At 43.7% G+C, this 144,179-nt stretch overlaps 3 protein-coding genes across 12 annotated transcripts; 2 read left to right on the forward strand and 1 right to left on the reverse strand.

The window, feature by feature from the left end:
- The first annotated feature begins 30,089 nt into the window (after window positions 1-30,089).
- On the forward strand, window positions 30,090-76,942 carry SCMH1 (Scm polycomb group protein homolog 1). Of its 7 annotated transcripts, XM_035117260.3 has the most exons (16): window positions 30,138-30,429; window positions 35,219-35,282; window positions 38,525-38,610; window positions 43,956-44,024; window positions 49,518-49,588; window positions 51,628-51,862; window positions 52,621-52,709; window positions 53,856-54,099; window positions 62,944-63,179; window positions 63,832-63,958; window positions 64,417-64,617; window positions 65,889-66,071; window positions 67,475-67,603; window positions 71,469-71,672; window positions 71,970-72,112; window positions 74,910-76,942. In XM_035117260.3, the coding sequence occupies exons 3-16, from the start codon at window positions 38,586-38,588 to the stop codon at window positions 75,033-75,035; spliced, it is 2,082 nt and encodes a 693-aa protein (XP_034973151.1). In that variant the 5' UTR covers window positions 30,138-30,429; window positions 35,219-35,282; window positions 38,525-38,585; the 3' UTR covers window positions 75,036-76,942. The 7 variants fall into 7 exon arrangements, with proteins under 7 accessions (XP_088528620.1, XP_034973154.1, XP_034973151.1 ...); XM_035117263.3 differs by lacking the exon at window positions 43,956-44,024 and having other exon boundaries at window positions 30,135-30,429; XM_035117264.3 differs by lacking the exon at window positions 67,475-67,603.
- SLFNL1 (schlafen like 1) lies at window positions 76,218-82,361 on the forward strand. Its single transcript, XM_088672498.1, has 2 exons — window positions 76,218-79,203; window positions 80,171-82,361. Exons 1-2 carry the CDS (start codon window positions 78,751-78,753, stop codon window positions 80,903-80,905), a joined length of 1,188 nt encoding a protein of 395 aa, XP_088528624.1. The 5' UTR covers window positions 76,218-78,750; the 3' UTR covers window positions 80,906-82,361.
- A 449-nt stretch (window positions 82,362-82,810) lies between these two features.
- On the reverse strand, window positions 82,811-105,060 carry CTPS1 (CTP synthase 1). Of its 4 annotated transcripts, none has more exons than XM_035117267.3 (19): window positions 104,861-105,060; window positions 100,224-100,401; window positions 99,269-99,439; window positions 98,209-98,309; window positions 96,995-97,111; window positions 95,744-95,827; window positions 95,420-95,500; window positions 95,039-95,190; window positions 94,061-94,193; window positions 92,679-92,767; window positions 90,921-91,015; window positions 90,205-90,267; window positions 89,462-89,505; window positions 88,148-88,244; window positions 87,012-87,067; window positions 86,817-86,913; window positions 86,051-86,195; window positions 84,655-84,745; window positions 82,811-83,825 (listed from the first exon to the last, which is right to left on the reverse strand). In XM_035117267.3, exons 2-18 carry the CDS (start codon window positions 100,387-100,389, stop codon window positions 84,661-84,663), a joined length of 1,776 nt encoding a protein of 591 aa, XP_034973158.1. In that variant the 5' UTR covers window positions 100,390-100,401; window positions 104,861-105,060; the 3' UTR covers window positions 82,811-83,825; window positions 84,655-84,660. The 4 variants fall into 4 exon arrangements, with proteins under 4 accessions (XP_034973158.1, XP_034973156.1, XP_088528623.1 ...); XM_035117265.3 differs by lacking the exon at window positions 104,861-105,060 and adding an exon at window positions 104,164-104,802; XM_088672497.1 differs by lacking the exon at window positions 104,861-105,060 and adding an exon at window positions 103,722-104,772.
- Between the last annotated feature and the right edge of the window lie 39,119 nt (window positions 105,061-144,179).

Here is a 144,179-nt window from a genome sequence, read left to right on the forward strand (position 1 = left end):
ACGTCACCCGCATCCTCCACCTTAAGAAATTAAGTGGGTAGAAAATAAGAGCTGGGCTGCATTTCCTGACAGGTCTGAATTAAGAGATTCCAGCTTTTTTCTGCTTTTTTTTTATAGACCCACTTCCAATTCCCTGAAAGTTAGAGTGCAAGCGTAATTGGTATGCAGGATGTATCCGCGCTCAAAGGTACCAGAACTAATGCTGTCCTGTTAATGAACTGAGTGAGTAATAGCCATGGGTATAGAAAGCTTATGTCTGAAACTAATCCTAGTTAATGAATCTATTGTTACAGGTATTAAATGGTGACAGGGGGGTTCATCCATCAAGCCTCCATTAATCACAGCATCCCCGCCTTTGCTTATTATTTAGGCGCCAGAAAAGGGATCTTAATGATATTAGTAATAGACCAGTCGTGGTACGTGACCTAGGACAAGCAGAGGATTTAAGGTGAAGAGTGTCTGATCGGATGAGCATTTTTAGAGGTGATTCAAGCAGCTTCTCACCCGGCTGGTGTGTTATCTTGTCTCTGCCAGCCCAGCTTGCTTGGGGGAGAGCACCACTTTCCCCTGCTGTGTGCTTGGTGCCACCATAATCTCCCCGTCTTCTTATTCTAAAGGGAACCCTGCCCAAACCACAAAGAAAACACGAGGCTAGCTCACAAAGCCATGCAAATTCTTTCAACAACCCCCTAGACCTAGACTGAAACACACACACACACACACACACACACACACACATATACAAGTGTTGCGTACTTGACTATCAAAGCAGAGGAGACTAGGAAAGACCAAAAATGTTCATCAAATGATCCATAATTATCAGTATTAATAATAATAAATGAGAGCCAGTTTAATGCAGATGAGAGCCAGAGTGGTGGTTAGAGTGTTGGAATAGGACCTGGGAGACCAAGGTTCAACTCCCTACTCAACCATGAAGCTCACCAGTTGACCTTGGGTCACTCTCAGCCTAACCTACATCCAGGACTGGATTTAGGTTTGATGAGGTCCTAAGCTACTGAAGGTAATGGGGCTCTTTATATGTCCAGCTGTCCTTTGTTAACCACAAATTGCCACTGTTTTTTGTGTTGATTATATGCTATATGGTAATTTATGGACCTAATAGGTATCTAAGGCCATTTGCACATACGGCCACGCAACCAGTCCATGCAGAATATAGGCACCCTATATATAGAAAGGAGCAAACCAGTGATATTTTAGGGAGCAGGCTAGCAGACAGCGCCCATTACTTGCATCATAGGAGCCTACACAACACAAAACACTGTTGCTGTATGTTGGTTTTATTTTATTTGTTTTTTATCTTGTATTTTGGAAATGTACATCCAGTTTTGTTTTTTCTTTAATTTTTTTGGGGCCCCCAAGAGAGTAGGGCCCTAAGCTATAGCTTGTTTAGTTTATACGTAAATCCGGCACTGCCTACATCACAGGGTTGTTGTGATGATTTAATTAAGACCGGGAGAAGCATATAAGCCACTTTGAGCTCGTTGGAGAAAAAGGTGGGATATAAATGCAATGAATAAAGAATTGCCCAACCTCCATCTTAAGGTCCTTATGCCAATCCGGTTGAGCTCATAACTCGTTACTAACTGCTGCCTCCCACGTTGTTTGTGCTGCTAATGCAGGGTGCAAGCCAGGGCAGTGTGGGTGGAGGTCCTGGGCTGCTGTGGTCCAGGGAAAAGGAAAGCAATACATTTGGCACCAGCTTGGCTGCAAGAGTTGCTGGAAGGAGGCATCCAAGACACCAACTGTCTCAGGGACTCAATTTGTGTAGGGTTTACTCCTTAGCCATCAACGGTGTCTCTGAACATTTTTACACATCACTTGGGAAGACAGGCAAACTAATGCCAGTGTACTGGAAGAAGCAAAGATCACCAGTGTTGAAGCAATGATTCTTCAACATCAACTTCGTTGGACTGGTCATGTTCTGCGGATGCCTGATATGATCGTCTACCAAAGCAACTACTCTATTCCAAACTTAAAAATGGAAAGCGTAATGTTGGTGGTCAACAAAAGAGGTTTCAAGACTGTCTCAAGGCAAATCTTTTAAAATGTAGTATAAACACCAATTGGGAAACACCTGTGAGCGCCCCAATTGGAGAAAGGTTTCATGGGATTTGAAGACACTCAAACTCAGGACGCAAGGGAGAAACATGCTAAGAGGAAGGCATGCTTGGCAAATCCACACCATGATCAACTCCTGCCCGGAAACCAATGTTCCCACTGTGGAAGGACGTGTGGATCCAGAATTGGCCTCCACAGTCACTTACGGACTCATTGTTAAAACCGTGTTTATGGAAGACAATCTTACTCGGCTATGAGTGATCGCCAAAGAAGAAGAAGACTCCTTAGCCTTTTCTTATTTCCAATGGAGGCGCCTATTTGTTAGAAATGACATTCAAATTCTACATTCCATTTTCTGCATATATATCTGCGAGGTTTAGGGGTTTTTTTTTAAAAAAAAATTGTTTTCCAACACCCTTTATCTGTCCAAGCTGCAGAAAAAGCAAAAAGAAAAAGAAAAAAGAACTCAGTAATCCCAGCAGAAGGATGCAAATGAGGTCAACACACAGCTGATCTGTGAGCCTTGCCTTACAAGCCTCTATCATGTGCAGCACATGGCGATTACTTGCGGGGAGAAAACGGTTGTGTCCCACCATCATCCAGGACTGGTCGAGACCTCAGAGGAAATACTCTATAGAGTTCAAGGTCAGGTGGACACAGATAAATCTCCTGGGCAATGGTGTAGTTAGAATCATAGAATTATGAAGTTGGAAGGGACCCTGAGGATCATCTAATCCAAGCCCCTGCAATGCAGGAATATGCAGCTGTTCCTTTATGGCAGGCATGTCAAACATGCGACCCTCCAGATGTTTTGGACTACAATTCCCATCTTCCCCAACCACTGGTCCTGCTAGCTAGGGATCATGGGAGTTGTAGGCCAAAACATCTGGAGGGCCGCATGTTTGACATGCCTGCTTTATGGGCACTGAACCTCCAACCTTGGTGTTATCAGCACTACACTTTAACCAGTGGAGCTATTTGTATGCAACTAGAACAGGAATGGGAAGGAACACAGCTCTGGGACAAACAGAAGCAATGTTGCCATTTGCCAGAGCGCCAGGACAATGAGCAAGTGCTCCCTGCTTTAGCAGATTAATGAGGAGATAGCGGGGCATTCCAGTTTCGCTGCTGTTTGTGACTGACTAGCAAAGAGGACGTTGGCGAATGAAGGAAATGAACATGCAGAGAGGATTCCTGTTCCATCCCAGCAGCTTAAATGGTAATACTTCTTTGCAAGGTTGTCTTGATTATCTGATTAAAAGGTTGTATTTCAACTGACTGAAGACCTTTTTGTTCAAACTTCTATGTGTTTTACAAGCTGAATCTATGCAGTTAGAAGTCCATGCTATGACTGCCAGCTAATCCTAATAAATTAGGGGTGGTAGTCAACTAAGTTTTACTCAGAGTAGACCGATGGAAATTAGTGCACTTAAAACTTCCTGAATATTCTCTAGTGCAGGCCTCTGCTCAATCCATATCAAGATGAACTTGATATGAACATGATATGTTTTCATGCCTCCCTCTCTCTTCTTCTTTGGAGGTCTTTAAGCAGAGGCTTGACAGGCATATGTCAAGAATGCTTTGATGGTGTTTCCTGCTTGGCAGGGGGTTGGACTGGATGGCCCTTGTGGTCTCTTACAACTCTATGATTCTATGATTCATAAATACCAGAACCCAGGGTCACATCCAATGAATGGTGGGGGATTCAGATCAAACAAAGGAAATGGTTACCATGAGATATGGTGACGCTCTCCAGCTTGGATGACTTTCAAAAGGAATTGGACAGTGCTTTTTTTTCTTAAAAAAATGTTTAGGGGTAATCTCATTTTGACTCAAGACTCTCATTTTGACTCACCATTTTATAGTTCATATCGGGGGAAATAAATACAGTAAATGGACAAAAGTACAAAGATTCACAAAATGCGTACCCCTGCATACCCCACCCCCACCCCCAGAAAAAAGCAGTGGACAAATCCATGCATGAAAGGGTTCTCAGTGGCTACTGGTCATGATGGCTACATTATTACCTCCAGTATAAGAGGGAATATGACTCTGGATTCCACTCACTGATGATCACAAGTACGAAATAGCTATGGTACTGGTGAGTATTTTGCTCCCAGTTCCATCTTCATCGGAATTCTCTGACATTCCTACCCCTGGATGGGCATTTCATTGGCCACTGTTGGGACAGAAGAGGTCTGGGATAAAAGAAGACCTGGCCTCTTCTTCGGTTCTTAGAAATGCATAGTTTGACAGCATATATGTTTTAAATCTACAATAATGATTTTTGTTTAAATAAAAACAAAAATTCAGATTAATTTAGAGATGGGATGGAATTCTGAAAGAACATGTCTGAAAGTGACATGGACTGTAAATAGACTGATTTTTCTAGTCCTAATTATGAGTTAATTTGCATTCCAAACTAGGTGATTATGAATTTTGGCACTAATCACTCGAACAGGCTTGCATTCTGCGCACCTTGCGTTGACCTTTACATCAGTTTTATTCACACATTCAGCCTTCTTAACATGGATATAGGTGGCATATTTGATCATGTGCTGTCTGCGTTTCTGGCTATATACCCCACCCAGTAACAATATTATTTTGTTGTTTCAAAGAGACTAAAAGGTTGAAAAGGGATTTAGCTTGAGAGCCCGTCTCAGACCAGTAGCCTGCATTTCGGATAACCAAATTCCGAGAGCTGATGAGTAATTTGGTGCCAAAGGAGAGGTTAATTGCGAGATGCATTTAGTTACAATACATGTGCTTGCATGCCGTTTTGTTTTTGTTGTGGGAAAAGTCCATTATGGGAGTTAATGAGACTGGAGTGGCTTAAATCTAAGTTCTCTGGTTTAGGCTTCTTCTTGATCAGGCTGCGTGGGCAACATTCCTAAAATCAAGCATGGGAAGCTAGTCCATCTAGCTCAGGGGTGGCCAGCTCCCAAGAGATTGCGATCTACTCACAGAGTTTATGACTGGCAGGGAGGTTCAGGGGGACTGCCCTGGGGGTTCAGGGCAAAAATGTTGAGCTTTTTTAAGGGGAGCCAAACTTGTTGAGCTTCTTTAGGGGGGGTGCCAGTGATCTGCCAGTGATCTACCACAGACGTCCAGTGATCTACTGGGGTAGATCATGATCCACCTGTTGGACGTGTTGATCTAGCTCCATTTTATCTACACTGACTGGAAGTGGCTCTCTAGAGTTTCAGCCAGAGAGTCTTTCCCAGCTAGGGTTGAGTGAATACTTCAATTTCAGTTACACATTTTTTTTCACTTCTCACTTCAGTTCGCCACATTTCTTCTTCAGATTGAGATTCTTTTTCAAGATAGTCCTTGTAGAAATCAGCAGGAAGGCAGATGGGTACTCAAGCAGAGTTAGTTAGCTCTGCCTATCATTGGCTCTGGGTCCACCTATCACTGAGCTCCAGTGCCAGATTTACATATAAGCTAGACAAGCTATAGCTCAGGGCCCCATTCGCTTGGGGGCCCCCAAAAAAACTAAAGGGGAAAAAACCTAGATGTACATTTCCAAAATACAAGATAAAAAAACAAATAAACTAAAACCTACGTACAGCAACAGTGTTGATTTGATTTGTTTTGTTTTGTGTTGTGTTGTGTTGTGTAGGCTCCTATGACGTAAGGAATGGGCCCCGCCTGCTCCCTAAAATATCACTGGTTTGATCCTTTCTATGTATAGGGTGCCTATATACAGTGACAATTTGTTGTTGACAAAGGACAGCTGGACATATAAAGGGCCCCATTACCTTCAGTAGTTTAGGGCCTCATCAAAGCTAAATCTGGCCCTGCTGGGCTCCCTGTGTTCCACACCACCAGTCTCAGGAGCACCAGCCAGTCCCACTCCAGATGATCTGTTTATTGAGCACTCATTTGCCTCCACAAAACCTATGTGGGGGTTATGTTGGCTATTAGTCATACAGAGTAATGCAGCGGTTTCACCCTCAAAGCCCTAGTGATGAAGTAGACTCCACACAGATTTTGAAGGCGACTCTTTACTTGTAGGGCGGCCACTAATAACAACCCATAGTATTTATGCATATCAAGTCCAATTTACAATGTGTTTCTCTCCCTTGAGCCCAAAGAGAGGGTCTTCTCCCTTCTTGCTTCCAAAACTCCTTTGAAGCAGTCCATAAATTATAGCCTGTCTGTGCTCACCTATTCCTCCGGGCAGCACGTTCTTGGAGTCTCCACACTCGGCGAAACAGCCAGCCAGCCAACCTCCGAATCCCACCTCTCCTCTCACTACCTAAGACATACACATGTTCACTTTTAAAGGGAATTAACAAATTGACAAGGCAATGATTCAGCGTTTCTGTGACCTTAATTGGAGGCACAAGATTTTGCAGCTGCTGCATTATGATACTTTACATAGGTTTTCTTTTCCCCAGGAGAATTTATTCTTTGTATAATCCATCTTCTAACAAATACAGTACAAATACTAACAGGTTATACTATGCCCTGACTTTACTGAGCGTTCATTCTGTGTGCGGGGAGGTTATACAATTCATTGTTTTAATATTCAATTGGGGGTGGCTAGGGAGACTCAGCCAGATGGGCGGGGTATAAATAATAAATTATTATTATTATCCTGATTAGCATAATACTGCATTTATCTGCCTTCCCATCAATCATTCATTCATCATGCACTTTTCAGGGCATTTGCCCATCACTTTCCTACCTGCAAAGCATCTGTTGTTTTGGATTTGTTGCATCAGGCAACAGAGCACTTTAATCCTTTTTAATGGTACACATTTGAAGTTCTGGTACGGTATGTACTGCAAAAGTGACAGTCTGGAGCACCCCTCCTGCCTGCCTTCGGGTTAGAGATGAGTCAAAAGTCTGATAGTTCCAACTCTCTGCTCAAGTTTTTTTCTGGGGCAAATGAAAGGGGTGCCTAAAACTTGGGATGTGGGAACAACTGATACAATCAGTGATTAAACATTTGTTGGAAAGATAGAGATGTCACAAATGTACCATACAGCTGAAACGCATTTAGAGCATGTGGCTTTCCTGGGAACGGTAGTTTACAATTCCCAGCACCCTTAGCATGTACTTTCAATGCATTGTGTGGATATGACCAATGAGAGAGAATGGTGCCACTGGCACACACTAAAAGTAAGTGCACCTTAGCAAAAACGCTTTAGAAAACTCCTCACTCTGAAATGATCGTTTGCATTTCATCTCACCACTGTATTCCAGCCAAGGGAGGCAATGACAAAGGTTTGGATAACTAATTGTTGATTATCATTGATTTAAATGTTTTTAAGCTGCACACTTACCTGGGAGTAAGCCCCACTGAATTCATTGGAGCTGACCTCGGAGAAGATAATACAGTGGTACCTTGGTTTACAAACTTAATCTGTTCCGGAAGTCCGTTCTTAAACCAAAGCGTTCTTAAACCAAGGCGTTAAACCAAGGCATGCTTTCCTTCCCATAGCAGCGGGGGACTCAATTTACAAATGGAACACACTCGACAGGAAGCGGAACATGTTCTGCTTCCAAGGCAAAGTTCACAAACCAAAACACCTACTTCTGGGTTTGCAGCGTTCTTAATCCAAGTTGTTCATAAACTAAGCTGTTCTTAAACCAAGGTACCACTGTATGGGGGATTGCTTTGTTAAGCAACTAAAAATGTGCTGTCCCACTGATTAATCAGACAGCAGGTTTGTGAGAGAAAAAGAAAGAGAAAGGGAGGAGCGGTGCCAACTTGAATTAAATCTTGGGGGGACAGGTAAGCCCTGCCCCACATAATTGATCACATGCCATGATGTGTGCACATCATTTGAATGGCAATGCCCATCAACTTGGGGGGAGGCCTGGCACCCTCCAATATTTTATTGGGGGGCAAAGACCCCTTGGTCCCTAGGCGTTTGCTCATATAAAATGGAGAATACATTTAAAGCACAAACACACACAAGGATCTCAGGAAATGTAGCTTGTTAAGGAAGAGGGGAATAGTAGCTCTGTGAGGGACAAACCACAGATCCCAGGATTTGGGGGAGGGAGGATGTGCTTTTAATGTGCTTTAGATGTATGGTGCGTATGCATCCAGAAAGGAAGAGAAAGGCATTTATATACAGCCTTTTGACCCTAACGGACCCCCAATGTGATAAATAATTGTGAATCGCAAAAAGAGGTTTAACCAATGAAACATGTTAAACCAGAGCTTTAAAGCCAAGACAAGCAGAATTAAAACATTCCATCTCATATAATTCTTAAAAAGCCAAGTGGGAAAGGATTTATGTTTTTTACTGCCTGTCCAAAAATGTTAAAAAAAAAACCAACGAAGGACAGGGCCAATCTAAACCTCATTAAGAGAATGCCACAATTGGGGCACTGCCACATATAAGAAGTTTGGGCTCCAGGGGGTTATCCCCAAAGGAGGTCCAATTTATTACATAAGAAGAAGAAAAATCCCACCAAGAAGCTTGGTTGGAACAGGGGTGGAGAATCTTGTTCAGTCCGAGGGCCACATTCCCTTCTGTGGAACCTTCCGAGGGCCACATGCCAGAGGTGGGCATGGCCAGAGGCAAAAAGTGGGTTCTATCTTTCACCAGTTGGCTAGTTTGTACATACACATCTCCTTCTGTCCAGGCAAGCAAGAAGCATTGTCAGAGTTCAAAGACATATACCAGGCTGGCAAAAGCACCCAAGGAGGCTGCATCTCAGGACTGCTGAGGGGTGTGGCTTAGGACAGTGCATAGCCTGGGAAGAGTCCTAGGGGCCAGAAAAAGAGGGCTGAAGAGCCACATTTAGCCTCTGGGTCTCAGCTTCCCCACCCCTGCTTTAGACCAATTGTTCTGAGAAGACAAATGGCAGCCAGCTCTTCCTTCTCTCCACAGAGATTCAAACAACTGTAGCAATTTTTTTTGCTGACAGCAAAGCTATGGCTGCTCTCTGCAGCTCTCCAGCCATCTGCAGGGCGATCAGATTTTATCTGCACATGGCAGGTAATCAGACCTGTGAATTCCCCAAGACAACTCACGCCAAGTAATTTGTCAGTGGGGTTTTTTTTATTATTATTTTTAGTTTAATGACAGATGTGTTAAGAAGGAGTACATTCCTTTCCCTGTGATTCAGAGCCAAGCAGCTACCCGTCGCCAAAGCCGAAATGTAACAGGAAGCCGTGCGCTCAAGCCTCAACCTTGCCAACAACGCATATCGCACATGCTCACCCTTTGCTTTGCTGCACTGCTAATTAGCATCATAACAAATCTGCAGCTAGCCAGGACTTCCCAGATGTCCCTCTTCGTTTCCCCGTGGGTTGGCACTCAGCATTCTTCTGAAGCGCTAGGAATGGAACAAGGCCCCTGCTGTACCAGGGAGATGCTGCCCCAACCATTTGGTCTCGAGGCTTCGTGGCCAAGCAATGGGTCTTCGGCAATCAACGTGACCGGATTTCGGAAGTGTGTAAGGGGAATGGGAGAGCAACAGATACAGAAGAATGAATGGCCTTGAACTTCCCACTTGTTTCTATATTTCCCCATTTTTATGCCCACTTCAAACCAATTGATTGCCTTATTTTTTAAATTTACTAAGCTTAGATTATTACATTTTTTTAAATCCCCATTGCAATTCATGTGCCTAGATTTGGGGTGAAGGACCTGTGGCCAGTTCAGATCCTGCTGGACTACAATTCCCATCAACCCTGATCATTGGCTGCGCTCTCTGGATCGTCTACTCTTAACAAAATGACTGGTGACTTTTAACCATTAAAAACATCAGCATGCAATAGCTACCTGGAATGGCTCCTGAAACATGCATTGCCACCCTCCCAGTGTCCTCCCACGGACATTGTACAGAAAGAAGAAAAAGATACAGCAGCCTTTTTGTCACCTAACAAAGAACGAGAAATAATGGGTTGTATTCAATGTATTCAACTTGGGTCCATTAATTTCAATGGCTCCACTCAGAGCAGAACTTTGTTGGATACAATCCAATGTTTCCTATGTAATAAACTGACCCACCATACCTGACTTCCCTTTTCCATCAGCTAACCTGAGTCTTGTGATCCACAGTCCTGATCCACCACAGGAGAGGCAATGGCCCAAACAAAGGGATGTCAGTAATTCCTGGTTTCCAAGGCACGGCCCCACCACCACATCGCCACCCACTCTTTACCCCGAAACACCCCATTCTGGGTATTTGCACTGGTTTTCACCAGCAGGAATACTACCAGCTGCAGCTTCTGTCCACCATTTTTGGGACACTAGAGTGCTCCTTAGTGACAGGGCTCCCCCAGTGGCAGAGGTGTACAGAGCTGGGTGGATGAACACCCCCATCCAAACCCCATCCAGCGTGTCAGATCGGAGCTTAGATTGCTCCTCCCAACATCGAAATATATATGTGGATGACTTCCAAGTGGGATCTGCTCAACTGATTTTAAAAACGGAACTTTTTGTCACCTGTCATAAAGTGTGTGGGTGCAAGATGACAAGCCGCTGGAAAGAGAACTGTCTCCTGAAATCAGTATATCTAGACACCTCTCTTAAAAGTTACCAAAACGAGAGAAGGGTCGAAGTGATGTGACATTTTTGTTAAGTTTTAGGAAATTGAAAAAAATGAATCTTTTCAAAACTTTCTCAGTTTGGGTAGCTTCCGGTCGGGATTTGTGATATTACATTTGAATGCTGCTCTTACATTCTTCTTTTGTTGTTTATTTGTTTAAAATACTTTAAGATGCCTGGGCTAATATATGGGTGAAGCTTCCTATAAAGACGATTTTGTCCAGAGTCCAGGGGTAGTGTTTTCCTGGCACTAAATCATGCTCAAGCTCTCTCACATCACCTCTGCAACTTCATCCTGATGTTAGCAGGCTTGCAACAATAGAGGGACCTTCATACATTTATGGTGGAAGTGTGACAAGCTTACCGGGGTTTTGACAAAGCATTCATGACGTTGCTTCCAATATTGTTGGTCAACCACTGAACCCAAACCCAGCTCTGTCCCTTCTGTCACTAGACACCGATCTAAACCCTTATACAAAAGGTTCTAAATGTCATGCTGTTTACTGTTACCCATTTAGAGAGATCTCTCCATTGGAAGGATTCCAAGGGACCATCTCTGTTGGGTGGCAAGGAAAAGTTTGAGATCTGGCTCTTTCTGAGCATCCAACTCAACACATATATCACTGATACAAGCATGTAACACGCTAATGGTTTTGCTGGAATTGATCAATGTTATTTTACTATGAAATTAATAAAATATTCAACAGCAACAAATATTTGTAGCTAGTTTTTAGAGTATGTTCTCGCAAAGTGATATACAAAGGAAGGAGGGGAAGACGTGATGCAACAGAAAAACAGTCACAGTGGGACAGATCATTGGGAGAAGCTACTTATGGTTTCAATTAAAGGACACTGTGAAGAAGTAGATCCTCCAGGCTGGCCCAAATGTCTGTGCTGAAGAGGGCCAAGGAGAAAACCCATTAGAAGGCACTTCCAGAATTTGAAGAACACCACTAAGAAGGCCATTACTGTATCTCTTCTGCATACCAACCCAACTGATCTTAGCACTGTGCCCTCAGCAAGCACTGCAAAAGATCTAAAGGCAAAGGAAGGAATATATGGGTGAAAGTAGTCCTTCAGATAATCTGAACTCAAGCCCTTGAAGGCAGGGGTGGGAAGCCCAATGATCCAGATTGTTATCTCCCTCTCCCTACCCAGGCCAAGTGGGTGGAGCTGACCCAGATGACTATTTTTGCCCACAGGGGATTTCTGGAGCCCCTCTCAAAACTCTGTTTTGAAAAGGGCTTCTGAAGATCCAGCAGTCAGTTTATAATACATCTATCCCTTTCCAGCTGGAAAATTCACTTTCTATCCACATTGTACCATTGTAGGATCAGGAAAACACTGTGAGCTCCCTGCTTATGTATGGAAAGTCCTTCCTCCCAACTTCTTGCAGAACTGAACCTATATAGGCTACTATTTCTCATCCCTTCCAGCAGAACTTGATACAGTGGTACTCGGTTTACGAATTTAATCCATTCGGGAAGTCTGTTCTTAAACCGAAACCGTTCTTAAACTGAGGCACGCTTTCCCTAATGAGGCCTTCCGCCACTGTTTGGATTCCGTTCTTAGACCGAGGTAAAGTTCTCAAACCAGGACACTACTGTATTTCCGATTTTGCAGAGTTTGTAAACCAAGTTGTTCTTAAACTGGACTGTTCTTAAACCGAGATACAGTGGTGCCTCGCAAGACAAATTTAATTCGTTCCGCGAGTCAATTCGTTTTGTGGGAACATCGTCTTGCGAATTGCGGTTTCCCATAGGAATGCATTGAAATTTCTTTTTTTGCCCATAGGAACGCATTAATTAAATTTCAATGCATTCCTATGGGAAACCGCGATTAGCAAGACGAATTTTTTGCAAAACAAATTCGACTTGCGAGTCACCATCAGATCGCAAGACGCATTCGTCTTGCGAAAAATTCATCTTGCAGGGCATTCATCTTGCGAGGTACCACTGTACCACTGTACTCTATCAAAGTTTCCTTCAAATTGGATTGGTCACTGGGTCCCTCTAGAGGCAAAGCTGTACCACTGCATTTAGGGTGTACATTCTGGGCAATGAAGCATGAACAGATCTGTCAGATATGTATGCCACAGTTTGTGCTGGGTGCTGCGGGTAGGTGTGTGAAGGAGGGAGAAGAAAGAAGAAAGGAGAGGGGGGGAGGGAGAAGAAAGGAGAGGGAGGGAGGGAGGGGGATTCATCCTTCATTACTAAAGTCCAGAACAAACTACCATTGCTGTTTCTATTCTCCCAACTGCTAACACATTCTGAAATCACATATGAACAGAACAGCCTGCTGGATCAGGCCAATGGCCCATCTAGCTCAGCATCCTGTTCTCCATGTGGTCAGCCAGATGCTTGTGGGAAACCCACAAACAGTGGCGGAGCTTCACACTCCAGCACTGGGGGGCAGAGAGCAGGCAGGAGCAGGGCTGGCATGTGTCCTGGGGCGGGGCACACTGCCCACAGGGGTGGGTGCGCATCCTGGGGTGGGGCACACTGTCTGCAGAGGTGGGGCGCCGGCGCAGGTGGGGGCAGCCATGATGGCACCCTACTGGGATCGCGCTACTCCTCTTCCTCCGCCAGTGCCCACAAACAGGATCCGAGCACAAGAGCCCTCTCGCCTCCTGTGATTTTCAGCAATTGGTATTCAGGAGCACGACTGCCTCCAACTGTGGAGGCACAGCAGAGCCATCATGGATTGTATTTTCAAGACTCAGGCCATTGGTCTATCTAGATCAGGACTGTCTACACTGACCGGCAGTGACTGTTGAGGATTTCAGAGAGAGAGCTCCCCTGTCCTGCCTAGAGATGCCAGGAACTGAACCTGGGACTTTCTGCATGCAAAGCAAGAGCTCTACCAAAACATGGCCCTTCTGCTATCCTGCCAAGGGGTTACTTTGGGCCAGTCACACTCTCTGATTAGCCTACCTTACAGGGACATTGTGAGAATAAATTGGTGGAGAACCATGCCTGCCTTTTTCCTGCAGCTTACAGATGAACACAAGGACCGTTAAAAACATAGAAGAACTGATCATTATAATATGATTAAACATTGATAGAACTGAAACTGTATACCTATACAGTATATAATCTGTTTAAACATACCAGTAATTACAATAAAAAAACAGCATGGCACCAGCCCTTAAGTTAAAAGCAGTCAATTCCCAAAAGACTTTTGGTACAAAAAAGTCTTCACCATGTACACCTATAATGATTGATTGATTGATTGATTGATTGATTTTTAAAGGAATAGGGTGGGATTCAGCTGAGTCCTTTCAGCAGAAGCCCAGTGCAAGGACTTTTGCTACCACAATGGAGCTTCCCCCAGACCCCCCCTCTTCTCCCCACTGCACAGCTGAAATTGGCTTGCAGAGGTAGGTGGAAGAACCATGTGGGGTGAGTGTTGTTCTTTCGGGCACGCCGAACTTCCTGCTCTGACAGAACAATTAGTGCAATGTCCGATTTCTCCCATGGATTCTGAAATATTGACTGTTCAGATACATGCGTTTCCAAGTGCTTGGAATATTGTATGGGGATATTGTGAGGAAAGGATTTCCCGAGAATGGTTCAACAGTCAATCCCACTTCACAGGGAATTCCTTCTTCCCAGGGAACTCTGGGAGATGTCGCTCTATAGGGGAAATAGGGGTCTCCTAGCAACTCCCAGCACCCTACATTTCCCAGAAATCTTTGGGAGAAACCGTGGCTATTCAAAGTAGCCTCCTCCAGCTTCAAACGTATGTTTGTGAATGTGGGCTAAAAGCAGCCTGAGTTTGTTCTGTCCATGCGCCATTTGTCCTAATGGGCCAGGCTCCGCCAAATCCAAGGTCAGATGAGGACACAGCGCTTAGAAAGTACTGCGCCTCTGATGGCTTCAGCTGCTTTGCCACCGTTTCTGCTGAGGTGGCAGAATGTCCCTCTGATAAGTGAGCTGCAGTTCATATTTAATGCCACAAAGTGTATGAAATGGAGGGGCTTGTCCAAGCAATGTTTGGACCAGTGCTGATGGGAGATAGCAAAGAATAGCTGAAACCCTGAGGAGGGACACTCTCTTTTTTATATATAATAATTTTACAATTTTGTATTCAACATAATCATCATTGTCACCAAAAGAATATGTACCGTAAGTCCCAAACTCCCCCTCCCTTGACTTCCCTCAACTTCCTCTTCTGGTTTTTTAGATATTTGCTTCTCCTGCCTATTTTATTCTACCTTAATTTTGTATTCTTTTAGCTAAATCAGTGTTTCTCAACCAGTGTGCCTCCAGATGTTTTGGGACTACAACTCCCATCATTCCTGACCACTGGTCTTGCTAGCTAGGGATGATGGGAGTTGTAGTCCCAAAACATCTGGAGGCACACTGGTTGAGAAACACTGAGCTAAATATTATTACATCCTTATCATTTTTATACCATTTTTTTGTTATTTTCCCAATTGTTACATCTTAACTTTTATACCTGTTTTCTCAGTTGTAAGTGTTTACTCAAACCCTGCTAGTGAGTCCACTTCTTTACAATGTTTCTGTAAATACACCATGTACAGTTCCCAGTCCTTTTTGAAGTCTCTATTGTCCTTGTCTTTAATTTTTCCAGTGAGCTTTGCCATTTCAGAATATTCCATCATTTTTGCTTGCCATTCTTCTTTTGTTGGTGTCTTGTCTTCATTCCATTTTGGGGCTGGTAATATCCTAGCTCCTGTTGCAGCATACATAAATAGTTTCTTCCACTCTTTTGTCAAGTCTTGACCTGTAATACCTAACAGGAAAGCTTCTGGTCTTTTAACAAAGGTTGTCTTAAACATTTTTTTCATTTCATTATAAATCATTTCCCAATAGCTTTTGATTACTTTACAGTTCCACCACGTGATAAAACGTGCCTTCTTTCTCTTTACACTTCCAACAGATATTGGAGCTTGTTCTATACATTTTTGCCATTTTAATAGGAGTAATATACCATCGATACATCTTGAAAGATCTACATTGGCTCCCAGTACGTTTCCGAGCACAATTCAAAGTGTTGGTGCTGACTTTAAAGCCCTAAATGGCCTCGGTCCAGCACCGAGGGCCTTCTGGCGGTTCCCTCATTGCGAGAAGCGAAGTTGCAGGGAACCAGACAGAGGGCCTTCTCGGTGGTGGCGCCCGCCCTGTGGAACGCCCTCCCATCTCTTCACAGAAGAGTAACTTCATCACCATGAGACACTTTCAGGTCTCTGGGCGAGAGCACAACCAGACTAGCATATGTTCCAGCTATCCCCATTCATAGGACCAGCTCTCCAGTTAAGCAGAGGTAGCCAGTTGCCTCAGGAAGTGGGTTCTGGGGGCAGAGTGTGATGGCAAGGTGCTGGAGTAGAGAACCAAGTGTACTTCACAGCCTGTTCGCCTAAGCTAACTTGCTACTCACCAGTGCTGTGGAGAACGCGATCCGATCAATGCTGCTGAAGAAAGGGCCTTCAGCTGCCAGCTGAATGTGCATGAGAGACATCAGGCAGCACAACGGGCCTTCCTGTTTACCATCCCTATTGTTGCAAGTCCGACGGCAGACACAGTAGTTCTCCACACAGTGCGTGGTTAAGCTATGGATTTTGCTCCTACAAGATGGCCGCCAACTTGGATGTCCGGACCTCAGGACTTCCCTCGGCCCTCTCCCAAGGCCATGTTCCTCACTCCACACCTCACTCGACTACTTTTGCCTGGTTGGATTGTGTCCTTGCCTGGGGATAATACCTCTTGCTTAGATGGATGAAGATCTGTTCGGGTGGACACCTTGGGAGAGGCTTGGGAAAAGTCCTGAGGTCCTCCACACAGAGAAACCTGGAGGGCTGCATTTAGGCCTGAGTTTCCCCACCCACAATCTAAAAAATAAGATCCAATAAAACCCTTGGCTTTCACATAGCTGGAATGTCACTGACTGTACAGGGGCAAAAGCGGCATCCTTTACCCTACCCTCCAACATTTCTCCATTGAAAATAGGAACGTCCCGTTCCATAATGATAATTTTACTCTTTTTACCCCACACGTCTTACTGGGTTGCCCCAGCCACTCTGAGCAGCTTCCAACATATATAAAAACATAATAAAACATTAAACATTTTTTTATAAAAAAAAACACCTTCCCTATACATGATTGTCTTCAGGGGGTCGGATAACTCCATACCCTCCAAAATTTCTCCAATTAAAATAGGGACATCCTAAGGAAAAGTGGGACATTCTGGGATCAAATCAGAAACCAGGAAGGCTTCTCTAAATCAGGGACTTCCCTGGAAAATAGGGACACTTGGAGGGTCTGCTTTGCTCAACCCATGCTTCTAGCCTCTGGCTGCACCCACTTTTCACCTTTGACCCTGCATTTGATACCTCGATGGCAGGTCTCAAATATCACCTGCAAGGGAATGTGGTCCTCAGGGTGAAAAAGACTCTCTGCCCCTGTGTTCGAGGATCCACAAGGGATCTCCTTTAGAACACCTTCTTCTTTCCTCTCTTGATTCCTTCATTTCTCTCCTATCTTTTTCAAAGAGTGCATTTTTTAAAAAAGGGGGAAAGTTCTTTAATTTTATTTATTTTTTACATAAAGTGCCCTGAGTGCCCACTGGTGGTGGTGGGGGCACAATAGAGACAAATGCACACATCAAATCAACCCTGCTTCTCTATCCACAAGACAGGATGAACTGGTTCACCTCCCCAAATTAATTAATTAATTAATTAATTAATTAAGGCTGTTTGCGAGTTTCAGCAAAAAAAATATGGGAGTGGGAGGCCAATCTGCAGTAACCTAAAGTTTCAGCTCATGAACAAGCTAGAATGGCCATTATCATAGACATTTTCCTGACAATAACTGGGCATCCTTCCCAGCCTTTTTTTTTTTTAATGGCAGGACGGGAGGGGGGGTGAGTGTGGAGTGCTATTTGAGCTCTATTGTGAAGCAAACACCCAGCACCCTCTACTGGGGGAAAATAATCCTGCTCTTCGAAGCACCAAATTGCTACAATTACCCGAAAGATTCTGTTGCCAAGGAAACCATGCGTTCTGCTTTTTATCGTGTTATGAACATTTACTTTGGCGGTGTTACTCCTCTGCGTCTCAGACTCTAGAGCAGGGCTGAAGGATGGGGGGGGGGGGAATGAGTAACGGAGCTGAGCTGGTGCTGTGACTTACAGGCTCAAAGACGCCGTGCGTATACATGCACTCACGCACACAAATCCTTAGGGGATTCCCAGGGATTTAGGGTGGCTTCTCAAAGAGTCTTTTTTTTTGTACTGGAGCACACAAAGATGCAGGTATAAAATACAGGCAACACTATGTTGTTCTATTAATTATTATTATTATTTTAATTTATTGTTGCTTGCCGAATAAGTCTACAGGTGACTTATAAAATTTCAGAAGAATGCATAGGACAGAACCAATAAAGCAAAACAAAAACAAACAAAAAACCAATCAGTGCACAACAACATCACCATAATCAATCAAATTCCTGGGAGAGGAGATCAGGTTTTACCCAGTACTGAAATGATGTTAATGGATGACGCCAGGCAGACTTCACTAGTTGTGAAAGACTTGTAGATATTGTCCATCAGTGGTTCTTTTCTAAAATGTGCAGAAGCAAGTACTATTTTTATTTATTTAGCTTGCACACACACACACACACCCCTTATCAGGAGGTCCATTCAGTATGACGTACAAACTTGGGGCAGATCTACACTCATGGTTTATAACATTAAGAAAGAGTTAAGGAACGATTTTCATAACGTAGATAGACATATGATGTTTTGCTTGTAATGTTAATAATGTGTTATAAAAATGTGACATCAGAGGGTGCTGCAGAGCAACCAGGAACCAGCACCAGGGAAACTGCATTGTTACGGACAAAATGAGATAAGGAATATTTTTAAATTTCCCAGTATGCCCTGTGACATTTAAGAATGATCATCTAATATTGTTCTAATAACATTTAAAAAGGTCAGTGTAGATCCAAACAAAATAAAAAAAAATCCTTCCAGCAGCACCTTAGAGACCAACTAAGTTTGTCATTGGTAGGAGCTTTCGTGTGCATGCACACTTCTTCAGATCCCGTCTTTAGATCCAGTCTTTAGTGTGGTGGCTTCTAACTGTTGGATCTCCTTGTCATTACATATCAGACAAGCACCAACTCTCATTATCCCATCAGTGCCTGTTGAATGTCTTCCTTTTCCTTTTCATCCCAACCTATATGTGTATTGGATTTGAAATTGGTTTTTTATATGTTTCAATTGTTAGATCACTTCAGAATGTTTTATGGGAAGTGATTCATAAATTTCTGTTTGTGTGTGTGTGTGCTGCCCCTCAAGATAATGTCATTTTTAAGCAGCTTACAAAATTAAAAGACAAAAGACAAATATAATTGCAGCGTAGCAGCAATCAAAATACAACAATAGCCAACAAGCAGTGGCCATAGAGTTCCTTGGAAAGAAGGTTTGACTGTTAAACCACTCTGTAAATCATAGCTCCGGGAAAGCAGTAGGGTTCATCTACCAACTCTCAGCACTCTTAACAAACTTCAGCTCCCAGAATTTTTGGGGGAAGTAATGCCTGTTTAAAATGGTATCATCATGCTTTAAATGCATGGTGTGAATGTTGCCTGAGCCTGACAGCATTCCTAATTTGGCCCACAAGGCCATTTCCCTGAGAAACATAGGGCAGATCCACATATATTTAAAGTGCATCCAACACACTTTTAAAGCACATGACTTCCCCCAAAGAATCCTGGGGACTGTAGTTTGTTAAGGGTACTGGGAATTGTAGCTTTGTGTTGGGGGGTCTACGACGAGCCGGGCCTGTTGGTCTGACAGAGTCGAAACAAAATTTAAAAAATCCTTCCAGTAGCACCTTAGAGACCAACTAAGTTTGTCATTGGTATGAGCTTTCGTGTGCATGCACACTTCTTCAGATACACTGAAACAGAAGTCACCAGACCCTTATATACAGTGAGAGGGTGGGGAAGGGTATTACTCAGAAGGGTGGTGGGAATGGGTGATTGACTGATAGGTGTGGTAAACCTGTTCCAAGTTGTTTGATTACCAAGGCATTTGAGAACCGAGGTTCCACTGTGTGTCTCTATGTGACTCTCAGGAATTTGGCCGCACCTCCTCCCCAGGCCACATACCCTTACTGGCCTTGCTCTGTGACCTTCTTGAATGCTTTTGCCTGGCCAGGATGTAATAATGGCTCTTGTTAAGGGGAACAAAATGCATGGATGGAGGCTACAGAGCTGTGGGTGAAGAAACCTCTGACTTTGCATGGCTGGGGCGTAGCCTACTTTTCAGAGCAGCCATAGCCCCTGTCTAACCCACTTTGTGCCTCTGGCCTCATCCACCTCTGGTATGTGGGCCCCCCAGAAGGTTGTTCACCAGGGAGTGTGGCCCTCAAGCTGAAAAGGGACTCTCACACTCTGGTCTATATGGTCAAGCCAGTCCCAGGATCCTCTCTCTGCAGTCATCTCTCTAGCATGCTTTGGCCTAAGTCTGTTTTAAACTGTTCTTCCCACCAGTCTGCTGAACCAGAGTTGTTGGGGTTTTTTTTTCTACTAGAAAGGCAGCTAATGAGTTACAGAGGGGCCAGGCACACGGTGTGAGATTCACAAGAAGGATCTCTTTTTGATAAGAGGAGGGATGAGTTTGAGAACTTAACGGAATGGCCCAGCCAAGCCAACAGTCCCAAATCGATTCTTTCATGTGAGAAGTGCCTTGTGTCGCATGGGATGTCTTTATCGCTTGGGAGGGAAAGATCAAAACGACCACGGCATGAAGCGTGCTAATAAGCACAGGCACTTAAACGCTTGCTCTGTCCTTCTGCCCAGCATGTATTCATTTAAGCCAGCTGTCACGCTGACCTTCACTCTCTTACGGCAGGGTTTATGCCATGGGATAATGTGAAATTAAACGTCAGATGGAGATTCTGAGGCAATTTCAAGCTAACAAGGAGAAACTGAGCTCAGTATCTGGAGCTGTCACTCAAGTATATGCAGAGAGAGCTCTTACTAGCCTGGTGACTGACTGAACGATATAGCACACCCCACCGCAAACAAGGAAGGAGGAGATATGAAGCTACTGCTTCCATTCACCATGCCACATGTCTGTCTAAGTGCGGGTCGCACTGTGGTCTAAACCACTGAGCTTCTTGGGCTTGCTGATCGGAAGGTCGGCGGTTCGAATCCCACGACAGGGTGAGCTCCCGTTGCTCTGTTCCATTTCCTGCCAACCTCGCAGTTTAAAAGCACGCCAGTGCATGTAGAATAGGTACCACTGTGGTGGGAAGGTAAACAGTGTTTCTGTGTGCTCTGGTTTCTGTCACGCTGTTCCGTTTCACCAGTAGTGGTTAAGTCATGCTGGCCACATGACCCGGAAAGCTGTCTGTGGGCAAACGCCAGCTCCCTCGGCCTGAAAGCGAGATGAGTGCCACAACCCGATAGTTGCCTTTGACTGGAGTTAACCATCCAGGGGTCCTTTACCTTTACCTTTACCTAAGGTAAACATGCGGACTTCCCTCCCACGTCAGTATCACTACGTATATTTTTGCCCTCCACACTGAAAAATGGTGAAATGCCTTCCTCCAATCCTCTGCCAATTGGATGGTAAGTTTGGAAGGGGGCATCTTGCAACCCAAAGAAAATGATGAGGGAAATCAACTTCTTTTAGAAAATGAGGACAGCCCCAAGGAAAACTAATCCATGTGCGGATGAATCACTAGCTGTACTGAACTTTACCAGGGAGGAGATGTACTCATGAGGGATGCATGAGCTTACTCAAGACAAGAGTCATCCGTAACTTCTGGTTGCAGGAGCTTTGTGCCGGCTCCTGTAACCTATGCCTAAATTCTCTCTAAGCGAAAGGAGGACTTTGATCAAAACACTCCACACATTTGACATAACGAGGGGTCTCTGCAGAGCGCCATTAGCCATATAAAAGCAATTGAAGGGAGTTTCACAGGGACTCGGATTGTAGACTGATGCCGCTACTGTCACAGTCTCAGAGGAAATCATGGTTCCTCTTAATTAGCAGCAAAGAATCGCAACCGCAAGGACAACATCAAAACATGATGCAGAGAAGATGTAAAGCGCCCGTTCGTCTGCTAATCCCGAGTACCAAGCTCATCTGCCCAATGCAGAAACAGATGGAAGTAGAACTCTGTCCTTTGGTCTTAAATCGTTGTTTCTGATGCTAAAGGGGCAACCCAAATTATCAAGTGACTGCAGCAACTACCCTATCAGGGAAAGTTACAATCGTTGGGGCTTTTTTTGGTTGGTGGGGGGGGGGGTTAAGCAAGTAAAGGAGGGCACAATTAGAGAAGGGGGAGAGATTTGATTCAGTTTGCACTCAAAAGCAAAACTACTTAATATCACTTTCCAAAACCATACGCCAGGGTTTCCCAAACTTGGATCTCCAGCTGTTTTCGGACTACAGTTCCCATAATCCCTGACGACTGGTCCTGCTAACTAGGAATGGTGAGAACTGTAGTCCAAAAACAGCTGGAGACCCAAGTTTGGGAAACCCTGGCATACAAGAACCGAAACACAGCAACCCTTTGAAATTGACACTTGGAATTTGGCAATACAGTTTTCCAGCCAAGTAATCTGGACAAAAATGCACATACTAGGGTAAAGTGTGCATAAAAGTACATATATTTATGAAAATTGCATCCAGAAATGGAGTATATTAGGGAAATTTTCAGAGAAATTAGCTGGCCATGAGGACTTTTTTTTTTAAAAAAAATTGCAAACCAGTGTGGAAATGTGGAAAAATTAACTTAAAAGTGAAGAAATGAGAAATAGAGAGAAAACAAAATGGACAGACTCACCTAACTTAGACAGTGATGGATGTGCATAAAATTGTGCATGACACAATGAAAGTGGATAGGGAGGTGCTTTCCTCCCTCTCTCCTTATGCTAGAGCCCAGGGTCATCCAATGAAGCTGAAGGGTTGGAGATTCAGAACAGATGAAAGGAGGTACATCCTTACACAGCGCAAAGTTAAACTATGGAATTTGATCGCAGGAGATGTAGTGATGGCCATTAATGGATGGGTGAAAAGAGGATTAGACCATTTCATGGATGAGGCTATCAACAGCTACTAGTTACTTCCAGTATAAGATGCAATACACTTCTGAATACCAGTCGCTGAGCATCATGAACCGGAAAGTGCTATTGTACTCATGTGCAGCTTCTGAGTTTTCCACTAGCATCTAGTTGACCCAGCAGGACTCTTTTGATGTAATTTCTAGTTTAAATTTCAGCTAGTGAACAAGACATAGACAGGATTAAAAAACAACGGGTTGGATCCACTCTGGGGCATACAGTACTTAGAACTAGGAGCAGGGGTCAAATTTGATTAAGTTTACTTTTAAAGGCAAACCTACAGAATCCACACTTTCTGAAACAACACACGCACTGAAGCAAAACCATCCTTCAAAATGTGCACTTCATATGAGTAATGTGTACAAAAATGCATGTATATGGGTAAAGTGTGCATATGAATGCATGGGTTAGTGTAAATAACATACAAAAACATTTAGAACTTAGATACTTGTTGAAATCAAGAGTCTGCATAAGTCATGATGGTTTCAATGGGTGTGCTCTAAACAAAACGAAGCCTAGATCCAATCCGGTGGGAAAAGCTTCCCTAGCTGTGTCATCCTGCAGGAGGTCAAGAAGCAAAGACCCTGTCACAAACAAGGAAGGACCCAAGCTGTCTCCAACTCATATTTCTTGCCTCAGCTCATTATAGAAGAACTTCTTCCATTCCTCCACAATGTGGTGACTATTTTGGAACATGTCGCCACCTTGGGAGACATAGGAAGCAGAGGGAACTATGGAACTGGGATCCAAATTGTTGTAGAATTGGCGAGCAAGAATACTAGCTCCCTCTACCTCCCATGTTTCATGAAGAGAGGTAAGGGAGGGTGGCAACGTAAGCACCTGTAACACTCGGAAGGAGCACCAAGCAGGTGGGGGAGGTCCTTCCTCAGAGTGAAGCATTCTGGATGAGTTAACCAGGAAACTGCCTGAGATGCTACCTTGCCTCCATGGCTAGAAGTGCTTCACTTGGTCTTGGCCACTTCACTTAGAATACCTTTCTCTGAACAAAAGGTGGAACTGGGCTTTGGCAGTACTCAAAGTGTGGCCACACTGTGGATCTGTACAAGGGCATGATGATATGGTCAAGTTTATTTGTGATAAGTGCCAGATTCACATATAAGCTAAACAAGCTATAGCTTAGGGCCCCACTCTCTTGGGCCCTCCCCCCAAAAAATTAAAGGTACATTTCCAAAATCTAAGATAAAAACAACAACAAATAAAATAAAACTTACATACAGCAACAGTGTTTTGTGTTGTGTAGGCTCCAATGATGTAAGTAATGGGCCTTCCACTAGCCTGCTCCCTAAAATATCATGGGTTTGCTCATTTCTATATTTAAGGCAGGGGACCCCAGACTTACCGGAGTTTGGGTCGGTTCCCACTGCGCCGATCGCTCGACTGGCCGGAGGACGGGGGAGCGCGTGTCTGTGCGGGCCGGTGGGCGGGGGAGTGCGCGCCCGTGTGCATGTGCATGGGCGCTTACTGGCGCGGCGACGTGCTTCCAGGGTGGAAAAAGCGCCGAAAATCCGTTGTGCGCATGCGCATGGGCCTCCCCCGACCCGGAAGTGCACCAGAAATGACCTCTTCCGGGTCGGGAGAGGCCCATACGCATGCGCACAAAGGATTTTCGGCGCTTTTTTCCCGACCCGGAAGAGCGCTGCCGCTCTGCGCGCCGGCGGCGGTGGGCGGTGGGGGTCGCCGCGGGCCGGATTGGCAGGCCAATTGGGCCGCATCCGGCCCCCGGGCCGTAGTCTGGGGACCCCTGATTTAAGGTGTCTACATTCTGCATGGACTGGTTGCATGGCAACATGTGCAAATGGCTTTAGATACCTATTAGGTCCATAAATTACCATATAGCATATATTCAACACAAAAAACAGTGACAATTTGTTATTGACAAAAGACAGTTAGACATATAAAGGGCCCCATTACCTTCAGTAGCTTAGGGCCTCATCAAATCTAAATCCAGCCTTGTTTGTGATCCCTTTTGTGATAATCCCTGGAGTGGAATCCACTTTTGTCACAGCTGCTGCACTCTGGGGCTGACATTTTCATTGAACTAGTCACCACAACCCCAGTAGTAGGATCTCTTTTTCCCCCAGTTATTTATTCCCAGTTCAGACCTCATAAATCCACCATTAAGATCTATCCGGTTGGCAGCCCAAGAAACAGGGCCTTTTCAGTGTTGGCCCGGTCCCTGCAAAAGTCCCATGGCATGTGCAGGATGTAAATTTTGCTCCCTCACTAGTGGTTTTAAAATGGGTTTTTAAGTCTTGGCTATTCCAACCCACTTTTAACTGAATAATGTTATTAATTTATAATTTTAACGACTGGTGTTGTTTGATGACTATTTTTTTATGCTTTGCATTGCTTTATATTTTAAATTCATGTCATGCTTTTAATTTTGAACCATCCTGAGAGAACCCTTGACCCTGAAAGGTGGTATTGGTGTTGCTGGTCTCATACTGTAGAACATTCTTCCAGCAGAGATTCAATAACCCTCAGGCCCGGCTCTAGGTAGACCCCCGGTGGCGCAGGGCACCATAGCGCTGGCCTGCCAGAAAGGCGCCGCGAGCTGCGCCCGCCCGCTGGCCGGCCGATCCGCCGGTCCGCCACACAGCTGCGCCTGTGGGAGCCGCGCTGCGCGCTGCGCCCACCCGCCCACCGCGCTGGGAAACGGGGCGGGAGGGCGCCAGAGAGATCGTGCTGTGCCTGCCCGCCCGCCCGCCGCTGCGCCCACCCGCCCACCGCGCTGGGAAACGGGGCGGGAGGGCGCCGGAGAGATCCGGCGCACCACAGCGGCAGGGACATTTAAGACGGCCCTGATAACCCTCATTTTTTAACTTTCAGGCATCTCTCAAATACCCTTTTATGCAGACAGGCCTTTGCAGCTGTTTAAATTGATATGACAGTCTAGATACTGTATACTGTTATAAATAAATCTAAATAAATAAATAAGGACAAAATTTGGTATATACCACATGTCGTACTGCACAAACGCTCAGATTAAAAATGAAACCCTAAAAAAACACATACTAGGGAGTAAATCCCATTGAAACACAGTGGAGATTATTTCTCCATGAAAGAAAGCAAGTGCACCTGACTGAGTTCCCTTAGGCACCTTCTCCATATATAATCTAGCCTTTGCAAGTTTTTTTAAAAAAATGTTGATTTTTTTTAAAAAAGAAAATACTATACTAATTTAACAACATGGGCATGAATGTAGAAATTAACATGTTTTGAGAGTGAGAGAAAATTGCTGCACGAGGGACATCTGTGCTTGTCATTTTGAGTTTTTCTGCTGCAGATTTGCTTGTTCGTAAGAGAGCAGAAAATATTATTTCCACAGAGAATTGGGACTGCACGAGGGGGGGTCTAAATTCCCTTAGAAAGAATAGATGCAGTGCTTTTGTTCTTTAAAAAAATGTTTAGGGGTACTCTCGTTCTCCTACTCATATTGAAATACTGCCCCACAATGAGGCCAAACTTAGATTCACAAAATGTTTAGGAGTATGCGTACCCACCCACCCCACGAAAAAAGCATTGAATAGATGTAAAACTTCTGCATGGCATCCCCACTTTATTTTCCTCCCTTTCCATTTTGTTACTCTCCTATTTTTGCACACACACACCCAGATTCCCAGATTCCCATTCTCTGTTTTAGATCATGAGCCGTTGAACAAGGAATATTTATAGAACACTATTGCCTGCTGTCCCAAGCCCCTGAGACAGGCAGGCTACAAATCTCAATGACTAAATATTCCCACATGGAGCACTTAGGATTCAAGATATATAAACAAAATAATTTGTTCCCTGCTGTGGAGAGATTCTTGGGAACTCTCTAGACATAATACAAAACCCTCACACACCTTTCTGAAAATTATGGCAAATTAGCACCAAAGCCAGTCTCGTGGGTGTAGAGAAGTGTTACTAACTGGAGATAGCACTGGAAACGGATAGTCACACCCAGCCTCATTGTCTCACATTTGGGTGAAACGGGATGCATCCTTCCCCTCCTCTCTCTCTCTCTCTCTCTCTCTCTCTCTCTCTCTCTCTCTCTCTCTCTCTCTCTCACACACACACACACACACACACACACACACACACAAACTCCTGGGTATTTGCAGACCCTCTGCAGTCACAGGCACAGATGGATGAACCGCAGCAAAGGACTCGTAGCAGACATCCCAACAGTTGCTCAGTGCTCTTTTTTTCCTCACAAGCATCAGCCCAAACAGCACTGAGAGCTACGAATGGCACATGAAGGCTTTTGGGCACCCTTTCCCATTCTGTCCTATATTCATCGCATGCAGCGTCGTTTCCATTCTGCTGCGATTTGTCTTCCCGCCAAAATCTATGTCGAAGTTCTCTGCGGTCTGCTCAGGACCAAAGATGGTTTTACTTTAGCCAGCTTTCCTTTCTTTGCGTATTTCCCACCACGGCATGGGCACCTACTTCACAGGTTTTGCTGCAGTCCGGTTATATTGTTTTATGATTTTATGAACAGTTATATGTGATACCTCGTGCTTCTGAGATCTGGCCAGCTCACTCCTTCAGAATTCTTGACTGAATATCATTATTAGGCCATGCTGACTGGAATTCATTAAATGACCAAATATTCCTCAGCGGTCTCTTTCCCATCTTCCTTATTGACCTTTCCCCATTCTTCATCCCTTCTCAGGCTACAGTCTATGCACATGTACCCGGGAGCAAGTCTAATTAAACTCAATGGGACATAGAGTAAACATGCATAGGAGAACACTGTAAATGTCTCTTCACAGCTTTCTTACTTTACAAAGATTTGTTATTTCTGCCTTCTCTTTTAAGATCAGTCTTCCAAGTAGAAGTATGGTCCTTGCCATATCCTTTGACTTTCTGTTGCTTCTAATATTAAAACATTTCTTCTAATATTGAAAAGATTTATAAAATATTGCCTGCTCATTGCAACTAATCTGTATCTGTGGCATGAGCATTTTGTTTTGACATGTTCCATATACTGTATACTAATCTACTGATCCTGGAAAGGGTGGGAAGACAAGGGAACATTGCAGGATGTCCTAGCCAGGAACATAATAACCTCAGCTGAATCTTTGTTGGACAATGCTCCTAATCAGTTTCATGCTCATTGCATGTCACACACCAGGCAGTTCTCTTCCTTGGCTGAATGTGTCCTTATGAATACTTCTTTTGGAAGCAGGGGACAGAGAAAACAATAGGTGACCAAACAGTCCGAACTCTTCACGTTCATGTGTGCTTCCTATATATAGCTGATAACTTGCAGGAAGAATAACCAGTGTGTCTAATGGGCATAAATATTGTTAGGAACTCTCTGTATTATGAATGCAACAGTTACCGGTATTGTAGAGAGGGTGGTTGAAGTGATGGCATATTCCCTCATCCGTCAAGAGACCCATGTAGGTTTTACATAGGGGCACAGGATTTTGAGGACAGGAAGGATGTTACTGTGGTGGGGAGTTTATATGGAGGATAAGTGGCAGACAACTGAAGTTATATGCTGTGGAGTATATCAGTTTATAACCTCCCCAATGTCATTCTTATTAATCTTATTCCATGGTGCACCAAGTACCAATGTGACCTATCTGCTTCCCGCCCCTGCCCCACCTGCCAAAACACATTAAGGTCCCAGTTAAGTCTTTCTAAATTCTGGGGAAATGCAGAAAGCTGTTATTGTTGTTGATTAAGATGATGTTGTTCTTGTTGTTGCTACTACTATTACTATTACTGTTATTATTATTAACAGAGGCAAACATTTCTAATAAGTTTTGTTACCAGATTAGTACTTAATCAGTCTTGCTGATGTGTGATCCAAAGGAAAGGAAAGCAATAGAAAAGAATAAATGGACAGAAATCTGAAATAGCAATATTCCAAAACCAGTGGGGGACACTGTAACTGACCTTAGAGTGCCTATTCTGGAACAAAGGGAACTTCAAAAGGAGACAAAGTGAAACTGCCAAAATGCAATTCATCAAGACGTCCAGTGGATTGAATTAAGAGGATGAATTTCCTAACACTATAGTGTTGGTTTTCCAATGCTAGAAAGTCTGTGCTATCAATAGCTATTTTTCCTTCTTCTTTAATTAACAACTTTCCTGCATTTCCTTTCCTTCTGGTCCTCACCGTTTTACCATCTCCTTTCCCCATCTGCAACTCAGGATAGCACTTATCTTTTGTAGCCCATGAAACCTCCTGCCATAATAAAGTGTCAAGTCTGAAGGAGTCACAAGAACTCTTATCTGCCTAGCTACTGTATATCTAATACGCAGATTTGGTTAAGAAGCGCTAGTCTTCACAAAAACACTGAAATGTGCATTTACAAAATAACAACAACACTATAATCCCTATTCACATGTTCTTCCGGGATGGGGGCAGGAGCTGGCTCTGGCAAACCCATTTCTCCCTCGCACCCACGTACCAAAACATGTATGAATTAGAACGTCTGAAGTGCTTTCCCAGGAATGAGAAAATTACTATTACTGTTACTGTTATTATTCATCCTAAATTCCCAGGGTGGGTTACAACATTTAAAGCACAACAGTACAGGGGGCAGGGTATTATTGGGTTATTGCTTTTATTTTTATTTTATATACTGTTGATCTTTTTATGTGAAACGCCCTGAGACCTCGGGGCAGGGCCAGATTTGAGGCCCTAAGCTACTGAAGGTAATGGGGCCCTTTATATGTCCAGCTGTCTTTTGTCAATAACAAATTGTCGCTGCTTTTTGTGTTAGGTCTAGTTGCGAACTCTGGGGTTGCACTGCTCATCTTGCTTTACTGTCCGAGAGAGCCAGCGTTTGTCCGCAGACAGCTTCCGGGTCATGTGGCCAGCATGACTAAGCCGCTTCTGGCGAAACCAGAGCAGCGCATTCCCGCAGGAGCAGTACCTATTTATCTACTTGCACTTGGACGTGCTTTCGAGCTGCTTTACATAGCTGCCAAGTTTTCCCTTTTCTCGCGAGGAAGCCTATTCAGCATAAGGGAAAATCCCTTTTAAAAAGGGATAACTTGGCAGCTATGCTGCTAGGTGGGCAGGAGCTGGGACCGAGCAACGGGAGGTCGCAGGTGGTTTAGATAGACCACAGCGCCACCCACGTCCTAATAGGTATCCAAACAAACAAACAAAGCCAGGGTGGTATATAAATTCAAACAACAACAACAACAACAACGCTACGTTAAAAAGCAAATGCAGCTGGAAAGGCAGAATATCTGTGCGGCGCGATGAGAGGGTTGGAATTGTGTGTGTTTGTGTTGGGCCTATTTAACTCTCTTCGTTTTGTGTAAGGCGGAGACGCGGCGGCGGCGGCGGCCTTTTGAGGAGGGAAACGACGCGGAGAGGCCGCGGACTGATGTTGCCGCCGCCGCCGCCGGGGTTTCAGGCGAGGCTCCTCCTCATCTCGGCTGTCGTTGTCTCAGCGCTGTGAGGCAGCGGCGCTGCTCCCGCCACCCGGCGCGAGGCGGAGGCGGAGGATGTCTGCGCTCTTTCTCGCTTCCCCTGACAGGCCGGGGCTCCCCGGCTCGTCCTGAGGCGGCAGGGGGCGGCGCTGCTGGGCCGAGCGAGGCTGGGCCGGGCAGGCTCCTTCCTTCCCTCCCTCATCCCCCCACCCCCTTCCCCACCACCACCCCCTCCCTGCGCTTCGGAACATGGCGGCGGCGATAACGGTGGCGAGGGAGTGAGAGGAGGGAGCCCCAGCGCCCGGCGGCCGCAGGTGAGCAGCAGCGAAGAGGCCGCAGCAGCGGCGGCGGCGCTTTCAAGCGGGGAGGCCGCCTCGGCCTGGAACTTGCCAGCAGCGGGGCTTCGGAGCCGGGCACGGCCTGGCTGCCCAGCGAGGGGTTGGGAAGCGGGGGGCTGTGCTCCCCGCCGCCCAGCAGAGGCCCGGGCCCTCCAGGGACAGCCGAGCCCATGCTGGCGGAGTGACAGCGAGCGGCCCATAGCGCTGCCTGCCTCACGCATTGTGGGCCCTGACTTTTCCCCTTCCTTGGGGTGATGCCTCCTGACCCCGCAGGCCTGCTGGGTGGGGTGCAGCGCCTCCTTGTCTGGTGGGTGCTGCTCACTCGCTTTAACGGGGTGTTGTTGTTGTTGTGGCCGTTCATTGTTAGAATTATTGTTCCAAAATCCCCCCCCCCCCGTTATACGAAGCCTGCTCCTCTATTCCTTCGCCTTGCTCTCTATTCTCCACCCCACCCCCGGCCTTCTCTGGAGCATCCTCTGGCATATGAGTCTAATTAATTCATATGGAATTGGCTGCCATATGATTTGGCGACGGCTACTTTGTGTGTGTGTGTGTGTGTGTGTGTGTGTGTGTGGCCAAATCCATGGAGGAAGATAGATCCGGTCGATTTATCAAGGGCTGTTAGCCATGGTAAAATGGAGCTTCTGGGTTTAGAGGCAGTATACCTTTGAAATAACACGTGCTGGAGGGGAGGGGGGAGAGCATACAAGCGGGCAGGATAGCTGCCTTCCTGACCTGCTGAAGACTTCCTGGAGGCATTTGGCAGGATAGTTGTTGGAAACAGCATGCATGCCGACTACTTTTCCTTATTTAAGAAGACTGCCTTTCTTCTTAAGTTCTGATTCAATATTTTGATATCTTTCACCCATACCCTGCCCTTCCCTTCTTTCTCTCCTTTACCTGGGAATCCTCCCTTATCAGTCTTTTGGCTCTTCCAAAATAAAAGTTTACAGGAGTCTGTTAAACACACACTTTAGACTAACACACACACCCCTTCTACTTTATTGTAGAATAACTCTACTGTATATTGTGTTGGGTCTTACCTGCACTTTTTCATTTGCTTCACTGTTTCCCCTTGATTGCTTTGAATCTGTAAAAGTGACTGGGGTTGTCACATGTGGATATGGGCTCATTTGTGGATTTTATTACCAGATTGGTTTTAATTATTGTTGTTTTGAAATGTGTTGAATTATTGATAGAAGAACTTATCCAGATGTCCTCTCTTAGCAATGTCTCACATTCAGATCCTAAACATATTGTCAGGTGGGGATGCATGTTCTGTTGGAATGAAAGAAGTTTAATATATAAACAGTTTCTATATAAAGTATATGGCATCAGGATAGTTTGTAGAATTTAGGAAATAGCAAAGTGTATTGTTGACCAAACTGCGGGAGGCAGTGGAAGACAGGAGTGCCTGGCGTGCTATGGTCCATGGGGTCACGAAGAGTCGGACACGACTAAACGACTAAAAAACAACAACAATTGTGTTATGAACAAATGTGGAATATAAATATATATATATATATATCATTTGGTCTCTAGTGTGTGTATATATTGCTTTGGTTGTCATTATATACAGTATCTGTCATTCTTGCAGTTTTGAAAACCGAATGCACAAATCAATTTAAGGGGTTTCATCTTTCTACTTTGAGTGTAGTTATATGTGACAAGTTACAACTTAAAAAACAAAACAAAAACATGACAAACTTTTAATAAACTGCAGTATTCCCTTCTGGGGAACAGGTTCAAGTTCAAAGTAAACTTTCTAAGCACATTACTAGTCAAATCTCTGAAGTAAATGAGACTTGCTTTCCGCAATCATTTTAGGAGTGAGGATGAATTATATTAAATGCTACCTGTACTGTACTTGTCTGCATACTGCAGTCAGTTGATAGGCTTGCTGTAGCTGTTTCTTTGATTATTGATGCTTGGTCTGTCATGGTGATTGTTCACTCATCAGTAAACTTTAGAATCTTGTCTAGCCTGTCAGAAAAGGATGCATGTAGTCTCTCCTCGAAAGGATTAAAATCTTGGCTAAACACATGTATTCGGGAAAACAAGGAGGGACGTACTGGTAGCCATCTAAATGAGGCAATTCCATGTTGCTGAAATGGAGGCCATACAGATGATAGTGGCCCAGTTCACATATTAACTCTAAGCCAAACTATGGCTTATCAACTGCGAGCAAGATTGTGGGTACCCAGAACAAAAATCTCATCTATTTCTATCCTTCCCAGGTCCTGCTGCTACTGCGCTACCCACAGCTAAGCTATGGCCTGACTTAGCATTGTGTGTGAACCTAGGTTTGTCTCACTCCGAACAAACCATGTGATGTAACTAGTGTTAGAAACTGAGATATGAAAGCTAGGAGCTGAATGGCACCTTAAACCTAGGTTAAGGGTGCTACAACAGAATGTCTAAGCATGCTCTTTTTATAACAAGAATACAAAGCTGAAAATGAATGAACTGTAGCTAAAATATTGTGTTCATTTTTCACATGATCTAGTTTTTCCCCTGCCCACCCCCCTAATATTCTTAAGAGGGTCTCTTCTCCATTCTTCAGAGATTAGCTGAAAGTGGGGAGGCAGAAAAAGGCCCTACTTTCCTTCCACACTGCAGTTTTAATCTGAAATCTTAGGCGCAGTACTGTGCCCAGAGCTCAGAAACTGCTCGTGCTGATGAAATTCCCTGTCGCAAAATGCACCTAGAACAGTGGGAGTTTCAAACACTGGCTGTAACCAAGGTTTGATATTGGTTTATCACTCGTTGTTTGTTTGGCTCAGCATTACCTGCAAACAAGGCAAATATATTGTGTTGTTCAGTAGATTATAACTGAAATGCTAGGATATGCAACATACTACTGAATCATCTTTTGATGTACAGATGCACAGCAGCCAATATGTGACATAGTAAAGATTGTGTTTTGGGAAACATTTGGCACAGAGTAGAAATGTAACATATGTATGTTCCAATGCCCCATTTTTTTAAAAAATTTTTTTAAAGCTAACTAAAAAGCATCCTCAAGCGTCAGCAATTTTGTCTGGAGAATAATCACCCTTTCCCTGCTGGTAATTTTGCCACTTAAAACTGCCCCCCCTCCACTGTTCCCCCCTTCCAAATTCTAGATGCCTTTTTGTAAGAATAAATGTACACTCTTCCCGGAGGCATATGATGCAGCTGCCTTGTGAAGCTATGCAGGTCTGGGTCTAGGCAGTGCCTGGAAGGGAGACTGCCTGGGAACCTTATATATGCTGCATTGAGTTATATGTAGAAGAAAGGTGGGGTAATAAATAAATAAAAATGTGCAACCGTCCACTAAGAAAGAGGAAGGAAAATTGTTCTTCTAGTTTGCCAGATACAGTACTATAAGAAATAGTTTTAAATGAAGACCAGTTTAAGATAAGCATTAGCAAAAGCTACTTAAAGGTGTGTCAACTCTAGAATAATTGTGAAATTGTCATCCCATGGAGGTTTCAAAGAAAAGCTGTGGTTTTAGCTCTGGGTAATTTTTCTGAAGAAAAGTGTTTGGGCTTAAGCTGTTCTAGAATATGGAAATGTTACCCCTCTATCCGCAATACTTGGAAACTGACCAAGTTTACTTATGGCAAGAAAGTTGATTTATGCCTAGAGGCGTTGATTTTAAAATACAGTTGACTCACATCTTGCACACATTTAACTTGCGCGATTGCAGCTTTATATGCTTGGCAACTGGCCAGCTGAAAATGCATCCAAGGTGGATAGCTTAAAAACTGAAGAGCTTTTAAAATTCTCAAACTTACTTATCGGGCTCTGGGAGGCTCTTGCAAGATATTGGACAGCCCCACAAGATCTCACAAGAGCCTCCAGAGCCTGCATGAGAGCTTGCCATTTGTTTCAGCTTAGTGGCGCAAAGCAGAAAGTGATGCGGCAAACAGAAGTATGGAGGAGCTCTTTGAAGGAAGCTTCCATTGGAAAGTGCAATTGAAATATGCTTCTTGTAAAATGAAACTTTGTCTTCATATTTTCTTGCAAGTACTGTATACCATTACAGTATACATGGTGTGGAAGAAGTGCATAGAGAGATCTTTTTGTTCCTTGCTCATAACAGGAGAATTGGTAGTCAGTCGCCCAGTGAAATTGATTGGCAATAGGTTCAAGTGGGTAGTAACCAGATTGGGCAAATGGAGGGGGTTGGCCCCAGTTGAAATCCTGGTTGGAATTCCATCACCAACCCACCTCCTGTGCCTGCTATCCACAATGGGAGGAAAGCTTACATTGGTACCAATGAGAGCAGGTGTGAAGGTGCAATTCTAAAAATAAATAAACCTTTAAAAAAACCCTCTTCTCTTGCCACAGTCCTGATTCAACTTAGCTTCCCCGAACTGGCTGTTGGCTTGTTTCCTGTAGCAAAAGGACACACAAGGGCAAACAATAAATGTTGCATGGTGCATCTATTTTGGCCCTGTTCACAAACAAAGTTCAAAAAATGTAAATGTGACACTTTACAGTGTGCTGCCACTTGTGCCTTAGAGGTAGTTTTGCCTCTGATCTGCTGACTAGAGCAATATAGCACCACCAGAGAGAGTGGATGTGTGTGAGAGAAAGACATTTTATCCCATGGCCACTTACAGTGCCTATGCCACTTATGGAACCCATACCACAAGCTTCCCACTCTTACCCAGAAAGGGAAGCTGAAAGGAATACTGTGTTAGATTGAGTTTTTAAAAGCAAGGCTGTTGTAATGGTGTGTTTGACCATCAATTTTTTTTGTCTTTTTGTATCATAGGAAGTGGATGTGTTTCCTCTTTCAAGATCAGCCATTTGAGATGCTGGTGAAGGCCACCTTTCTGGTTTGTATATAGCCACCTTTCTGGTTTGTATATATCCTTATGGTGGACTCTGCAAAGGTGCTTAGTGCTTTGGGCGGTACGATTCTTCCTTATGTTCCACCTCTTTGAGTTCTAGGAGGGAAAACCTATTGGCATTCTCAAAATCTATTAGTGTTGTGGCTGGCACTGAAAAATTGTTTTCACTGGTAGCCTCAAACTATGAAATCAGTTGCTAAATTCAGCATAACAGATTCAGGAGATTGGCCCTTTTAAAACAAGTTGCCAAGATCTTTCTCTTTTTGCAAGCCTTTTATAACTACAGTGTTGTTTCAGCGTCACCTCTCTGTTTTTCATCTGCAACTTTTATAATGCCCCACTACTATTTCTGTAATTTTAATAGTTCCTTGTTTTTCTTTATTTGTAACCTGCATTGAGAACAATTGTTGAAAAATGGCTCCATGATCTCCATAATCAGAGTGAGAATTTCCACAATTGTCATTTTATTGTTCTTGTTTGATAAGGGAACATGGGGAAACACTTTTCTTCATCTCAGAACAGGGCAAAGTTGTAAGACCTGTTCTCACAGGATATTTATAACTGTGCAACAGTATATGCAGGAGAGGCAGTATATCAACTTTAGAACTTAGTGACTTTTAACTCTCTTAATTATTTCAACAGTATTACTGAAAATGGTCAGTGATCATGGTGCCTGTTAGACATCAGAATACCGTAATAAATTCACACAAACCCTCTGAGGTTACTCCTTCTACTTTGCTAAAGTTGGCACTTCTACATTCACCCAAAATGTTGGCTCCTGCTCTAGTTTGCTCTTGCATCTACAGCAGCAAAGCAATCCAGAATCCTTTCATGCTGTGGTTTTTCTGGCATGTCAATGTAACCGTGCAAGTATATGTGCCTGTTAGCTCTTCTCCCATTCAAAAATACAGTCTGCTCTACGGTTGGAACATCTGACACTGTGCCAGATACAACAAGAGACTCCCACTCCTTTGTGATAATCTGAGGAACTACTATCTGAGGAACTACTCCAGTTTATAAATTGCTGGGAATGTTTGCTGCTCTCCTGTTGAACATGCTGAGAGCATAGTGTAGCATTTCCCCCAAAGTGTTAATGATGCCTTCAGTGTTTAGAAGGATGTAAATAAATGTTGGGGGAAGTGGGGGTTAAAGAGTTGATCCTGTGAGTACACATACCAATTGCTGACGTAGGAAACGAGTTCTCTTAGAAGCTTCTTAGTCCTATGATTTATGCTTGGTCTGTCACAGTATATTTTGTGACATTAAAGATAAGACTTTTAGAGACTAGCCAAGAACTTCCTTCATATGCCTTGTAATCATCTTCAGCTGCCTTACAGGTCTAGGATCCTCCTTTTGCCTGTATATTCAGAAATGTCTCCCCTCTTTGCAGTAGCTTAGCAGGCCTATCTCCTGCCATCTCCTGCTTAGCAGGCTTGACTCCAGCTTGGAGAACATGCAGGCAGGTGACTTCTCAGTAGACAGGGAACTTATGCTCCCTGGTCACTGCCTCCTGGCATTCCTGTTAGCTCAGATCCTTTCTGGGCTGACTGCCAGAAGCTCTTTGCCCTGTTCTGCCCTTCCAGTATCCCCTGCTGTTTTGCTCTTTTAAGAGGAGGCCAGTAGCCAAAAAGTAGGCTCCATGTGCATGGATGTTTTTCAGCTCTGAAGAGCTTACTGGAAGGTAAATATTCCCTGCAGTAAAGATGGGTTCCCTGCAATATAGAGGAATGTTTACTATGGGACTTGGTCTCTATGTACACATTCTGCTTATTTTTTGGAAAAACTGTAAGAACACTTGAGGAAGGTGAGGTGGGGCAGGGGTGTTTTGGCCAAAGGCTAGAATCAGGAGTAGTTTTTGAGAGTGGTAACACTTTCTATATTATATGCACACTATAGTTATCTCATGGTTACCTCTTGCAAAGCAGGTTTTTCAAACAGCACAAAAGTAAAATGATTGCACATGTTTAAATTGCAAGCCCTCTTGCAAATCATTTTCATCTCTTGCTGGGGGAAAACAACTGTTCTCCTGCCACAATTAATTTTAATTTAGTACAAGATAACTTTACAATTAGTTAACATTCTGTTCATTTTAATTGTAAAAAATCGACGGTTCCACACTAGGAACTTGCCTGGGATGGGAGTAAGTCCTCTAGGACTTAACATGACTTTTATTTCTGAATAAATAAGCACAGCAGTAGGTTGTAAATATCTCTAACAAAGATCAACTGAGTGGGCACAAAAATATTTTGTGTAATAAAACCCAAATGGCTGGTGACTATAATTGTGCGAGCTTTATTTATCCCCCCCCCCTAAGTATTGCAACTATCAGGTCTGTTTGCTTCTTAAACAAAGGCCAAGAGCAAAACCTTACTCGGGATCAAATATAAAAAAGCAGACATAGGATGTTCTTCTGAATTTTTTATGCTACAATTTTACCTGTACACTTAAAGTTTGATGTTTGTGGTGAAAGCAGTTGTTGAAGTAAACCGTCAGCATTTCATTAGTGAGTTGCTCCCTTGGCTGTTTCATAGAGTTGTCAGTTTATTTTTATTACACACCTTGAAGTCTCACTGGAAATCATGCAGATCTCAACTTTTTGTTGCAAAGCTGCATTTCTGGCACTCATAACTTGAAAGCATTATTGCAATGAACTCAACCCTTAGAAAATGAGGGAGTATATTACAATAATTATTTATTATTTATTTTAATTATTTTAATAAATTATTTTTAAGTTGGCCACAATATTTTTGAGATATGAGTTGGTTAGAAAACATAATCATGCCATCACACTCTTCCGACTAAAAGGAGTCTTGTGGTTTCCCACAGGCTAAAGGACCTGGGGTAAAACAGCTATCAGCAGTCTCCACTTTCTAGATCCATCTGTCCAGATAGGAATGGAACCAATGATGAGTGGTATTGTGTGTTCCCATCAAACCCAGAAGGGTACCATGGCTGATGGTATCAAAAGATCTTGAAGTATAATAGAGTAGCAGTTCTCTATCCATCTCTAGGCACAGATCATCCATTAGGATAACCTTTGTACTTTCTGTTCCAAAACCAGGCCCAAAAACAGACTATAATGGATCAGAATCAGGTTAATTTAGGAAATCATGGAGCTGTATATTGGTTGCTAAAAAGTCATGAAGTTCCTAAGAGGCTGTAATATTTCATATCTCTCTCCCTCCCTCTCCCTCCCTCTCTCTATCTCTCTCCCCCCCCCACCCCAGATAAATTCAAATTAGAAAAGCGGAGCCAGTTCCAGGGTGAGGACCTGTAAGAGGCAATATAATGCGGAAACCAAGCCCTCAGAAAGGTAAGCAGTAATCCTCAAAGAAGGAAAGCCCATGTAGCTGGTTTATTGATATATCCTTAAATATATTAATGGGGCCAGAGATGAAAGCTATAGATGCCTTTTGAACCATCTGGACAAGCAAAATTATGGACAACATTTGGAAACTGGGTCCATAAAACTACCTCAGATTTCTGTGGAGAGATAAAATTAACAGACATGCATATCCCATTTTGTTTTCTTCTTTCACACCAACAGATCTATACATAAATTCATCCTTTTTCTTTCTTTTGTGAGTGTGTTCAGGGCTGCTTCAGACCAGACAGAATCTATTACACCGTGATTCATTATGCATGATGAATGGATGTGTGTGTCTCAGTGCAGTGGGGCCACTCTGAAGTAAATCTCCATGGGATTTTCAACTTTATTGTGAAAGACCCTTCAAACATGGGATATGTAACAAATGTCTATCTTCCCAAAGAATATTAACTGCATAGGCTGAGCAGATCTCATTGCCGAAAGCCTTATTTCTACATTTATAATGGAACATTTCATTCAGTTGTTAGCTCAACCTCTCAACCATCTTTGTCATCCCAGTGTGAAAAGTTGTTTTTCTTCAGATGCGTTCAGATATCTTCAAAACCAAACTTTTGTACATGATGATAAACAAGTATGACACAGTTTGGTAATCTGACATTAGGAGCTGGGGATGCATGTACAAAGAATTAACATTACACCGAGACTTGATTTATATGCAGCTGAAGGAGAAATGTTACCTTGGATTCTTACCAAACTTTTTGCACTTTTCATTTTCATTATCTGAATAGTTCTTTTGAGCTGCAAATGGAGCAGTTCTCAGTGGGCAAGTAGTATGCATGCAGCATACAGCCCCTTCCAAGATTGAGGTGTGTATAGCATGAGTGCGGAATCTTTTTAGCTGCCCGGGCCAAATCCTTCTCAGATCACCCTGGTGGACCAAATTTGGCAAGTGGGTAGGGCCTCCCACTTCTCAGCACCCTGACATCATGCATAAGGTACTTGTAGCTGGGACTTCAAAGTGCTACTAAAGGGAAGGATTTCTTCCCTCATCTTACCCAGGGGTTGAATGGAATCCCCTGCTAAAACAATGATAGAAAAAGTCTCAATTTCAGCAGGAGATTCTGATGCACACCTATTCCTGAACTGAATCAGATAAGGGGGGCCTCAGAATCTCCCACTAAAGGGTGAGTGTTCCCATCATTTTAGCAGCATGGGATTCCATGCAAGTTTGCATGGAAACCTTTGCGAAAACAATGAGGGAAAACTTTTAGTAGGGGATTGCAATGCCAACCCCTTCCAGAATCAGGTAGGGATTTGCATGGAATCCTGCAAAAGTGAACAGGATTTAACCCCTGCTCATCAGCTAAGGAGCTGGTTTATAATCTGCTCAGATTGGCTGCACAGTGCTGGGAACAGGGACACCCTGCTAGCACAGGATTTAACTCCACCCTTGTGCGTATCAAGTGACCACATTAGTGATGGCAGCGGTAGGTGAGTGTGATTTGAGTAAAAAAGCGTCTCGGGACAACTTGGACTCCCTGGAGAGGACTGACATCATCATTACAAAAGACTTTTTGTAAACATACTCCCATAGACCTCAGAAGCACTTAATTAATTATTTTAATCCTGATTGTGGGGCAGAGCAGGGGATTAACTAGTGTATCTTTGGCATGGGTGGAAGGTGGGGGCACTACTTTCTGATTTTCTCATCCACAGCTGTTGGCACCCCACCTTTAAATACTCCCTTTCTGCTGGCTGCCTCTTGCAGGAGAATACCTGGCAGTAGCTTGCCATCTGAGTGGGCAAGTTGGATCTGCACTGTGGCTGAGCTCCCTCTGCAGCACCACCACCCCCAGTGTCACTCCTCCTCTCCAGTGGAGACTTAACAGAGGAGAGACTATGCAGTATCCTCATCTACCCCATTCAACATCAGGAGGGTTTGGATTGTACTGCACGCTGGTGTATATCTAAGGAAGTGATGGCTTGGTCAAGCTTAAGTTGGGCAGAGGTCTGCCTTCTATGTAAGTTTTATTTTGTATGCTGCCTTGGCCACTGATGTTGCAATGTAGTTGTAGCTGATACTGCACTTAGTTTGACTATGTTGCTTAGTGGTAGGCAGTGTTTTGGCTTCCATCAGCATAGACTCCACTTTTCTGCACACACAAATGAACTTTCTGCCCATAATTACTTTTTAAGGGAGCCTAGCTTGCCATTCTGTTTACAGCTAGGCCAGCTGAAGGAAGCTTTTCTGAGCCTGTGTTGCTGCTTTGGCACCATCTGCTTATTCTCCCAGCATGGTGCAAGCCGGTGCTGTGTTGGCAGATGCATCCTTCCCTTTAATGAGGCATGAAACCAACAACCAGCCTACCTCATGGCACTTTTCTCTAGTGACTATAATATTTTCTCCGACTGCAAGGCAAATTGTTATTGTGTCTGTGGCATATGCATTTAAGGCAGATTTTTCTTTGCAGCCGAATTAGCCTTTTTCTCCCTGACTCTGAGCAGTTGACTAGCAATTTTGACATAAAGGAGAGAAGGAAAGAAATCCAGCTAAGAACGTAGTATCTGGTTCTGTCTATTCACATATGCCATACAAAGTGCAAGGGTTGTTCCAAGAAATTCCTTGTCTGATTTACAGTGCTGCTACTCCTTCTTTCTCCACTACCCCACTTCTTTCAGATTGTTTTTGCACCTCTAGTTGTTCATCTTACAGAGGTTAGTCCCTCTCTAGCACCACTTGTCTTTTAATAGTGTGAAAGTAAATGGAGGAAAACAAGCCCATGTGAGCATGCTGAGAGGCAGCTGGAGAACTTGATAATAGTGATGCTGGTTGATTAGTCTGCAGCGTGGTTGTCTGGTCTTTGATTTCAGCCTTCTGTTCAGCTGATTATTTTCTTCATGGAATCTGAATCCTCCAGCCACTGCTACCATTGTGACCTCTGGTTATGAATATTATGCAATATGCTTCAAAAGCAGTGCCTGTGCTTTTAGCCAGGCAGTTCCCTGTCAGTGCAATTGGCTTTCTTGAAAGCAGTTGAAGGTGTGTTTGTTTTCTCTAATGGAATTATTTTAGCAGTAGCTGTCATACACTTCCTGAGTTTCTTTAGCTCCCTGTTTTTCTCCTTTTTTCATCTATTGGATCCTAACAAAGCTTTGTCTACATAAAAATTTGATGAAAAATTAGATTCCACTGTCTTAGCAATCCTATTTGTGTTTACTTTGAAGTAAGTCCTATTGACTTAGGAGTGAGGAGATGGAACAACAAGCATCATTAAGGCATGTATATGTAAAGATTTATTTATATGCATTTTTAATAATTATGGCCCCTGGCCTCACAACTTCATTTGCAAAACTTACATTTCTACCATATAAATATCAGAATCACTTTTGAATTATTTCTTGTTACTTTAGAAAAGGAACTTCTCCCCACAACCCTTTGGGCCAAAACAAAGGTTGTTTGCCATAATGCGGTTTATTTATATATTTATTACATTCATATACCACCTTTATCTTCCAAAGATCTCAATGTGATGTACATAGTTCTCCTGGACACCATTTCATCCTCACAACAACTTTGTGAGGTAGGTTAGGCTAAGAGATGGTGACTAGCCCAAGGTCACCCATTGAGCTTCATGGCTGAGTGGGGATTCAAACCCTGGTCTCCCAGGTTGACTTTTATTTCTTTAAAAAACAGTTAGTGTGGTTAGAGAGTGAGCTGGTTTGGGAACATGGCATAGGAAGAGGGGCTAAGTTATTGTCCCTGACATGGTGCTGATAGGAATTGCCTTCCCCACTATACCTGCTGTTTATAGTGGGAGGAAAACATCCATTGGTGCCAATAGCAGACCTGGTGGGGTTTGTCCCACCTGACCGCCGCCCCTGCCCCCCACTGCTTGTTGAAGAAAAATCAGCTTCACAAGGGAATATCATATGACAAATATTGCTTCCACTTTGGCCCTCATTTGCTGCTTAGTGCAGGAGTGAGGAACCTTAACCCAGGGACCCATTGCAGTTTCTAGGCCTGTCTCTGTTTGGCCCTTGGGACTTTTCCCAGGCCGCACACCCTCCCACAGGTCACACCCTCCTTGAATGCCTTTGCTGGTTGGAATGTGTCTTTGAGTTGTGATAACTCCTCTTGCTTGCCTGGAAGAAGGATGGAAGGGTGTGTATTTGTGTAGAAATCTCTGGCTTTTGTTTGGCTGGAATGTAACCCTAAAAGTCCCATCCATTGCTCTGCTCAATATTGCATCTGACCCCAAACGCCACTGGTATGCGGCCCTCAGAAGGTTGCACATGAAAGAATGTGGCCCTCAGGCTCATATAAAAGCGGGGGGTGAAAATAACTTGATAGTGCTATTCACTAATGGGTACTGTATATTTTGGATGAACAAGGTTGGAGGATATGTGCTAAATCATAATAAATGTGGTAGTCTTTAAGGTGTCTCAACTGTTTATCAGGAATACAGTTGAAATAGCTGTTTTTCCAATTTCCACCACCACCACCACCACCACCACATTCCCTCCTGATTTTGCAATAGCATTACTCGCATTTCAAGCACTTTTTCATGTTTCTAGATGACAGTCAGTTTCCACAACTCTCCTGGCAATCCAGTTTGCTATTTGACTCACTTCTGTTAATGTTTCAGCATCTTCATCAAGTGCTCAGACGTTTGTGTTGGTTATATTGATTGATCAAGGCCTCGCTTGTGATTTTGTTGTTGGCCCCCATGATAAATTACTTAAGTCTCCTGGACCCCACAAATCTCTTAAGTCTCTTCTTTCCCCACCCCCTGACACACCACTCCCCTATTTCTGTGTGAATTACCAGAGGCTGCACAGGGAGGAGGAGGGTAGGCTTACAAACTAGATACAGCAAAGTGGTATCCTGTTTTCATCAGCTTGCATCCTGTCACATCAGAAGGATTGTGACTTGGCCATTTGGACATGGGCATGGAGCTTTTTCTTCAGTTCTCAGCAGTGTCTTTGCTGTGTTTTGCAGATGGCACGGATCAAACAAATAAGCGGAGACTAAGAAAAATAAATTTTCCCGCTGACTGTTGTGACCTTTGTGGAAAAGGGCAGACCTCCTTATTTGAGGTTGGCCTCTGAAACTCAATATTTTAAACATCTCATATGTTAGCATGCAGTTGGTTTCATTTTACTTTTAGTATAATTTGTTTGAAGGGAATTTTGGCCCAAACAGTGACACTTATACATTGAAGGGTAAATCTGCTTGCGGATGACCAAGAAACGGTAGGCAGCATGGAGCATAATTTCTTGCTGATGAAGGAAAAGCTCTTTGTGAGGTTATTCTCTCTCTTTGGTCTTAGCAATAGACTGGAAAGATGGCAAAAAGCACAAGTATGGGCGCCTCTCAGAACCTCCGTCCCAGTACCAAGGTATGAATCAGATCCACTTTCTTTTCTGTTCCCCTTTGTTAGAAGAACAGCTAGTGAGTTTTCTGCTGACCACAAAAGAGAAGGAATATAGAGAAGGTAATATAAACTTTTAATGGGCCATGTGAACATGTGAAGCTGTCATGTATTGAGCCAGATCATTGGTCTTTCTCGCCTCAAGGTCTCAGGCAGCGCTCTTCCCTAATCCATTTCCCCGAAATCTTTTAAATAGAGATGCCAAGGATTCAGTCAGAGCAAATACCCTACCAGTGAGCTATTACTCCTGCATCAATCCAAGTTGAAGGAGGGACATCAGCTTTTTAGTCCTAAAGAGCTTTGCACTGAGCAGCTGCTTCTATTTGATAATTCTATATCTGTTTGCATCTTCTTTATTAGCATACCTGATTATGCTGTAATTGCAGTGGAGCCCTTCCCTGCAAATAGTTTGTGAAAAGTGCATACCGGTAGTATTCATGCAGCACAGGTACATAGGACTGGTTCACGCTTCTGGTTGACTTGGAACTGAACATACAGAGTAATTCCATCAAGAAGCAATGTGTCTGAAGTGATACAAAATCTTTGACTTCTGGTGGATTTGGGATAGCTTGTTCACATGTGGAGGTCTCCATTTGGTGGAGTCTCCTTCTTTGGAGGTCTTTAAGCAGAGGCTTGACAGGCATATGTCAAGAATGCTTTGATGGTGTTTCCTGCTTGGCAGGGGGTTGGACTGGATGGCCCTTGTGGTCTCTTCCAACTCTATGATTCTATGATTTGATGTTGCAATTATCATGTGGAACATGACATATGTGAACCAACCTAAAGAGAGGGATTTCTTTGGCTGCTCCTACAACTACATGGAATCTTGCTGCCCAAGATCATCATCAATGTCTGGCATCTAAGGCATTGAAACACACACAGTTCAAAACCTAGATTTCAGTGAATATCAGCAGTGGAATCCCTCAATGACAAGGCTAACTTGTGGCTAACTTTGAAGCCACAGACAAGTCAAAGAGCTCCTAATTAATTTGCTGGTTATCGTGGCTTCACTCTGCTTTGTCTAAAGGCAGTAGTTCTGTCACGGTGGGACCATTTTCAGTATAATCACTGTGGTGTGTTTCTGCTACCACTGTACCTCTGCATGCATGCTGCCTTTCTGTATAAATGTGATTAAATTCAATGAGTTACACTTCAGTGTTTCTGTGCTCAAACTCCTATGAAGATTCACAATCATTCAGTCCCATGCAAGAGCCATGATATGGCCTACAGCTTGTGCAGAATGTGTGGCTTCTGAGGAAATAAAGGCAGCAGCAAAAAAACAGCAACTAACAGGAATAAAAGCACCAACAAAAATCAGTTTAAAGGTCCCAGGTGAACAGGTCTAGAGACCACATGATTAGCAAGTTAAAATGGCTGCGCCAGCCATGCCAATTTTCCTAATTGGCTTTGCCAGTGTACCATCCCACTGCCATGATAAATAATTAGTATTTTGTTCCTTTATTTCTCTGGTAATTATCAACAGAGGGGATTGTTATTGCCTGGTGAAAATCTAGTTTGCCTGAATGAGTAATAATATAAATTGCCTCAAATGTAGGTGCTTTCCAAAAATTAAAAGCATGCCTGAAGTCTTACAATCTCTTGAGATAAGAAGGGTGATAAATAAGGCAGAAAATGAAGCTGAAGGAAGAAATGGAGGGAAATCACTACCTTATCTTGTACATGCAATCTTTTTGGCTAACAACTCACAGTTAATAGCAACCTGGGACACTCTTGGATCAGTGAATAACAGAATAAAGTTTAGCAAATGCAAACCCATTATCACTGAGTAGGGAAGAAAGCCCTTGACTCTTTAAAAATCAGATTAGTTGGTTAGCAGGTGATTTGAAATACCTCTGCCTGAGATCCCGGAGAACTATTGCCAGGCAGAGTAGACAATACTAGACTACAGTGGTACCTCTACTTATGAACGCTATCCGTTTCGGGGTGGCGTTCACACCCCGAAAAGTCCGTAAGTAGAGTGCCACTACTGTGTGCGTGCGATAGAGTGCTTCTGCACATGCGTGAAACGTGCAGATCGATTCTGTGCATGTGCGTGCGGCGAACCCAGAAGTAAACACTTCTGGGTTTGCCGCGTTCGTAACCTGAAAAGCCACAACGTGAAGCAAACGTAACACGAGGTACGACTGTACAGTCGTGCCTTGCAAGACGAATTTAATTCGTCCCGCGAGTCGCTTCGCATAGCGAAAAATTCATTTTGCGAAGCGGCTCCCATAGGAACGCATTGAAGTGCGGTTTCCCATAGGCTGCCTCGCAAGACGGGGGGATTCGTCTTGCGAGGCACCCTATGGGACGAAAAAAAATCATCTTGCGAAGCGCACCATAGGAAACTTTGCCTTGCGAGGCTCCATTGAAATCGCAAAACGCTTTCGTTTTGCGAGTTTTTCGTCTTGTGAGGCATTCGTCTAGCGAGGTACCACTGTATATAGATAAGGGGTTGTCAACCTGGTCCTTACTGCCCACTAGTGGGCGTTTTAGGATTCCAGGTGGGCGGTAGGGGGTTCTACTGCACAAAATGAATCCTCCTTCCATTGAGCACTGGTGGACGGTAAGGAAATTTTACCATCAAGAAAGATGCATTAGTAGGCAGTAGGTATAAAAAGATTGACTACCCCTGATATAGATAGACAAATGGTCTGACTTGTTATAAGATAGCTTCCTTTCCTGTGTATCGGCTGTTCTGCGTAGTGAGTCACTATAACATTAATGTACAATTGGTTTCTTCCATTAAATTAACTTTGTTCTCATCCCATAGTGTACCACCCTCCATGTGGCTCAGTGTGAACAAGTCCTCAGGAAAAAGGGGGACCTATACAAAATAAGATGGAACATGAAACAAAATAGCATTCTGCCAATTGTTTAGTGGGCTCATAGCAGGTTTTCTGCATTGTAAAGACATGTTCTAGTTGTACTGTGGTGCTCCATGCCAGAGATGGCCATTACTAAATGTAAAAAAATAAAAGGGATTTGTTTCTTTGGTTTCTTTACCTAGGAATTGCTGGCAGATGAAATGTGGGCATAATCTGTCTACAGTAGTGTGGCATGTGCAAGCAGTTTAAAAAGCTATTATGCCACTTGGAGACCATTTACTGTGTAAGACACACAGATAAAGGCTGCAATCTTGAATACACTCTCTTGAAAGATGGGGCCCTAAATTGGTAGACTTCACTTTTTACAAAACATGTTTAGGATTGCATGTAAGAATCCTAGCATTTAAAATAAAAAAGAAAGGATCCCCCTACGACTCTGTACTATATTTGTTCTATTACATCTAAATAACCAGAAGACCTCTGTTTTCATTGTATTGGGCAATAAAAAAGGAAGACTTTAGAGAGGTGCTGCTCAAACTAGCAGCTAGTTGTGTGTGTCAAGTTCCCTCCCTCTCAGTATCTAGTTGCTGTGTTCACTGTTCTGACATCTGTGTGGCATTCATTTCCTTGACACTGGCTGCAGCAGCCAATGATATATGGAGGTTGTTCGAATGATGCCAGGGCCCTGAGTAAGTTATGAACAATTTGAACTTCACATTAAAAAGTGGAAAAGGGAAGGAATTTGACTCGTGGCTGCTATTTTGGACTGGAGTTTCCTGTTCCTTGTAACATGTACCGTGTTTCTCATATTATAAGACATGTCTTATATTTATTTTTTCCTCAAAAAAACACACTATGGCTTATTTTCAAGGGATGTCTTATTTTTTCCCTCTTCCCCCTGCCGCGGCCGGCATTGCTGCTGCGCCTATCACTATGTCTTATTTTCAGGGTATGGCTTATATTCCTTGAATGCTTAAAAATCCTGCTATGGCTTATTTTATGGGTATGTCTTAAAATATGAGAAACAGGGTAGCTGTACCCTCTCCAGCTTGGCTGACTGACTTTGTCAGTTACTAAGTGTATGAGTCATCTTGATGTCTCTTTGGCTTCTTAAGGCATGGAGAAAACCTTAAGAATGTTGAGAGAACAATGTAAAAGTGCTGCATGCAGTTCTACAACTGAAGCAAATGTCAGCTGCTGTGTGTGCCTGGGGGAGATGAAGCAAGGTATAACTGCGGTTATATCACTGGTCTTCAGTTGGGGGATTGAAACCCACTAGTGTCTTGTGTCCTGATCCAAACTAGGTCACAACAGGGGTACTAGCGCCATGCAAATATATGGTAAAATGTGCTTGTTTGAGTTAAAAGTGGGTCCTGGGCCTGAAAAGCTTGAATATACCGGCAATACATGAATAGATATATAGACCAGGCTTCAGGTACAAAGCTTTTGTGGTTGACTTTCGACTTAATTTAAGTTTCTCTACCACAACTGGTAATTCTGTACTCTCAGCCCAAACAATTCATTGCTTGTAATTCATTGTGATCATTTGAACTTGAAATTGTTATCATTGTGTAATTCATTGTGATCAGCTCCTCTGGCTAATACCGTGTTTCTCCTAAAATAAGACGTGCCTCTAAAATAAGCCATGGCACGATCTTTTGAAGGCCAAAAAATGTAAGACATCCCCCCAAAATAAGACGTGTTGGGGGAGCCAGCGGGACGACCCAGAGCGAGCCGGCAAACGCAGCAGCGCGCGCTGCGCCGAGCCCCAGCACAGCGGGAGCCCCAGCACAGCGACGCGCGGAGCTCCGGCTGAACGGGCCCCAGGACCCGGCAGCGGGCGGCGCGCGAAGCCGCAAGACCCGGCAGGAGCCGGCAGCAGCCCCAGCCGCGCCGTGCTGCACTGCGTGAAGCCCAGGGACCCAGCAGCGGGTCCTGGGGCTTCGCGCGGCACGGCTGAGGCTGCTGGCTCCTGCCGGGTCCTGCGGCTTCGCGCGCCGCCCGCTGCCGGGTCCCTGGGCTTCACGCGGTACGGCGCGGCGTGCGAAGCCGCAGGACTCGGCAGGAGCTGGCAGCAGTCCCAGCCGCGCCGCGTGAAGCCCAGGGACCCGGCAGCGGGCTCAGCGGGCGGCGCACGAAGCCGCAGCACCCGGCAGGAGCCGGCAGCAGCCCCAGCCACGCCGCGCCGCACGAAGCCCCAGGACCAGGCAGCGGGCGGCGCGCGAAGCCACAGCAGCCGGCAGCAGCCGGCAGCAGCCGGCAGCCGCCTCAGCCGCGCCGCGCTGCGTGAAGCCCCAAGACCCAGCAGCGGGTGGCGCGCGATGCTGCAGGACCCGGCAGGAGCCGGCAGCAGCCACAGCCGTGCCGCATGAAGCCCTGGGACCCAGCAGCAGGCTCAGCGGGCGGTGCAAGAAAGCCCCGTACCATACGTAACAATAAGACATCCCCCGAAAATAAGCCGCGATGTATTTTTTTAAAAGAAAAATAAATATAAGACGTGTCTTATTTTAGGAGAAACACGGTAGCTAATACATTTATAGGTATTTCATTAAGATTCTTATAAAGACTGATCATTTTCCAGAATTATTCTCACAAGTTCCATTGCAGTCATTTCTTTTTCTCCTTTACACAGGTCACTTTGCCTGGGATAGATACTTGAAAGAGACATGCTCCAGCCCTGCTCCTGCCCATTGCTTCAAGCAGGTAATGGAGCATTCCATGTTGTAAAAGAGTTGGGATGAAGGGGTCAGCTTCTAGACAGCTCATGGACAAGTGTGGAATAAACTCCTGTACCTTCTCTTTGTGGGGGAAGAGCAACCGATGCAGGTACCCGGTTGTAAATTATATAACGGAACAGAGCTTTTTAAATAAAGGTGCAGTCACATGACCTTTAAGGTTGGTGAAATAGCTCAGGAACCGTTGTTCACAGGTAGGTTTGAACAGAAACGTTAGATTTCTCCCTGCTTGGACTATGTATGTATTTGGATCATTGCATGTGCTGAAATTAGTTTCCTTTGGGTCTAAAGTTAAAATAAAGATAATTTCTTCTCTAATGTTTGTTGTAGTTACTTGAGTTATGAGATGATTGTATGGGCATCATCTTTGGCAAATATGTGAATTTTGAAGGTAGCATAGTGCCTGGGTTTGATTTACTAGCAAATTGGGTTGGTAGGAAATGGAGGTCCAAGAATACAGTAGGACTCCAAGCCAAGTTTTAAGAATTGTTGAATGCAGACTATCCCAGGTTTGATCCTTGACATGTCCAATTAAATTGGATTAAGTAGGAGATAATTTGAAAGAACTCTGATAGCCAGATGAGTCAGCTTGCCCACGCAATTTAGGGGGCTGGCGACATGCCGACATCACTTTGGCATGCCTTGCAATGTGCTGACATCACTAGTGTGCGAGGTGCTGCTGTGCTGTGCACACACCACACAGCTTGCACAAGTGATGCAAAATATTGATGGGACCCAGCCCCCTCCTTGAAAATTTCAGGGGGACCTTGTCCCATCTGCCCCTTCTAGATGGCACTCCTGTTGATAGCCCAAAAAACTACTAAGGCAGCAAAGAACCTTTTGGCAACTTAATAGCCAACAGATTTTATTATGGCATAAGATTTTGTGGATTGAAGCCCACTTCGTCAGGTGCAAGATGAATAATAATAATACTTTATTTGTACCCCGCCCATCCGGCTGGGTCTCCCCAGCCACTCTGGGCAGCTTCCAGCAAAGATTAAAATACAATAAAATGTCACAGATTAAAAACTTCCCTAAACAGGGCTGCCTTCAGAAGTTTTCTAAATGTCAGACAGTTGTTTATCTCTTTGACCTCTGATGGGAGGGCATTCCACAGGGCGGGCGCCACTACCGAGAAGGCCGTCTGCCTGGTTCCATGTAGCTTTGCTTCTCGCAGTGAGGGAACTGGCAGAAGGCCCTTGGCGCTGGACCTCAGTGTCCGGGCAAAACAATGGGGGTGGAGATGCTCCTTCAGGTATACTGGGCCGAGGCTAGGAAATTGTGCTCGGAAACTGCTGCCTCCAGTCAAAGTAAGCAATAGTGGGCTAGATGGACTCAGAAAAGTCAGCTTCCAATGACCCCAAGAGTGCCTGATCAAGGAGATAAGCATAGTGTTGTGATGTTGTGCAAGCTCAGTGTTAACCACCATTAACAAAGCATGACAGGTTGGCTTGAGCTCATTTAGATTTTTTAATATACATAAACTTCTTAATCAAAAAGTTCTCTAAGCAATGTACTGTACATAAAACAATATAAAACAATTATCAACAATCCACAGATAAAATCAACAACATTTTAATAGGAAATATTAAATTATATGTCTGGATAGACTTGTTTAACTAAAAGGGGTTTTAGCAGGCATCTTGAAAGGTGCCTGCCTAATGTTAATTCTGAAATATAGGTGCTGCCACAGTGAAGGCTTTCCATTTCTCTTGAAAGACAGCAGTGTTTTATTTCAAAAGCAAAAATAATGGGAAAAGAAGAGAATTTTGGGATTTAGTGGCTGTAAGTGAACGTTTTGGAGGAGAATTTTTACCATGTTGATGACTGAATTCTTTCACTTGTTCCTTACCCTTGTTTCTCTTTTATTGCGTACTGTGACATCCAGTTCTAATATGCTCTTGGCATTCAGGTGCTGGGAACAATTCAGGGAATAAGGAGGAGGTTTTTTTTGGGGGGGAGAAAAATGTATCACTCAAGTCATGCTGAAAGCCTTGTTCTCCTCAGTCGTACACCCCACCTTCCAATGAATTCAAGATCAGCATGAAGCTAGAAGCCCAGGACCCCAGAAACACCACTTCCACTTGTATTGCTACTGTGGTGGGATTGACAGGTGCCCGTCTCCGATTGCGCCTGGATGGCAGTGATAATAAGAATGACTTCTGGCGTCTGGTGGATTCTGCAGAAATCCAGCCTATCGGCAACTGTGAAAAGAATGGAGGGATGTTGCAGCCTCCTCTAGGTGAGTTGAAACCTTGTTTTCCCCAAGGGTTGCATTTATGCTATAATCATGTCTTCTAGATTCCAAGTTATCAAAAGAGCTTTGGAATTGCAGTAAACAGCAACATGACATCTGAATATATGAAGTGCTCTAGAGAAGGGAGGCTTACTTAGAGGTATCTACTGTGTGCTCCACTCATGTTTCTTCCCTGCCTGGTTTCCTCTAGGCACTTGTTACTGACACAAGTAGCCATGCTAGTGGCTCTGCATCTCTGAATTAAGAGCAAATTTAAATGTGCAAAAAGACCTGTAATACACTCTTCTGTACAAGTGTGCCTGAGGCTGTACAGGGCAAATAACTTGTTTTGCTGTAGTTCACTGTCAAAAGTGACACAGCTGAAGTTTTCAGGAAAGTTCTTCTAATTTCCCAGCAGAATGGGGTCCACAGTGGATTGCAATAAGAGGGTTGTGTTAGCTGTGATGTCATGATTAAGCCCACTATAAAACACCAGTTCACATACTATTGCATTTATTTCCAAGTTCTGCTTATGTCACCTATTAGAAAATCTTGGTGTACTCAAGTAGTAGCATCAACAAAAAGTCCAGCCAATAGTATGGTGCAAACTAAGCTTCCTTAGACTCTCTCAAGAGAAATATTCCTTGATTTTCAATACATTTGCTAAATGTTATGATGAAGAAATCAAGGTACCTTCATGATGGAAGGATGGACAGAATTGAAAGCTGCTGCTAAGCTTTTTATGGCCTCCACCTCTGTTGCAGGGTTTCGACTGAATGCTTCCTCTTGGCCCATGTTTCTCCTGAAGACTCTGAATGGAGCAGAAATGGCACCTGTTAGGATTTTCCACAAGGTATGGCCATCATCGTTCCCTATTCTGAAGACAATGTAGCTGGATTTGATGTGCTTATGAGTTTGGTTCTCCATTTGTCTGGAAGGAGTGGGGGTTGAGGCTTTGTTCCACTCTGGGAAGACATACCTCCTCATTAACAGTATTCCTGTTCAGAGAGAGGTGAATATAGATAGCAATACCCTAAGTTTCTGAAAGAATGGAAGTGAATGTTTGTATGAAGTCCCTAAGTTTGATGTGGCAGTGTCATGAATGGCAAACTTAATACCTTTACAGGTGGTGGGGGGGTATGTTGGCCAAAGAGGTAAGTCACAGAAGGATTGGGTCTAGTCAGAAGGCAAAGTGGGAACAGATTCAGGGCAGGAGCAAGATGGGATAAGAACAATATGGACATGAGCACAGATGAAAACTAGGGATGTGAAAAGGCAAGATTGAAAATTATATTTGCGGAGAGTAAAAGGGAGAAAATAATTAAGCAAAAGGTTGGCAGCAGGGCATCACAAGGTATGCCAGAGGACCAAGGTTTGACAGGATGGTGTAGGGGGCCAGAACTCTGTGTCCCAATTTAGATATAACATTGAACCCTAGTTGTTTTTATATTGGGTGTAATCTTTCCCTGGTTACTGTAATGCAGGGGTGGGGAATATGTTGCATTCTAGAAGTTATTGGGGATCCCATCTCTTTCCCAGCTAGCATGACCAGTGGTCAGGGATGCTAGGAGTTGTAGTACAGCAATATCTGGAGGACCTCAGGTTCCAGTGAACCAGGTTAATGTGTGATGAACAGAGTGCTACTCCTGCTACTGCATCATCCTATGCGCTTCCCCTCCCCCAGTAGTGTTCCATACAGGTCTCCTTTGTTATCCTTAACCAACCCTTAATCAGGGTAAGCCAGAGTTCAAAATAAGCCAGACTTCAACATTGCACCTGAACTTGGTCTGTGATGCAATCAAGTTGTTCCGTAAATCAGCCCACCAGTAGCCTTTATCCAATTCCTTGTGCAGCAGCTGCTGGGAAACAAGGACTAATGGGAGCACTGCTAAGTCAGCAGAATAGGTCTATAAAGTAAGCCGTGTGTGTACATGCACACATATGCGTATTAATTGAGTTGCATCTGATCCTTTTTTTTCATGTCCCTTCCCCCGCCTAGGAGCCACCATCTCCATCCCAGAATTTCTTTAAGGTGGGGATGAAACTGGAGGCTGTAGATAGGAAAAACCCACATTTCATCTGCCCTGCCACCATTGGTGAGGTGCGGGGTTCTGAGGTCCTCATCACTTTTGATGGCTGGAGGGGAGCCTTTGATTACTGGTGCCGTTACGATTCTCGTGACATCTTTCCAGTTGGTTGGTGTTCACTGACTGGCGACAACCTGCAGCCCCCTGGAACGAAAGGTAAGAGTCCTATCAAAGCATTACTACATTTCACCCCTGAAATGGGTAATAGTTGGCTATGGACTGGCAACATACAGTTTAATTGTGCACATATCTTTGATGGAGGGTTATGTATTTTGGTTTATCATAGTTTTTTTTAAAAAGAGCTAATATTTTGTTTGTGTTGTCTTTTGCACTCTGTTGTAGTATTGGATTCTTTGGACGTTTATCAAATAGGATACTTTGAAATCTTCCCAGTATAGTCATGGTTATGATGGAAGCTACATCAAGCACAAAAATATTTTGCCATGTCTCTGTGCTTTCTCTCTCTTTAAGCATATTGCAGCTTATGTTCTCCATAGATCCTTCTCGTTAAGGCTGGCTCCTCACAGCAGCTTCCCATAATATTGATTGTGCATTACTGCAGTGAACTTTTGAAGCAATAGTTTGTAAATCTTGGCTTGGCTCAATCAGCTTATCCCCTGTGTCCTCTTAAAACATGCAGAGAACATAGGCAGGGTGCATGAGTGCATGTGTCTTGCATTACACTGCACTTTGGAGTAGGCAGAAGTAGTGCAGATATCTCCCTCCTCTCCTCCAAGTCCTTGGGCACACATGTGGGAGGAGGCTGGTCAAATGAGCTTCAGAGAACGCTGAAGCTTCTCTTGAGTTATCTGCAATTGCAGATAACTTGGGGGAGAAGATCTGTATTCTGTTGATGCCCCAACAAGGGCAGGTGAGTGATGGCAGAGGGCCTGAAGCATTCTTTCCTGGGGATTTGTGGAATCCTGGCTGGAAGCATGCCCAAAAAAGGATTGTGCAGGACCAAGCATAACTATCTTCTTGTTCTATGCTGTCTTTACCAACCCTGATAATCCCATTAACTGTTCAGACTAGAGAATGCCGACATAGGAATTGACCCTACAGTTACTTGTGCTTGTAAATTCTACTGAACCAGAAGTTCAGGGGTGTCTCTTCTCTTCCAAACTGGGCAGTGCTTCAAGAAAAATGCAGCTCTTTATATATCAATGAGCTCTGTTTTAATTGTGAAAATACACCTGGTATCAGTTGAAAGGTGTGCTCAATGTTGTTTTGTTACTGTTTTCCCCCTCTTGATTTATATTCTGGGTTTCTAAGGGAATATCTACTCCAGAGGTGGGGAACTGAATCTGGGTGGTGGGTCAGACATGGCTGGTGGGTCAACCCTGTGGAAAAATGTGCAGCCTGCAAAGTGTTCCACAAGAACACTTGATTGATTGTCAGGTCTTGCAGAGTCCTTGCAGAGTGCTTTGCGATGGTTCGCAAGACCTGACAATTAAAGACCACATTGCAGAGCCCTTGCATGGCGTGTCGAAGACCTGATGATCAGCAGATTGTCAGATCTCCTGAAGCCCCTTGCTAAGCAGTCTGCAAAACCTAACAGTTGATTGTGGGGGTTTGCAAAGTCCTTCACACAAGGCTTTGCAGGTGGCTGCAAACCCCTTTTGACTATACGTGTCCCATACTAGAAGCTGCATGACGTTGGGTGTAAGGCAAGTGGGTGTAGTTTGGCAAAATGGCCTTGCAGATCAAATGGGAAGACCTGATGGGCCTTATTAGACCCACGGGCTGGTGGTTCTCCACTTCTACATCCTTTCCCAGACCATGTCAGTTTCTGGATCATGGAACCCAGCACACTACCAATGGCTTCTCCACAGTCAGAGGCAGTATGCTTCTGAATGCAAGCTGCTGGAAACAGCAGGAGGGGAGAGTGCTCTGGGGCGCAGGTCCTGCTTTCCAAAGGCATCTTGTTGGCCACTGTGAGAAAAGGCCTGATCCAGCAGATTCTTATTATGTTCTTATGGAGAACATTTATTTCCTATATGCTAGGGCTACCTCAAATCCACATATGACTCATCTCAAAGCTTCAGCTTTTGCTTTAAGAGCTAATATTCCAGTAGCTAAGATATTAAAAATATAATGGCTAGAAAGCAAGGTGTGTACTCATGGGTTCTGGAGAGGTGAAATTAATTTAACTATTTAGGTTCTCAGCCCATCCCAATAACTTGACTTGGGTGTAAAAAACACAAAAAATCTCTGGAGTATTTTTACTTCTTTAGCACTAGAGGGAGCAGAGTACCCACTTGTCTATCTTCCGCTCACGGGAGCCACCAACTTCAGATACATAGACTGCATTCAGGTGTGGGATTTATTATGTTAGTTTTACTGATTGTAATGCTACTGCTTCTGTTCTTGTTCCTGGTGTTCCTTTTATACTGCGTTACCTGTTGCATTATGGAACTGTGCCTGTGATCAACATGCCACCACGTCATGCTATATTTCATTCACACCCATATGTGTGGTGTGTCACAACTAATATCGCCACTCTCCCACTCTCTGTGCATATGTGCTTCTGTTCCCCTATTTAGTATGCCAATATACCTGCCAAAATTTCATTACATGAGCAGTGGGGCATAATCTCTAAAAACTGCAGGAATCTTACAACTCAAAGCTCCCATGATATTCCAGGTTGCCAGGATTACAAGCAGATTTTTTTTCTGGAAACAATTAACATGGAAATGAATGCTAAACATGGGCTAGATTTATAGAAGTGGCTTTTACATTGTGTGAAAGGTCATATAAAATGCAATAATTAATCAAGACGATGGAGTAAAGTGCTGTTTGAATGCAGTCATGATGTTGGCAAGTAGATAACTTTCTGTATCATCTAGGTGGAGGCTTTTATGTCCAGGGCCAACGTGTAAGTCTTTGTGATCCTAGTTCCTGATCATATGTGCTTGTGTGTTTGCATGTATGTTATAATAACTACTAGGTTCTCCATTTAAGAAAATTCTGAAATTTCTGGAAAGTATTAGAAACCTCTGATCAGAAAGTCTGAAGAATGACTAAAGGATTTTACTAAGCCCATGTAGTTTCATCCTTGCTTCTATCATCTAGTGGTACATATCATTTATTGGTACATGGCAAGGTGCTTGCTAAATATTTAGAATATAGTGTTCGCTGACATTTAGGACAATATTTGAAACCATTGGATCCCTTCAGAACCATTGGATCCCTTCAGAAAATGATCCCAGTTATCCTCCTCCTCTCTTAATGTGTAGCTAGTTTTCTCAGGTGGTCATTTTCAGAAAGAAGGGAGTCTGTCAAGCCAACACCTCAATATCCATCTTTCAAAGTGGCCCATTATGGCAGCTTATGGCCCCCTTACACCCCTCCTGCATGGGCCTCATGGAGTTCTAATCATTTTTCGCCTGTGGCCACTGGTTTCTAATCCCACCCACCAAACTCCTTACACCAAATTTACAATATTTTACACAAGATTTTTGTCTATTTTCTTTACACACCCTTATCTCTGGTGATACGTAAGTCATCTTTCTTTGTACATTTTTAATTGCCCATGGTGAAAATTTCCACCTCACGGAAATAGCATTGACCATAATGATATATAGAAGAAATCTGATGCAGCATCTGATCATCTGTGCTGTATTGCACAGAGGCTGTCTAGTCTTACATAGGGAATGGAGGGGCAATTATAAAGAAACTATGATGTAATTGCAACAGTCGCCTAAGGCAAGTGGTGGTGGTTGTCAGGTTTTCTGACATTTTTACCATTAACCTCCTAAATGATTAAAAGGGTAAAATTCACTGAATTTCTGAATATTTGCCATATACACCATTGGACCACATCCTCAAGCTTTACTTTTGGGATTTAACATGACAATAATAAACCCTAGTGGAGCTGGACAGCACTAATGGATATTATTGTATCTGTCTTGTTATAATTTGTGTAAGCCGCGTTTGAGGAAAATATGGGATATAAATAAATATTATTACAATAATGGAGAGGAAGTTTCTTGGATACAGCAGCTGAGTGGCAGGACTGCAAGAGTTAACTGTCCTTGGGCAGACTGTGAGCCAGAGGCAGTCTTCCACTTTATCAGGAGATCTGGAATGCAGAGGAGTGGAGTTTCTGCCTTGGCACTATCCCAGCTGGCAGGAATGCACTAAGATCTTGCCAAGCAAAGGAGACCTAAGAAAGGATGCACTCCCTTCATTGCTGTGCCAAGGGCGATGAACGTTACTGTGGGTACAGCAGAGATCATAATTGCAGACGCTTGCCCCAGTTTCCTTTGTTCCCGTTAATGCAGTCAGCCTATTCAACACAACTTTACTCTGCTCAGCAGGCAAGCAAAAGTTAATCGTTTTTAAGTTGCCATGGAGATGTGTTAAGTGGCACCATACATTCTTCTTGTATTTGTCAGCCATTTTTTCCAAACAATTGTGTACAGATTAAGGGCCCGGCAAGCTTTATTTCATTTGACTGGAAGGGAGAACAGCTTCAGGTAGAAAGTGGCATCTCTGTAAGAAGACCTGTAAGTGTCTGCACCACCTCTTCCATTTAGGGTAGCGTGCCTTCAGTTGGACTACTAGGAGGTGAATAAGTCGAAGTGACACTGTAGAATTGCCTCTGACGGAAAGGTAACAGATTTTGACATTTGTTTTAGTTGTATTTCTAGTGTTCATTGCTTGTGTCCTCTTTCAAGGGGGAAGTAGAATCTTGGGGCCCTGGCTGTCTTATGTGGGAGCAAAAGATTTAATGTTGGGAGTTAAGTGGTTGTTCTTTAGTCCTTCCTAGAAAGAGAATATTATTTCTTGCAGCTGAATACGAATGGGAATTCTGTGAACAGGCAGCTGTCCAAACCTTGTGGGCAAGCTGTTGTCAGACTGTTTTGTACTGTACCCACTGACTACTTCAGAGAGTTAAGTTCTTGGACAATGTTAGAATGATAGAGGGTATGGATGTGTTTAAAATATTTTTATTGTAAAATACAATAAATTACAGCAGGCTTAAAATAATACATTTTAAAATAAGGGAGAACAGAAATGTCTTTATCTGGTGCTGACAGGATAACAATGTTGCCATCAGGGTGGCAGTGGAATTCCACAAAGCAGGCTCTGCTCTTTAGTTGCCACCTGCCTTATCTTGACTGGTGGGGAAACCTGGAGAAGAGTCTCTAAAATGAACTCAAGGTTGGTATACAAGCAAGTCTTCACTTAGGTACCTGGGTCCTAAGCTGTCTGGGGTTTTAGGACTAAGAAGCAGCACTTTGAATTTGCTTGGAAACACTGTACCCATTCGAGTTACCAGTGGTTGCAGTCAGCTGCCCAACGTTCTTTAAAGTCAACCCTACATATATTGCATTATACAGGTGAAACTCGGAAAATTAAAATATCGTCGAAAAGTGCATTTATTTCAGTAATGCAACTTATTTATTTTTATTTTTACAAATGCTTTCTTTTGGAAATTCCACAGTAATAAAACAAATAGTTACAATAAAACAAAAATAAACATCGCTATTACATTTCATTAATTACATTCCATTTATAATTGATCCACCTAACGACAAATAATTACAATTACAACAAATAAAGGCTTGACATATCTTGCTTTGCATGTCATGCATCTATCTCATATATTGGTTTCACCTTTTCAGTTGCATTGCTGAAATAAATGCACTTTTAGGTGATAAACTAATTTTCTGAGTTTTACCTGTAGTAGGTGGTCCAAGATAGACAATGAAAAACGGTGGCCAGGCAGTCTCTGTCCAACAAAGGCCACTAGCCTAATCTTTAAAAAAGGCACTATTTGACACAGAAGCTACTCAGACCTTCAGTGACAAAAGTTGGACCGAGGAGCCAGATCTGGAGTGAAAACTTGATCCATCTCTTCGAGCAAACTACTTACCTAACTACAGAACCACCATCTTACCTGGAACAAGCTCCTTTGTTTGGCCCTCATCCAGCCCTCTATGAGTGTGAGCAAAGGCAAAATTAGAGCTAGATGTGCTTCTCTGGTTTGCCAGAAGCGGCTTAGTCATGCTGGAAGACCTGGAAGCTGTATGCCTGCTCCCTCGGCCAATAGAGCGAGATGAGCGCCGCAACCCCAGAGTCGGTCACAACTGGACCTAATGGTCGGGGGACCCTTTACCTTTTGTCATCAACATGTTGACAGCACCTCACCTTAAATCCTCAGGTGACCAAGGTTTCATATAGATATCAAAAAGCATGGGAGACTAGATGGAACCTGCAGAACCCCACAAACACACTGAGGCTGAGAAGTCATTCCCCAGCATAAACTTAAATCAGTGTTCCCACAGCACACTATGCCTCTTAACTCACAACCCCGAGAGTCTATCCAGAAGTATGCCACGGTCAGTGGTATGGAAAGACTAGAGGGCCAGGAGAATTAGTGAGATCTGATACCTCTGTCCTCCTCTTGTGTTGAAGAGGCACCTCTCCCAACAGCTTGCTAAACTGCTGGGTGAAGGACCTCTCCACTCCTCCATATTAAACCTCACTGCAGGTGTGCTGGGGGGGCAGGTGCTTTGCATCTCACCTCTGCTAATAAACAGCTTGCCTGGGCCAGCCTACTGTTCTTCGTGCTGTGGTTGGTTTGGCTGCCTGTTAGCTGCCACACATACTACAAAACTTGGGGCTGTATGTTCTGGGACAGACTACAAAGCATCTGGAAACACTGCTAACTGCAAAACAAGTGTTGTCAATAAACAAGCCAGATGCAAAGGATGGGTTCATCGTACTTAGCACTAATTTCCATGATTCCCTTATATGTTGGAGGGAGGAACAGGTTTTTCATAACTTGCCTCTTTTTGAGTAGCAGAAAGGTTAGGACAGGCATCCCCAAACTTCGGCCCTCCAGATGTTTTGGACTACAGTTCCCATCATCCCTGACCACTGGTCCTGTTAGCTAGGGATCATGGGAGTTGTAGGCCAAAACATCTGGAGGGCCGCAGTTTGGGGATGCTTGGGTTAGGAGATACAAAAATGCAGGACCTTGTAATAATTAGTAAAAGGAAACCAACATTTAGTGTTGTAACCTTAAAGAAGCAGAAAGAAACCTCATGAGAATAGTTGGAAAGGCATGAGATAAGGTTGCTCAAAATGCAGTTAATAAAACAAGATTATACGAGAGTATCTTATCCCTAAAGTATGCTTCACAAATGAGCCTGTCTCAGGGTTAGGGGGATGCTAACAGAAGAAGAGACCTATTGGATCAGGTCAGAGGCTTATCTTGACATGCATTCTGTTCTCATGACGGCCAAATTGATGCCTTGGGAAATGTGCAAGCAGATGTGAATGTAAAAGGACGCTTGCTGCTTGTGATTTCCAGCAACTGATATTCAGAGCCATAATGCCTGCAACAGCATACTACCTCCAAAATAGATGTTATGGCTAGTAAGCATAGGTAGCCCTATCCTCCATGAATTTGTCTAGTGCTGTTTTAAAGCCATCCAATTTGGTAGTCATCTTTGCATGTTGTGGGAGCGGATTCCAAAGCTTTAATTACACACTGTGTGAAGAAGTACTTTCTTTTGACAGTTCTGATCTTTCAGCATTCAGCTTCATTGATTAGCCCCAGGTTATAGAATTTCGGGGAGTAGAATTGTCCCCATCCACATTTACCACCATAACCTTGCACACCTCTGTCTTGTCTTCCTTGACTTTCCTTTTTTGAAAACTAAAAAGCCCCAAATGTTGTGAATTTTCCTCATAGGGAAATTGCTCCAGCCCTGTGATGATTTTGATAGCTCTTTTGTGAACCTTTTCCAGCTCTACAATGTACTCGCTCTCTCTTTTGTTAATGTTGGAACTGCTTAGTAGGTGAACATTTGGGGGCATGGTTCTCGGGTTTCCCCTTGTGATTTTCATTTCAGAAGAGCTTTTATGTTCCAAGCAGTAACATAACATGGAAGCTATAACACCTCTGAACAACTATCTTAGAAAACACCATAGCCTTTGATTAGTGGCAATTTAAACAAAATAAAGTTTTTCTGTAAATAAACATACAGTTTTCTTGGAAAGGAAATACTTGATTTTGTTGTTGTGGTGGTGGTGGTTTATGTCTAGTCTTGCATAAAAATAGTCAAGGTTATAGATTGCACTGGAGTTTCTGTATGGACTGTATGGAACTTCATGAAAGAGTAGTTGAAACGGACTCATTTTTCTTAGGTTGTGTCCAAGAGCTATTTTTATGAGCAAACTGCCACAGAAAATGACTTTTAGATGGCTGCCAATAGGAACTGAACTTTCGCTTGGCCTTTGAGGCAGATTTCGAGCATTAGCAGTATATTGGACATGGCCCTTTGAACTGTCTTGGGGCTTATCTAAATTGTAATTTATCACAGTTCAGATTGTACAATGTTGGCTTGCATCACACCCCTATATTGGCTTGAAGCAATGTATAGTGACATATCTTGTGCTGCAAGTCTAAATCACCCTCTATTTTTTTTAAAAAAAATCACATAAAAATGTAGCATATGCAGCCAAGAACAGCAAAGTCTGGTAACCTCTTAAAATGTGGTGTTGCAGAAGCTTTCTTGGGTCATGTGTAACAAAGTGGGTTGTGGCCCATGAAAGCTTCTGCCCTCATATGCTTGCTCGCTGTGTTTTTTTTTAAGGTGCCACCAGACTGAATTTGCTGCAACTGATTAAGGCTGCAGGTCCATACATACCTGGGAGTGTGCCTCATTGATCTCTACTCCCAGTAGATCTTTCTTCTGAGTAGACAAGCACATAGCAAGGCAGGTCATTGATCCCCCTAACTAGTATTGTCTAAACTGACTGACAGCAACCCCCCAGGGTTTCAAATTGGAGTTTTTAAACCTCAGGATGCCAGGAATTGAAACTGTTACCTTTCGCATGTCAGGCAAGTGCTCTACCACTGGGTTGCTGCTCTTCTGTTGAGTGTATGGTTGAATACGCAGATGTCCCAGAAAGTTTTGTTGTTGTTTTTTGCATAAGGCTATGTTGGTACCTGATGGTCTTCTCTCTCCTTTTTTGTGGTAGTGGTGATTCCAAAGAGCCCATTCCCCCCAGTGCCTGATGTGATCTCTGAAAAGGGCAGCATGCACAGTGGCACAAAGACTCTCCTGGAACATCAGCCTGGACAAAGGGGACGCAAACCTGGTCGTAAGCGAGGCCGGACGCCCAAGGCTCTGACCAACCACTCCACTCCAACCCCCTCCAAAGCTGTGGAGCCTTTGAAATTCCCCAAGAAGAGGGGACCAAAGCCTGGCAGTAAGGTGTGAATTCATGACTTTACAATGAGTGTGTGCTTCCTCAACTAGGAGTAGTTCTACTTAGGTACCTTTCAAAAACTATTCAAGCAAATAGATCTGTAGAATCAGGGATGAGGGGTCATGGTTTGATTGTTGATCACATGATTTCTTGAACAGCTTACATTCATTTCCATTTAAAAGCATCCAGTATCAAGTAATGGGAATGTCATCATCTGAGAGACCCCAGAGTGCTGGGCTAGATGCACAAGTAGTCCAATGCAACTTTCCATCTTCAGTACAGTTTCAATCTGCCTAGAGGTGCAACTGAGGTCTGAAAGTACCCATTTCGTTTCTAAAGCAGAGGTGCTGGTCTGACCAGTACCTGGATGGGAGGTTGCTTTTGAGCTCTTCAGAGGGTGGGCAGGATGGAAATGTAACAAACTAATAAAGTTTGTCATTTTAAAATACCTGTCCCATCATCCTTGTAACTGAATTGTTCAGGCCCCCTTACTTGTTCCTATTATGTCAAGTTATCCCCCCCCCCCACCATTTCCTCCCGGCTTCCTTGAGATTAGGTCCTCAGTGCCATGTTATCCACTTTGTTTTTTGTCCTTTTGCCTGTTCAGAATGATTATTTGTTTAAAGTTTATTAATATCATCTCTCTCTTTTTTGCAGAGAAAACCTCGAACTTTACTAAATCCAGCACCCACCTCCCCTACAACAAGCACTCCTGAACCTGACACTAGTACAGTACCACAGGATGCAGCAACCATCCCTAGCTCTGCTATGCAGGCCCCTACAGGTGCTGAATTCCTTTCATCCTCTTTCTTGGGTGTAATATTTCTTTATGGGGGGGCAGATATTACAAGGAAGTTATTTTAAGGTAATATACAAACTAAAGCTGGTAATTCATATATATGACCCCTTCCATTTCTGTCTATGCTGGTGGGGGGAGTGGAAGACTTAAGGGGGTGCAGGAAATTGCTCAGTTTCGTTTTACAGTCACATTTTTAAAATTGGTGTTCTGTGATGAGAGCCTTTTGATGCAGCATCAAAATCGGTCCTCTGGTACTGAGACCAGCTAGATAACTGGCCCTTGGGGTAAAAGGGTTTGGGAACTGTCTGACTCTGCAAGGAAGCTATTTGGAACATCATGTGATAGTTTTCAGTGGTGCAGACCTACCAAGTTAGTAACTGAGCAGTCTGTTACAGGCAAACTGGAGTTAAATTATTAAAGGCTTCTGCCTTTCCCCCTCACAGTTTGCATCTACTTGAATAAAAATGGTAGTACTGGGCCTCACCTGGACAAAAAGAAAGTCCAGCAGCTGCCTGACCATTTTGGACCAGCTCGAGCATCTGTGGTGCTGCAGCAAGCAGTCCAAGCTTGCATTGATTGTGCTTATCATCAGCATACTGTCTTCTCATTCCTGAAGCAAGGCCATGGAGGCGAGATCATTTCAGGTAAGGAGCCAGCCCCATTTGTCTGCCTGCCCTACTCTGTTTTGAACAGCATCCACCAGGGGAACACTTCTACAAGCCACAGCCCAGACTACTCAACGTATGCAAGAAAAGACAGCCAACTGCAGTGTGGATCCATTGGCTTAATTAGGCCAGGGTCATTTTCGCACTCTTGCTGGGGTACATTGCAAGTATTTAAAGCAGTAAAACTTGCACCAAGAGGTGGGGGGGTTCCCTTTGGGGCAGTAGGGAATTTTTTTCTTCCCACACTCTTACGCAGTCTCTCTTGAAGTTGGTGGATCTTATTTTGTACTTAATCATGAATGTCTGCAGCAGTTCTTCTAGGGGGTGGGGGCAAAGTGAAACAATGAAAGGAGTGAGAAGGCTAGTTTCTCACAAAAATTGAGGAGAATTGTGCCTTCACATTTTGCCTTATAATTCAAGCTTTACAAATGCTTTAAAAAGAAGAAGCAGAAGAAAGAAATCTGGGAATCTGGTGGTTATGGATCATCCAGGGGAGGGGACTGCCCCCCTCACGGGTGTTCATGTACTTACTTTACTTATAGATCACCTTTTATCCAAACAGGATCACTGGGTGGTTTGCAGTGCAATAATAAAGCAATAAAAATACAATCCATAAAACCATCAGCCACTGAACATTAAACAACACCAGGTGTTTACTTGATTTCATTCAACCTGAAAATCTAAAATAATGAGTCCAATTAAAAGCAGACCCCTGATGGAATCAGCTCTATCAGTTCAAAAAGTAAATTGGAATACTGTCATTGGGTGGTATTCAATTAAGTTTTCAGGACTAGACATGTTGAAATTAATAGACCTAACTTAGCCAAGTTCACTAATCTCAGTAAATCTACTCTGAGTAAAACTTCTTTGAATGCCACCCATTGTATTTACTCTGAAGGTGTTTGTAATCCTCAAAAAGCAAGATTTAAATATTAGTGTTTGATATTTCAAAAGGCAGTTGTTCTCATAAGTATTTTGAGAAACCCATCTCTCTGTTTTCCATGCAGACAGTGCTCCAGAGATATAGATAGATAGTAGATAGATAGACAGACAGAAAAAAATCTGCAGTTATTTCATAAAGATTCCTGCTTCCATAATTGTTAGCTTGTGCTTAGTCTAGTGGAAGCCAGGAAAGGTTGTGGTTCTAGTCATTCAGTAAACTGAATTGCAGGAGGGGTCTATGTGATCCAGCAATCCCAGACAATCTGTTAGACTTTTATAATTTGGCTTTATTCTCTTTACTCCACCAGCTGTGTTTGATCATGAGCAGCATACTCTGACCTTACCAGCAGTCAACAGCATCACCTATGTCCTCCGCTTCCTTGAGAAACTCTGCCACAACCTACGTAGTGACAACCTCTTTGGGAACCAGCCATTTACTCAGCATCATGTGCAGCACTCACGCGAGTACGACCACGACAGGTACCTACCAGGTAGGAGTTGGGGCTAAGAGTTGTTCCAGTATATCTCTGCAGATTGAGAAGGTTTTACCAAACAAAATGCAATAGCACAGATATATTTATTTCCCAGCCAAAATTTGAAACGAACGCTTCATTAAACTTTCTAATTCCCCTAACAAAGAACTGGAAGGGTTTAAGAGCACTTCCTTTGTAAGCAGGGCTGTGTGCGCTGTGTGATGAGACACCTCAGATTCTGTGCTCTGAATAAATTATGGTAAACCTATGAACGTAGTGGTGGCCTTAGGTTACTGTGAAGCATTACAAGGGTTTGAATGGATTTCCTATGTATCTGCTACTTGCTGGATCCCCAAAACACCCATCTCACATTAAGGAACTAGGTCTTTTGCTGAATGGTGCTTGCTGTCTGCATAACAAGAGCCATGCGGAAGTGTTACATTAGGCAAGTTCTGCTGGCCAGTCACCTTGTCTCAGAACTGCCATGGTAATTCATTGGTTACTTGGAAAGGTGGAGATAGAGGTCACTGTCTGATAGATAGATAGATAGATAGATAGATAGATAGATAGATAGATAGATAGATAGATAGATGATACGCAGGCACTGGCAAAAAAGCAAGGCTTAGGGCTAGACATAATTAATTTTTTTTTCCCTGTGCTGATTGTCCCAATTGTCACTGGGTGGTTTCTGTCTTTAGGAATTTGACACATAGGAGTAAGCACTGTGCAAAAGAAAATGTGCTAATGATATAATGGATGAGCTGTATCTATTTCTGTAAGGTTGAACACTCAGTTTTATCAGGTTGCACCCTACCGCTGTTCAGAAATGTCATACATAGACGTGAACTAACTTCACACTTTTAGTCATGCTCACTGAAACTAAGACACCCAGGTTCCCTACAGTCAGCCAATATATTTGAGAACCATTTTGAAAAGCACTGTCCAGCACATCTTCTGCCACACCTGCAGATGTAACGGAGTAGAGCTGTGTGTCATCAGCATATTGCTGACAATGTACTCCAAAACTCCTAGGTCTCTGTGGTCTGTTAAAACAGTGCTGTGAAAAAATTGAGCGTTGATTGAAAACGTTAAGCAGTTTCACATTCAGAAGAACTGAAGTAATATCATTTCTTTTCCTAAATTGCACACACACTTGAAAGATTAAAGAATGGCTTGAGAACAGTATGTGAAGTGCCACTGTCCCTTTCATAAGCCTTCCTTTATTGAATGGACCAAATTGCTGGCAGGTATGACTTATTTTGAACCAACTAGATTCCAAAACAATGATGCAGTACTGCAACTCTGATGTCTATTGACTGACGTACGGGCTTCCACGCATAGTGGAAGTTCTGGTGATCTTGGGCAGGGCTGATTCCCAAGGGAGACTCTGATCCTAAGCAGGGCTTGTTCTCTCTTTCTAGACAGAAGCATTTCGTTAGATGGCTCTCTACTGGGACCAGGACGGGGTGCAAAGAGATATTTACAAGATCCCCCTCCATACAGTGCTCTCTCCCCCAAGTTACCAAAGAATGACCATCACCCTTTGGAAGGTGAGCACAGCATCTTTTCCCCAGCCTGGCTGTTAATATTAATTATGAATCAGCAGCATAGGTTGATGAAGATGTATGAAGACATATAACAGGTCCAAATCTAGCATGTTTCTAACCTGGTCATTCATTGTTTAAGGTAGCCTTTGCCAACTTGGTGGTCTCCAGATACTTTAGATTACAGCTTCCACCCCTCGCCAGCATGGCTGTTCTGACTGAGACTGATGGGAGTTGTAGTTCAAAACATCTGAAGAACATCAGGTTGGCAAAGGTTGGTTTAGGGCTATCAAGACAGTAACTTCCTGCCCTTTCTATTTCTATTCTGGAATCTACAATTAGGATTGAAGGAAGTGTTTCAGGGAAAGGGAAGTACCTCCCTTCCGCACCTCCCTTCCGCACCTTCCAGTGCTGGATTGAACAGCCTGCTTGGTCCCTGTTAGCTGTGTGCACCATTTGAGGGGTGAAGCAACCCAACCCCACATATTTGAGTTGCTGAAACCACTCCTGGTCCCCCAGACTTACCTGACCAGCTCTTACTGAATTTTGAGAAAGTCAAGAGGGGAAAGGGGAGTTTCTTTCCATCCCTTCAAGCAATCACTACATTTCCTGAAACCACCTGCTTTTTCTTGTACACAATACAATTATCCAGTTGTCTTCAGACGATCCAAATGCAATGTTTACAACATGACTTCTTTCCACAATAAGTTTCATTTAGCATCACACTTTGGAGCTGGAAACCTTCCCTATCTCCATACTGTCTTGTTCCTCACAGCAAATGCATACAAGTAAGAAGCTGCTGGTCTTTGCCTTGCAAAGAACTTTATAATCCTTGAGGAACAATTGGAGCTGAATCCACTGTAACCCCCTATGGTTATTATAGCTTTTATATAGTTTTGATGGTTTTAAAAATGTATTAGAGTGCAGATTCATCAAGAACAGGCTTATCCGTATGTTCAGAAGTAACATACTGCTGAATGCCAGTTGCTGGTGAACAATAGCACAGGAGGGCTATTGCCTTCATGTCCTGCCTATGGGCTTCCTGGGCAATGATGGGCACAATGGACCCTTGTTATGATCCAGCTGGCATCTTATGGAGGTTTCTTTCTCTCTCTGACAAGAGTTGGCATTGTAGCTCGGAAACCCTCCATAACGTCCTGTTGAGTGACCCCACATCTGCCATCATACTGGTACTGTGCCCCATAGAATCATAGAATCATAGAGTTGGAAGAGACCACAAGGGCCATCCAGTCCAACCCCCTGCCAAGCAGGAAACACCATCAAAGCATTCTTGACATATGCCTGTCAAGCCTCTGCTTAAAGACCTCCAAAGAAGGAGACTCCACCACACTCCTTGGTAGCAAATTCCACTGCCGAACAGCTCTTACTGTCAGGAAGTTCTTCCTAATGTTTAGGTGGAATCTTCTTTCTTGAAGTTTGAATCCATTGCTCCGTGTCCGCTTCTCTGGAGCAGCAGAAAACAATCTTTCTCCCTCCTCCATATGACATCCTTTCATATATTTGAACATGGCTATCATATCACCCCTTAACCTTCTCTTGTCCAGGCTAAACATACCCAGCTCCCTAAGCCGTTCCTCATAAGGCATCGTTTCCAGGCCTTTGACCATTTTGTCAGTATCCTTCTTGAACTGTGGTGCCCAGAACTGGACACAGTACTCCAGGTGAGGTCTGACCAGAGCAGAATGCAGTGGTACTATTACTTCCCTAGATCTAGATGCTATACTCCTATTGATGCAGCCCAGAATTGCATTGGCTTTTTTAGCTGCCGCATCACACTGCTGACTCATGTCAAGTCTGTGGGTCTACCAAGACTCCTAGATCCTTTTCACATGTACTGCTCTCAAGCCAGGTGTCACCCATCCTGTATTTGTGTCTTTCATTTTTTTTGCCCAAGTGTAGTACCTTACATTTCTCCTTGTTAAAATTTATCTTGTTTGCTTTGGCCCAGTTGTCTAATCTGTTAAGGTCATTTTGAAGTGTGATCCTGTCCTCTAGGGTATTAGCCACCCCTCCCAATTTGGTGTCGTCTGCAAACTTGCTCAGGATGCCCTCAAGCCCATCATCCAAGTCATTGATAAAGATGTTGAATAAGACTGGGCCCAAGACAGAACCCTGTGGCACCCCACTAGTCACTACTCTCCAGGTCACTACTCTAGTCACTACTCTCCAGGTATACTGCCCTTGGAATAATACACCTGAAAACATTGTTCAGCTCAATGATGCTGTGGGATTATGAATACAGTAGAGAGGGTGGGGCTGTGGCAGTCCAGATGTTATGGGACTCCGGCTCCTGTCAGCCCCAGACAACATGACCAGTGGTAAAGGGTGATGGGAGTTGTGGTCCAGCTACATATGGAGGACCAGTGGTTCCACACTCATGCAGTAGAGAATGGACGGGGCCCTTCTACCTTTTTTCCCCAGTCTGCAGTCCAAGTTTAACCCATGCAAGAGCCTGCTAGGGATTATTCACGAATGCAGTTGCTGAGCCTGTTGCACTCTCAGTAAAGTTCATTTCTAATGATAGGATTTGCCAGGAAAAGCAGGCAGACAGAGGGTGGAATTCTGCATCACACTCTTCAGTCATTCAGTCTGCTCAAGCATTTCAACTTGCCAGATGGAACAATCCCACCTCACTATCCTCACCCCACCCCCATGTTGCTCTGGGGGTTCTCCCAAACACTACCCTGAACTCATTGCAGGGAGAGGAGGGGGAAAGCCCTGTTGCACAAACAGAGTTCCTTGCACAAGGCTGCCACTGACATAACTGGTACAGTGAATCCAGCCCAGATGCTGAGGGATCATTTGGACTGCACTTCATGTACACTGAGTTTAGTAGCAAACGGCTTGGAGTACAGAAAGATCACTTTTTTCTCTTAAGTTATCATTGTGGTACAGGTTTCCCTCTGTCACCTGTAGTATTGCCTCCCCCACCCATCTGCCCACAGGATTTAGTTTTAGAACTCTCCATATCAGGTTTTCAAGACTCTTAACAAACACATTCTTGCCAACCATTGTGAGGTGTAACCCATCTCTTGCCAGAAATCCTTCCTCAAGGAAGTGGAGACCATGGTCAAGAAGCTAAACCTTTCCTGGTGACACCACGTATGCAGCCAGAGGTTTACTTCTAGTATTGTCCTCTTCCTGAGCCATGACCTTCAACAGGAAGGAGTGATGAAAAAACCGCCTGTGCCCTATGGCCCTTCAGCTTCCTACCCAGAGTTTTATAGTCCCTTGCTGTACGTCAAAGGCTGTGTCTGGCAGTATCGCTTGTACCCACATGAATCAGAAGGAAAGAGTTGTATTCAGTGGGCTTTATCAAACTCGGCAACCTGTAACATTGTGAATCTTTGTGCCTGGAAGACAGCACACCTCCCAGGACATCCTGTTACCTCTGCACTCTGCTGCCTCTGTCTCCCTCAGTAGGGAGTCACCCACCACTACCATGTCTCTTCCACTTCTGGGGAATGGCAGGAATTGTTCCGAACACTGTGCCTTCCACAGCCCCTGGAAGATTGACTTGAAGGGGATGTGACCCTTGAGCTGGAAAGAGTTCTGTTCCCTACCCCTGCTATCTTTATTTATGATGGTGAAACTAAATGATGAACATGAAATGTAAGTAGCAATGAGCTTAGATTAGTGAATGAAACTGATATAGAAGGGGAGGCCACCCCAAAAGGACTGGAACTCAATTGTGAGCAAAGTGATTACCCCTCCTCCTTTCCTTTGTTCTTTTCCTGACTTTCTGTCTGGGCAGAAGCTGGATGTTTCTGCAGTTTGGATGTTTTGGGTACATTGCTGCATTGTAGCTGGTGGCTGCGCTTCTCTCATTAGTTGATTGTATGTCTTCCAGGTGAAACGTTTGTTTTGAGCGATGGCCTGCCAGGTCCCTTGGAGCCACGCCTAGACCCCATGGACTCCGCCTTGAATGCTGTCAGTGCATCCAGTCCCAGCAGGAATTCAAGAGACTACAGACTTCAAGGATACAGGCACCTTCACCAGCCCTCCAGTCTTTCTCAGTGCAGTACCTCTGCCTTGCATAGACTTAGTGCTGGGGGTAAGGGCAGTTAGAACATCTCCTCTCTCTAATGAAGTATCCCTAGCTCCATTCTTGTGTTTCCATGCAATGTATTATTTCCCATGCATGATGGAAGAGAAGGGGGCAACTAGTGACATCTACCATTGTTCATGGGAAAGTGACTCTGTGCAAACCAACACTGACAAAATGGGTGGCAGTCTTTTTTTGGGGGGGGGGGGAGACCATCTGGAATAATCATGAGCCCTGCAGTATCCAGTCATGGCAAGACACAAATGTGTTTGGGTTTTGTTGATTTGTTTCTGTTGTTCCCTCTAGGCTCTGACAGATACCTTGCTCCTCGAGACACCTCACGGTTGGGCAGCCGAGACCCATCTGGCTGGACAGTGGAAGATGTCATGCAGTTTGTGAGGGAAGCTGACCCACAACTGGGACCCCACGCAGACCTCTTCCGAAAGCATGTAAATATAACCAACACCATGGGTGATTTGTGGTCACTCACGGTCACTCTCTCCTCCTCCTGCAAGTATCATGGCGCAAGCACTCACAGCCACCATGAGGCAGTCTTTAACAAAGAAGCCTTACTTTTTACCAAACTTCTTTTGTTCCAAGTTTCTTTCTCCTTGGGGAGCTTCGGTCCTTGTCTAGTCAGAGGAAGCAAAGCTCCAGCAGGGTGGGTGTGCTTGATCGTCAGATGTAGAGCAAGGACCAAAGCACAAGAGATAATCTCTGCTGCATGTGTCTCACTGAGGGCACCACAGGCTGAACTTCATGTACCTGACTGGGCAGAATGCCAATTTTTGCACAGTTAAAATGTTGTGCATATACATATTGGAAACTGGTTTGCATCTTTTGTAGCTTTAGTTTTTGAAAGCAGTTAATTGGTAATGAAATAATGGTATTTGCATAACCCTCCACATTCCCGCTTCAAGGTCTGAAAAAATATGCACAAATTTTATTATATATTGAGCCATTTCAGTGAGGGAGTAGTGCAATAAGGGGAAATGTTTTACGTAGAATGGAGGCACTGGGGGGAAAGTGCGACTGTGAAGTAGGAACATTCCTGGTGGCACTGATTTGGCAACTGAGCCCAGGAATAGTGATCTATTTTATTGAACTGAGTGCAGCCCTCGCATTTCCATTCTCCTCTGTGCACCTTTTAGCAAGTGACTAATAGCTGGGATCTAATAAGGATCTGCCTGGTTCCCCTGGGGCCTCTTGGGATTTCACATATTTGGTTCAAGGAATAAACAAAACATCCCCAGCATAGATTGGAGGGGAGAGTTGAGGCAAGACTTGTTCCCACAGTACATAAAAGGCTCCCATGAAATCCCCCTCCCCCCTGGTGATAGCATCATCTTAGATTTCATGAAAGTATGTGCTGGTGAAGCAAACCTATACAGTTCAAGAAGGGGAGGGAGATGAGGTAAAATGCTGGTGGTGGGCATTGTCAGGGGAGAGAGAAAGAAAGCAGGCAAAGTTGACACTAGCTGATAGCCAGCATGAAACCTTGTCTGGGCTTTCAGATGTGGCTCCTGGACAATCTCGCCTTTCAACCCAACAATGCAATTCAAGCTTTAAAGTGTTTGGGCATGACTGAAAAAGATATCCAGTGACTTACAGAAGTTGTTGTCTTCCCTGTTTTTAGCAAAAGCAGAATTGTGCCAAACAGTTTCTATGTTTGCAGAATTTGGATTTATTTATGTATATGCAAAAAGGGCATAACTGCCTTTGGTGGAGAGCAATTGGGTTGTGGGAAGGAACAAAAAATTGCTACAGGTCAGATTTTCCCCAAATAGCCATACTGGCTTTAGTACAGGGAAGGCCACCCTTTTCATCTTTTGGAACAGGAATAGAATGAGCGTCCTTCCAGATGTTACTGACTTCAACTTCCATCAGTTTGCAAAATCAGGTACGATGGGAATTGTGAGTCCCATCGCTTGTTCCCCATGCTTGCTTTAAACAATTGTAGTGTTGGGAGCAGGGCTGGAGCTGGAACATAGAAACATAGGAAGCTACCTTATATTTATTCAAACCATTGGTCCATCTAGCCCAGTTTTGTCAACTCTGACTGGCAGCAGCTCTCCAGGGTCTTTGGCAAAGAACAGTGTTACCTATCACCTGCTAACTGAGCCTAACTAGAAAGACCATGGATTGAACCTGGGACATTCTGCATGCAAAACATGTCCTCTACCACTAAGCTATTGCCCCACTTTGTTGCTAGGCACAGACACACACAACGTAACCGGCTGCACATAAATGATACTCTTCAATGTATATTACACAGTATCAAAGGTTTCCCCCCATATGAAATCAACATGTAAAGAACGACAAAGCAAATAAAAGTCCCACTAAACCAGTTCATTCATAAAGTCCCAAATGTGAGCTGTTTCTTATCCACATTTTGCCTCTGTGTATTCAGAAAAAGGACCCTTTTGGACTCGTTGGGCCTTTTGAATACACGGAGGCAAAATGTGGATAAGAAACAGCTCACATTTGGGACTTTATGAATGAACTAGTTTAGTGGGACTTTTATTTGCTTTGTCGTTCTTTACATGTTGATTTCATATGGGGGGAAACCTTTGATACTGTGTAATATACATTGAAGAGTATCATTTATGTGCAGCCGGTTACGTTGTGTGTGTGAATGAATTTCACGTAACCTAGGTTTGATGTTGGTTTGCCACTTTGCTAGCCTGCAACAACACTGTGTATATCTAGATGTGCAGCCACATAGTCTCAATATCCTACTGCAGGAGTGGGGAATGTGTGGCCCTCCAGAAGTTGTTGGGACTCCATTCCCTCAGCCATGATGGCCACTGCTCAGGGATGATGGTAGTTGTAGTCTAGTAAGACCTGGCGGGCCACACATTACCCAGGCCTGCTTTAAAGGTTGTACAGCTGAAATTTTGGCATGTGCTGCTTGTTATGCCATAGTGCAGGCACCCCCAAACTTTGGCCCTCCAGATGTTTTGGACTACAATTCCCATCATCCCTGACCACTGGTCCTGTTAGCTAGGGAACATGGGAGTTGTAGGCCAAAACATCTGGAGGGCTACAGTTTGGGGATGCCTGCCATAGTGCCTTACAGCTTCTATACAAGTAACATTGAAAAGTCCACCCAACCATAGCATTATCTCAAACTAGTGCTAGCCCCACCCCTCTCTTTAAAGTTTTGCATCTGGTCATGTCGAGCCATTATCTTGCTGTGAGAGGCTTGGCCAGACAAATGTGGTTCTCTCCGTTATGTATTTCTAGGAGATTGACGGCAAGGCCTTGCTCTTGTTGCGCAGCGATATGATGATGAAGTACATGGGCTTGAAGCTTGGGCCAGCACTGAAACTCACCTACCACATTGACAAGTTAAAGCAGGGCAAGTTCTGAAAATGAATCCTCCTGGTGCAGTCTTGGCCAAAGTGGCGCTCTCAACTCCCCACACAGGCAGGTATGCGTACCTACATTCTTTGCCGCCACATCTCAGCACTATGAGGACACCTTCGCCAGCAGACAGGAGGTGTTGTCCTGGAGGAAGACCCTGGGCACCCCTAACAATCAAATGAGACTTGGCTTGTTGGTACAAAGGGATGAATGCTTCCTCTATTTTCTGCTGATGCCGTTTTGGGACCGCAGTCCAACTTATAAGGAAGAATATGTTTCTCCCTGTGTATGTATGTGTGTGGCACTCTGGCAGAGCCACACTCATGTCGGATATGGTTGTTTTGGCCCTTCTTCCTTTTCAGATGCCCTGCCTTCTTTTGCTGCCCTCCTCAAGAATCCCCTTCATGCCTTATGAAGAGTACGGTTTGGACTCGAAGGTTGGCAGTGCCAGGTGGTGTTCCCTTTTTCTGTGCCATACAGGACAGTTTGACTGCGAGAATCCAGCTCTGGCATACAACAAGCAGCTGCTGCTAACCAGATTGTTTACTCCCTTGGGTGGCAGGGGTGGGTGAGTAAGGCAGAGGACATGCCACCCTGCCATCTCTTCACTTGGTGCTGTTATAGCCTTTTCCTCCATGGAGGTCTCAAGCTAGCAGTTTTATTGGGTTGCTGGCATGCGGGCAGAAAGCTCGAATATTTATTTGGAACAAGGAAGAGAAGGTAATCGTGGTAGGGCACAGCAGTGGATTTGTGTTGATATCACCATGCAGCTCTCTAAGTGAGCTGGGGAGAATGGAGAGGGAGGAAAATGTAGGTTCCCTTATCCTAGTGTCGCAGGGCACACAGCTGAACAACTCAAGCTTCCCCCCCCCCAAAAAAAATCCTAAAATGTTTTTTCTACTTGCTATGGGAATAGCGACTGTTTTAACCTTTTTCCTGAGGAATCAAATGTTTCTTATTCCACAACGGTACCATTCAACTTACCCCTCCAGTCTGTCAGATCCATTCAGTTGTAGCTACCTGACCAAGTGTGTGGGATAGCAGATGGATGGGGAACAGGTATATTTAGACGGTTTGTCCTTCCCAAACTCAAATGGGGAACATGAATTGTTTTGTTTGTATGTATTCTGAAAAATGTTTTAATGTATTTATTTTTAATGGCACTTGGGCAGTGGCCTGCGTTGTCTCATAGTAGAGGTTTTTTTTTGCTGCTGGCCAATGAGAATGGGAAAAGAAGGTGGTAAGCTGGTGCCCCAAAGCTCTGCCCCTCTCCAGGTCCTAGTCTGAAACCGCCTTTGCTTTGAGAAAGCAAAGTAGTGTGTGTTTTCTTTCCTCCACTTTCTGGAGAGTAGCCTTAGCAACTTACCCTTTGGGATGAGGACAAATGGACCTTGAGATTCAGTTGTGCTTGGCTGTTTCCTGCCCTGCACTAATAAAGTGAGGAAGGGCAGCTTTAAGGTGCATCTTCTTGTAGGCACTTCTCTCTTCCTAATTTGCTACCCTTCCAGTGGATGGCTCTTTGTCTCTCCCAGGCTCTTGCAGAAGAGTGACTTCAGACTAGCCCAGAAGGAGAGATTAGAGACAACCTAAATTGATAATGCAAAAAATAAAATAAAATAAACCCAAGCAATGAAAATTCATAGGCAATAAGCCACTTCTGGGAAGGAGCCAGAGCTCACTGCAGTGCAATGGGGTATTAGTGTGACTCGGCCGATATTTTTGGTTGTCTGGTGTAGCTCTCTTTGGTGGGAGGGGGGTGGTTACCTCTGTCTGCCATCACTGCCTGGCTGCAGAATACTATGTCTGTGAGCACTGCCTGCTGCAGGTAGCGGGGGGCAAGGGGCTGCCAATATTCTTTTATGCACTTATTCTGTTGATTTTGTTTATAAATAAAAGAGTGGGGGGAAATAGGATAGGTGGAGCTGTGCTGTGATTCTGCGCTGATTGATTACATGAACAACTTAAGACACTACAAAAGAGTTTTTGTGAGATATGGGGGTAGGGATTCATCCACCCTAAATCAGTACTGGGTCTCTAGGCTTATCAAGAAAAACTGGGAGAATCATCATTCCATCCCCACACCCTTAACAAGAGAGTCTGAGATGGAGGCAGTAGAGACCACTACCGAGTTTTCCACTTACAGCCCTGTTTTTCTCACTCCCTACAAGAGAATCTTCCATTTACACGTTAAGTGCATTTAAATGTGATCTAGCACAACCGAAATGCATACACAGGTAAGGGTTAGGGTAACTCGTTCCTTTTGTATGTATGGTAGGCAGTTCTCCAGCCATGCAAAACTCGAAAGGAGTTTTCTGCACATGCATTGTTCAATTTTCAATCCAGGTAAAACAAAAAGCATTTATATCACTATTCAGTGACACATTCCAGCTGGGCAAAAGCACTCAAGGAGGCCATGGAACATGAAAAGATGAGTGCCAAGGACCAGTGGGAACAGACTGACTGGAGTGCTGCATTTAACCCCTAAGACTTGGGTTCCCTACCACTGACACACACACATCCTCAGTTGCTGCAGTCCGGGTATTTGCTCACTGCGATTCTAATGCTTTCCTGTTGCTGGTATCTTGGATCCTTGCTGTGGTATTTAAGCTTCAAATTGGAAGCAGTTTTGTCCATCTTCCTTTAGGTGAGCAAGTACTGCTTGTCCATAGGAAGCATAGGCCTCCTTCATTGTGGGATCCAACTGAATACAGGTTAGAACTGTATGTGGCAAGGGCATCTATGACCTCACAATTTAAGCTCTATGAAAGAGACTCGGAGGGGACAGGCCAAAGAAGGGCCTACCTGGAAGCAGCAGGGCTTCTGAACAACAACAAAAACCAGCATGAGCACCGCCTCCTTCCATGGTAACTTGATTTTTGAGGATGCTGCAGAGGGTAGGGAAATAGAAGTTATCCTTGAGCAAAAAATTAACTCTGGCAGAGGTTTATAAATGGAGAGAATGTTCTGCCTCTCATACATTGCTAGAACTTAGTATCCAATCAGGCTAATTTGCAATCAGTAGGGATAATTCTCAACATCATTTATATAAGGCACTACTGAAAGATATAGTAATGGCTTTTTCAAAAGGATTAGCCATTGATTGACACAGACCTTGTCTCCATGAATATTAGCCACTGTAGATAAATAAAACCTCTAGGTACAGAAGCAGCATGCAGCCAGGGACCACATGCTGAAGATTAATAATGGCACCTGCTCTTGTGAGCTTCTAAGTGCATCTTCTGGCCACTTTTGGAATTGGAGTGCTGGGATATATGAACCTTGGGTTGAACCCAGCAAGGCAATTATGTTCTTAAGTCTCATCGACCTACTCTATATAAAAGAGAGGGTCAAGGAAAAGCAGCCGCCTACTGGCAGATTGCAATCCTTGCCTCCAGATGACATAATGACTGCTAGAAAAAAATTCAAGTTTCTTGGGGTTCCCCCCCCCCCGTATTTCTATTTCTATAGGCTTTGAAACCATGCCAAGGCCTTTTCCGCCACAGTTCCTGTAGCTCCCTGTTTGTTCATCAACCATAGAAACGAGCCAGAAACTACTGACCATACTTCAATCATGTGCTAAGTAATAAGAGCAAGTTCAGCATAGAATTAGGAAGGCAGTCTGGCCTCCTGTACACCAGCCAGCTACACCCCAATGAGGAATAAGAGCAACTACCACCAATCCTGCTTCTAGAATTTTTCAGACCATTTTTGAGGTCTGCAAATGGAAGCAACAACCATTCCAGAGATCATAGTAGAATGTGCATTACCAATTGGCAATGTTGACCAGGCCACAGAGCAGTCTTTGACAGAGGCAAAAGCTGAGGAGGTGGTAGAGGAAGATGAAGATTCTGGGCAGGCACATCCCTATGTTCTCTACATTGGCAACTTGAACCCCAAGTATTCCCGTGAAGTTCTCTGCAGCATGCTCAAGGACATCTTGGGCATGGCTAGTGTCACCCTCCAGAGACACAACATTGAAGTGGTAAAGAAACGCAGGCAAGCCTATGCCTTTGTCCAGGTGGCCACAGACTCCAGCTTAGAGCATGTCATAAAGCAGCTGCTACTTGCCTCTGAGGCAGAGTCAGAGCTTACCAAGGAGCTTGTGAAGAAAGGGAAGAATCTCGTCGTGGGACATGGCAAGACGTTTGCATTTCATGCCAAAGGTAGCAGAGAGGTAAGGCTCCAGGAATGGGAACACTGAAAGAAAATATAATAATAACAATAACAATTTATTTATACCCTGCCCATCCAGCTGGGTTTCCTACAAAAGAGAATATTCATAAGACCAGGCACCCCAAACTTTGGCCCCCCCAGATGTTTTGGACTACAATTCCCATCTTCCCCGACCACTGGTCCTGTTGGCTAGGGATCATGGGAGTTGTAGGCCAAAACATCTGGAGGGCCGCAGTTTGGGGATGCCTGCATTAGACCTTCAGAGTACTGTATATTACATTTCTTGATACTAATCCGAGCAGTGAAACGGAAAAAATTAAATCACCTACAATCCCGCCATTTTTTTGATAGTTTCTATAGTCAAACATCTAAGGCAAACACCCCAGATTTCACTTTAAAACTTACAATGACTAATAATCACCCAGGTCAACTTGTTTCGTTACTAGATACACACATTTCCTCTAGCTCAGCCCCTGCCAGTCAGACCCTATTGCCTCCTTTTGCATGGCTCAGATGACAAGTTGTCTAACTCCCAGCACCAGTGAGAGACAGGAAGGGAAAGAGCTGTTAAAGGGGTTTGTATCCCCACGACAGGGTGAGCTCCTGTTGCTCAGTCCCAGCTCCTGCCAACCTAGCAGTTTGAAAGCACGTCAAAGTGCAAGTAGATAAATAGGTACTGCTACAGCAGGAAGGTGAATGGCGTTTCTGTGCGCTGCTCTGGTTCACCAGAAGCAGCTCTGTCATGCTGGCCACATGACCTGGAAGCCAATAATGCGAGGTGAGCGCCACAACCCCAGAGTTGGTCACGACTGGACCTAATGGTCAGGGGTCCCTTTACGTTATAGCCATTATTTAAATGGCTTCCCAGTTTAAATGACGTTACTCCCCCCACCCCTGAAGAATAATATTTGCTGTAGCCCATCTCCATGGCATTTGCCCTTACCCGTTTCTCCTTGTCATGTCTGCAGAGTGACTCTGTTGGCAGCAGCTCAGAAACTTTTCTGGGAGGGCAAGTGTGTGAGAGAAGCAGGAAGTTGATTCTAAACGAAAACCATCTCAACCGCATCAGAAAGTTTCCTCAATACTCCTGTATGGCAGAAAGTTCGGAGGCCTTTCTGAGCGGCACCCGCTCAGACAGTGCCATTGTCCAGAGAGAGATTGTAGGGAGAGAGTGCCTATTCTATGGAGCTTCCATGGGCAGCGAAACCCGGAACGTGGAATTCAAACGTGGAAGTGGGGAATATCTGGCGGGTACCCTAAAACATCATGTGCGGAAGTATATGTGCGCATTTCTCAACAGTGAAGGTGGCAGCCTTTTTGTGGGGGTTGAGGATAGCGGCATGGTACGTGGAGTCAGGTGTGACCACAAAGATGAAGACAGGATCCGGCTGCTCATAGATTCTATTTTGAAAGGCTTCAAACCACAAGTTTTCCCATCGGAATACACACTGAGCTTCATCCCAGTTATTAAAGCCGAAGACACTGGCATCTTCCTGAAAGTTATTCGACTAAGTGTTCATCCTCCAAAGCAGAACAAGCCGCTTCTTTATGAAACAGACCAAGGGGAAGTATACATGCGGCGAGAAGGTAGTATTCAGGGCCCCCTTACTGGAAGTGCCATTCAAGAGTGGTGCCGGCAGGTAATTTTCAGAGTTTTTGCACAGCCTAGCAGGACTGAAATCTTCTGGTCTATCTCCAAGTGATGTGCAAGGCTTCCCCAATTGTTTTAACAAGTTACCATTGTTAAATTGGGGAAGGGCCATAGCTCAGTGATAATCATTTGCCTTGCATGCATGCTCAACTCCTGACATATCCCCTGCCTGCAACCCTGAGGAGCAGCTACCAGCCAGTGTAGAGAATACTGAGGGGTGAACTATTGGTCTGTGCTAAAGTTCAACAGAAATGCTTTCTCCCCCACCCCTTTCTCAATTAGGCTGCTGAAATGAAAGGCAGAGAGGAAATCCCTAAGTGGATTTTTGTGTCACTTTGGGTCTGGATTTTGATACATGGCAGCAGAGTGGGGGAGTTCTTATTTTGATTGTCAAAATTATTTGCAACCTGACTCAATAGGCATAGGGAAAGTTTAGCCACGACAGGCACCTTCACTGCTTTCTCCAGAAAATGTTGCACTGGAGCTGGGGGAGAGTAAGACCTGTGAACTGCCCATAGCCCTGTGGGTATAGGGTGGTATATAAATTTAATAATAAATAATAATGACCTTTAAAACATTTAAGACCAAATTACTTTCCATTGGTTATCAGTAAGGAAGTGGACCACCTTGTAAAAATAGATGCCTCGAAATATGGATTCTATTAGGGAAGAAATTATAAAACCTTTTGATTAGTTTTCCACATAGTTCTAGCCCAAAAGAGCACTATTGACTAATTCCCCTGGTGGACTGACAATTGTGGCGGCCATAGCAGGCAGCTGCAATAAATCACATTATCTGCTGTCTTTGGCCTTTTATTGCTATTCTTTGCTTGATGCACACCATAGCTATCACTTGCTGCTGCATTTGAACCAAGCCAAACAGTCTGGCCTGAAATACATACATTGGTACCTCGGTTTAAGTACACAATTAAGGAACTCTGTACTTAACCTGAAGCGAACTTTCCCTTGAAAGTAATGGAAAGTGGATTAATCCATTCCAGACAGGTCCGCGGAGTACTCAACCTGAAGTGTACTTATCCCAAAGTATGAGTGTAATTGGTTCTGGAAGTCCGTACTTAATCTGAAGCGTACTTAACCTGAAGCGAACTTTCCCGTTGAAAGTAATGGAAAGTGGATTAATCCATTCCAGACGGGTCCACCAAGTACTTAAACTGAAAGTATTCAAACCGAAGCGTACTTAAACCGAGGTATGACTGTACTGCCAATTCCCTCAAATTATTCACCCTTCTAGCAAAACTCACTGCCAGAGATCAATTTTGGACAAAAGGGTAATTTGGCAGCAGCTGCAAATATCTGAAAGGAAATAACTCCTGCTTTTTATAAATCTCTAGAAATGGACAGATGAGATCAAGAAGTTGGAGGTGAAAATAGAGAGCTTGCTGAAGGAGAAGGAAGCCTTCCAGCAACAAAATACCAGCAATGCTACCTGCTGTTTTTTCATGTGACAGCTAAACACCACCAAAGGAAATGTAGCCCAATAAAGAGCTTGACTCTAACAGGTTTCTTGTATTTGTAGGTGATTTGCAGGAAGAATTCTGGAGCCATGACTGGGTCATTCCTAAATTGGATACCTTCTTCAAGGCTACTGGAGAGCATTGTTCTCCTTTTGGCATCTAGACAGCACATTAACATTTTAACTTTGAATGGCACCACTGGATTTTGCTTCCTATGGAAAAATGTCATACATGGTGGTAAAGCTATGAGAAAGTGGGAGGGAAAATTTGTGCATCAGCAATCTCTATAGATAATTAGCCCTTGCTTTCCAAAGCAGCATTTTTCTTCAGCTACTTATGCAGGAAGTTGCTGACATAACCCATTAGGAAGGAGAAATAGGTGTGAAGCAGACACCATCTTACAGCAAGATGGTGAATGGGGGGGGGGGGTTGAGTGTAAAACAAGTCCTCAAGTTTGATAGATGACCAGAACAGACACACAGATTGTGTTCCCCAAGTTTTATTAAACTCAGAAGTGTTTAGATATGCGGTACATTTTTTTTAATAACAGAGTTTCTCCTAGCTTGCTGGAAAGGCAGCTTACAACCTACACTGGAAAAGGGGAGATTACAAACACTTCTTTCATGCAGCTCCCACCTTTTGCAGAAGCCTAGCGTCACCTTTTTCCTCTTCTTTGGGATGGAGTAAATATATTGCTGAGCACTCCCCAAACACTTGTGGAAACAGGCCACATATTGCATATGTGTCACATGACAAGTTCCCAGCAGTGTGGGGCCTTGGACTTTTTAGTCCAAGGCAAGTCTCTCAATGAGAGTTGCAAAGGCAGCTTCTGAAAAGTCACTTTCTTGTACACCTGGCCCCCTTGATGCAAGGAGTTATGGCAGTCCAGGAAGCAGGACAAAAACAAAAACCGCCCATCACAAGCTTCTAAAAGGGGTGGTGGTGTTATACTCTATTTTAATTATATCACTGCATTTATATGACTTGTTTAGGATTAGAATTAACCAAATACTCTAAGATTTCACTAGCAGGAAAAGGAATCTCCTGGAAACAAAGGTTCAACGGTGGCACCAAATCTCACCACTTTGCTTCTCAATATGTGTCAAGTTATCCCCTCTTCGTGGCACCTCTCTTCCCACAATCCACTAAGAGAGTAAATACCATAATTTGAACCATCCACAATGGAAGTGAACAGAAAGCCTAGACAGATACTCTCCTTGGCAACACTGACCATTTGCATTGGTGACTCAAGGCTCTTCAGAAATGCAGAATTTGTCCCACTCTTTATTCTATTTCTGAAGTTCTTATTTTTAAGCTCACCATTGTGCACAGGTGAGCACCACTGTGTCAGCTTCTCAGAATACAAAATAAGTTTAAATGAACAAAAGAAGTGTGCCATGATTTTTCAAAATACAATTATCGTGACGTGATTTAAGAGATTCCAGCAGTTCAACTATTGCATCGAAGGAATGAAGGATCTTCTGAAATTTAGGCATATCTGGAATGGTAGGGGGAGGGTAGATAAGAGAGACAAAAGGATTTTTTTAAATAAAAAATGCATTTGTTTTAATATGGTTACATCACAGGTGAGAAACCTCAGCCCAGAAACCACGCAAACCTCTCCCATCTGGCCCTTGGGAGTCTCCCCAGGCCACACACCATCCTCTGCCACCCCTCTCACTGCTCATGCTCCATACTCTCGTCTCGAGTATTTTTGCCCAGCTAGAAACTCGAACTTTTAACTGCCTCTTGTCTGAATGGAGGATACTCTCTGTGCCTGCATACTTGTTAATTAGTCAAATGTATGTTTCCTTCTGACAGCACTCACCACTGGCATGGCTCCCAAACGGTTACTCAGAAGGGAATGTGGCCCAATTTACATGCTACCTTTCTTTCAGTAGCATAAAATGTTTGCCGGTTTCTCTCCTGACACAACTTTACAGAATAGGATAGTCACTGAGAGATAGTGATTGACATCACCCTGAGAACTTCATGGCAAATTGTGGGTTTGAATCCTTGTCTCTAGTCTGAAACTAACCACTACACCACAGTGCTTTTCCTTTCCACAAAAGGACCCAAGGCAATGTACATGGAAATGTCACAGCTACCAAGGCACACTAGCCAGGTTCAACATGAAGATCTCATGATATATTTAGCTTTGCCTGTATTTGTCCACAACGCTTTGAGATGCCACTCCTCCCATCCTGAAAGACCAGCCAATTTTTCCCCATGGTTAAGAAACACCCAGAGAGTTGGCCCAAATTCACAACTGGGAGAGATGGAAGAAAGATAATTTGAAAATTCAGAACATGAAAGGACAGCATTACCAGCAATCACTCATGATTCACCGCAGTGAATTTCAGTTCTGTGATCTCAGAGTCCGGTGAACTACTTCCGCTTCTGTCGCTGTAGGTATCCCTGTAACATTCAGACCATTAGAAAGATAAGCACTACTTCTACACATGTTTCATCTCTGGCTCTGGCTTATTAGTTACAATGCAAAGGCAAGTTCATCTAAATGACCTAGCCAGTCAAAAAAGTCTGCCTATGACAGACTTCCACAAACTAGCCTAGCTGGCTACATTTACACATGGTCCTTCTCAGCAAATCTGGCAGTGACAGCAGCAACATTTTAATTTCGCACAGTGCCCCACAGCACCTGACCTAGTGTCACTAGGGTACAGAAATAAATATTATGACTTACAGTCCCCAGTCACCTAACTGGTGGTGGAAGGGGGGGGGCAGAGATATCAGTGCTGGTGTGCCTTGCTGGGCCACCAGAGACCCAACAGCTGCTCTAGGATATCAGGTGCTGGCACCAGGCCTGCTTTCCAGCCTTTAAGGATTCTCACACATCCAATCTGTGGCTTGTATTGTTCTTTAAAATAGCCCAATTTGTCAAAAAGTCATGGACCTTCTTAGTGCAGAGGCCAGGCACTGACCAGGTGACTTTAAGGATTCTTGCAGCCTTTTATTCTAGGGGCAACTTCAAGTCCTGGGCAGAATAGCAATAAAGGATACCACGTGCGGCATACAAGGGGGGAAAGCATGCATTTTGCCTGAGGAAATATACAGGATACTGCCACACCTCTAGAACACACACTGCAAAATACAGGGGAGATGAATGGACTTCCCCTTTGCTATGTTGCACAGAAAATGTAAGCCTTGTGCACATCCCCTTGCAGCTTCTCCGAGACAACGCTCCTAGAGTGCAGTTTTGTGAAGAGTCATTCTGAGTCTGGCAAAACTCCACAAGCCTTTGGCAGGCAGTACTGTAGCGCCAGACTACACTGGGAGGGAAGGGGGGGGAGATTGTTTGGTAGCAATTTCTTTTTAAGTGGAGTGATACCAGAAGACTGACCTTAATCATCACAAAGAGCATTTAGAACACTGATACCCAAAATATGTGTCAGCAGTATTCTCCACTACTTAACAAACAGTATATTGATGTCAGCTGCAACAAAAGATAAAAGCAGACCAGTTTTCCTAAGGAGGGAGATTGAGCCAGAGACTAATGAGCCACAGTAGAAGAACAACTCCCTACACTTTCATTCTACAAAGGCATTACTGATATTGTAGGCCCAAGTTCAAGGAAGGAAGATACAATACAGCCTTAAGGTTTTTATGCCTAGCAGAAATAGGAGACAGTCTCTCATTGGTGCACCATGCTGAACTGCTAAGCCGGCAGTTATACCATGAGCCAAGACACCCAGCTGAACTTACCTGGGGGAGAGTCTGCATCCTTTCTGTAGATAATGTGCGAGCCTCCCTGCAGAAGCCAGGAGGAGGCCGAAGTAAGGGGGAGATGGCTTTATAGGTCTGGAGAGGAACTCTGGATGAAACTGAACACCGACAAAAAATGGATGCTCTAGGAGAGAGGGTGATAACATGCTTTGTTAGGTTACTATCTGAAGCCCTCTCAATCGGCAAGGCCAGGCCAAAGTACATAGGCAATATAAAGTTTTTCTGAGTACCATCATCTTGTCCAGGGTTCCCAAACTTACCCGGCTTTGGGCCGGATGCCCGCCACGGCAATTGCGCGGTGGGCCGGAGGGCAGGGGAACGTGCGTGCGCGGCCGGGTGCGCCCATGCACATACGCTATTTCTGGCACACTCCCAACCTGGAAAGCGCCGGAAATAGCTTGTGTTCATGTGCAGAAGCTTCCTCCGACCTGGAAGTACACCGGAAATGACACACACAAGCTATTTCCGTCGCTTTTCCGGGTCAGAAGTGGGCAGCCGCGCCACGCCGGTAAGAGCAGGCAGCGGGGGGGCACCGGGGGCCGCATAAAAGAGCCTTGCGGGCCATATGTGGTCCCTGGGCCGTAGTCTGGGGACCCCTGATTCTTGTCTCTCTGCTGCATCTACTAACTCTTGTGGTACTTGCCATTCATTCTCCCCATCCAAGGAAGGAAGAGTTCCTCTTTCCATATTAGTTGTCGCCTAAGACAACAGTGTCAGTCTCCCAGCTACTAATTCAAGTGCTTACCTTCCAGCTCAACCACCTCCATTCGCTCTCCTTCGACATCCTGGCCCACAAATTTCAGGCCATTTTCTTCAAAGGTGTTTTTCAACTCTGGGTTTACCTATGGAAGGGAAAGTGGTGTCATACAATCACTTCTCTTTAGAAAAGCCAATGTGGTGGCGGGGGTTGATAAATATTGCTGCATACTAGGTGACATACCTCGTATCTGTGTCTGTGCCTCTCTTCCAAATAGTCACCGTCTCCATACAGTTTTCCTATCCATGGAGAAAATATGGCTGTGCTTATTACAGAATGGCTAAACACATTAACACCACACCTTCGCTTCCAAAGAATAAATTTCAGAATTCTACTGGACCACCAGGAAAGATAAAGAAGAGACTTGCTGGACCAGCCTAGGATTTATCTAGACTAGGCATGTCCAAAGTCTGTTTCGGGGACCTAATCCAACCCCCCAGCTGTTTTTATCCGGCCCCTGTGGCAGTGTATTTATTGGGGTCAAATGGGGTCAAATCCTAAAGAAAGCTCAACAAGTTCAATATTTAAAAAACTCAACTTTGGGGTAAAATCCTAACTTTGGGGTAAAATCAACAACTTTGGTCGACCCTCACACATGTTCACTTAATCAAATCTGGCCCTCTTGGGAAAAAGTTTGGGCACCCCTGATCTTGGCCAACCAGATGCCTCCAAGAATTTCAATAATGACATCAAGGCAATTGTCTCCCACTGTCGCTCCCCAGCAACTGGCATATCATCTCTGGACGTGGTTCTATTTAACCATCATGGTCAACAGCCACAGACTGAGCTGTCTAATCCCCTTTAAAATCAAAACTATTGGCCATCACATCTTCTAGCAGTGAATTCCATAATTTACATATGCATTGTATGAAGTAGTATTTCTTGTCTACACTAAACTTGCTACCATTAAAAGTCCCAACCAACACCACAAAGTTTTGGTATGAAATGGGAGAAAAAGTCTCTGTCCCTGAAAAGTTTGTTCCAAGAAACTTTGTTCCAATAAACTTTTCAGCTGGATCAACACATCTCTGCCATATTTATCCATTCTGATTTGCTTTTAAACTCATCTGTTATTTTTTTGTGCTGTTTTGAAACTGCTTTTATTATATGCTGTATGCATCACCAAGGGACATAAGGGACATACGTGGAAGGAGACTGATCAATTAATTAAAATAACAGGAGGAGGAGGAGTGGGAGCCGTTTAGCACAAAATCTTCCAGTACTTAACACAATAGATCATGCATCACTGTTCACCAATATGCAAAAGGAAAGTGTAATACAAAGGAGGAGAGACAACATAGGTCTAGGAAGAGCCATACTCATGACTGAGTTCTTGGTGTGAAAAACTGTCTTCCTCTTCCCAAGCCTCATGGTCCCACCCATTTGACCAGGATTATGCTCCGGCATGTCTATGATCTGAGGAAAGCAATTCAAAAGAGGACAACGGGATTGAAAAGGAATTAGAAGATAAGCATACACCAAAGGGTAGCCCTTGGCAAAAGCAACCTTTCAAAAAGGCCACAAACATCAATCTGAATCATTTGTGTTCTACAAGTAGAAAACTGGTTTCATCACATTTCAATCAAGTCAAGAGATTCCTTTAGAGAGGAGTCATGGGGCTCTGTAGTAGAACAACCTGGACTTTCCATACAAAACAGATAGTCCTTCAGTTTTGTAGGTTGGCTGGGGGTGAGGAGTTAGAAGAGAGATGCAACAGACCCATAGGCTCAGGGGGACCATGGCCTAAGCTTCCTCACAAGGCTGTTGTGAGGATAAAACACGGAGAGGGAGAGCCATGTACGCCACCTTGAGCTTCTTGAAGGAAAGGTGGTCTATAAATGTCAATCAATAAAAAAATAAAAATAAAGTAACATAAAAGCAGAAATATGGTGTTAACTGTAAATGCTCCTACATCTGGGCCTATGTTCATCAAATCTGACATGCCATATTATAACGTATTTGAACATTATGTCCCACGTGGATAGAGATCTTGCTTTCTCCCCAGGCATATGGGCCAAAACTAGTCTTACCCAGAGAAGACCTACTGAAGTAATTGTTATGGTTAAGTTAGGACCATTAATTTCAAAGGTTCAACTCTGAGTAAAACTCAATTGAATACAACCTTGAAAGGTTTGACTTCAATATTATACAACAGAGATAGGCACCATAGCCACGTTGCTCCATTCATCAATTTGTGGTTGCATTCCATAAGACCATAAGGGGAGTACAGTAATACCTCGGGTTACGAACGCGATCCGTTCCGGATCGCAGTTCGTAACCCGAAAAGTTCGTAAGCCGAACGCGACCCGAAGCGCCATTTTGCGCATGCGCAAAGCGTGATTTTCGCGCTTTGCGCATGCGCAGACCACGCGCGCCGCTTCTGCGCACACACGCGCAGCGAAAACACTTCCGGGGTTGCGCAGTTTGTAACCCGAACTGTTCACAAACCGAGGTGTTCGTAACCCGAGGTATGACTGTATGTTTCACACCCCAGCCATCTATTTTTGTCATTAATTTCTGTGCAAGCCAGCCAACGTATTTCATATTTTTGGTTTTCTATGGCAAAAATGCTGAATACTCTTGGCGTGCAAGGAGTAAAACCACCCTAGGCTCAAAAATTACATCATACTTACCACTGGATGTGTAGTTTTGGGGTCAAATTCTGTAGAGTTGGCATCTGTCAATTACAAACGTTGATCAGATATGGCTAGCAGTGCAAACCCTAATTTTCCATCAGTCACTAGGTCTGCAGGATAGGTCAGCATTGACCCCAAATTGCAGGGCTGCAAGTGAGGGTTTGAGATCATGACCAAAGCATAGTTTGGCTATGAGCTTATGGTTCACAGTCCAACCTTTAACTACTCACATCCCATGCCATATAAGGCACAAAACTCAGAAATACTAATATACCCCGGTAACAAACAGCTAAAGAATACTTTTCAGGGTGCTCATGATGTGAGTTGGGCTGTACTGGTCATGCTATCATGAAAACTGTGACCCATCCTGCAGACTTGATTCAGGGATTACGGAGACAATATGTCCCTGAAGCACTCTCATGCTACACAGATCTTAACTATTATCCTGTGAAACTCTAAGGTCAGTAGTGAATGCATGGGAAATATTACCTCCTATTCCAATCAGTTCAATTGAATTGGAGGAATACATCAGTTTGCATAACAAATGTCTGTGGCTTGGGAAACGGTTACAAGGACAGAGTGAAGAAAAATGGGTGCTGATCCCCTTTAAGGCTAGTCATTTTAAATGTCACAGGTAGTAATTTATACCAATCCACAATGAACACCAGTCATTACCAATCTTACGTATTGGCCCCCATATATCCATCCCCAATGAAGTATTTTTACATCATTGCATTTACCTTTCCAACCCAGGATGTTGCGGGCGAATTCCACAACTGCTAGCTGCATTCCCAAGCAGACTCCTGTAGTAAAAGACAGCACAGCGCTCTCTCCAAATCCCCAATAACTCTCTCATAGCAGCCACTATTTGCATCAGGGGCCACATAAGCACAAAGATGACAAAAAGGTTACAATGATTTTGGGGGGGTGTAAAGGGGGTGCTGATCTCTGCTTGTATGTCTTCCAAGCAAGCTCAAAGTCATGAAGAAAACAGATATTGATCAGTGTAAACCAGAAACCCCTCCTCTTGCCAGTTGCCTTTTATATTTTTGACAGGCTGCATAGCAACTCAAGTACCTGATTCTCGGGTATCAGAGTGGATTATTGCCTAATAGTTAAAACCTCAACCTGGTGTGTAGGCCAAAGTTCTGTTCTTCCTATTTCTATAGGGAGGGCTGCATTGAGAGTCAGTGTGGTGTAATCATTAGAATGTTGGACTATGACCTGGGAGACCAGTGATCAAATCCCCACTCAGCCATGAAGCTCAATGGGGGACCCTTAGCCAGTCACCATCTCTTAGCCTATCCTACCTCACAAGGTTGTGGGGAGGAGAACCATGTATCCCATCTTGAGCGTCTTGGAAGAACAGGTGGTATATAAATGTTGGTAGTACTACTACTACTAATAATAATAATAATGATAATAATAATAATAATAACAATAATAAATCTCTCACCTAAGAAGGGTTTTTTCTGTTTTCTTGCCCAAGAAATAGCTTGGATCTTTCCTTCTGTCCCTCGAACACCAAACCCTCCTGGAACCAAAATTCCACTGCATAAAAGGGGGGAGAAATCCATTCAGTGACACCTGAAAGTCTGTCACACTTTCATAGAATCATAGAGTTAGAAGTGACATGAAGGGTCATCTAGTCCAATCCCTGCAATGCAGGAAGGTGAACCATCTGCATTCCACAAAGCTTTTCATTATTATTTTAAACTTTAAATATCTACACAGAAACAGAACAGCATGACTCAAAAATGCAAATTACCCCACTAGGTTATACAAATACATTCCTTTCAGGTCATATGTCCAGTGCATCTGCCAACGATCTAAAGAACATGTCCATTTTTCAGCATACTAACTTTCTACCATTCTTCCAATATATGACATTCACTAATTTGTCCATCTCTTTCACACATTTCATTAATCACTCTCAAGGGGCAGGAGTTTCAGAAGTTCAGTGAACAATCTTGGATCTTTTCCAAGTAACAGCAAAGCAACAGCAGAAAGGCATGCTTAAAGTAAAGTATATTATGCAGGGTTGCCTGCTGTGTCTGACCTTCAAAATCTCTTTGCTACTTAGCAGACATGCAGGTTTCCAGACACCAGTCTCCACCAAATGTGTAGTTCCCCTCAAACAAATGTTTTACATTCATGCGTGTTGTTTAATTAGAGTAATCTTTCTGAAGCCAGGCAATTGAAGCACTTCTCATATAAAAGGGGACTGCCTTCAAAGGCTGACCACCATGGCTGTTTTGCTCCTCATCTCCAAAAGAGACTATTCCGAATGATTTAAGTGCTCTGCAGTATCAATCTATGTATGACAGATGCAAGTAGACGTGCCTTCCAAGGAAGTGCAAACCTTCAACAGCTGCCTGCAGTATCCTTGGAAATTTGGAGTGCACAACTAAAATGCAATATACACTACTTCTGATTATGTATCCATGGGATAGAATTGTACACATATATTTGGTTTATGCCCCACTCTAGCTTTTTGTGGTTGTATTGTACCGTATTGCCTTTGTTTTGTATCTTTATCCATAAACACTCAACAAACATATTTATTAGGGGGGAAAGGATGCATTCACAGCTAAAAAGTGAATCTCATTAATATACTCTGTTCTAGAATCCTGCCACCATCATCAAAGAATTATAAAGTTGGAAGGGACCACAAGGATCATCTAGTCCAACCCTCTGCAGTGCAGGAATCTATGACCCAACATAGGGCTCGAACCCACAACCCTGAGATTAAGAGTCTCATGCCCTACCAACTGAGCTATCTTACAGAGTTAACAACTGGTATTCAGTGATAAATTGCCTCTGAGCATGCAGGATCTATGTAACAATTGCAGTCAACTGCTATTGAAAGACCATTGGCTATTTATATCTCTAGACTCTTATTTGTGGCAGTATGATTTCTTGAGTAATAGGATGTGTGGCATGTTGGGTTTTGTGCAACTAAGCTCTGCCCTGAGCAGACCCACTGAAATTAATAAACCTAAGTTAACCTCATCCATCCATTTCCACAAGTCTACCCATTGTCTACTTGGCTCATAAGATAAAAAGAAGGTAAAACGGCCACTCTAACTCTGTATAAACAGGCCCAGCCAGACTAGAATACTGAGCCAACCAGGAAACAATAAATGAAGTCTAGAATGATGTCAGTAGGAGTCACTACGTTTCAAGGAGGAAAGCAAGGTTATGTTTGCCTTACTCAGCGCTGCAGAGTTTCTGCCAGGCCTCATGGTATCGAACTGGCTCTTCTTGGAGAGTAGCTGGTTCCAAGTCAGCAGAATCAATGTACTAGGAAGAAATCCATTTTTAAAAAATGTGAGATTAAAGCAGAATCAGATGTACCAATTTTTTAGCTCATTGGAGCTTTAAAAAAAAGGTTTTCCCCTCCCTCACTGCTGGTATTATTATTATACAACCAGATCAAACACTATCTGAAGAGATCGACACATATTTATTTTTGTTTCCCCAAAACTACATATGACACAACTGTTCCAATTATTGAAGCAGGGAATTTTTGCACCCATCAAAAAATACAGATTTTGTAAAACAGATGTTATTTTTGATGGTCAATTTCTTGTTCCGTTCACAAATCTTGATGGGTGGGATGCAAACAATCTTTTTTGAAACAATCAGATAATCCAACAGTTTGTAAAGGAAGAAAGGAAGACATCCACATAGGCTGAAACAATTTAAGAGCCTTCCATTTGGTGGAGGGCTTCTGCCATCATGGCAATTGTTGTCTTCTGTTTGCTCTGGAGCTCCAAAGATGGAGGTTTCAAGGTGTCACATTACATGCATAATCTCTTCCACGAGGGTTTTGAATTCCTATAGTAGCAAACCGTAGCCCTCCAGACATTCTGGACCTCAAATCCCATCATCCTTCACCATTGTCCATGCTGACTGAGGCTGATGAGAGATGTAGCTCAGAACTTCTGAAGGGCACCAGGCTGCCTACCCTTCCCCTGTAGTTTCTAGATCTGAATTGCTGTTTAAAGTAAACAAAACCTATATTCTACTTAGTGACCTTCCTATCCACTTTTGTGGGGGGTAAGAGAAGAATGGATTGCCTCTTTCCCCATCCATATATTTTATATGGCAAGCTCCCCAAAATCTTTGGTCCCCTGGAAAGGAAGAGTACCCAGCTGGGGATTAGAAACAGCATCACCATTATGCTTCTACCACCAATTATGTCCAATAGCTATGCAAGTAGCAGCAGGTTAGTAAGCTTTGTAATCTAAATTCTGTATTTTAGAATTTCTGTTTTGTTGGAAGCCGCCCAGAGTGGCTGGGGGAACCCGGCCAGATGGGCGGGGTATAAATAATAAATTATTATTATTATTATTATTATTATTATTATTATCCTCAGTGCTGCTTGAATGTAACTTTAAATGGGTTGTGTTTTTTTCTAAATACAGTAGTTTTTTATGCAAGAGTATTTTGGGCTGGAAATATTGGTACCTTGGCTGCTGCTGAAGCACCATTCTCAAAACAGGAAAGTACATCCTGTTTATTGCTGCCCTTTGCTTTAAACATGAATCCAGAGAAAGCAGCGATTCTGCTGGGGCTAGTGGAAAAGCATACCTTGATCTCAAGCTTGTGATTGATAGCCAGGGCAGAATGTTCCAAAGCTTTGATAACAGAAGCATAGGAATCTGAAAACTTTGTGTATTTGCCAACAAGAGCAATACAGCAGGTCTCCAATAAGCGATCATATCTGTGTGAACAAAAAACAAAACACTGTATCTTCTATCTTTAATCTTTAATAGCGCAAACTATATACTATGAGCTAAAATAGTTAATTAAAAGATCAGACCTGCATGATCAAGCAGCCTCTCATTTTGGCAGCACATATGCTATATTGTATATGTTTAGGGCCCAGGCATACTAAGCACAATGTTGAATGAATAATATGATTCCGCATGAGAATTCGCAGGCCTGGTCCATATATGCAAATAATATGGTAGATCCCTGAGGTTGTAAAGTGGATTCTACCACTACAGAATGAAGATATGGGGATAAGGGGTTTTTTAGGCTTCTCTACATGAAGGCATGTCTAATGAGAAACATCCCATTGGGCTCAATGGGGCATACTCCCAGCTTAATGGTATAGGATTATAGCCTTAATTAAGTTTAAATATTTCCCTTCTTAATTCCCTTTCCTGGAGGTTTTTAACCAAAGGTTGGATGGGCATCTGCCATGGATGTTTAAGTTGAGATTCCTGCATTGCAGGGGGTTGGACTAGATGACCCTCGGTGTCCCTTCCAGCTCTATGATTCCAAGTACTCATCCACATATTTTAGCTACTTCAGTCCAGTTAAGATAAAATGATAAAGTTTAACACAGGAACTAGTCTACAGGAAAAACTTGCCAAGTCCTAACTTAGCTGTAAAAAGATTTATCTACAATTTTTCTGTGGGTGAATAGTTAGGAAGAGAATCTATATTTGCCAATACACTCTGGAGCTGGAGAGGGCTAAGGAAACAAGCTCTCCTCCTAGCCTCTCCTCTGCTAACACAGTAGGTCAGAATAGTACAGTTGCTTCCTACGAGGAAGCTCACCTGTCAGCCATCTCCTTCCACTTCATGAGCATTCTCCTAGGCTGCTTTTCAATGGGAAGGTCAAGCCGGTGTCGGAAATAATCAACCACCCCTTGCTCCTCTAGCAAAAGAGGTACCCGATAGATGGAAGAGACATCATGAACACAAATTACCTGTTCAATAAGAGAAAGAATACTATGGCCTCAATGTCACATTTATGAGGTGCAGAATAATACACAGCTCTAGTACCTTGGATAATTTTATTTTATTTTAAAAAAAACTTTATATGCTGTATATTGCAAAGGGAAGATTTTGCTGTAATCAACATGCACAGACCAGATCTATGACCTAAGTACACAAATAAATATGCCAACGGTATCAAAACATTTAAACAATTTTTACCTGTTCTGGTTCTACATGACAGAACATGGAAATCTTCTCTTTTACTGAGGTATCTAGAGGTGTGGAGCATCTGCATACAATCTAGGAATGAAAACAGTGAAGTTATCAAACAATACTGCACCAGGTTATAACCTAACCTTTAGCACTTGGTAGGTTAATGAAATATGCCTTGTAGCCTTCTGCAAACAAAATGCTTCATGGCTATTTGTTGATATACTTATGGCACCATATAAAAAAAACTCTCTCCAACCCATGACTTATGACATTTGAAAACGTCTATAAAAACCAGCTGAATGTGATTTCTACATGCCACAGTAAACTTACCAGATCTGGTGAGAGACCAAGACCTCGGAGTTCACGAACACTATTCTGGGTGGGTTTTGTCTTCTGTTCTCCTGTAGAGCTTGGCTAGCACACAAGCATCAAGAAATATGTATGAGAAGACAGTGTGTCAGATCTACAGCCTCCAAAGTATTATGTACTGCAGCAATCATCCAGGTTTTAGTAAATCTAACAAATCACTAAAGTAAAGAGCAAGCAATAATAGCAAAATGAAGTGTTTTTCACTGGCCCAGAATAATGTAAAACTGATTTTATCTGAACATCATTAGATGACAGCTTCACGTGCTATATAATAAGGCTTGCTGAACAATTTAGTATTAAATGTGCCTATACTGATTAATTCCTTATCAGATGCTTTCAGGAACATGATTTAATGCTTCTATTTGGATGAGCAAAACTCACAGGAGCTTGGGGTATTTTTCTATATATACGAGTAAGGCTCCACTAAATTTATTACAATACAAATTAAAGAAGCTATTAATGTCATATACTAAGACATTTACTTACATTATTTCAGAAGCCAGTGATTTCTTACTGGATATTAAATACTTGAGTAATCAACTATATGACAGCAACTTTGCTACAAGAAGCTGACATAAAAATAAATGTTTATGTTGCAGTAGCTCCCACAATTTCCAAAAGGATTTAATACTGTATATAGGATTGTAACCTAATTTTTATGATGACTATATCAAGTGAAGCAGTAATTTGAGGTGCCCAAGATGCAATATAAAGCATGTAAGAGGGAGAAGACCCATTGAACATAGGAAGTACTTCCACATAAAGATGTACAAGACAATTTAGGTAGTGCCTGGTAGATTCAGGTTACTTCTCCAGAGATAATCTATGCAATTTGATACAAACATCAACTAGTGTTTGTATTTCACAACATATGAAGATCACCTGAATTACTATATTTTACTTAATATTTTTGCTTTTAAAAATAGTATGAAAAAAGGCATAAAGTACTGGTGTTCATAATGCTAAAAAAAAGTCAACTCCATTTCCCATTTCCAAGGACACAGTTCTAATCATCAGACATGAAGCAACACCATTAAAGAACCAAAAAGTTTCCCCAAACTAGTTAAGAAGCTTACAAATGAAAATAGTTTGCTTTTTAGGGAGACTTATTTTTCCACTCTACCAAAATAATGAGGGCAGCTTACAAAATTTCTTTATGTAATGCTGCAACTGTCTGAAACAACAAACACAACCTTATACTGAAGATCTTACCTGTGGTACCAGACTGACATGAATATTACAAAACTTTTCCCGCTTGACTTTGAATTGAAATTGGCGGAATGCCTCGATGAAGGGCATGCTTTCAATGTCTCCTACAGTTCCTCCAAGCTAAAACAGAGAGATGTGGAATTAAGCACCATACTCTGTTTTTAGAACACAAAGACTGTGTCAATGTCACCCTGTATAACTATCGGCAGTTCACCTCAGAGTATGTTATGCAATAAGATGCTGGATGATGCAAGTCATAGGTTGGATCCAGACTAAGTTACCTCCACTTCAGTTTCATTTATTTCAATGGGTACTAAGCAATAACTACCAGTAAGTATCCTGTCCCAATTCTTTGAATGGGACTAAAGTTCAACTAATTCAGCCTGGATTCAAATAAAAGTGTTTGCCAACCAAGCAAGGTCAACTAGGTGCTTCACACTTTTACATTTCCAGTTGACCCAACCAATATATTTTTTCTTTTCTTTTTTTGTATTTTTTTCTTTTAAATTTCCTCCATATTCTGTGACTGCAAGCAAAATCTTCCCAGAAAATTAGTGCTATGTTATCTGGAGAACATATGAAAGATTTTGCTCTCTCAAGGTTTGGAAAGGTTACTTTAAGGCAAACAACAAATCCTTAGGTGAACAAAGAACAAAAAGAACTTGCTAAAAGGAGGGAGAGAATTGCTGACACTCTCTCAAATGCCCCTATCAGAATTCTAACCAGAGTATTGTATATGACATTTCCTAAAAATATATTGGGTTGCATCCATCTAAGTAGACTCACAGGACTTAATAGAGCTAGGTAAGCCATGTTTGTCTATTCCAAGTGTGACTAAAATGAGATACAACTCTTTGGCAAAATTTGCATGTTATTCTAAAAAATACATGGATTACCGCAAACTGGTGACCAGAACTGCAGCAAATCTTAGGTTCTTATACCACCTACTCCGCTCCTTGTCCCACACAAGGAGGAAAAGATCAGAATTTTTCACTTACACTTTTGCTTTGTTATTTCATCCAAAATAGAAGAATACTGTTGATGTTAACTATGGTTTGTCTGAAACAAGCCAGCATGAAAAACAATGGCCAAGTGAGAAAGAGAATAAGCATCAGGCACAACCTTCCTACAGCTCACCCACACTGCACTACTCTATGGTTTAGCAAGACACGTCAATATTCAGCCTTTAACCTGTGCAACAGATCATGGATACCAACCTCAATCACACAGACTTGAGGTTCTATGCCATCGTCGTCTACTGGGATTCGTGCTTGCCTCATTACCCACTCCTGGATAGCATCTGTAATGTGGGGTACAACTGCAAAACAAGACAAGACAAGAATATATTTGTCCATTTTCAAACTAAAAACAGTAATAAAACCAGTATCTTAGAGTTCACATGCTTCATACCCAACACAGAGCAGTGCCCTATTAATCAATAGATATTTGTTGTGACATGCACATAACATGAATAGGGCTGAAATCCTATTCCTCAGTTTATGTCTTAGTTTTAGAACCCTCTCAACATAGACTACTCTTCTTTATTTAAAAGAAGCCGACCCTGCCATTGGAAAACTGTTACCAAGAACCAGGGCTACTATACACCGTATTTACCCAAATTTATTGCACACCTTTTTCTGGCCATATTAGGGTGTGCATTAGATTTGATAGCACCAGCAAATACTTCTTTGATTTCAAAAATTGAAATGTGCATTAAATTCGAAGGTGCATTAGTTTCACGTAAATATGGTATATTTTTCTTTGATATACTTTATATATTTTCATTAATATACTGATTTAGTTCCCCTCCCAATATTCCTAATAAATACCCAGATGACGTGGGGATTACCATAGCCTTGTCCCAAACACATTGTTCCCAGGAAATTGCCACTCCTGTTCCAAGCAGTAGAAATACTGACAATAATACAAATCAAGGCAGAGATATTTTAGGTCAGCAAACAACATAAATGATCAATTTGAACTTCACAAGCCAAACCACAGCATAACGATTTGCATATTGTCCACATATAAGTATATATCAAGTGTTGTCATGTCTTATTTTTAGAATTATTTGTATACTTTTCTCAACTGTGCATGCCACCATGAAAGCCAATAACAAATGGGCAGAAGAGGGAAGGGATAAATGTGAACATGCCCATCTTTGCCAGATACAGATCAGAACAGCATTCAGCTGAAGTACACAGAGAACCATAATACTGGAAACACTGATATGCTGATCTCTATTAAAGCCAAGTGAACCCAGTTCCAATATCCTACCTTGAACTGTTTTCCCAAGATAGTCTCCCTTCCTTTCTTTGTTGATGACATACTGATAGATCTTCCCTGTGGTCAGATTATTGTCTTTCGTGAGTCGGATATCAAGAAAGCGCTCATAGTTGCCCAGATCCAAATCCACTTCCCCTCCGTCATCCAACACAAACACTTCACCTAAAATCAAGTGACATTCATAAGTTAGACTTGCTTGAAGCAGTAACTACCGTATTTTTGCTCCATAAGACACACCTGACCAAAAGATGCACCTAAGTTTTAGAGGAGGAAAGGGGGAAAGCCCTGTTTTTGGGGGGATCAAGTCACAGTTGTGCAGCTTTTTTGCAAAGGGGAGAAAATCCTGTTTTATGGAGTTCAACTCACAGTTCTGCAGCTTCTTTAGGAAAGGGAAGGAAAGGAAAGGGAGCCATTTCTACAGTTTCCAGACAGCTAATCTAATCAGCCAGTCACATGTCACTGACGAAACACAACAATGGAGGCCTGAGCAAGGGGGTGGGGCCGGGAAGGGAGCTAGCTTCTCTTATCTCCCTCCTGATCTATTGCAATCAGCTGCTGAGCGGGTTCTCTTTCCCTCATTAACCTTTAGCTCTTTCTAAAAAATATATTAAAAGAACGATCTGCTTTTCACCCCTGGGCAATTCGGCTCCAGGGACCATGCATTCGCTCCATAAAATGCACAGACATTTCCTCTTACTTTTTAGCAGGAAAAAGTGTGTCTTATGGAGCGAAAAATACGGTACCTTCTTCCCTACAAATACTAACCAGTATTTCTATATTGTACCCTAAAAAGTTGTCACCAACTCACTATCTATAGCACTGGCAATTCCAAACCCTCACCCCAATGCAACAGTCAGAGTGCAATTATACACCACCATCCCTCAAAACATCTTCAGTGTTATTTTATTCTTAATGTTTAAAAGTTTGCTCTTTTTCTCCATCTTACCATGCTCATAAGGAGAAAAGGTGCCTGCATCAATGTTAATGTATGGGTCAATTTTAATTGAAGTTACGTGCAAGCCACATGATTTGAGGATTGTCCCAACGCTGCTAGCAATTATTCCTTTCCCAATCCCAGAGATAACACCGCCTGTTACCAGAATGTACTTCATTTGTTTTAATACCTGGAAAAGAAAAGAAAAATTAATTTGACAACACAGTCGTCATCATCATCATCAACATCTCTGCCTAGATACTGGAACAATGGTATTTAAATCCAAACATGGAAACTATGTAGAAAATGAAAGAGAAAATGTTTTAAGCTTTTACAGAATAAATGCACTAATACCACCTGTTAGATCTTTTAACCAACTTATTTCTGTGAACTTTGTCCAATTACGGTAAAACTAATAAAGGCAGAACAATCATACTTTAAACTTGATTTTCTATTTGGAAGTTGTTGTTACACTCTAGGCTTAATTTATACATTTAATTCCAGCCCCTTGAGAAAGCTAGAGAATTCCAGAAAAACATCTACTTCTGATTCACTGACTACGCAAAAGCATTTGGCTGTGTCGACCACAGCAAACTATGGCAAGTTCTTAAAGAAATGGGAGTGCCTGACCATCTCATCTGTCTCCTGAGAAACCTCTATGTGGGACAAGATGCTACAGTTGGAACTGGATATGGAACAACTGATTGGTTCAAAATTGGGAAAGGAGTACAACAAGGCTGTATATTGTCTCCCTGCTTATTTAACTTATATGCAGAATTCATTGTGTGAAAGGCTGGACTGCATGAATCCCAAACTGGAATTAAGATTGCCAGAAGATATCAACAACCTCAGATATGCAGATGACACAACCTTGATGGCAGAAAGTGAGGAGAAATTAAAGAACCTTTTAATGAAGGTGAAAGAGAGCGCAAAAAATGAGGGTGAAAGAGAGCGCAACATAAAAAAAACCTAAGATCATAGCCACTGGTCCCATCACCTCCTGGCAAATAAAAGGGGAAGAAATGGAGGCAGTGAGATGTTTTACTTTCTTGGGTTCCATGATCACTGCAGACGGTGATAGCAGTCATGAAATTAAAAGACACCTGCTTCTTGGGAGAAAAGCAATGACAAACCTAGACAGCATCTTAAAAAGCAGAGACATCACCTTGCCAACAAATGTCTGTATAGTTAAAGTTATGGTTTTCCCAGTAGTGATGTATGGAAGTGAGAGCTGGACCATAAAGGCGGCTGATCGCCGAAGAATTTATGCTTTTGAATTATGGTGCTGGAGGAGACTCTTGAGAGTCCCATGGACTGCAAGATCAAACTTATCCATTCTGAACGAAATCAGCCCTGAGTGCTCACAGGAAGGACAGATCCTGAAGCTGAGGCTCCAATACTTTGGCCACCTCATGAGAAGAGAAGACTCCCTGGAAAAGACCCTGATGCTGGGAAAGATTGAGGGCACTAAGAGAAGGGGACAGCAGAGGACGAGATGGTTGGACAGTGTTCTCGAAGCTACCAATGTGAGTTTGACCAAACTGCGGGAGGCAGTGGAAGATGCTCTGGTCCATGGGGTCACGAAGAGTCGGACACGACTAAATGACTAAACAACAACAACAACAACAACAATTCCAGCCCCTTTCTGAAACTAAGGCTTACTAAAACTAAGGCTTACTTAGGGAGCAATTCTAGACACACCTTTCTATACAGTAAGCCCCATTGAAGTCAATGGGATTTACATCTGAGTAAACATGCTTAAGACTGCTTCATAAGAAAGTGTAACAGAACTTTTCCATATTCTTCCCTAATTTACTCATCTCCCCCCCCCTTCCAATGTCAGAAATTTGGATTATAAACTCCACAGGGGAGAAGCATATCTTTTTCCTTGTGCTATTCTGTAATGAATAAGGTTTTCTTAGAATGCCCATTGTACTGTGTATTTTGCTGCTTTTAAAACCACTTTTTGCTTTAAACGGTTGTAAGGTTTCACTGGTCATTTTGTTTCCATTTAAGATTGTATTTCTGCATTTTCACGATGTTTACTATATTTTGAAACTTACTTTGTATTGTATTGGTTTTGGGTAAGCTTTGTGTACTTTTTTGGTAGGCAGAGTAAAAATTAAACCACAACACACCAGGCATACTGATAGCAGTCTATAAATATAATAATGTAGCTACTAGTGAAAAGTAGAATAACTTGCAACAGCCAAAGCAAACCGGCAGTCCATCTAAAAATAGGATATGGACTTCCAAGTTCCCAGAATTTTAGGGACAAATTTGATACAAACTACATTGACTCTTCACAGTGTATAACAGGAACAACTGTATGCAAAACTTCTTACTCCATTTAAAAGTTAATGTGACACAATTAACCTCATAAAATCCACTACAGTACTCTTATTTATAGTGTATGCCTTGCTTTAAGGAACAGCGAGACAGCAAATCATAAATATGTCTTGTTCTGCATAAGCAGAACAAATCATAAAGGAAAGCAGGACAGGGATGGGAGCCATCGGTCCTTTATTTATGCTATTAAAATTTCTAATCCACCTTTGATATATATTTAAAAATTAAGGCATCTTACAAAATAAAATTTAGAATCTTAATAAAACCAAAAATAATAAAACAATAGTGTATAAACTAGCAGGAACATCCAGCAGTGCTTTCAAAAAAGGAAAATCTTCAGATTAAAAGCCCTGGCAAACAGCATGATTTTGCAGAGTTTGGGGTTGACCTCGGCAAGATCTCTGAAGAGACATTCTGGTAGACCTAATTCCTCCACTGCTGTCAGTTCAGTGTCCTCTGGCATGGAATAATGGAGAAGAATATAAGTGTATGATTGTGGTAATGTGACTGGGTAGGGGACAAATTAATGGTGCAAGCCAAGGAGTGTGAGCCAAGTAGGTGTGTGAAAGTGGGGAAGGAAGGAGACCAACCAGAATGAAATTAAGTAGTAGATTTAATCTAGATTTAAATATCCCACCCTAGTTAATTTTCTCTAGAAGTTTTGACAAAAACCCAAAGGATTCTTGCATCACCATAAAATCCAGCATATTAAGTGTGTCTTATGTCAAAAGCAACAGCAAATGTAAAGAATAGGTTAATGGTGCCTTAAAAACTAATACCGTAATTGTATCATGGCACAAGTTTCCGTGGACTACATTGCATCTGATGAAATCAACACTAGTCCACAACAGCTTATGCCATAATAAATGTGTCCAATCTTTTTAGAGCCAGATACCTTGACAATTGCTGTAAGAGTGGGAAAAGCAAGTTCCAGTGGGGCACAATGGTTAGCTTCTTGGACTAGGACGGAGAGATATGGCTCCTCAAACCCCCTCTGGATGATCCTGCATTGGTCATCAATCCATTGCACAGTTAAAATGAAAAGAGATGAACCACTTATATTATCCCAGAGTCCTTGGAAGGAGAGTACTGTATGGTAAAAGTGTCATAAACATATCAGCTTACACAGTCTACAGCCTATTTGCATTTGATGAAACTTACAACACAGCAATTCTGTTTGTCTACTGCAGCAAACACAGGGATGTGGGAAGTCTAAAGATTACTTCTTCTGTTCGTATGAAATAAAAGTTTTGGAAATGCTGCCAGGGGATATTTAGTTGGAAATATAAATATTGCAAGAAATGTAGGAAAAAATGTAATTGGGACAGGGGAGAGTGGGAGGAAGGAGACCAGGGAAAGAGACGATCAATGAGAACCAAAAAAATCTCAATCAGATAAAAGGGTAAAAAATATAATCTTCATTTAAGTTTTGAGATATTACCAGCCGTATCACCCCAATTTGGAGTATGGCTGGAATGCACGTCATTAATATGAACCTCTTGAGGCACAGAATTCAACTGAGGATGTGATCAGAGGCCTTTCTTTAAGCGGGAGGGGAGACAAGAAGAAAAAAATAAGGAAGGGGGTGTACTTTTTTTTTTACCTTTCCTCCAAGCAAGCACACCTTTTATCCTCTCAACAACCCTGCCGAGGCAGATCAGGGTGTCATAGAAAGTAAACCTTGGGGGGGGTGGGGTCCAAGAATTGGAACCTGGGTCTGCCATTCCTAGAGCCAACGCTTCAACCTCTAGGGCCATGCTGGCCAAAACCAGCACCAGCTGTGGGGCACTTAAGATAATCTGACACAACTGGGTTTCATGATGTTTAGCTCCTTCCCTTACATATAGACCTGTATCTAAATATGGGGTAAAGCCACCTCTAGTTGCATTGGGGGGGGCTCTCCTGATCCGTCTGTTTTTTTTGGGGGGGGTCCGTCTCTGGACTGCAACGCCCACCCTTCCCCCCACCAAAAAAACCCCAGCATCGCTGAGCATCTGTGGTACCCAAAGGACGGAGGCAGCCCCCTTGAAAGAGAGGGACGACCCCAGACACGAGGCAGCCTATGGGGAGAGTTTGGCCAAGGGAAAGAGGTGACCCCTTTCGCTCGCCCTTCTCCTCAGCTCAGTCTAACCGCCTTCCCCCCTCGACTCTCCTTTCTGGGGGGGGGACCCCGACAGGTTGGCCGCCTCCTTACGCGGCAGCCTCGAAGCTCGCCCCCCCCCCGCGACCCTTTCCCATGCACGCGCGTGCTTTCCCCCCGCCCCTTTTAACGGCCGCTTCCCCCCTCGCGCTCCCCTCACCCGCGAAGCCGAGGAGGAAAAAGGGCCCGCCCGCTTCGCCTGCGCCGAATCTCTCGAGGCCGGAACCGGAGGAGGGGGAAGCAGCGCCCCGAGCGCGTGAAGCCGGCGCCGCGCGGTTAGAACACATGGGATGGGGATGGGGAAAGGGCAGGGAGGAAGAGGAGGAGCCAGGCGCCGGCGGGCTCGAGAACATGTATACATATGCATATTTTCACGAGGAAGTACGCCTGCGCAGAGCTTGGCGCGCGCAGTCCGCCCGCCTTCTTCTCTGCGCCCGCTTCTGATTAGCTGGCGCTTGACAGGGGGCGGGGAGAAGCGCGGGTGGGACGAGAATGAATGGAGTGAGTGCATGAATGAATGAATGAATTGCATGTGCGTTAGATGGGCGCCGAGGATGAGCCATGGAGACGCGTACAGGCTCGCGATCGTATGCAGGTCTGTGGACGTAGGAGCCGGGTCCTAGGGAACGAGGTCTTTTAGGGGCCCCCAATAAAATATTTGAGGGCATTGCTGTCCCCAAGTTGATGAGCATTGCTGTCCAAATGGTGTGCGTGTGCCGCGTATTATGATCACTTCTGAAGAGTGAGGCTTACCTGGGCTCCCGCCACCCCAATATTTTATTCAAGTTGGCACCCCTGTCTACGGAGACGTGTGTTCTGCTGCGTTGAACAAAGGCTTGTTTCCCGGTAAGCTGGCACAGGGTTGCTGCTGCTTTGGTTGTCTTCCTTGAAATCCTCCTGAACAACCCTTGCTCGCTGCATATTTGGCCACGCAACTGTAGCACCTGCCACCTCCAAACTTCAGATATGGCCAGGCATTAGAGAGGGTACTTACAGCAGAGGGAGGCATGGGAAACAGGGCCTATTCCATTGACGTGGCTGAGTGACAAGCTTCATTGGGCATCCTGATCATTCACGCTGGTCCTTTGCAGCAGGCTTTCCTCTTCCCTCCCCTTTTCCTTTTGTGTTTGTAGCTTTTTGTTGCCATTGTTAGCCTGTACACGAGGGCTGTCTCGTTAATCTCATGCAGTAAACATGCATTACTTTAAAACAAATTGCCTTGACCTAAGTCAAACAGATTTATTTGGTTTTGTGAAGTTTCTATGCTGCCCACCAGTAAAACCCTTGAGAACAGTGTGCAACAAAATAGCAAACAGTAAATATATAAAACATGTTCAAAATAGGAAAGAGGGGGATCTAGCCCAGTATTGTCATCAGATCTGCAAAAGTGCAGGTGTCAGTTTGTTTTCATTCATGGCGAATCTTTAACTGGAGATTGTACAGATAACCGAAAATAAGGACAGTAGAAGCAGCTGACTTTCTTAAAATAGATTTTTGTCAACTCAGACTGTCAGCAGATGTGCAAGGTCTCGGGCAGAGAAGCATGTTACTCATCAGTTGCTTTAGCTGAAAAGATAATGGTTTTGAGCCTGGGACCTTCATGTAGAAGAACGTGTCTCTATCGCTATTGCTCCTACTTTGCTGCTGATATTGTCAGCATTGTGTATATCTAAATACACAAACCCTGTAGTCTCGATACTGTACTGCTGTGGTGGGGGACCTATGGTCCTCCAGAAATTTTCCAGACTCCAACCCCCATCAGTCCCAGCCAGCATAGCCAATGGTAAGGGATTATGACACTGGCGGAGGAACACAGGTGCGCGTGCTGGGCGCCATGCCCCTGCAGGCGGCGTGCCACACCTCTGCCTGCTTTCCGTTCCCCCATCAGAGCTTGAAGCTCCACCACTGGATGATGGGAGTTGTAGTCCAGCCACATTTCCTATAACCAGTGTAATCCCATGCATACTCAGAAATCACTTCCACTGTATCTGATAGTGCTTAGCATTGCAGCCTTGTTGACGGAAATAATAACATATTTTTTTCATTGTTTCACCACTGCCATCATTTCCTTCCCTCCTTCCGTTGTCTGCCTAGTGTCTGTTTTTAGACTGTGAAGTCTTTTGCTGCAGGGACCTGTCACCTGCCCTCTCATTCTTGGTAAAACACAATGCACATAAGAAAGAGTATCAATAAACAAATAAATAATAACTATGTGTGCTCATGGGAGGGAGGACTGCAGGGTCTTTTGTATATAATTTCATTTTCCAATATAACAAGAGAATAATTGACACACACAACCCCATTAAACTGATGTGTGCCTGGAGACACTCAGGACCACTACAAACATTCCACATGCAGCTTGAAATTACTTAATTATCAATTTCAGAGGAGAACATCAAGACGTATTGGTGCATTCATGTGTTGTTGTTGTTGTTTTAAAAAGCATAATTCCAAAATGGTGGAAAGAAGCACTGGGACCCTGGCAACTGCCTGAAGGTGTTGGATACTGACATCAGACTCGTGATACTCTCCTAAAACAGAGGTGGGGAATCATTTTGGGCCAGCAAGACAGATCTTTATCTCCCTCCACCCAGGGGCTATGAAACTAATGGGGCTATGAAATTACTATGAAAGAAATGAAGCTTAAGCTTTGGGGTCCCTAATCCCAGAGGGGCCCCACAAGTGAATTTAGCCAACATTGTTGTTGTTGTTTAGTCGTTTAGTCGTGTCCGACTCTTCGTGACCCCATGGACCATAGCACGCCAGGCACTCCTGTCTTGCACTGCCTCCCGCAGTTTGGTCAAACTCATGTTCGTAGCTTCGAGAACACTGTCCAACCATCTTGTCCTTTGCCGTCCCCTTCTCCTAGTGCCCTCAATCTTTCCCAACATCAGGGTCTTTTCCAAGGATTCTTCTCTTCTCATGAGGTGGCCAAAGTATTGGAGCCTCAGCTTCACGATCTGTCCTTCCAGGGAGCACTCAGGGCTGATTTCCTTAAGAATGGATAGGTTTGATCTTCTAGCAGTCCATGGGACTCTCAAGAGTCTCCTCCAGCACCATAATTCAAAAGCATCAATTCTACGACGATCAGCCTTCTTTATGGTCCAGCTCTCACTTCCATACATCACTACTGGGAAAACCATAGCTTTAACTATACGGACCTTTGTCGGCAAAGTGATGTCTCTGCTTTTTAAGATGCTGTCTAGGTTTGTCATTGCTTTTCTCCCAAGAAGCAGGCGTCTTTTAATTTCGTGACTGCTGTCACCATCTGCAGTGATCAAGGAGCCCAAGAAAGTAAAATCTCTCACTGCCTCCATTTCTTCCCCTTCTATTTGCCAGGAGGTGATGGGACCAGTGGCCATGATCTTGGTTTTTTTGATGTTGAGCTTCAGACCATATTTTGCGCTCTCCTCTTTCACCCTCATTAAAAGGTTCTTTAATTCCTCCTCGCTTTCTGCCATCAAGGTTGTGTCATCTGCATATCTGAGGTTGTTGATATTTCTTCCGGCAATCTTAATTCCGGCTTGGGATTCATCTAGTCCAGCCTTTCGCATGATGAATTCTGCATATAAGTTAAATAAGCAGGGAGACAATATACAACCTTGTCGTACTCCTTTCCCAATTTTGAACCAATCAGTTGTTCCATATCCAGTTCTAACTGTAGCTTCTTGTCCCACATAGAGATTTCTCAGGAGACAGATGAGGTGATCAGGCACTCCCATTTCTTTAAGAACTTGCCATAGTTTGCTGTGGTCGACACAGTCAAAGGCTTTTGCATAGTCAATGAAGCAGAAGTAGACGTTTTTCTGGAACTCTCTAGCTTTCTCCATAATCCAGCGCATGTTTGCTATTTGGTCTCTGGTTCCTCTGCCCTTTCGAAATCCAGCTTGCACTTCTGGGAGTTCTCGGTCCACATACTGCCTAAGCCTGCCTTGTAGAACTTTAAGCATAACCTTGCTAGCGTGTGAAATGAGCGCAATTGTGCGGTAGTTGGAGCATTCTTTGGCACTGCCCTTCTTTGGAATTGGGATGTAGACTGATCTTCTCCAATCCTCTGGCCATTGCTGAGTTTTCCAAACTTGCTGGCATATTGGGTGTAGCACCTTAACAGCATCATCTTTTAAAATTTTAAATAGTTCAGCTGGAATATCATCACTTCCACTGGCCTTGTTATTAGCAATGCTTTCTAAGGCCCATTTGACTTCACTCTCCAAGATGTCTGGCTCAAGGTCAGCATTACTTAAAATAAATTAGGTCTAGTACACCCAATTTGATTCACACAACTCCAATTGATTATTTTGCTATTGTAGATATTTCAACTATCCCAGAGTTTAGCAGCAGCACAGATGTTATAAAGGTGGGGTGATCTGTCCTGGGACAGCCCCATTCAAGAAGATCACACAGGTTACCCACTCCTTGTTTCTGGTTGTGGCGCTATTGTTGGAATCCATCTGTCTTGAGAGACAATGGAGTGCGCCTCCGGGCCAGGGGTGAAATCCAACTCCTGGAGAATCACAGCACCTGCTGTGGCTGTAGAGATCAGTAACTCATAACTGCAGGGCACAAGCAGTGTGTATGGAGGTCCTGGGTTGCCCAGATAACAAGACCCCCCACTTGGCCTCACTGGTGTCCAAAGGAAAGAAGAGCAACACATTTGGAACCAGTTTGGCAGCAGGAATTTCCAGAAGGAGACGCACCATCCTATGCACTCCAACATTTCTTTGATGAAAATAGGGACATCCCATTCCATGACGATAATTTTTCTATTGATAGCCCACACATCTTACTGGGTTGCCCCGACCACTCTGGGCAGCTTTCAACATATATAAAAACATTATAAAACATTAAACTTTTTTTTAAAAAAAAACCTTGCCTATACAGGATTGCCTTCAGGCAGCTCTGGGGTCAGATAACTCCATACCCTCCAACATTTCTCCAATGAAAATAGGGACATCCTAAGGAAAAGTGGGACATTCCGGGATCAAATCAGAAACTGGGACGGCTTCTCTAAATCAGGGACGTCCCTGGAAAATAGGGAAAACTTGGAGGGTCTACCATCCAACTGTGCGTAGCCTTTTCTTTTCCCGAAGATGTCCCACAAAGCAGTGAGTACCAATTGTTCCTCAGGGTTTACTCCTGAAGACTTTCTCACAAATGAGTATGGCCACAAGGCAGCAGAGGTATGGGATCAGAGTTTTCCTTCTCCCAGATGCGCTCCATTCCCAGGCTGACAAGCCCCTTCTGCCCTATATATGTATATACATGCATACATATACCATAGAATAGGGGGGAATCATACAATACATTAATATTCCATACAACGTATTGGGAACAAAAAATCAATACACCAGCCCATCCTCACATAGCAGTAAGAAAAACATCAGCAATGTGCAGAGAATAAACAAAGCAACGACCCCATCTACTGCCTAGCAGATAAACATAAAAACTCCACAACAATCACAACCACACACACACACAAAAAAAAAACCCTAGTGTCTGGAGGTAGCTTTGGGGTGGATGAGGGCAAATAAGTCCATAATACAGTAGATGCAAACCAGATGGAAGTATTATGGGTAGGAGAAGTGATAGCTACAAGGTCACACCACTGTGTTTGAATGAACATTTAGTAGGGCTTAAAAGTGGAAACCCTCAAATTGACCCAGAGAATAGAGCTCCTTTCATCATAATAGGAAGACTGGTTTACATACAGAAAGTGCAAGTGTCATAATACGAGGAATCAGAATGGTGCAGGTACAGAAACATAGAAAGGCCAGCCCCATTACACAGAGGCGCAAGCCAAAGAGGGACAGTTGTCTCGGAGGTATCCATTATTCAAGTAACACAAGGCCTCTTTGTCTTGTATATAAAAGGCACTAGTGTGCATTAGGGGTTCCGATCACTAGATGGCGGAATTAGACCATACAACATCACAAGGGAAACAACCGAACAAAGAAGTTGTCCAGCAATAACACCATATCCACCTATCATTAGGCAACAGTGATGCAGATGCACATTCTGCAGCTACGAGGATTATTATCAGGTTTAAAAAAACATTTGTCTACAAATGCTCAACCTCCCCCCTGCGATATTTAGAGATTATGAACTGGAAACTCGTAGCAGGACTTTTTCAAACTGTAATGATGACGCCGGCATGGCTATAGAGCTGTAAAAGTAGAAGGAAATCTCCTAAGGCCATGGTTTTACAATACTGTAAAGCAGAGCAAAGACTGCCTCTCCCCACATGAAACAACGCAGACCCTGCTATTATGATCTGAGGTCCTTCTTTGTGTTCCTCCTCCATAAGAGGTCCAGAGGGTAGCAACACAAGAACGGGCCTTTTCTGCGGTGGCTCCCCATTTGTGGAATGCTCTTGCCAGGGAGACTTGCCTGGGGCCTTCATTACATGTCTTTAGGAGCGAAATGTTTCTCCATAACCAGACCTTTGGCTGATGAACATTCTCTAGCTTGTTACATGTCTTTGTGGGAGGGGGGATTATTAGTTTTCTTTTTGTATTTGTGTTATCTTGTATCTGTTTTGTCTTTTTCTGTTGTGAACCTCCTTGTGATGTTCGGATGAAAGGTGATATGCAAATTGAATTAATAATGAAAATAAAATAATAACTAGCCCTGTTCACATGGCATGATGGCATTTGACTGTTGTTTTAATAATGTGGCGTTTTAGTTCGCTGTTGCTGTTAATACAATTAACATTGTAAACTGCCTAAAAGGTGAGTAAATGGGAAATTAGCTAATTAAAAATAAAAACTGGATAGGAAGATAAATGCATGGTTAAAATAGGGTCAGCTGGCCCTGCCCCAGACCTGTGCAGATTCATATATAGACTACAGTATGTGACCAACAAAAAAACAGGATCCCTGATTATTTATATACAAAGAGGGGGATGTTCACATGGACCAAGATAAGGGGTGACCCCGGAAGGTGTGCTCACATCTCTCACCTCCGTTTCCCCCTCCTCCCTCATGTACACATCATGTTGCTTGAACAGGGCTATTTTCTTGTCCCTCATTGATCCTTGTGGTGATCCTGCTGAAGTCAAAGTTAAGATTTCCATTGATCTGCCTGGTTATTATTTGTTCCTACGGTATGCGTTTTTGTGTAAACCTCAGGTCAGGCATAGGCAAACTCGGGCCCTCCAGATGTTTTGGGACTACAACGCCCATGATCCCTAGCTAACAGGACCAGTGGTCAGGGATTATGAGAACTGTACTCCCAAAACATCTGGAGGGCCGAGTTTGCCTATGCCTGCCTCAGGTGAAGGATGGTATTGAAATTTAATAAATGATGATGATGAAAATGACGACTCAAGTCAGCTGGGTGGGAGGCTGCCCAAATGCCATCTATACCAAATGCCATTTCTTTTCCTTTTCCTCTCTCTCTTTAAAAACACAATACAGATATTTGTTCTAAAAATGCAGCAGCGCTTGCAGTGCATCCAGGAAACAACAGATAAACATCTTGATTCTGCAAAAAAGTAAAAGAAAAGAAAAGAAAAACCCCAGAGCTTATTCTAACTCAATCTGGTTGCAGCTGCTATAGCAGTTCCACTTTGGAAGTGAACTTTTTGCAGCATAACAGATGCAGACATGACAGTTCCATAAGAAACAAGTGCAAAGAGCAATCAACGAAGAGAATATTGACTCCACTGGAACAGTAATATTAGTGGGATCCGACGCCATTCATTGGCTGGGGGGGGGGGGGGGGAGAGACAGCTCTCAGTCCCGGCGGCTAAATGATGACATTACAGCAAACCAAGCCAGCATTGTGCTTTAACTTGAGCTGACCTACTATTTATCCTGCTTTCCATCTTCCACTGCAGAACAATCCCAGCCAGCCGGAGGCAATGATGCCTCAGCAGCATCTTTTGCTGTTCCAGAAGTACTGTAGAGAGACTCAGGCCCCTCCAATTGTTCTAGAAACCAGTCAGAAAGTAGCCCAGATCTGACTTAGAGGACAAAGAGTACATTCACACTGAGGCTTTTCTTTCTTTTTTGCACTAAGAAAGGAAAACAGAGATGCCTTATTGACTGTGATTATCATTCACACTTCGCCACAGAAATCTGGTGCTGAATGGTGAGCTGCCAGCTGCAGTTGTTTGCTATATTGTTGGTTGCAGGCTCCTCCAAATGACCTATTTATTCAGCACCCAGCCTCAAGTGCTTGCACAAAGCTTACACAGAAGTTAGATTAGATCCTATCTTTATTGAGCATTCGTCCTGATTTGCTTGTGGGGCACTCATATTTCTTCCCCATTGGTGGCTGCTGCCCACTGAGACTGATAGGGCAGAATGCAGGAGGCCCAACAGTAGGGGGCGCCAGAGCCAGTGACAGACAGAGCCAACTAATTCTAGTTCCCCACCCCACCCCCACCCCATCCTTCTCCCTGCTGAGATCTACAAGAGATGGAGGAGGAGGAGGAGGAGGAGGAAACTGACAGGCAGTGCCACCAACTGGATTGGTTGTAAGTAAGAAAGCAGGCAGGTGGGAGTTGACTGAGGGAGACTGAGGTTGGTGGGGCAGTAGTACCCCATTCGCCCTAATTGATCAGCCTCCATGTGGGGGGGGGGGAGTGCTCTAAATCCAATGCCTGCTTTTGTGCCCGAGATGTTATCGGAAAGTGAATTGTGTCCGAATGGATCACAAGATGGGAGTGAAGCCATTTGATACCCTGAATGCAAATGGCTACTTCCATGGGTGTCTTGATCAAATTAACTAGCAAGCCAAATGAGCCCGTGATTGAATTAGCAGGAAGGCAATGCGTCCCTTCTGTGTGTCACAGTGGCGGCTAATCCAATAGCTTAGTAAAGATCGCCAAATGTCCCCCTGAGATGCATTTGCGCTTCTAGGAAGAATGTGCATATTATAAAGGCCACATCTTTCTTTCTTCAATATGGTTCTCCCTGTACACTTGTTTCTTTGCAAACCCAGAGAGCAGCAGGAAGACCAGCTCTCTTTCATTTCTTTTTTGCACACACCTAGACAATGGATGGAGCTGGGGGGGGTTGCAAGTTGGAGCATCCCCCGTTTTTCTTTCTTACTTTCGGTGACAAGCAATTCATATGACTGCTTTATCCAAGTTTACCTGTGCACAACATAGTTAGGAGGAAGCCTGAGGCACCATGAAACAAAGAGGCTGGCAGCTGAGCTACAGGTATAAGTGACCCAAGAGCCCCTCTCCAGGCAACCAAGGGTGAGCAAAAGCTGTCAATTACATTCCCTCATCTTGCCAATCTTAGGCTCTCTTCTCCATATTTCCAAATCAGCTTGCAATTAAAAAAAAAAGAAATTGCACTAAATTGCACTAAAATGCTGGTTTTCTTTGCATGCAGTTTTGCCTTATACAGTCATACCTCTAGTTACGTTCGCTGCGGGTTGCGTACATCACGGGTTACAAACATGCCGAACCTGGAAGTGCTGCAACAGGTTACTTCTGGGTTCGGAGATTCGCGCATGCGCAGACGCACCAAATGATGTCACCTGCATGCGCAGAAGCACTGGATTGCACGGCGAGCATGCGCAGATTTGGCGTTTCAGGTTGAGTACTGCTCTGAATGTGAAGCATGCATTCCCTAATATTTATATTACATGAAGTTGTCACAGTAAGTGCCACACTTTTAACATTTTTAAGGTTCTGGTACTCCGTACCATAGAGTCCCTCAGAAAAAAAGCTCTACCTATATATAGTGCATTGTGTATGTTATTTTCATGAACAGAAGCATTTTGATGCACATTTGACCCTAGTATACAGGTGAAACTCGGAAAATTAGAATATCGTCAAAAAGTGCATTTATTTCAGTACTGTAATGTAACTTAAAAGGTGAAACCAATATATGAGATAGATGCATGACACGCAAAGCAAGATATGTCAAGCCTTTATTTGTTGTAATTTTAATTATTTGTCGTTAGGCGGGGCAATTATAAATGGAATGTAATTAATTAAATGTAATAGCGATGGAGTTTTTTTTGTATTATTGTAACTATTTGTTTTATTACTGTGGAATTTCCAAAAGAAAGCATTTGTAAAAATTAAAAGAAAAATAAAAAATAATAAATTGCATTACTGAAATAAATGCACTTTTCGGTGATATTCTAATTTTCCGAGTTTCACCTGTATGCCTTTTCGTGTACATTCCTTGGCTGAAGAAGTGCATTGCAAAATTCAGATTTCAAAGGCTGAATGTGTTTGGTTTGCATAGTGTTTCTGAAACTCAAAATTAGATAAGTATGCCTTTAAATAAGAATGGGATTGGATTTCCCTCCCATTCTTTCCCTCGTACAAAAGCAATCAGGCAACAGACTCTGTAGCAAGTATAAGAGAACACAGCATTTACTCACATTTAAGTCTCGCCTGGATTCAGCAAAGCACATGGACGAATGCAAGGTAAGCAGCGACTTTTTAAAGTTACTTTCTACACTCTGTCTAAAATGTGCAAAGGTGTCGTTTGCTCTCAAAGAGAGCAAACAACACATCCATCTCCATCAGCAGGCAAATGAAAAAGGATGATCTGAGACGAGGAAATACGAAGGATTAAATCCATTGTTTAAGTTTCCCGCCACAGGATTCAAGGGAAATGACATCAAAGAGGTGTTCTCTCTAGGAATTCAGCTCTCTGTGAGTCTTAACCCCTTGACATACTTGTACGGTGAACATAAATTGTCATTTGAGCTGCAGATTTCCCCCACCGATTTTTAGTAGACCTTCCTCACATCATTCAATTTGATTAGTTGTTCTGCTACCCCAGTGTTACTGCATTATTGCCATCTGCAGGGGCAGGGGCACACTTGTGCTACAAGGCAGCAAAGCAGGACAGAAGAAGTCGGAACATTTGTGGAATGAAAAGTGACAAGATTTCACCAGGAAGCTATGGGACATGCGCCGACTGGACACCAAGCAGTACGTCTGCCCCGAAACATTTACAGGCACAAATAGTATTGAAAGTTGGGGTCACCTATAACCACCCCAGATACCATCATGAGTACAAATAGTCATGAATGCACAATAAAAAGAACTTCTGGAGGAGTCCAATTTAAGTGCACAAACCTATAATATGCCCTTGAAACCCCACTCTGCAAAATACTGACAGTTGGGTGGCAACCAGTATCATGTAGCTGCCCTATAAAATGGGAGTGAATTAAGCATGGCAGCTTCCCACTAAATGCCTAGTGCGGAATCACCCTGAGGGCTAATATGACAGCTCTTGTCATATTATTTTTAACTTGAAATTTCCAGAAGTCCTCAAATAAGTTTACTTGGGGAACATATCAAGTCAGGACTTGGCTGGCAACTAGTTCAGGCAACTCCCCCCCCCCCCCGAATAGATGATTATTATCGTCTTCATCAGTCATTTATTTGTAGCTTTCTCGGCACATTGCAGCTGCTTCGGCACATTGTTAATTCCTCCTTCTTTTTTTGCAAAAAATAACAGAGCGGTTCTCTTGGAAATGACAATGCAGGGAAATGACTACAGTTGAGATATTAGCTAGAATTAACATTTGTAAAGAGAACGGAAGACAAAGGCAAATCTGGTGATGGGGAAGAAAATGAAATGGAAATAAAATCATGCCCATTATCGAGCTATAATATGGGATTGAGGCTGTGCATCCTCCTGCATAAGAAGAAAAGCACGAGCAGGCACTGGGCTGCCATCCATAATTTGTCCTGGAACAATTCTGTCCATGCTGAACTGAAAATGTGGAGTGGCACGATGCCTCATTCTTAAGAGGGAGATAAATCCCTTGCTGGAATGGCTTTTGCTAGCACATTGCTCAGCCCTCAGTCTCTAAAACGTGGGGGAATCAGTAACAGGCAGAAAACACCCGATTTCTGCTTCTGAACATAGAGAAATAAAGAATGCCAAGTCTGTTAGAAAGGCAACAGCAGGGATCCTTCATTTTGTAACTTAAGGGTTAATTCTGTTAATGTTAAAGTCAACTAGCCAAGAAAGGATAGGGGAGATTTGTGTGGTGATACCCCGATCCCTCCCAGAGTAAATAAAGACACTGGACAAATTGCATAAGGTTAATGGGCGTTAAAAGGCCACAACTTTATTGATTACGGATGTAGAGAGGTATTGGCTTAGGCATTGGATCTAACCGTCTGTATCCGACTCCAGCCCGTTCTGCTGGCAGTCTGTGAAGGGTTAACCACTGTTGGGTGAGTCCTGCGATGCACATCAACTAGGACTCATCCTGGGGCCACTGCTAGGGGGCGTGCCTTTTGGTCCTCACCTACCACGGCTTCGGACTTGGCCACGCCCTGGACTCCTTAAGGGAGTACCCTTCAGCATTTTGGGGGAGGTGATGGCAGCAACCTCCTCCCCCCCACCACCTGTAACCTTTCAAAGATAATCCAATGCCTACCGCCCAAAACCAAAGTTGTGACGAGTTGCTACGAGGTAGGCGAAAACCACCAGGCCAGAGCCAATTTGCCGTGGGAAAATTCCTACCAGGCCCCTCAACGGCGACCAACCGAGGTCCATAGCAATGTCAAAAAGAAGGGCCCTGCTTAAAGGGAGGGTGGGCGGGAAAAACAAAGCAGCTGGGGGTCAGAAAAGAGAGACTTAAATTAGCGAGCCATGCCCCCCTGGAGCGTCCTGATTGGACACGCCAAGGGAGCGCCGTGTCTGGGAGCCAGCCAATGGGCTGGGAGAATGGCAGCCATTCTCCCAGCATGTGCTCGGGCTCATGGCCTGCCCACCATCTCACTTCCTTCTACGTCGGAAGTGACTTTGTCCTTGATATGTTTGGTTGTATGTTTCCCTGCCATATACAAGGCCTGTACTGACAGTCGAAAGCTCTCTGTTCCTTTATCCTCAAATTATAGAGTTTTCATTCCGTTTGCTCATTAAACGGCTATTGCGACTTTTCTCTCTGGACTCCATCTATGTTTTTAGTGTCTTTACTAACAAAGTCTTCTGTAAACAATGAGGCTTTGTGCATCATTAGGACCTTCCACTAGTGGCATCTTCATGGTGGGGGCTGCTGAATAGCTCCAACTCATCTTCCAGATGTAAATATCAAAAGCCTCAGGCCATCTGGGAGGAGCTTTGCTTTGAGGAGGGGAAATGGTGACATGGCGAGCAGCTACACTATGGGAATCTCCCATAAGGTGTGTGACTTCTGATGTTGCCTTCATAGGATGGCAAGGCACTGGCTCTCACCCTGTAAAAGCAGTGTTTCCCAAACTTGAGTCTTCTACTGTTTTTGGACTACAACTCCCACCATCCCTAGCTAGCAAGACAGTGGTCAGGGATGATGGGAACTGTAGTCTGAAAACAGCTGGAGACCCAAGTGTGGGGATCCCTGCAAGCACATGGTAGAAAGGTATAAAAATATACATGTTGTGGAGAAAGTGTGAAGAGTTGGTCTTCCACTCAGGTCTTGCTTTTGAGCTTTCCATAGGCATCTGGTTGGCAACAGTGAGAACCGGGTGCTGGACTAAACAGGCTTGATCCAGTAGAGCTTTGGCTTGATCCAGTAGAGCTCTTCTTACATTCTTATAACTTAAATCAGGGGTGTCAAACTCAAATTCATCGGGGGCCGCATCAGCAGTTTGGTCACCCTCAAAGGGCCGGTTGTATCTGTAGGACTATGTGTCCACTCTTTATTATCATAAATTATTGTCACTGCATTCAATTATTACTGTTTTTTGTAATAATGTAAGTAATACCGGTAACTAGCTCTGAAAGCAGAAACATAGTCAGAATAATGGCAAGTAGATATTCAAATGTACAATTATTGTACAATTTATTGAAAAATGATTTTTGGTAACTGCACTGGGTGGTGGAGGCTCGCTAGGGTTTCATGCAGGACTTTTGCAGAGCTACTAGTACCTGGAGATGCTGGGGTCCTTCTGCATCCAGGACAGATGTTCTGCCAGTGAGCCACCACCCTTCACCAAAGGGACTGGCTGAGGTTGACTCACTGAAGCTGCTCTCCTGGCTCCAGGGTTTAAGGGCCAGAAGTATAAAGCAGCATCCTATGTTTCTGAGGAGAGGGAGAGGGAGGGAGGGAGGGAGGGAGGGAGGGAGGGAGGGAGGGAGGGAGGGAGGGAGGGAGGAAGGAAGGAAGGAAGGAAGGAAGGAAGGAAGGAAGGAAGGAAGGAAGGAAGGAAGGAAGGAAGGAAGAAAAGAGGGAGTGGGAGGGAGAGAGGAAGGAAGGAAGGAAGGAAAGAGGGGAGAGAAAGAAGAGTAGGAAATAAGGAAGAGAATAAAGAAGGAAAGAAAAAGAAAGAGGGAGAGAAGACGGAAAGGGAGAAAGAAGGAAGGAAGTAGAGGGAAAGAAAGAATAAGAATGAGGGAGAGGAAGAAAGTTGGGAAGGACGGAAGGAAGGAAGGAAGGAAGGAAGGAAGGAAGAAAGAAAAGAAAGAAAGAAAGAAAGAAAGAAAGAAAGAAAGAAAGAAAGAAAGAAAGAAAGAAAGAAAGAAAGAAAAGAGGGAGCAGGAGGGAGAGAGGAAGGAAAGAGGCGAGAGAAAGAAGAGTAGGAAAGAAGGAATAAAGAAGGAAAGAAAAAGAAAGAGGGAGAGAAGACAGAGATAAAGAAGGAAGGAAAGAGAGGGAAAGAAAGAATAAGAACGAGAGAGAGGAAGAAAGAAAGGGAAGGGGGGGGTCGCCGCCTTGATTCAGCGCCAGAAAAGAGCATGAAGGGACCCAGGGGCAAAAAGCATTTCCCCGGCCCCAGCTGTTTGTCGGCGCTTTGTTGGCGCAGCGCTTCAGCAGCAAGGTCCCACTACTGGGTCCCGCTGGCTGGGGCGCTCGGCGGGCCACATGATGAGGTCTGGCGGGCCGGATTTGGCCCCCGGGCCTTGTGTTTGACACCCGTGACTTAAATAAAGGTAAAGGACCCCTGACCATTAGGTCCAGTCACGGACGACTCTGGGGTTGCAGCGCTCATCTTGCTTTACTGGCCGAGGGAGCCAGCGTAGAACTTCCGGGTCATGTGGCCAGCATGACTAAGCCGCTTCTGGTGAACCACTGTTTACTTTCCTACCGGAGTGGTACCTATTTATCTACTTGCACTTTAATGTGCTTTCGAACTGCTAGGTTGGCTGGAGCAGGGACTGAGCAATGGGAGCTCACCCCGTCGCAGGGATTCGAACCACCAACCTTCTGATCGGCAAGCCCTAGGCTCTATGGTTTAACCCACAGCGCCACCCGTGTCCCATAACTTAAGATAGAAGCCATTTATTCAGGGAAATGTCAGAGGGAAGGAAGAAACAGGTACAATGAACACAGTCTGTGGTTATGCTGAGCTCCATCTTTTGCTGTCTGGCAGGATATCTATAGTAAACAGAACAAAGGCAAGCACCATCCCCATTTGACGAGGCCTACATTGACCTAATTAGTCTCTCTGACAACAAATAGGGCAAAATATCTGGAGTCTCTGGCTTCTTAGACAAATTTGCTCTCTCTGCATTTGATGCAGTGGCCCCCGGGACATGTTCAAGGCAGGTGGCTCTCTCCTTCCTTTCCTCTCCAGTTCATGGGGTGCCAACATGCGGTCTTCTGACTTCATTAGCTTCCCTTTGGGTTGCTTTTTCCTGCATGCTCCAACCTTGTCAGTATGCTAATTGCTGCACAAAACTGTCTACAGGAATTTGTTCTGAGGACATTCCCTCACCAGCCGCAAAACTGAATAATCACTGGTGGAGAATGGGGAAAACATACAACAGATAGTGGAAGGGGGCAGAACGCAGTGGGACTTCTGAACAGCTGATCATCAAATCAGAAAACGGAACAAAATAGGATGGTCTAATGATTATTATTTTAACAATGCAATCCTATACTAGAGTTATGCAGCTGAATAGACACACAGCATTTTATTCTAGAATCAATGTGTTCTAGACTCACTGACTACTTGTGGGTGTTGTTGTTTTTACAAAGTCTCTACACAAACTGAATTTTTTACATTTTTTTTTACCTCTGAAAAGAGCTTCTTGTAAAACTGGTTTTGTTCTGAAAATAAAAGCTCATTGTAGATGGATTCTGCATTACCCCCACGGTGCATCTATTTGAAACCAGATCGAAGTGGTCCTAGCGATGGGTGGGTGTATTCACAAATGCCCAATGATATTGTGGGTGGACAGATACCAATGTCACAATCACCACTTCCTTCTCCATTAACCTGGGGCACGTGTAGGGAGAAAAAGGCATTGATAAATCTGGATACAAAGGCATCTTGATAGGCCCCTTTGTGGGGAAGAGAGGGGTAGGAATTAAATAAATTAAAATGACATAACATTATGCACAATCATATCAAGATTGCTTTTTTTTGCACCATTATATTTCCAATTTTCAGGTGCGTAAAGCAGCTAAAACAACAACAGCTTCGCACAAGAGGAAGGTATCAGCAAAACGCGGGGAACCCTGAGGTTTGCAGACACACCTTTTTTAAAAAGAGGGTGACCCAAAATGATGTCAACCAGTTGGGCATGCTCAGTGGCCACAGAATGTTAACTGACTGCTGGTAGAGAGAAATGGAAAACCAGGTGAGGAAAATGAAATGAAATGGAGTATTGGGTAGAAGGGTACAGCTAACCATAACACTAAAAAATAGAACTTAGTGGCAGCAGATTTCCCTTGTGTTTCATCAGTGCACATGTCAGAAATGTAGAGGAAGAAAGGAGATACGCGGAAGACACTGCTGTGAGCTTTGCATGCTCAGTGCTCTGTACATTTTTTTAATGGAGCAATGCAAGATTATTAATGGGTTGGTTGTGCTTTGGAAACAAGACAGGGTAATTCCAAAATACAGGGAGAAGTTGAGAGGAAGAGAATCCGGCGAGCATCCTTAATGCCAAATGTCAATTTTTTCCCTTATAAATTCATAAATACACACGGCAGCTCTCATCCTCTGCGGGGGAAGAGTAATATTAAAAGCTCCATGTTCTTGACATTGGATCCTACTGCCAATGGAGAGGTAATAAAGTAGGAGGACACAATGCAGAATGTTTGGGATTGGTTCCGGGCAAAACACTGCCAAAAGTTAAATAGCTAGCACATTACCGGGGATATCAGCACTTTCCCAGGATAATGGAACATCTCAAACCCCCCCACCCCCCAAATTCCAACCCAGGAGGATGTGTATCAAAATCCTCTGTTTATAAAATGCTGACAAGGCTCTGCTATCACTCACTGCGCTGTGAAAAAAGAAAGAAAGCTGTAATTCACACCCCGAAGCTTGTCTTCCTCTGCTAGTGTTTATCAACATGAGTCAGTGGATATATTTGGAAGAAGGTAAGGCCCATGGCAGCCCATTCATCAGGAGACATCTGAGAAAAGGTGAGAGGGATTGAGCTTGTTTAGGATGAAGCATAAAGGGTGGGGAGGGAGCAAATAAGAGGGCATTTTGCAGATAGCTGGGAAGACCGCCATCACAAGTGGAAAATTCTTCTTCCAAAACACTAAGAATTGCTTGTATCATGAAACAGTATCAAGAGAAAAATTGAACTGCATACCCTCCAATATTTTTCCAAAGAAAATAGGGACGTCCTAAGGAAAAGGGGGACATTCCAGGATCAAAATCGGGATGGCTTCTGTAAATCTGGGACTGTCCCTGGAAAACAGGGACACTGGGACCATCCTTCACTGAACATCTGAGTCTGCTGGTTGAGCATCAAATTGAGGTTGGTTTTGTTTACAGAAGGGACCCAGGTGGCGCTGTGGTTAAACCACTGAGCCTAGGGCTTGCTGATCAGAAGGTCGGCGGTTCGAATCCCTGTGACGGGGTGAGCTCCCATTGCTTGGTCCCAGCTCCTGCCAACCTAGCAGTTCGAAAGCACGTCAAAATGCAAGTAGATAAATAGGAACCGCTACAGCGGGAAGGTAAACGGCGTTTCTATGTGCTGCTCTGGTTCACCAGAAGCGGCTTTGTCATGCTGCCCACATGACCTGGAAGCTATACGCCGGCTCCCTCGGCCAATAATGCGAGATGAGCGCGCAACCCCAGAGTCGGTCACGACTGGACCTAATGGTCAGGGGTCCCTTTACCTTTACCTTTTGTTTACAGAATCCTATCATTACAAAAGTAGGCCTTTCCTCAGGATTTTTTTACCTATTGACAGTGCTACCTTGTGGATAACTGCATCATCATCACCATCATCATATTTATACCCCACACATCTGGCTGGGTTTCCCCAGCCACTAAAGTCCCATTGAGTTCACTCACAAGTCGGCCCACATAGGACTTGCAGCCTTAGAACTTAATGGTGCAATCGTAGGCATGCTTGCTTGGGAGTAAAGCCCCATTTTTCTCTGTGGGACTTTCTTTCTAAGTAGATATGCATGCTTCCAATGTTTATTGCTAATTTTCATTTAAACTACTCATATACAACCTAATTGCCAAAACTTCTAAGGAGTGTACATCAAAAGTGTTTGTTTGTTTTTTAAATACAACGAATAAGCATGGGCGTAGCCAGGGGGCGGTAAAATAAAATAAAAATACTTAACTGGCCAATTGTGTCACAAATAACTCGATACTGCCCCCTCAACATAAAGCCTACCCCCCCCCAAAAAAACCTAAATCCTGGTTACGCCCATGTGAATAAGATCAATTGAAATAACTCATAAATGATTTCTTTTAAACACCTGCTGAAATGGAAGAGTCTTTGTCCAGAGCCAGAAGTTCAATAGTGTTATAAGAATTTTGAGGTCATATATATATATATAATAATTGTTCATAAAACATGTACATGAATGTACAGAAACATGTCTGAAGCAGCACAGGAAAACAGGCCTGACTGACACCATTTTGACTCTCTCTGACCACGTGTTCCTCTGCAAGGAAGAAGGGGGGTGGGGGGAACCTTCTCATTGTCTCAGGAATTAAAGTGATAATCCCTGGCATCCTGATACCTGACTGCCAGACAAAAGGGTGTGATTAACTTGGCTGGGAAACAGGGAAATGTAAATATCTCTCAATTTTGTTGATTAGGTTCTGGGGGCAGGGGGCAGGGTCCAGGGTGCTCAGATTACTGCCACCAGACCTCCCCTTTCATGATGTACCTATGATGAATCTAGGGAGGGGGGGTCTTGGGCTACACCCCTTCTGTGACATATGGATGATGCTTCTGGGGGGTGGGCTGAAACCAATTTCAAATCTCTTTTTAAGGGCAAGACATCTTTGTTTGGGGTTCCTTCCTTGTTCTCCTGTGTGAGAGGAAGGACCCTGTTGCAACAGCAAAAATAAAAGTGCCTTGCTTCGCACGTCCTGGTTTGGTCTCTGTTATTTGGTGGGCAGGAGACGCTTAAACTTTGTCTGCTTGCCAGGATACCTGGACTCTTCCTGGGTCAAGGATCCACTTAATTCTAGGGCCGTGTAGCTCTGCAAAAATTTTACAACAGTTTGGCGACCACTTCGGGGACCCAGTTTTGCCTTGAGCTCCGGGTTCACTGAGGAAGGGGAGCCCAGCGCGCCCTTGCCTCTTTTGCAGGGGGGTAAACCAACCTCAGGACCCGAGGCACTTGGTAGTAATTGAGAGTCCAAGCGGGACCCCCAGGACGAAGCAACGTTTAAAGGGACAAGGCTGTTTTTTTTTAGGAACCAGTTGGAAGCTGGAGACAACGGGATTCGACTGAAAGGATCGGTCGTGAGTATTAAAAGGGGACACCTTGGGTGAGCTAAGAACCACAGCAACTAAAAATCTATTTCTCCACTTGGACTATCCTTTTCTACTCTCCTCTTTGGACCTTAGTTGCAGCAAGGCTGCCAGGCACAGTTACAGAGTAGAACTGAGGTCCCGGGCAACAGTCTTTACGTTAAACGCAGAGCTTAGAAAGACTGTCCCAGCTCCCTTCTGCCAAACTGAGCAGAAGTCTGAGCAAACTGTCGCTTTTCTACCAATCTGGGAATCTGGCTATCCCAGCTCTGTTTCCTATTCCTCTGCTCTTAATCTTCGGGTGAAGACGCCCCCCTGCCACGGCGACCCTTGTTGGGTAGGACCCGTGACCAGGGAATGCAAGTGCGCCTGTTCCTTTCTACTCTGTATTCCTCAGTTCCGACCTGACATTGCGTAGGCAAGCGTTCAGTAGGACCTGAGTCTAGTGTGTAAGAGGCAGGGAAGTTGCTGTGGAACCCTCAGGCAATTGATGACCAGTGGGAGGGTTCCAATAGGGTTTTAGCTGCACCAGGCCGCCTAGTAGTTAGTGCACGCGAACGGCAGGCAGGAACACCACTAGGACGTGGGGGTGAGTCATAGACTCGGGAAGTTAAGAGTGTCCAGGAACAGGGTCGGGGACCCAGAACTGCAGTATAAAAAGACAGAAGTAAAATGGGTGCAACCCACTCTAAGGAATTCCTTTCCCAGACTCCCAACCGAGGCAAAGCACAACTGAGGCTTTGCTCCGGTAAGGACTTTGAGGATGAAAGTCCACTCCAATTCGTTCTCTTAAATTGGCATGAAATCCCCGGGGCGGACAAGCTTGAAGGGAACCAATTGCAAAAACTTTGTAAGAAAAAAAACATTGGGTCCGATTTACTATGGACCACCCAGATGAGGGGAAATGGCTACCAGGAGGTTCCTTTAACATACAGAGAATCTCCACTTTAAAATTGACCCTGGAAGACCAGTACCCCCTTCAGAATGTTTACACGTTACATGTTGTCTGTTACTGGGTATGTGTGATGTCTGTTAAGTGTATGTGCGTCTGATCCTTGTGTCTGCTATAGTTCATTGTTCCCCTTAAAGTAAATGAGAGATATAATCCAGGTTTAGGAAATTAGGGGTTTGTGTTTAAAATTTGGCCATGACACCCACAGACTGCCTTTTTTAAAGCATGCATAGTTTAAAATAATATAAAAATTAAGGCAAGCTTGCTTAAATAATCTTATGTAAGGGCTTGATCAACCCAAAAACATGGCAAATATTTAAAAGAGTGGAGGTAGTGTGTAAAGGTTTGTTTTAAAGAGGCTGTAGAAGGCCATTGTTTCCTCTCCAAAAGTAAAAAGAGGGGGCAGGATGAAGGAAAATAACGAGCTGTAAGTTTAAAAATGCTTGCTCAATGCTTTGAAAATATTTTAAACTTGAAAATGTTCATAAACTCCAGCTATAAGTGGATAAGAGATGTACTCAAGGTTTAGAATGTTATGGGGTGTGTTTAAATTGGCTACAACATCCATAGACTGCCTTCTTAAGTGTGCATAGTTAAAACTGCCAACTTGTTTAAATTTCTAGTATAGAAACAATGTTGAACCGATCAATCTTAAACATTATAAATATGAGAATGAGGTGTGCAAATGTTTGTTATTGAGAGAGGCTCCAAAGGGGAGTCTTTCTCCAAGTGACTAGATGAATATTGACTAAAGGAAAATTGAACAGCTATTCCAATAAAGGTGATTTGTTTGTCAAAGGTAGAGCTTCCATAGCCAGGAATTGTCTATCTGAGTCTAGTTTTAACTTCAATTGTGTTGGACAGAAGGGTTATTGTTGGGCTCCTAATATCAGTCTCTTAAGAAAAAAACAACTCATCTGCTCAAGGGTTCTGTATAAAGTTGGTATTTTCATTCAAATCTTGTGAATCCTGTATCTTAGAGGGTTAGACTAAATGACCTCAGGGTCCCTTCTAACCCCCATTTTAGAGCTATGTGAAAGGCAATGTGTCTGATGTGGTGATGGGTTGAAATTCAGCCCAGCTCTGCTTTCTGGCAAGGAAAGATTATTGGTTTTCAGAGTTGGAACAAGAGTGTAATTGTTGTTTTTATGGAGTGATTATATAAGTTTTTATCACTTTCTCTATTAAGGTTTAAAGTTTAAGCACATATGAAAGTCTTCAACATTTCCCAATCTGTTTGTGAACTCACAATATTTAAGGTCTGTGTCACAAGGGAGCCATGTGCTCTGTATGTAATGTTTCACCATGTGACTATGGAATATGGTGTTCCTTCTAGGGAAATGTTATTAAAAGTAGAGGCTCCATAGCCAGCAAATGTCTATCTGAGTCACTTTAACCTTGATTCAAATGGACAGAATGGTTTTAGTAAGGAAGTAAATTCCCTCTTAAACTGTTTATCCAATCTTAAGGTTTGCTAAAGACTTCTATATAACGTTGGTACTTTTAATCTTCCCCTTCCTTATTTTTCCCTTAGTACACACATGTGCTTCCGTGATAGGGCATAGCCTGTGTTTCCTTCCCAGTCAGGCGTCTGTACTCAAATGTATGTGTATCCTAAGGGCAGTGATAGTGTTGAGATCCCCATATTTCAGAAGGGGTGGACTAGATTACTCAAGATCCCTTCCAACCCTTTCCAAACTTAGAAAAAGGAGGGAGAGAAAATGTGTTTGTAAGCACTGAAAAGTGAGTTTAAACCCTGGTGGTATAGTGAAATGGCCTGAATTCAGTCAAGCATTACTCTTTGGTGGAGAAGGATGGAAAGATAGATTTTTAAAGTTTGGCATGAAGAGTTTGAGGTGCCATTCAGAAAGAGGTAGAGATGGTATATCATGCATTGAAAATGAATGTCTGGTGTTATTTTTTCCACCATATTGTCAGCTATTTTTTTTAACTGCAAAACTCCAGCCAACAGTTCAAGTAAATAAAGGGCCAGAAAATTTTGTCTGGAATTGGTAAGGCTGAAAATCAATGAGAATGCAAAGGATTTTATGAATTCTGGCTCTATGGCCATATTACCCATAGATAAAGGGGCAGAGAATTTAGTCTGCCATGGCTGTAATAAATTAATTAAAAACAAACAAACAAACGAAAACATTTGCAATTACGAATTCACCCCGAACCCTGTAGATAAAGGGGGCAAATCAAGATTTATTTTGCCTGGGGTATGAGATGTTTATATAGTACAGTAAACATGGCTAATTAGTGCCATGACTTCATTAAGGAGTTTAATTTGACCAAACTTTTCTTGCAGCTTTCTGGTAAAAATATTGGGTTGCCTGGATATTGAAGTTTTATATATTAAAAGTTTAAGATTTATAAGCCTGCTTCCTAAGCAGCAAGGAACAGGAAATAAGAGGTGTCAGAAATATCTCAGGACACAAAAGCTAAAGAAATGGATTTAAACTGACCAAAGAATTTAATTTCACCACTTTTGTTGCTGGTTTGGTGGAAGTGTAAATTGCTGGGTTTCTGTGTAAAATCTAACCCTATTTTAAAATCTACTCTTTCCCCTTCCCTTCCTTTATTCAGATGGTAATGTTGTCAAGAGGTACAGCACTTTAAAAAAAAAAAAAGGGTATAATAGACTGCCGAATCATGAACTCTGTACATGCACAGAGGCTATGTCAGCTTGAAGAGGAAAATAGAGGAGAAAAAGGAGGTTTAAACTAAGGGGCGAAAAGGTTATAATCTGCTCATGAAATATTATTCAAATTTCTTAATGTAAAGCTTTGAACCACTGAGGGAAAACAACCTCATGTATGTTACTGGTCCATCAAAGTTAAATGGTTGCCAAGTTTCAAAATCTTAACATGCCAGATTCTTTCCACAGGTATAAATAGCAGAGTACTACTATAAGTCTGTCTCTTGAGTAGTTTATAAATTAATTAAGAGGTTCAAGGTTATGCTTTGCACATGAAACTTAAATTTAAATTTCTTTATGTAAAAATAAATAAATAGATAAAGAACCATTGAGAACCATCAACTGTTTAGAAGCTGCCAATTCCAGTTCAACATGCAAAACTCTGTACATTTTAGGAACATTTCCTGACTGATTTTCACATGAAATAATTTTCCCTTTCCAGCAGGATACTGAGATTCAGTGTGCAGAGAAATTCTTTCAGAACCTTAATGCAAAATTATCTCCCAATGGGGGGGGGGGACGCCACCTAAACAAGCCCCCTCCACACTTGGAAATTCATAGAAAATTGCTGTCTACCAGTTGACAGACTATGCAAACAAAAGGCTCCATTTCTTTCCTAGCAGGTACTCAGGATGGATACTTATCTCTCATTTGCATTTCACCCCGAAGCATTACCCTATGTTAATATAACCCTCCCTTTTCTAATGTAGCAATGATTGAGTGTTTTGCCAATTTTTTTCTTCCACAGCACAAAAAAAAAAAAGAAAGAAAAAGTGAGGAGTGAGGAGATACAAACAGTAATTTCATTTCTCTTTGGCGCTTCTCTTTAGCTTATAAATAATCTGCTTCCATTTATTAAATCAGTTTTTCCATTATGTCTATGAAATTATTCTAACAATAACCAGGTATTGTTTTGTGACTGTATTTTGTCAGGTAGTCTTGCCTGAGTATTTCTTATTATGATGAATTTCAAAGCTTTTTCCGTTATTTTACCATTTTTCCATCTTAATTGGATATTTCACCTTCAGATCTTTAAGGTTCCTCTCCAATTTATAATGTCTTTGTATTATTTAATGATAATTCTTTTTTTAAAAAAATCTGATATCTTTGTGTCAAGTCCAATTTCATTTGAAAAATTGTTGTGTGAGTGGTAATCTAAATTTTATTTTATTTTTGTATCTTTTTTTTGGTATTTCTACTTTTTCTTTCTGTACATACAAATGTAGCATCTAACTCATTCTTTCCTGTAAATAATAATAATAATATTAATCCCTTTCAAACAAGATACGTGAACCTCAAAGAGAATTCAGAACCACATAAGGAAAATGTTAATAACTTATCGATTGTGTCCTAATTAACAAAATTTTTGTCCTTTGTTTCCTCCACAGCCAAACTAGGTGAAGTAAATTAAACTGACTGAGCAGACAATAACAGCAGTAATTAAATATGAATGATAATAATAATATTTAGATGAATAAAATGCTTAACTATGATCTTATATTCTTTGCAGCTTCCCAAGAAGAAATTTCTAGAATATTCTCCCCTTTCTTGACTTTATCATTATTATACTATTTATTATTATTATTTTTTAACTAATTATATCTTCAGACCCCAACCCCCTGCAGGCCTATTTTCAAAAGGATGTTTTACAGGAAACCAAATTGACATTTTATCTCTTTGATCACAACCTAAGAAGGAGGACCTAGAAAGCTATAACGTTTCAGCAAGGTTTAGAAGTGCTGGCATAGAAGTACTGTTAACTTCCTCCCAGTGACTCGAAGGCAGACAAGAAAACCCCCTTGTTGGAGATACATGCAAAAGCAGCAAGAATTATCTCAAGTTCACCTGATTGCCTCAAGATATACAAGTGGCGTATAATTAATAATTTGAAGGTTTTGTGCATTATGTGTTATATAGGAACACTGAAATGTGTCAAATGACTTTGGGACAAAGGGGGAAAGTGAATTGCAAGGACATTCTCTCTCCTTGACCTCAAGACTCTGTGCCCTAGGATTTAAAAGCAGCCGGAATTGTCTCAAGATCATGATGGCCTCAAGACATACAACTGATATATGATTATGTTTTATGTTGTGTGATATTCGACAGAAACATTGAACTATGTCTGACAGTATGTTATTTCCACAAGGAGGGGGGGTGAACCAATTTTGTGTTTAATTGTTTTTTTATGTTTAATGTATAGTGTCCCAATGATTTTTTTTGTATTATTGTATGCCTTTTAAAGGATCAGGATATTGCATAGTCCAGTATTTAGATTAGATCAACTTATGACCACGTTTTCTTGTCCCACCTGGCACTCTGCAGTGTGCCAGCCTTCTTACACAATTTTAGATTGTTTTAAATCATTTTACCAAGAATAAGCCCCAAGATCCATGAAACACCAGATAAATGAAGGTATTTATGTCTTGATTTAACAGGAATGATCCCTTTTAGAGTTAAATTTGACTAATTTGGACATGTTTTATGGGGCTGTATAAATTCTAATTGGGTCAGTTCTAATTGGGCAAGTGTATCCAAGGTGCAAGTAGCTTTCTTCCTTTAAGAGCAACTGGGCAACTCCCTACAGTGCAAGGCCAGAGCCTATAATAAAGGCCCATAGGAAGCCCAAGGCAAAGGCATCTCTCTCATGACATGTCCAAACCTGTGGCAGCTATGGGGGGTGCCAGGCGACATGGTCAATATGAAAGCCCTAAGGGGATTCACCAGGGATTGTTGCTGTTGTGCCACGATGGAGGTGTGCAACCAGAGGAGAGCTAGCTTTTGACACCTGAAGAACACACAAAAGGGTAAACAAACAAACTGCACTTTCCAGTCAATATTGGTGGACCATCCTGTTAAATGAAATACGTAGACCATTTTTGAGAAATGCTTCTCCCAAAGTACTAAAACAACACATCTGGTTATTCTTTTGTGGGGCAACAATTTTTAAGAAAAATTATAGCCCCAAATGGGGGATATTGTTATAAGAATTTTGAGGTCATATATATATATATAATAATTGTTCATAAAACATGTACATGAATGTACAGAAACATGTCTGAAGCAGCACAGGAAAACAGGCCTGACTGACACCATTTTGACTCTCTCTGACCACGTGTTCCTCTGCAAGGAAGAAGGGGGGTGGGGGGAACCTTCTCATTGTCTCAGGAATTAAAGTGATAATCCCTGGCATCCTGATACCTGACTGCCAGACAAAAGGGTGTGATTAACTTGGCTGGGAAACAGGGAAATGTAAATATCTCTCAATTTTGTTGATTAGGTTCTGGGGGCAGGGGGCAGGGTCCAGGGTGCTCAGATTACTGCCACCAGACCTCCCCTTTCATGATGTACCTATGATGAATCTAGGGAGGGGGGGTCTTGGGCTACACCCCTTCTGTGACATATGGATGATGCTTCTGGGGGGTGGGCTGAAACCAATTTCAAATCTCTTTTTAAGGGCAAGACATCTTTGTTTGGGGTTCCTTCCTTGTTCTCCTGTGTGAGAGGAAGGACCCTGTTGCAACAGCAAAAATAAAAGTGCCTTGCTTCGCACGTCCTGGTTTGGTCTCTGTTATTTGGTGGGCAGGAGACGCTTAAACTTTGTCTGCTTGCCAGGATACCTGGACTCTTCCTGGGTCAAGGATCCACTTAATTCTAGGGCCGTGTAGCTCTGCAAAATTTTTACAACAATAGGGACTAGAGGATTTAAAATAAAATTAATAAATCTGTGTTGCACTGTTGTTTTATTGCTGTCGTTTAAAGATGACAATCTTGTATAGCAATACACTGTTGCCGTTTTATCAAATCTTCTCATATGCCACCCTGGGAACAGCAAATGGTGCTGAAGGTGCAGAGTGCAAATTTCGGAAATTTTATATACAAAACTGAAAGGGGAGCCCCTTTGGGGCAGACCTCTATCTCCCCCCCCCCCAAGGAAGGGAATTTGCTTCGAAAGGCCACATTACTTATTTAAAAATGCCATCTTTATTTCACGCTGTGTCACGGAGCAGGCTCAGTAAGGAGCCTGAGCAATAGACTTCTGCGTGCCCAAGTATTTTTATATTAGCATTTATCTTTCTCTCTCATTCATTCATTCCTATATATCCCGGCTGTTGAGATAGCTCTGACAGCCGCTCCTTTGAAGGCAGCTTTATCTCTGTTTGGAAGGACTGCACTAACAATGATCTATATTATTTCAGCAAACTTCTGATAGCGCATCCCAGGAGGCTAAGAAACAGAGTCAATATCTCTGCTCCTGGAGAAAAAGCCCCTGCCAGCTGACAATATGCTGCTAACAAAGCTGTCTGCTACTTAATAATCATGATCTGCCACGCATGAAGGAAGTCAGACAAATAAATGCCAAGGCCTCTGTGCCCAGAGAAGATGCAAAAGGTCCAGACTTCTGCTCAAACTTGTAAGAAACCACTTGTCCTGGACGGCTTGGTTACATCAGGATCTGGCGTGATTTGGCAGCCCCAGAGAGAAGAGGAGGATAAGGAAGGAGAAGAAGCGATGGAGGGCTTTGAAGGCTGAAGGATGGAGGCCCTCCACTTGTGACTCCAAATATCTGAGAGAGGGAAGCAGATCCACTGGCTCTCTCACCATCGCAGAGCACAAAGCCTCATTGGGGAAAGGCAATGCTGGATTGCCCAACAGGCACAAAGAGAGATAATTTTTTGAAACAATCTCATGCTTGATATTTCAAAAAAACAAACAAAAAAAAGCATGGCTGCATCGAAGTAGATGGTGGAGGGAAATCAGTACTGTACTTTGTTAGACATTCTTCCACTCTCTTCTCCCATTTTTTTGTTCTCTTTTTATTACCCAATCCCACCTAAACCAGGGGGCATCCTACTGCCATGGATGAAAATAATGCAAGGAAATCAGATCCTTTCCTGTGTTGTGCATGAAATACATGCATGCACATTTCAACATTAGGGTTGTCATACATCCAGATTTTTCTGGACATAGCCGATATCAGCCCCCTTAAGTAGTGTCTGGGCATGATTACATTTCAGCCCATGTCGGTAGTGTAGATTTTGGCGTTTTCATAAAAAAATTGCTCAGAACTCATTTTTCTTGTTGAGATTTTGCAAAAGTATTTGGGTGTTTTTTTTAATAAAAAGAGCTCAACTCTTGTGTCCAGGTTGTCACTTTTTGAAAGATGGTATTACTTCAAAAATCATTTAATTATATGGTTTAGTATTGTTTCTATTTTGAATTCCGTATGGGGAGCAGAATAAACTTTTCAGTGCTAAGAGCCTCAAAATTCAGACCCAGGGAGGAGGGAAGACTTCAACCAGCAAGTGGGAGGAGCTGAGGAGTCAAAAGGACAGGACACAGTCTTGTTGCTGAGAACCAGGTGCTGACTCCATAGGTGGGATCAGACACACTTGCCCAGGAGGGGCGTACATTTGAATGGTCTTATCTTTAAAAGCTCAGTGGGAGGGGAGTGACCACCATTGGGGCATCTTCATTGCTTCCATTCAATCCGGCATCCTTTGCCTTACTCGTGTACCTTGGAACTATGACTTCTGGGCCCAGTGCTTGTTACTGAGCGCACACTGTTATTATCCTGAATAAAGTTCTCTTTCTTACTCTCAAGTACCGTAAGAGCCACTGTCATTGTGTTTTGGGACAGGAGAGGGACACCACTTACTTCCACAGGCTCTTTAAAAGAAGAGGTACCTACAATCTGTCTGTCTGGCTTCCATACTTATCAGCCACGCAATAGCAATTTTTTTGGAGGGGGGGAGACTTACCAGTTGGGGACCTCTGGCCCATGGGCCTCTTGAGGGCCCTCTCTGCTGATCTTGAGAAGGTGTTTTCAGGGATGGAGGCAATCTTTGGGATACATGAGGCCTAAAGTTCATGTGTGAATTTACTCTGGGATACGTTCACAGCATTCCTAACCTAGCTGGGGAGCATTGGCGCAAAGTGGGGCAGAGCGGTAGATTGGCCACTGTATCCTAAGCGCTGTCACTCATGCCAACCAGGGTGGAAGGTGGAGCTTTTTTTTTTCCTCTCAGGGGGAATGGAGCAACTTTGGATTCAGCATGGCCATCTCTGCTCCATCCCCGCCCTTGGAGTAACAACACGTTGGAGATATCCATCTCAATGCTTTCGTCGCCAATCCATTAAAATGAATGGGAGCCTCATCATGCTTTCAATTATGCTGAGCAGCAAATCAAATTTACACACACTGTCAGGAAGGCAGTGTGAGCCACCAGCTGCCATTATAAACTCTTGCATGTGACTCCCTGCCGTTTTATCATGACATCTTTACTCATCTGTCAGTTTTATGAACTTCATTTGCCTGCTTTTACAAAGAGGGTGCTTACTGTTTGCAGGGCCAAAGAAACATTTTCCATCTCTTGTAATTTTTTTAAATTAATTGTTTTGTAACAAACGTAACAAAGAAAGAAAAAATGGGTGGAAGGGGGAAAGGGGGGGTACATCAGCTTACTTTGAGAATACAATAACCGTAAAATTACACCCACTGTAATTTAAAAAAACCAAAGTTGACATTTATAAGAAATGTGTTCAAATGCAGCTAGGGCAGTGAGGTCCTCAAACCACTGAACTGTAGGCGTTTATAAGGCTGTTAGCTCACAAAGGGCTCACAAAACCCACCTTTGTTGCCCTGCTGTAAATCCTCATTTTACTTATTTATTATGTTTATAGACCACTTTTATCTTCCAAGGGGCTCAAGGTGGTGTGCATGTTTCTCCCTTCTCCCCATTTCATCCACACAACAACCCTGTGAGGTGGGTTAGGATAAGAGATGGTTACTGGCCCAAGGTTACCCGGTGAACTTCATGGCTGAGTGGGGATTTGAACCCTGGCCTCCCAGTTCACAGTCCAACACTCTAACCATTGTGCCACATTGGCTCTCATATTACAGACAGCTTTCCGGGTCATATGGCCAGCATGACCAAACTGCTTCTGGCACAACGGAACACTGTAATGAGTGCCGGAGCGCGAGGAAATGCCGTTTACCTTCCCACCACAGCGGTACCTACCAGTATTTATCTACAGTGGTATCTCTAGTTGCGGACTTAATCCATTTCCAGGGCCGGCCCTAAGGCAAGGCTGGGTGGCGCAGGGTGCAGGGGCACCGTGGGGTGCCATGCTGCAGCGCCTGCGAAAGCTGCGCTGCGCCCACCAGACAGCCGCGCACTCAGAAACGGGGGGCGCCGGAGGGATAGTTCGCACCACGGCGCCAGGGCACCAGCTACGCTTAAGACGGCCATGTCCATTTCGGGGTGCCGTTTGCACCCTGAAAAGTCCCATCATCCCTGACCAGGGATGATTGGAGTTGTAGTCCAAAAACAGCTGGAGACCCAAGCTTGGGCAACACTGTGCTAGAAGTTCCCTACCTCTGTCATATAATAAATTGTAACTTGTTCAGGGTGCTAAGAGGGGAGAAAACCTCTCTATCTGCCTTCTTCACACAGCGCATCCATTTTATAAATCCTTGTTTGAAAACCTGGTTGTATTATAGCAAGCCAACAGGTGATTAAAGACAGATTCAAGAACTATCAGAAGCCTTGCGTTCTGCCCGGACACTGAGGTCCAGCGCCGAGGGCCTTCTGGCGGTTCCCTCGCTACGAGAAGCCAAGTTACAGGGAACCAGGCAGAGGGCCTTCTCGGTAGTAGCACCCACCCTGTGAAATGCCCTCCCACCAGAGGTCAAAGAGAACAACAATTACCAGACCTTTAGAAGGCATCTTAAGGCAGCCCTGTTTAGGGAAGCTTTTAATGTTTGATGGATTTCTGTATTTTAATGTTTTGTTGGAAGCCGCCCAGAGGGGCTGGGGGAACCCGGCCAGATGGGCGGGGTATAAATAATAAATTATTATTATTATTATTATTATTATTATTATTATTATTATTATTACCAAGCACCTTTGAAAGATGGATTCCTATCCTGGGAGTGGTGGGTTTTCAAGGGCATTTGCATAATCTCGTTTGTTTACTGCCTCCAAGGCATATTTTCATAATCAAATAAGCACTTCCATGATCGACTTGGTGATTTGGAATGTTTATTGTGTGTGACCCCTGTAACATCTAGGCGAATGCATTCCAACATTTGCACACCCACTCCCAATTCTACTGGAATCAGTAATCAAAATTAAATGCAATGGCATTCCTTCAACTAAGCAATCAGACTTGGTTCTTGTTAAGGTAAGGTACCAAGTTAGTTTGGGGAAAGGCTATGGACCCCCCCCCCCAGCCAAAAATAATCACTCAAGATTCTATCAATTCATTCCCACTTTATTCTGATGCACATAGAGCATCCACAGGTGCTTGTGTACAGGTAATTTGCCTCTTCTCGAAGTGCCTTGAAGGTGTCCATGAGAGTGTAGACTGAGCAAGTCCATAGCCCACGTGGTCACAGTATCCCCGCTACAGTGAGATGCATTTCTGTTTAAACGATAGAGGCATTTTCCCAATTTGCATCTGTGCCATTTTCGTGCAAATCCATGCCGGGTTTTTGTCCTCTTTTAGGGTGGTGCATTTGCTTATTTTTCCCTGGAAAAGACCCTGATATTGGGAAAGATGGAGGGCACAAGGAGAAGGGGATGACAGAGGATGAGATGGTTGGACAGTGTTCTCGAAGCTACGAACATGAGTTTGACCAGGCTGCCGGAGGCAGTGGAAGACAGGAGTGCCTGGCGTGCTCTGGTCCATGGGGTCACAAAGAGTTGGACATGACTGTTGCTGTTGCTGTTGTTGTTTAGTCGTTTAGTCGTGTCCGACTCTTCATGACCCCAGACTAAACGACTAAACAATAACAACAACATTTGCTTATTTACAGCTGTTCTTCACAAGTCATGTTCTTCACAAACAGCTTGTATATTAGGCAACATTGCATATAAACCTGAGGTACATTAAGAGAATTTTGCACTAAAATGCTGGTGAATTTTCACAAAGGCCTTTTTAAAAAATAATAATAATCATAAACTGATGTAGAAATGGAGAACTCAATTGAAGTGTGGAAAAATGAAAAAGAGAGAGAAACTGAAGCTGAAAGATTCTCCCATACTTACTTTCAGTTTCATCCAGGAAGCCTCTTACATTTTTAGGGCAAAAAGTATTCTGTTTCAGATGCTGAAATTATGGGTTCATCATCTATTTCCAGAATGCCATGACTTGCACCTTCTCAAGCTTACAGACAGTCAGGGGCTGCTTTCTCGGGCCACATCCAAGCCATATACTGCACTTAAAGCTCACTTAGACCACTCTAACAGCCATGGCTTCCCCCAGAGGCTCTTGGGAACTGCAGTTTGTTAAGGGCGGTGGCAGTTCCCAGCACCATTGGCAAGCTATAGTTCCCAGGATTCTCCATGACTGTTTAAGTGGTATAAGACTGTTTCTAATGTATGATCTAAGCTGCAAGACAAAGCAAAATAAACCCCACCCACCCCAAACTGGCTTTTGTTCTCCAATGGCAGGTGGGGTAGTCACTTCTGCATCGCCAGAAAGAAGGACAAAAGGGAATGTAGATTTGCATGAAATGTGCATCTGCTGATTTTGTATGTATAGATGCAAATTTAGAAATAATTACTATCATTTCAATAGAATTGCATCTCACGAGTATTGGGGAAGTCTTTGGCCAGGTGGCTTCTGTAGGGTTACCATATTCCAAAACAAAAAAACCTGGACACAATCGAGGCACACACACACACCATCCCACATTTCCATCACTTGCCCCTTCCCTGCCGCTGACCCCTTCTCACTCACTCCTTCCCTCCTCTCTCTTACCTTTGCTGTCTTTGCCTTCCTTCTCTTAAGATGCTGCCTCTCCAGAGGATGGGAGGCCAAGTGCCCCAGGGAGGGCCATGCAAGACCTGGCAGCCACCAGAAACAGTACAGCCCTAGTGTGCCCCACCCCCCCAAAAAACCAAAACATTTAATGTAAAATGCAAAAATCTGACCGCTGGGGCATGCTGGCCCCCCAAAAGAGGACATGCCGGGGAAAACCCAGACGTATGGCAACCCTAGCTTCGGTGCCGGCTTGATCTGCTGTTCTGGTGCTAACTGCAGGTGGGTAACTTCAAGACTCTTCCTCTGCTTTCTTTGGGGTCTTTGTCTTTAAACTGGATCTGGACCAGACAGCCCTCCAAACAGAAGGCTCTGTCAAATAGAAGACTGCAGACCCTGCAAGTGTCCCTATTTTCCAGGGACAGTCCCGGATTTACAGAAGGAATCTCGGTTTCTGCTTTTATAGTAGAATGTCCCCCGCTTTTCCTTAGGACGTCCCTTGTTTTCATAGGAGAAATGTTGGAGGGTAAAGGGCTATCCTCTTTAAAGTCCATGAAATCCATAAATAAGTATAAATCCTAGGGATCCGTCTTGCACTTCCTGGTGTATTTGTAAAGACAATCACATTCCACCACTCTCCAGAAAAGTGTCCTTACGTTTTGTTTCTGTCAGGAGTATGGGCAGGAGCCAGGCTCTGTGGCCTGTAGCGCTTTGCAGGACTGGGGCCTTCCTCAGCTTGTTCTGGGAAAGCAAGGTGTGGCCACTCAGGTGAGGCCACTTGATAACTCGCTGCACGCTGCAGATTAATCCAGTCGCCTACAAGTTGGAGCTTCCCCCCGCTCTAAAGATCCACCCCGTGTTTCATGTGTCCCAGCTGAAGCCCTATCATGCAGACCACTTTCCAGGTCGCACCATCCCGCCGCCACTACCAGTCCAGGTGGACGGCCACGAGGAGTTCCAGGTCGCCCAGGTCCTGGACTCCAGATGGCTCCGGGGCAAGCTCCATTATCTAATTGACTGGGTCGGCTATGGGCCGGAGGAATGATCGTGGGAACTGGCGGATTTCGTGCACGCACCCGCCAAGGTCCGGGCTTTCCGAGGTTCCCAGACAAGCCTGGGCCTTAACCAGGGGTGGCACCCCGTTTCCCTCTGGGGGGGGGGAGTACTGTCAGGAGTATGGGCAGGAGCCAGGCTCTGTGGCCTGTAGCGCTTTGCAGGACTGGGGCCTTCCTCCGCTTGTTCTGGGAAAGCAAGGCGTGGCCGCTCAGGTGAGGCCACTTGATAACTCGCTGCACCTGGTGGCAAGAGCTGGGAGGGATAAAAGCTCAGCATTTCCCTTCGGGTCTTTGCCACAGCAATGTGATACCTGCCTGGTTGCATCTGGCCTCTTGCTCCTTACTCCTTGATCCTTGGACCTTCGCCTCGCCTTGCCTTGCCTTGCGCCTCGACCCTCGTACCTCCGCCTTGCTCCCTGACCCTTGGACCTTCGCTCTTGTAACACCCTGCTTCCCGGCCTTCGATTCCTCAACCCGCGCCTTCCTGCAGCTTGATCTTTAGCCCTGCACCACCTGGACTTTTGTTCCTGCTTCCTCATCACCACCTTGCCCCCGGTCCTGACATCCTTAGTCGGGACTGCTACCTCCCGCCGACCAGGTCGTGACAGTTTCTCTTGCCTGTCATAAATTGTGTGTTAACTTTTCAATGAGGGCTTTTTAAAGGATGTATATCTATAGCTTTCTCTCTATCTCTCTGGGTTTACCCTAACTCTGCTGCTACCTATATCTGTGGGTGCTGCTGTTTTGGTTCCACAAGCAATGATACTCAACCCTGAACACTGGAGATAGAAGGAATGTCTATCCCAATTCCTCATTCTGCTATTCATCTGCTTTCGCCCTCTGCATCTGGCTAGCCCCTGCACAGACCTATCCCACTGCAATGATACTCTTGTTTCATAATGCCTCTTTGGGAACCTCCGTTTCTGATAGAAATGCTGTCTTGCTGCTAGAAAACAGCAGGCTTGGTGGAGACATTTCCCCAGCTGATGATGATGCCAAGAAATGGGTTGCTTTGTCAGCAGTGCCTTTTTCTCTTCCATTGTTAAAACCAGGCTTGCCTTCAGCCCCCACCCACTGGTGCCTTCCTGACTTTGATAATATAGCAGTTCTGGTGAATTTTATGCTGCTGTATGTTTGTTCTTTTGATGCCATCATAATTCCCCTTTACAATAAATCACGCCTGATGCACTTCCTTGTACTAATGTTGCTACAATTCGCTTCCTTCTTTTGGGAAGGAACTCTGGCTCAAGTGCACTCTTGAACTTTGCCAATTCCCTACCGTTCTTTTCTCACCGCTAACCTTTTTTTCGCTGGCAGCTCCATGAGTTTTCTGGAGTCATAATAGTACAGTACTGTTATACCCTGCCTATCTGGCTGGGTTTCCCCTGCCACCCTGGGTGGCTCCCACCAGAATATTAAAACCATGATAAAACATCAAACATTAAAAACTTCCCTAAACAGGGTTGCCTTCAGATGTCTTCTAAAATTCAGATACTTGTTTATTTACTTGACATCTGATGGGAGGACATTCCACAGGGAGGGTGCCACTACCGAAAAGGCCCTCTGCCTGGTTCCCTGTAACTTTGCTTCTTGCAGTGAGGGAACCGCCAGAAGGCCCTCAGTGCTGGACCTCAGTGTCCGGGCAGAACGATGGGGATGGAGACACTCCTTCAGGTATACTATAAGTTAAGATAACAGGTGTACAGGGCCAACCCGACCATTAGCTACCTGGACAACTTTCTGACACTGTAGAAGATGACTTGTCCATTGCCTTAGCTGTTGTTCCAGTGTTTCTTATATTTGCCAGGGTGAGACCTGCTATTCCCTCATATTTGTGAAAGAAGTAAAGGTATTATATCAAGCTGGTGCTTGGCAAGGGCATGAGCCAAAGGCATGCGATTGGAGAGGACATTAGCAGAGCATCAATCCAGGCATGGTGTGAATGGAGATGGAGGAGAGGAGGGACCAATTGCCTCTAGAATGATAGTGATGGAACACCTTCCTTCTGGAGGCACTGAAGACCACGAGTTTCTTGGGAGTTTAATGGATATTTCCTTGTCTGTGTGTGCGCTGCTTCTTAGCTTTTTTGACCCTTGAGTCCAGAGGCACCAAGTTCCAACCAACATGGGGGGGGGGGCGTTACACGCACATGAGGCACATGAGGCACATGTTTGACATCACGCACATCGCAACACAAGGCCCTGCAAGGCCTACCACCACCGCAGCAAGGCCTGGTGAGGCCCAGTGAGGCCCAGCCCCTCAAGAGACTTCAGGGGGGCTGAAGCCCTATAGAATTAGCGCCTATGCTTGAGTCCGTTTTTGTTATTTTATGATTGATGCTGACATTGCAACTGTAATCTATGGTTTGAAATGATGTGATTTGCTAACTTGTATTTATTAATTCCTTTGTATTTGTTGCAGTTATATCTCACCTTTTCCTCATTGCATCTCAAGGTGTCTCACATAGCTCTCCTGCTCCTCATTTAATCCCCAGAAAACCCCTGTGAGGAGGGTTAGGCTGAGAGGCAGTGATTGGCCCAAGGTCATGAATAAAATTCAGCTGCCAGTCCAGTCCTTGGAGGTTTCGAAGCAGAGGTTGGATGGCCATCTGTCATGGCTGCTTTAGCTGAGATCCCTGCATTGCAGGGAGTTGGACTAGAGGACCATTGGGTCCCTTCCAACTCTACGATTCTATGCACATGGCAACTTCTTGCCCTGAACCTCAGGCAGGACAGAATAGTGGGTCAACACCATAGCTGCCAAGTTTTCCCTTTTCTCGCGAGGAAGCCTATTCAGCATAAGGGAAAATCCCTGTAAAAAAGGGATAACTTGGCAGCTATGGTCAACACCCAGAGGATTTCCAGGGACATGTGCCAGTAACACATCATGTCCAGTCTGTTGCAAGGTGAATATGAACTCCCCAAGAGTTCATTAGCAATAAACATTTGCACATGCTGTGCTATTGTGTTCCCTTTGTGGCTCAAAAAAACAGTGTTGCCGCCTGGATACGGTATGCTGGGGCATTGGATTGGCAGGTGGAGGCTACCTGGAGCTTCATTAGCAGAGTTTACAGAGAATGGCTTTTAATAATAATAAAAAGAATCCGACGACTCAGCTGCAGGCTGTAAAATCTCACCTGCAGCAGCCCTGAGGCAAAGCAGCTCCTTGTAAGTCACTGGCAGGGATTACCTTGCAGTAGCAACAGGACAAAATAGAGTAATTGGCTCCCTTCTGCCTTTAATCAGGAGCCTATGGCTAGTGGATATCTCTACACCACTGATGGGTCCAGTAAGAGGACTGATGGGGTTATAAACAAGAAAGAAAGAAACCTATTGCATGCATCCACAAAGTTCTCCACCCAAGCATGAGAGCAACAGGCTAATTTAGGGGGCACAAGACACAGTGTGTGACACTCACAGCTCTGTCTTTCCACACCTCAGTGTCATTGTCTGCCCCCAGCATCCACCACCCGAGGCAGCCACCTCACAATGCCCAACAAGAGTGCTGGTCCTTCATGAATTTGTGACTGTTCACCTTTCCCCCCCTTTAGCTTAGACTTTATTGAATTTTGTGGATATGATTAGGAACATGGGGCAGGGGTGGACAGAAAGTTGATGAGTGTCTTCTGGTAGATCTCTGGATTTTTCAGGTATATCATCAAGAATTTGTGATTGCTAATTACTTAACAATTTTAATGATAAAATGACTCTCTCCTCCCCCCCCCAACACACACACACACACACACACACACACACACACACTGTTGAAAAGATGTGGTGGTGATAGTCAACTCAATGTGGGTTTTAGTGTGGGAAGGCTGTGAAATCAGTTTGGTTCTGATACGCAAAACAAATTTCCGGTGTTTAGAAATCTTTCTTTCTAATACCATACATCTCATTACCAATTGTAGGTTTTTATTCCTGTAAGACACTCTGTGAACCCACATGGAGTTGAAAAGTGGGGTAGAAATATCACAAATAAAACATACAAATAATTTAAAATAATAGGGCTAATTCAGAGCAAAAAGTCTCAGGAGTAGCAGTGATTAGATTATCCTGCAGTTCTCCATTGGTAGACCAGAAGAAAGCTGGGTGACTGATGAGAAAATCAAATAAGCTACACTTCTTTCCTGCCCTCTCAGTGGATTTAAGAAGACCAAGACCTTTTATAAAATCTCTGTCAAGAACTAAATCAGGGCAATGCATCTGCTTGACAAAATTTCACCTCTCAGCAGAGTGAGCTGTCCTTTCAACCCAATGATTCTTGGCTTGACTCACTTAATACCTGCTTTATGCACCTGTCAACTCTTGAAAGAATTTAACTCAGAATTTATTCAGTCCAGACACTGAGGTCCAGCTCTGAGGGCCTTCTGACACTGCGAGAAGCGAAGTTACAGGGAACCAGGCAGAGGGCCTTCTCGGCAGTGGTGCAGCCTGCCCTGTGGAACGCCTTCCCATCAGATGTCAAGGAGATAAAGAACCACACAACTTTTAGAAGACAACTGAAGGCAGCCCAGTTTAGAGAAGTTTTTAATGTTTGACATTTTATTAAGTTTTTATGTGTGTTGGAAGCTGCTCAGAGTGGCTGCAGCAACCCAGCCAGATGGGCAGGGTGTTGTTGTTGTTGTTGTTGTTGTTGTTGTTGGTATAGGCATCTCCTGCTCACTGGAGCTGACCCTCCCCATTTAGATGGTGAAGAATGACAAAGCACCCTGTCTTCTACCTTTTGTTATCATTCTTTGAAACAGCAAAGGTACGGGCAGGTTACCACAACTAACTGTGAGGTGAGGACGGACTAGATGGGATTAAAGGACCGTATCCGATTCCATAGCAGTGCGGGAGGATCAGAGAACCAAATTGCAAAAGATACTGTTGTGGTGTTTATATAATTGGCCTTGCTTATCGATGCTTTTCTGGGCAAGGACTTGCTAGGTGTTAATAATTAACCAGGATCTCGGAATGGCTAAAATAGCTGCGCTGCACGGTAGGAACACCACCTCAGTATTCAGCTTGTGCCTTTCTCGCTATTCACCTCGGTTACTGTGGCAACAGTACATCTGCTTCCACAATATCCTCTATTAATCATTTACATGCAAGGAGGAAAGGAACTTGGAGGAACCAGCCATTCCGCACCAAGTTATTTTTACTTGTCCACCCCCCAACGAGCAGCATGAATGCACATCTTCCTTTGCAAAATTCCCATTGCAAGACAGCGGTCACAGACTCAAGGTGCTCCAGTCCTGGCCTCATGGTTCCAAAGTCAGCCTGGGAATCCAGGGTTGGTGCATAGAATATGTGCATTGGGAACCACTGGATTTGTGTGCCACTGTTGCCCCTAGTGGCAGCTCATCAGAGTGACAAGTTAGAGTGACCCCTGATGAGGGACAGGGGAGA

Source organism: Zootoca vivipara, chromosome 6 (assembly GCF_965207765.1).
Source record: "Zootoca vivipara chromosome 6, rZooViv2.hap1.1, whole genome shotgun sequence".
Classification (NCBI taxonomy): domain Eukaryota; kingdom Metazoa; phylum Chordata; class Lepidosauria; order Squamata; family Lacertidae; genus Zootoca; species Zootoca vivipara.

Coding starts and splice junctions, on each gene's coding strand:
- CTPS1 (XM_035117267.3), bottom strand. CDS start 100,389: ATGAAGTACATTCTGGTAACAGGCGGTGTTATCTCTGGGATTGGGAAA. Junction 99,440..100,223: donor CTTTTCTCCTTATGAGCATG/GTAAGATGGAGA, acceptor ACTTGATTTTAG/GTGAAGTGTTTGTGTTGGAT. Junction 95,501..95,743: donor TTGGTCTCTCACCAGATCTG/GTAAGTTTACTG, acceptor TTTCATTCCTAG/ATTGTATGCAGATGCTCCAC.
- SLFNL1 (XM_088672498.1), top strand. CDS start 78,751: ATGGAAGCAACAACCATTCCAGAGATCATAGTAGAATGTGCATTACCA. Junction 79,204..80,170: donor ATGCCAAAGGTAGCAGAGAG/GTAAGGCTCCAG, acceptor TCATGTCTGCAG/AGTGACTCTGTTGGCAGCAG.
- SCMH1 (XM_035117260.3), top strand. CDS start 38,586: ATGCGGAAACCAAGCCCTCAGAAAG. Junction 63,180..63,831: donor GACCAAAGCCTGGCAGTAAG/GTGTGAATTCAT, acceptor TCTTTTTTGCAG/AGAAAACCTCGAACTTTACT. Junction 72,113..74,909: donor CAGACCTCTTCCGAAAGCAT/GTAAATATAACC, acceptor ATGTATTTCTAG/GAGATTGACGGCAAGGCCTT.